The sequence below is a fragment of the Talpa occidentalis genome, unplaced genomic scaffold (assembly GCF_014898055.3).
Source record: "Talpa occidentalis isolate TD23 unplaced genomic scaffold, MPIMG_talOcc4v2.1 talOcc4.4, whole genome shotgun sequence".
Lineage (NCBI taxonomy): Eukaryota > Metazoa > Chordata > Mammalia > Eulipotyphla > Talpidae > Talpa > Talpa occidentalis.
The window spans coordinates 86,454,660-86,583,756 of record NW_023604295.1 but is presented as its reverse complement, the minus strand read 5'-3'; the positions used below and the strand labels follow the sequence as shown (position 1 = coordinate 86,583,756).

At 38.3% G+C, this 129,097-nt stretch overlaps 2 protein-coding genes across 2 annotated transcripts; one reads left to right on the top strand and one right to left on the bottom strand.

The window, feature by feature from the left end:
* The first annotated feature begins 31,493 nt into the window (after positions 1 to 31,493).
* SELENOT (selenoprotein T) lies at positions 31,494 to 47,346 on the top strand. The gene is made up of 6 exons (XM_037525805.2): positions 31,494 to 31,704; positions 42,342 to 42,452; positions 42,998 to 43,124; positions 44,522 to 44,609; positions 45,981 to 46,134; positions 46,611 to 47,346. The coding sequence occupies exons 1-5, from the start codon at positions 31,568 to 31,570 to the stop codon at positions 46,103 to 46,105; spliced, it is 588 nt and encodes a 195-aa protein (XP_037381702.1). The 5' UTR covers positions 31,494 to 31,567; the 3' UTR covers positions 46,106 to 46,134; positions 46,611 to 47,346.
* A 10,842-nt stretch (positions 47,347 to 58,188) lies between these two features.
* On the bottom strand, positions 58,189 to 116,788 carry ERICH6 (glutamate rich 6). The gene is made up of 15 exons (XM_054701117.1): positions 116,712 to 116,788; positions 116,334 to 116,629; positions 115,390 to 115,447; positions 94,763 to 94,854; positions 91,768 to 91,830; positions 91,155 to 91,210; positions 90,932 to 91,048; positions 88,992 to 89,105; positions 87,324 to 87,481; positions 86,734 to 86,804; positions 85,447 to 85,595; positions 80,605 to 80,690; positions 78,191 to 78,346; positions 76,091 to 76,319; positions 58,189 to 58,657 (listed from the first exon to the last, which is right to left on the bottom strand). The coding sequence occupies exons 1-15, from the start codon at positions 116,786 to 116,788 to the stop codon at positions 58,640 to 58,642; spliced, it is 1,740 nt and encodes a 579-aa protein (XP_054557092.1). The 3' UTR covers positions 58,189 to 58,639.
* Positions 116,789 to 129,097: the final 12,309 nt, after the last annotated feature.

Sequence of the window (129,097 nt, the reverse complement as noted above, 5' to 3'; positions counted from 1 at the left end):
ATGAATGAACTCATCGAGATAATTAGACAATGTTTATGGCTCAACATTAATCCAACCTCCTTTCTGTTAGTGAACATGCACAGCATGGTGTCCATTGCCATTTTTGAAGTATATGAAAGCGAAAAGAATGAAGGTAGCTTTCTATATATGGTATATGTCTTTCAGGAGACATTTGTGATGGAATTGTCAGTGTAAGACTAGAAAAAATGAGTGTTTTAGAATTTTAAAAACCCTTACCAAGGAAAAAGGGAATGTTACAAACTGAGATGGATCAGTTCATCTAATCACAGATCATCAAAACTGCCCCTGCCTAGGAGTTTTAGGAAGCTGTTTTCATACTTGACACAGGAAACCTTAGCTCCTAATGAACACATTCAGCTTTGTAAAACTATTGTTTAGACTGTCTTGGTTTCAAATTTAGAAATTTTAAAATGCTTTGCATTCTATAAAAGAGGAAATTCCATGGATGCTCATTGTACCTGGTGGTCATTTTTTAAATTATTTCTTTGAGTTAGTAAAATACTAGAAAAACAGAAATATTAAAAAATTCTTTTTTTTTTTTTTTTTTTTTTTTTTTTTAAGATTTATTTTGTTTTATTTATTTATACAAGCAGTGGGTACAGTCAGAAGCGCCGGGAGGGTGAGAGAATTCACCAGAGCCAGAGCGGGGAGCAGAGCAGGCAGAAGGACCGAAGTACACTGCTGAGGGGAGCAGCGGGCGGCAGGAGAGATCTGCGCGCCATGTGGGACCCTCCTCCGGTGGCCGGGGAGCAGCCGGGAATCGAACCGGTGCTGCAGAGGCTGCGGGCAGCTTCACAACCCAGCGCTCAACCGCTGCGCCACCGGGGAGGCCCTAAAAAATTCTTAAGTGAGATTTCATAGCAGTTTCTGTATTCATGTACCTGTGTAAATACATCAGTATCCACAGCAGAGAAAATTGGCAAGAATTTTAAAGTAGTAAGATGATAGGAATGATTCTGACAGCCTTTCTATTTCAATATTGCCAAATGTGTTTTGTTGTCCAGGAAGGAAGGGGGAATAGTGGAATATGCCCCCATAAGGTGCCTACTTCTCTGGGTCATCCTTGGCAATCAAGACTAAACTCAGGGCCTCCCCGGTGGCGCAGCGGTTGAGCGCTGGGTTGCGAAGCTGCCCGCGGCCTCTGCAGCACCAGTTCGATCCCCGGCTGCTCCCCGGCCACCGAAGGAGGGTCCCACATGGCGCGCAGACCTCTCCTGCCGCCCGCTGCTCCCCTCAGCAGTGTACTTGGGTCCTTCTGCCTGCTCTGCTCTCCGCTCTGGCTCTGGTGAATTCTCTCACCCTCCCGCGCTTCTGACTGTACCCAGTGCACGTATAAACAAAACAAAACAAACAAATAAATAAATAAAACATGCCTCTTAAAAAAAAAAAAAAAAGACTAAACTCAAACCACATTTAGAGGAAATGACATTCATGCTTTACTTTTTTTTTTTTTAAGCTAGAGAAATCCATTCATGTATTACCTGGGCACAATGCAGTTTACAAAGGAAATAAAGTATGACCTGGAAATGTCAAGTTATTTCAATTTTTAATCATTTTTTAATTGAGGTAGCATATAGTTTTAAACAATCGCTTTCAAGAGTAAATATTCTCTCTGTGTCCACTGTCTAGTCACCCACCATCTACCATCAACCAACCTGCCCCTTCTACCCATGACCTCCACTCTCCTCCCCCTATGGAAATCACCACCATTTTGTTGGTTCTTGTTTTCTTTATATGCCACAAATGAAGTAAGCCATTGGTATTTGTCTTTCTCCTCACTTATTTCACTGAGCATAATCCCCTCATGGCAAATCCATGTTGCCCTAAATGATTTTCTTTTTCAGCTGAGTAGTATTCCATTGTGTATCTACACCACATCTTCATCCACTCATCAATCTTCGGGTACTTGCATCATCTCCATATCTTGGCTGTTGTGAGTAGTGCTGCAGTCATCATGGAGGTGCATATATCTTTTAGAATTAGAGTTTTCATATTCTTCAAGTACATACCCAGAAGTGGAATTACTGGATTATATGGTAGTTCTATTTATCATTTTTTTAAATCAAAAATCACCTCTCAGTTGCCCCACCTCCACATACCACCAACTAGGGGATTAGGTGTCAATATGAATTGGGGTATGGGGGGACACAAACATTCATTTTGTAGCACCAGGGAAAAATATAAAAACAAGCATTTAGTATATATTGACACAAAAATGATGGGAGAAACTGCCATGGTCACACTTTCTCTTAGACTTGGATAAATGGCTTTCTTCAATAAATGAACTGTTAGTGCAAGTAAGACACATCATTTCTGAGCAAAAACATTTCCTATTCAAAGCATGATTCTTCTTGCCTCTCCTTTGGTGGAGGGACTCTGAAGCAGGGAGTCAAGAGATAGCAGTTGTCGGATGATAGGTCTGTTGAATGACTATGGTAAGAAGAATCCCATTGATCACTCATGTTGGATTTATAGCATGAATGATAAATCAACTTGGTTTTTTAGGACATTGAGTTTGTAAATAATTTTTATACTGAGCATAATTTAGGCCAAAGTTTTGTTGAACATTAGAATTATCTGGGGAGCTACTACAACTCCCATTGACCAACCCCATCATACCAATAAAATAGTGACATCTGGCGGTGGAAATCAGGCATCAGTATGCTTTTAAAAATCCCCAGGTGATTTCCAGTGTGTTAGCAAAGTTTGGGAACCACTGACCTAGCTTATGCTAGTCAGTCTCCTGTAATGTTAATACATTCCTGAATGTGTGTAAAAGTCAAATGATTTTTTTTGTAGGGTATGTTTATCCCTACAGAGTTTAAAATATAGTTCAAAATATGAATATTTTACATCTTGCCCTGTAGACATACCATTCACCATATTTATATTTCATATGGTTTTAGTGTTATTATTTTTTTAAAGATTTATTTATGCACCTAAGAATTGGGGTACAGGCCAGAGGTGCAGGGGGTGAGAGGATTTACCAGAGACAGTGGGGGCGGGGAACGTAACAGGCAGGCTGACTGAAATACACTACTGAGGGTAAGAATGGGCAAGACAGGAAAGGTCTGCTGCACCGTGTGGGTAGCTCCCTGGCCAGGAATTGAACTCGTGCTGCAGAGGCTGTGGAGAACTTCACAGTTCTGTGCTTAACCCCTTGAACACCAGGGAGGCCCTTTAGTGTTATTTTTAACATTTGAATACTTAAGCAGTCCTTTAGGCATCAGTCACTAAATATTTCCTACTTTGACACAACTAGTAAATTCCACCTTTTCTCACTATTGAGAAACAAATATCCTTATTCTAAGCATCAGCACATCCAGTTATTTGAGTAAAATGTAATGACACATTACATAAAAATAATAGATAATTGCATGAATACAGGTGAATGACTGAAAAGGCCACAAACATCGGTTATTCAGGAGCAGTATGGTGATTAGAATGTTCATTCATCAGTGAGGGTACTTAAACAAAATTGGTATAAGAAAGGTAGATTGGGTGTGTCGTGACCTGAAAGTGCTCCACTCCTCCAATTTATGTTGTAGTCCTTAACCCCAACGTGATGGTATTTGGAGGTGGAGCTTTTGGAATATTTGGAATGAGGTTGTGAGAGTGGGGTTCTCATGATGGGATTAGTGTCCTTATAAAAAGACATCAGAAAGTTAGTGCATATACTCTCATCCCCCTCTTTCTCTTACCTATGGTTTGCAAAATCTTATTGTTTCTCTGGGCCTTTATAAAAAGTTTATTAACTCCTATTTTAGAAGAGTATCAAATAACATGTTAAGAGTCATAATACAAGGTTAATTTGCTTCTTGTATTCTTTACTATGTACATTCCTAGAGGTGGGATTGCTGGGTCACATCATAGTAAAGAATTCAAATACTCTTTTTATTTTTTTCTTTCACCAACTTCAAGTTTGTGTAGGTTTATTTTTTTTTTCTTTATTTTTTTTTTTAATTTATTTATTTATTTATACAAGCACTGGGTACCGTCAGAAGTGGGGGAGGGTGAGAGAATTCACCAGAGCAGGGAGCAGGGAGCAGAACAGGCAGACTGACGAAGTACACTGCTGAGGGGAGCAGTGGGCGGCAGGAGGGGTCTGCGCCATATGGAACCCTCACCAAGTGGCTGGGGATTGAACTGGTGCTGCAGGGGCTGCGGGCAGCTTCGCAACCCAGTGCTCAACCACTGCGCCACCAGGGAGCCCCCGGTTCATTATTTTTTTTTAATCAACCTGTTTTCATAGCTGATAGTTTCATAGTTTCACATTAAGACTATTATTTTCACTTAATGGAAATATGATCATGTTACTTGGGTTTGGTGAATGATTGCAAATTGGCATTTTGATACTTAATTATCTTAAGAGGGAGGTAGTAGGCCAGACTGATTTTTTTTTTAAGATTTACTTATTCATGCATGCAAGAACTGGGGTACAGGCCAGAGGCGTGGGAGGGTGAGAGGATTCACCAGAGACAGAGATGGGAGCAGAACAGGCAGACTGACTGAAACACACTGCTGAGGGGAGCAGTGGGCGAGACAGGAGAGGTCTGCTGTGCCATGTGGGATTCTTGCCAGCTGGCCAGGATCAAATCTGCACTGCAGAGGCTGTGGACAGCGTCACAGCTCTTTGCTCAATTGCCTGTGCCACCAGGGGAGGCCCAGGCCAGATTGATTTTGATGCATGTATTAAGAAAGGAGTTTATGTCATCATTTTATATCAGATAAACTATTACATTGTTTTTTTAAAAAACTATACTGAACATTTTCTGAATTTATACCTCCTGCCAAATAAATCATATATAAGTTCCAAAAGAAATTATATATCAGAAAATGTGAAATATATAAAAAAAAAGTTGAATTTTCAAAATCGTGAGGTGAGCATTTTATTCTTGACTTTACATCAGTCTACTGGCACAATCCATAACAGCCATAGTCAAGCTACAAGCAGTCAGCCAGGCTACCAGCAGGGCCTTGGGCACAGAACAAAACCCCAACTGGGGATTTGCAGGACCTAGCTTTTCACTGTGGGCCACCAGCCCCACCAGGGAAGTTCATCCCACATGTTGCTCAGCCATCAGTCCCTCTGAGCAGACTGGTGAACCAGCTTGAGCCTTTGCAGGGCCTTGCTCTACCCCAGGGAACTTCAGCAATCCCCTAGTGAGCACCCTTTACTTCATGTCCTGCCAACAGCTCTCAGGAGCAAACACATGCCTCAGTCTGGGGCCTTGCAGGAACTAGATTTTCACTGTAGACTCTCAGCTGCACCCAAGAAGTGCATCCCACTCAGGGTTCAGCTACCAGTGCCTCAGGAGCAGACTCAAGTCCCAGTCTGGGCCAGGTAGGGTCTGTTTCTATAACAGGGATCTTTGGGAACCTCTGCCTCCAGGCTGCCAATAAAAGGCCCTAAATCACTGCTCTTATGTGAGTTCCTAGCAACTCAGCCTCTTGACCCAGCAACCGCTAGCCCTCCCAGACACTAGAACGAGACCTAGAGGAGCTTCAGGGAAGACTCTAACACCATCCCAGATCCTATAAGATTCCAGTAGCTGTGCCCATCATCAAGTAAACACCCAGAATACTGGGGGAGAATGACTCATATACAACAAAAGCCCTAACAATAGCAGGGCAACAATGGGGAGAAAGCAAACAATGGGGAGCAAGAAAAATACAAATGACCAAGCAAGTCCTCAAAGAAATCATACACCACACAAAGAAAACAGAACCCTAGAACCCAACCACAAAGACATGAAAGAGCTTGTTTATCTACAAGACAAAGAATTCAAGATGACCATGATTAAGAAAGCTAAAGAATGGGGAAAACATGAAGGAAACTCAGAAAAGGAAATGAATATTATGAGAAACACAATTAGCAAATAGAAGATCAAAATTGAAACTTTAAGCAAGAAAATAATGGAATTACAGGAGGAAGCAAAAATTTCAGGAGAAAGCCTTGAAAGTAGAATAAATCAAATGCAAGAATGAATCAGTGAACTTGCAGATGAAAAAGACATAAGAAGAGAGATAGAAAGAGAAAAAAAGGAAAAAGAATGAAGAAAAATGTCAAGAATTATATGATATTCACAGGGAAAGGAAATACAAAAATCATAGGAATCCCAGAAGGAGAACAGAAAGAGAAGGGAACTGAGAATCTATTTAGGGAAATAGTGAAGACCTTCCCAAACTTGAAGAAGGAAATGAACATAAAAATACAAGAGGCAAAAAAAACCACCTAGCTATCTAGATGAAAGGAAAACTACAGCAAGACGCAAAACAGTAAAACTCCTAAGAGTCCAAGGAAAAAAAAATTATGAAGCTGCTGAGGGGAAGAAACAGATAAATTATAAAGGAACACCAATTTGATTAACATCATGTGTCTCTTAAAAAAAACATGAAGTCAAGAAGAGAATAGAATGATATATTCAAAACACTCTAAGAAAAAAAAAAATGCCAGCCAAGAGTACTCTGCCCTGTAGGGCTTTCTTTCCTGTACAATAAGAAGATATGAAATATTGAAAGAAGTTAAGATCTAAACCAGAGGGTGGAAAAAATACATAGAACTGAATAAGGAATTAAATCGAAACACAAAGCTAGGGGAAAAAATGGCAGTGACCGACATTTACATCTCAATAATAACTCTAAACATGAATGGTCTGAACTCACCAATAAAAAAATACAGAGTATATAGTTGGACTATGATACAGAAACCAACCTTTTTGCAGACCCTAAGAAACACACCTAAGTACCAAGGATAAACATAGACTCAAAGTAAAGGGATGGAAAACAATCCTGAAAGCAAATGGCACCTAAAGGAAGGCAAGAACAGCCAAGCCATATTTACATCAGTCAAAACAGACTTCCAACTTAAAAGAGAAACAAGAAACAAGGATGAACACTACAGAATGATCAAGGGAACAATACAACAGGAAAACATAATGATCGTCAATATATAGTCACCAAGTGAAAGAGCACTAAAATATATCAGACAGTTACTATCAAATTTGAAATCAGTCATTGGAGAAAAATCATATGTGGTTGGAGGCTTCATTGATCTCACCATGAACAGATCAATGAGAAAGAAAATCAGTTCATAGTTGCCCTATACAAACAACTAGAACACGTGGGTCTAAAAGACATTTACTAAGCTTTACCCCCAAAAAAGCTGAAAACACATTTTTCTTAAGTGCACATGGGTCATTCTCTAGGATTGATGACATGCTGGGACACAAGACAAATATCACAAATTCATGAAAACAGAAATCATACCAAATATCTTCTCTGATTATAAAAGTATTGATCTACAAATCAACCACAAAAAGAAGGAATATTTTAATACATGGAGACTGAATAATACATTTCTGAATGACCACTGGGTTAAAAAGGAAACCAAAGAAGGAGTCAAAAAATACCCTGAGGCAAATGGTAATTAAGATACAACCTTTCAGAAGGCATGGGACACAGCAAAAGCAATTTGAAGAAGGAAGTGTTTAGCAATACAGACCCACATTAAGCAAATAGAAGGAGCCCAAACAACCAACCTACCTCTCATCTCAAGGTACTAGAAAAAAGGACAAAAAATCCAAAGGACAGTAGAAGGAAAGGAATAATGAAAGTTAGAGCAGAAAGATATTTCAAAAGAGCAATGAAACCAAAAGCTGATTCTTTAAAAAAAAAAAAATAAGCAAAATAGACATTTAGCTATGCTCACTTAGAAAAATGGGGAGAAAATGCAAATAAATAGTATCAAAAATGAAAAAGAAGTTATAACAGACACTGCAGAAATTCAGAGGATAATAAGTGGGTGCTGTAAACCTTTATGTGCAAACAAATTCAACAGCCTAGACAAAATGGACAGATTCTTAGAAATATACAATCATCCAAGACTGAATAGGAAGAAATAGACCATGAACAAACCAATCACAAGCAAGGAAATTGGAACAGTAATCAATACTCTCCCAAATAGCAAAAGCCTAGGACCACATATATGGCTTCATAAGTGAGTTCTACCAACCCTTCAAAGAAAATCTGATACCTATCCTGCTCAGACTCTTAAAAATTGACTAAGAAGGAATTCTTCCAAACACATTTTATGAGGCTAACACACTAATACTAAAAAAAACAAAGAAAACACAAAGAAAAAAAACTACAGACCAATCTCCCTAATAAACACAGATGCAAAAATCTTCAATAAAATCTTAGCAAACTGAATCTAACAATACACTAAAAAGATTATACACCATGACCAAGTGGGGTTTATACCAGGTATGCAAGGATGGTTCAACATCCAAAAATCAATAATTGTAATACACCATATCAGCAAAAAGGAAAAAAAAAAACTCACATGATCAAATCAATAGATGCTGAAAAAAGAATTTTAAAAGATTCAACATCCTTTTATCATGAAAGCATTTAAAAAAACTGGGGATTAATGAAACATATCTAAACATAATAACAGCCACAAGTAACAACTCCACAGCTGGTTTCCTTCTCAATGGTGAAAAACTGAAAGACTTTCCACTGAGATCTGGTATATAATGAGGATGTCCACTATCACCATTATTACTCTATGTAGTATTAGAAATTCTAGCTGGAGTAATTAGGCAAGAGAAAGCAATAAAAAATCCAAATTGGGAAAGAGGAAGTAAAGCTGTTGTTATTTACAAATAATATAATATACAGAGAGATCTCCAAAGACTCCACTGTCTTTGAAATAATAAACCAATTTAACAAGGTGGCAGAATACAAAATCAACACACAAAATCAGTTGCCTTGGGCCTCCCTGGTGGTGGAAGAGTGGAAGATGTAGCCTATGAGGCTATCCACAGCCACTGGCCAGGGAGCTACCAACATGGTGCAGCAGACCTCTCCTGACTCACCCACTGCTCGCATTGACAGAGTATTTCAGTCAATTTGCCTGTTCTTCTCTTCACTCTGTCTCTGGTGAATCCTCTCACCCCCCACACCTCTAGCTTTTACCCCAGTTCTTGTGTGCATGGATAAATAAATCAGTTGCTTTATCTATGTACAAATAATGAACTAGACAAAATTAAGACCACTATCCCATTTACAATATCACACAGAAAAAAAAATAAATAACTGGGAATAAATCTAACAAAGAAGTGAAGGACCCTTACAAGGAAAACTATAAAACATTGTTAAGAGAAATAGAAAACACACAAAGAAATGGAAAAATATACCCTGCTCATGGACTGGAAGAATCAACATTGTCAAAATGGCCATCCTACCCAAAGCAATTTATAGATTTAATGCTATCCCAATAAAAGTTACAATGGCATTCTTCAAAGAGGTAGGACAAATATTACTGAAAATTCAAATGGAAAAACAAAAAACCCTGAATAGCCAAAGGTCTCCTGACTAAAAGAGGGAAAATTGGGCCTCCTTGGTGGCATGGGGGGGTTAAGTCTCCACACTATAAAGCTATTGTCAGCCAGCCACTGCCACATGAGTTTGATCTCAGCCAGGGAGCTAGCCCACATCCGCAGCAGACCTCTCCTGTCTCTCCTGCTGCTCCCCTCAGCAGTGTTTTTCAGTGCATCTGCCTGTTCTGCTCCCAACTCTGTCTCTGGTGAATCCTCTTACCCTCCCTCACACAACCTTGGCCTATATGCCAGCTCTTGTATGCATAAATAAGTAAAATAAATCTTCTAAGAAAGGGGGGTAATGGAGAGACCACATGTCCAGATTTTCAAACTATACTATAAAGCCATAATAATTAAAACAGCATGGTACTGGAACAAAAACAGACAAACAGATCAATGGAATAGAATTGAGATCCCAGAAATAAAACCACTCATTTATGGACAACCGATAAATAACAAAAGAGCAAAATATACCCACTGGAACAAGGGAAGCCTTTTCAACAAATGGTGCTGGGAAAATTGTATTGCCACATGCAAATGAATGAAACTAGACCATTATCTCATACAATACATGAAAATCAACTTAAAATGGATAAAAGATTTGAACGTAAGACCTGAAAGATAAAATATATAGAAGAAAAACAGCCAAAACAATCCATGACATAAGCCTCAGAAATATATTTGCAGGTTCATCCTAACAGCAAGGAAAATAAAGGAGAAAATCAACAATTGTGACTGCATCAAACTAAAAACCTTCTGTACATTGAGACAGTGACCAAACCAAAGAGGCACTCTAATGAGTGGGAGAAAAAAATTACACACCATATATCTGATAAGGGATTGATACCAAGGATATAAAAAGCAAATACACATAACAAAAAGAAATTTAAAAATGGGCAGAAGAGCTAATAGGCACTTCTCCAAAGAAGACATACAGATGACCACAGACTTATGAAAACATGCTCATCATCTCTTATCATCAGGGAAATGCAAATCAAAATCACAATGAGATACCACCTCATACCTGTGAAAATGGCCTCTATCAAAACAAACAAACAAAAAACAGAAAAAGCAAGTTCTAGTGAGCACTTGTGGAAAAAACCAGAGGAGCCCTTGTGGCACTTGTGTAGAGGAAAAGAAATCCTCTTACACTGTTGGTGGGAATGGAACTAGTCCAGCCCTTATGGAAAGAAGTGTGGAAATTCTTCAAAAGACTAAAGATGGACTTAGCATATGACCCAGTAATTTCACTCCTATGTATCTATCCAAAGAGCACAAAAAAAATAATTCAAAAGGAAACCTCACTCCCATGTTTGTAGCAGTACTCTTTACAATAGCCAAGACATGGAAACAATTTATTTTTTAATTTTTTAAAAAGATTTATTCATTCATGCATACAAGAGCTGGGGTACAGGCCAGAGATGTGCGGGGTGGGGTGGGGTGAGAGGATTCACCAGAGACAAGGTGGGGAAAAGAACAGGCAGACTGACTGGAATACACTGCTGGGGGGAGAAGCAGGCAAGTCAGGAGAGGTCTGCTTCACCATGTGGGCAGCTCTCTGGCCGACCGGGCATAGAACTCATGCTGCAGAGGCTGCGGATTGCTTCATAATGCCGTGCTTAACCCCTTGTGCCACCAGGGAGGCCCAGACATGGAAACAATTTAAATGCCCTCAATTAGATGAGTGGATCAAGAAGATGTGGTATATATACACAACGGAATACCAGTCAGCAATCAATAAACAAAGTTACACCATTTGCTGCAACATGGATGGAACTCAAAGGGACTATTCGAAGCAAAGTGAGCCAGGAGAAAGACAAATGAAGATGGGTTCACTTATATGTGGACTCTAGAGAAACTAAACAAATGATCAGACAAAGACAAACTGTAAGACTCACTCTTGGAAAAAGACCTTAGATCCCAGACACTCGGAAGAAGAGGGGGAATGGGAAGAAAGGGAGAGGGTAGAGAACAGATGGGGAGGAGAGTGTGGTGAAGGGTGGTGGAGGACTGTGGGCGCTTTGGTGGTTGAAAATCTGTGGTGACCTCATCCGAGGGGAAAAATCCTATATTGTGAAAAAATAAACAAGCATGCTTTAAAATGAAATAAATATTGATAAAACAGCCTCACTGGACTGTCTGGAACCCCTCCAGCTTATCAGGGATCAGGCACAGGCCCTAGCAATAAGATTACAACTCGATAAGGACCTGAACACTATAGTCAATAAAGCACAGCTGCAGTTGTGGAAACCTGTTCATCTGTTCATACTGGACACCTCTCCCAAATGGGGGAAGGAGGGGTGGGGTGGGGTAGGAGGCAAATGCCTACATTTAGTACTTGAGTTGCTATTTCAGAGCCAGCCTACTCTTTCCTTTCATAGTCCTGCCTTTTGTCCTTAGAGCTCTTGTAGGGCTTCACTAGTGTGGAGCCAGGGTGGTGTTAGTGGGGGAATTTCCCTAGCCCTCTGGTTTCTTGTAATGCTAGACAAAGACCAAATTAGCATTAGGTGAATTATTAGAAGAAAAAGAACAAATAGGCAAAAGCTAATTAATATGATTGAATCTAGCACATGGAGAATTTACATGACTGTGTATTCTCAGGTAAAATGAGAGCCAGGTTTTTAATATCCTGGGGGATCAAGGAGAGAGGAGAGAGTTTCATATGATGAGAAGGGGATGATTTCATATGACTAAACCTTGCCTCTCAATGTTTGCTATGCCTCAGATATGTTTCTCTGACAAAAAGGTAGTTTCTAGAAATTTCCCTAAATATAGGTGATCTTTATTCTTTCAGTATTGGTAGCAGTTTCTACCAAGGTCCGCAGAGCCCTCCATTAACTGGAGATTCAAGGTGACAAATATTGGGAAAGACCCACATTGCACATCTTGGGAAAAAAGCCATGTAATCCTTTTGAGGGAGACTAATCCCACACTAGCTTCTACCTTCACTTTGCTTTATTCCTAATATGTTTTAGAAATGATAGGTAAAAGCTAATTAATATGATTGCATCTACTTTCAGTTTTCTATAATTCCTCCACAGTTTCTAGTCAACAATTTTCTTTCTAATGTGTTGGATTTATTGCTTATACCACATTTCTGTCATTATGCAGAGATTTTGAAAAGGGGAAAATGCATGTGCTCATTTTGCTCTTAATATGGTAGTCATAAAAGCATACTTTTAAAGGTTTTTAAAATGTTTTATAGCATATATGTATTTACATTTTAGTGAATTTGAAAATTAAAAGCATTTTGCTTGGTTCACCTAAAAAATAACTCCTTTGGAGAAATGTCCTTTTAGCTTATCTGCCCATTTTTTGATCGGATTGTTTGTTTGGTTTTTGTTGAATCATGTGAGTTCTTTGTAGATCTTTGAAATCAATCTCTTATCAGTTGTATGGAGTGCAAATACGAGGGATTAAAACAGGGGAGGGATGAGACCAAGAGACAATGATGGCAGTTCATGGATGATTTGTTGGTGGGAATTTTACGGGGATTACAACTGAGAGGATTAATCAAGCAAGTATAAAAATGAACAACAATATAAAAAAAAATATATATATATACACCAGCAAAAAAATAAATAAAATAAAAAACAAATCTTGATATGGCCACTAGAGGGTTTCAAAGATCAGAGTGTAGAAATATTAAAAAGGAATTAGAAATTGTAGCACACATCTAGAAATTATATTCACTCACTTAACACTTGACAATTTGACCACCTCGGTTGATAATCTTTATTTATTTATTGTCAAACTCCTTGAGTAATAAGGAGTAACCCTCTTCAGTTACCACCAGCTTATTCCTACCTCTTCTTCTGAGTTTTCTGTCAGTGATCTCCTATTGGTAGCAAATGTATTGTGTCCCAAGATTTTGTTTGGAGGTCAAATATTTACAGAATGGATTGTGTTTCCCAGAGACATAATAATATAAGTGGTTAGTCCATGACAACATTAAATTAAAGAGGTGATGGGGGCTAGGGACTAAGGCAAGGGTACCACACCTAATATAGGAATCTCACCACACACACCAAGCATGGGCTGCATATGCACACTTTATGACCAATGCTCTGTTTTCCTTAAACTAAAAATCTTATTTTGAACTAATATTCCTGCCCTATTGATGCCCAAATGAGTGCTGGACATTGACATCATCAGAAAGTAACCAGTGAGGCTGGGATGTACCAATGTCAAGATAATCAGGCAGCTAATAACAAACTCTAGGGGCTGATAGTGATGAATACCAGCACATCAACTCTGAAGGGCTGTTCTGATGGGCTGTTTGCTTACAATTAACTGTCTTTGTGTTACTCATTATAGAAAGACCAGCTCAAGATGAGATCCCAGAATGGTCTCTCCTTTCTCTCAGATCAACCGCCACGAGAGGAACTGGGTCATCAAGGTGTTGCCACGAGAGGAACTGGGTCATCAAGGTGTTATGCCTTGTGTTCTCTCAGATCATTGGCTAGCAATCTAAAAAATAAAAGTGCTTATAGATTCAATTCCTGTTTCTGCTTTTTGGCTCTTTGTCAGTGAGAGGCAGCAGAACACAGTCCTAGTCCCTGTAACAAAATGATTCATTTTTAAAAAACCAGTTTTAAAATCAATTTTTTAAAATCAATTCCAGGACAAAAATAAAGTAGAATGAGAATTCTTTTTCGGAGTTATAATGCTAATTTTTTCATTTCTTTAAATGAAAGAAAATTTTCAGGGGATTTCTGAGTATGCTTTTGGTCATTTTTTGTTTATTTTAGATACGGCTTCTTTGCTACATACATATAAATTTATTCTTGATACCAATTTTCCTTGAATCAAATTCATATTGTGTAAACTAAAGCAGAAGCAGGAGGGAAAGAGTAAAAGTCATTACAGAGAATGGGCCTCCCCGGTGGCGCAGCGGGTTGAGTGCAGCGGGTTGAGTGCAGCGCTGTGAAGCTGTCTGCAGCATCTGCAGCGCCGCAGCAGACCTCTCCTGCCTCGCCTGCCACTCCCCTCAGCAGTGTATTTCGGTCCGTCTGCCTGTTCTGCTCCCCACTGTCTCTGGTGAATCCTCTCACCCTCCCGTGCCGCTGGCCTGTACCCCAGTTCTTGTATACAAATATTTTTTTTAAAAAGTCATTACAGAGAAAAAGATACACATGAGATGAGCAGAGGAAGAGGAAAATCAAGGGAGAAGTAAAGGAAAGATGCTGAAAATGGGTGGGAGCCACCTTCTCAGCTCTCTAGCTCAGTTTCTTCTTTGAGCTGGGATGGGTGCAGAGATGAAGAGTACTCTTGGAAGAGGATATAGCTATAACCCAGGGATGGCTGCAGATCTGGCAGAATGTGACTTGGGTATACTACCTTCACAAATTTCTTAGAAATTATGTTTGTTTTCAAAGAAAAGTCAGCTGTATTTTTAAAGTCTCAAAAGACCTGGCAAAATGAAGCTTTTGAGATTTATGCTCTTGGACAAATTTACTTTTAGCTACTCTCTGAGGAATTGAAACTGGATCCCCATGCAAGCCTTGAGTCATAACCAGCTTTTCCCCACGGCCTGAGCAAGCATTTCCCCTCCCCAGCCCCAAAACATGCAGGGTGCAGGTCAGTGCAGGCAACTGTGGAAGCAGCAGTGGGAGTGGGCACTTCTCTGCCTGTAGACCCCAGTGTGAGTGGCCCTACTGGGCTCTAGCAGCAGACCCTAAAACATGCTGCCTGTAGACAGGGCCCCGCCACTCCAATAGCATATGCAGTGGTTTCCCCACCCAACCACCCCAGGACATGCATCCCCACCAAAGGTGCAACAGCAAGGTCATGCCACCCCAGAGTATGCAGCCCCAAGGCTCAGATAGCCATGGCAACCCTCAGCCTGTGGTTCCTGGTTCCAGCAGAGAAAGGAGTGTTTGGACCTCTGGGGTAGCTCCAGCATTGTAACTCCCTTAAGCTACAGGCAGTAGAGAACCCCAGAGTGCCCACCAACATGGACAGCTCCCAACAGAGCCCACCCTGTGTCCCAGTGCTGCTGCAGGCCAAACCCTTGCATTGTTACATGTGGCCCTGCTGAAGGAGCACCAGGTGCAGTGTGCCTCTGGCCCCACTGAGGCAACTCCAGCCATAGCATCCTGGAGCCCAATGGCCCTGAGTGTAGGGTCAAGTCTGTTCAGATACCAGGTTTTTATCTTTTAAATCTGGCACCAGGATTGTAAATGGACCAATCAGGTTCAAGCTTTCCAGCTATCAGTCAAGGGCTTGAGCTCTTTGGGTTGAAACTAGGAGTGGGTTGACTGGCACTTAATAGCACCAGTCTAACAGGAACAAAAGAATGGTCCAGTCCAGGTTGTAGGGTGGGGGACCCTGTAGAGGCTATATGCAGGGCAAGACAAACTTGGAATTCATTGAACAGCTGGCTTCTGAAGAGAGAAGGATTCAGCAGACAGCCCCCAAAAAAAGAATCAAGAAGCTGACCTCTGTGGGATTCATCAGACCTCCAGACTCAGGGACTCAGACCGAAAGACCTCTGGATCTCTGTAGATCTTCAGAGACTCGGCTGCTGAACCACTGAACTGCTTCCAGCCCTATTTCTGACATTGCCTGCAAAGAGCATTGTTTTGGCCTGGTGTCTCAAAGGACTGCTGGCTATCAGTTCATACAAATAGCTCACAAAGAGCTATAATATCGTGATCAGTCATCTTTGAGATGTGTCCACTGGTTCTGATGGTCTGGCACTGCCCCCCAGTGCTGTTGCCTCTGTTGCTGTGCAGTCCTGTATCTGGTGCTTTCTAGCCCGGCCTTCAGCCTGTTGCTGTGGGTTGCTGTGGTGACACCAATGCACACTTCCACCTGCCACCATGTGTTGAACTCTGGCTCACTGCTTACTGGTGTGCCACCAGCTCCATGCCCCCATTGACAGGACAATGCCATCTTGCATGAGCAACTTTTATTTGGGACTACTGGGCACTGTAGACACTATCTGGGGTGAGACAGCCAGCCACTTGTGGCCTTAAAACTCTTTTTTCCCCAAATCTCTTGTTTGTAAAATAAACCACATTATTGTTTCTTGGACCTGAGTGGTCTTGCAATAGCCAGTGTGGGGGTGGGAACCCATAGACTGTGACCCCATCTTGGCACTGTCCCTTGGCACTCTGTTAGCACTGTTATAGGAATAGACCACATTTCCCATCAATATCTCACCTAGAAAGGTGACTTTGATAATGCCATCAATCTTTAATGGCTCAAATTTTCTATAGGAAAATGTTCCAATTTTTCAGCCTAGCATTCAGTGTTTCACAATTTACTCCACTTAAGTCCTGATCTGAGTTCCCAATCTTCCCTTAGAGGAATCTCCCCTCCAGTACAGTCATACAGTGATCCTCCCCTGGCCTTTGCTTATGATCACTCCTTCACTGTTCAAAATCTTAACCATCAGGGCCTCCCTGGTGGCGCAAGGGGTTAAGCACCGCACTGTGAAGCAATCCACAGCCTCTGCAGCATGAGTTTGATCCCTGGCCAGCCAGGGAGCAACCCACATGGCAGAGCAGACCTCTCCTGTCTTGCCCACTGCTCCCCTCAGCAGTGTATTTCAGTAAGTCTGCCTGTTATGTTCCCCACTCTGTCCCTGGTGAATCCTCTCACCCCCCACATCTCTGGCCTGTACCTCAGCTCTTGTATGCATAAATAAATAAATCTTTAAAAAACCAACAAAATCTTAACCATCAATCACATGCATACATTCAAACATTATTTGCTCTGTGTCAGTAATTAATAATAAATAAAAATAATATAAGGGACACTTTTAACAGCACTTTATATATAGAATACATTTGATAAATAATAGCTGTTAGCATTTGTTTTCATTTTATTCTCATTGTCACTATTGCACAAAATCCATGGCCACCTAGGCTAAAAGAACTCTGCCCTTGCAAAGTTCAACTAAGAACAGAAGGGACTGCCATATTTGCAACTGATAATAATGAAATTTGATGACTAAGTAGGCAGGTCAGTGCTGATTGCACAGTGTAGAGGCAGCTAAGGGCAGACTTCACAGAGTATATGGCATTTGAGGGTGATTAGAAAGGCTATGTTTTTCTTTGAAAAGGTTTTGCACATTCATTTTAGATTTAATTTAGGAAACATTGCTGAGGATATCTTACCTAATTACATTTATAATTGTTGGTGAAAATAATTGATATTTGTAACCTTGTATCAACAACCTGTGTGTATTCAAAATTTGTGGTTTCTTTCAGATTTTCTATGTTTATAATCATATTGTTTGCAAACTATAATTTTTTTTCTTTCTTTGCTATATTTACAATTTTAATTCTTTTTCTGGTCTTTCTAACTTCACCAAGTACAGTATACAATTGTACAATTTAGTACAATTCTGAACAGGAAAATGAAAATGGGTATACATGACCTGTTTCTGATTGAAAGGGGAATTTCCTGGGATTCTAATGTTTCAAATTAAATATGATGATCGTACTTCTTTTAGATACCTTTTATCAGGTTAAAGAAATTTCCTTCTGTGTTTTGCGTATTGAAAGAAAAAATTCTACTGCCTGTTGGAGATGTCTCCTCTGTCTGACAATACTATAAAGCTACTTCAGAGACTGAAGTCAACAAAACAATAGTTTCTGTTTGTTGTGAAGAAGCCCTGTGGTGAGAAGCAAGAAAATGCCCTTGAGTCCACATACCAAGTCCTACCCTTCCCATGTTTATGAGTTGCTGGAAGACAGAGCATGAGATAACAGCCAGATTGCCCAACTTAACCCTTATGCCATAGGGTATTTTCTAGGGTTAGAAATTCAAATAACTTTTGATACTTAAAACTTCCTGCTCTATAGCTCTGACTGAAATGACTTTGTAAGTTTAAGGGATTACTTTGAAGTTATAATGTTTGTCCTTTATCACTAAACATAAATGTTAGAAACAAACACCCTTTAGTTAACTGAAAATTTTAGCAAATAACAAATTGCCCCTTTTATCTTTGCTATGGAATAAATTTTTCATTCATTCTAGATATGTAACTCACCTATATAAATTGAGAACAAACCACTGGGGTAGGGAGAGTGCTGTAATCACTCAGGGAAATCTGATGACAATCTCTCTGGTCTAGTTACTCAGTTTGGTTCTAACAAATCTCTTTAATAAACTTCTTTTTCATTACACTCTTAATTCACTTCAAGTGGTGTTATTTTTTTTTTTTTAAAGATTTATTTATTTATATAAGCACTGGGTACAGTCAGAAGCACAGGAGGGTGAGAGAATTCACCAAAGCCAGAGCAGGGAGCAGAGCAGGCAGACTGAGGAAGTACACTGCTGAGGGGAGCAGCGGGCAGCAGGAGAGGTCTGCGCACCATGTGGGACCCTCACCTGGCCGGGGATCAAACCGGCGCTGCAGAGGCTGCAGGCAGCTTCACAACCCAGCTTTCAAAAGCTGCACCACTAAGGAGGCCCTCAGTGGTGTTATTTCAATGATATTTTGCAAAGAAATTTCATAATGAATGAATTGAGTTTTGTCAAATTCTATCAAAATGATCACATTTCTCCTTTAATTCAGTATCCCAAAGAATTCCAGTAGATTTTTTAAATTAAAAATTCTTAAACCTGAAATTACCTCCAATTTCTCATGAAGCATTAGGTAATACATCAACATTAATCTGTTTTCTTTCTCCTACTCCAAAAGTTCTGTTCTCATTGTCACCAATATGAATCATTTGTTTTGTCTCCTCACATTACATGCGAGACTCTTAATAATACAAAGTAGTATCACTCGCAATAAGATTTCTGAAAACATTTTAAGGTTGTTTTGCAGTTCCTTTTGTCCTAACACATATACGATTTTTTTTTAGTCACTTCAAGTTTAAATGAGTCAAGATTAACAGTTGTAAAATGTTTTCAGGCTTTCATTTCATCCTTAAATTTAGAAAATTTTTGTTATCCTAATAGTCTTTTTAGGGGCCTCCCTGGTGGTGCAAGGGGTTAAGACACAACCTATGAAGTTATCCACAGCCACTGCAGCACTGAGTTCGATCCCCAGCCAGGGAGATACCCACATGGTGCAGCAGACCTCTCCTGACTCGCCTGCTGCTCCCCTCAGCAGTGTATTTCAGTCAGTCTGCCTGTTCTGTTCCCACTCTGTCTCTGGTGAATCCTCTCACCCCCCACCCCTCTGGCCTATACCCCAGCTTTTGTATGCATAAATAAATAAATCTTTTAAAAAAACTTAAAAAATATTTAAAAGAGCAGGTTTATTAAAAAAGGGAGAAAAAAGGATGCTTGCATAGACACAGGCAAGTAGAAAGAGCTACCAATAGAGTCTTTCTCATACCCTCTTACATAGACCCTCCTTGGGTACCATTGGTATGTATTTCTCTCCTCCTCTCCCCCTCCCCATGAATAATAAATGAAACTTATCCAATTCCTGGTGCATTCTTGGTTTTGAAGAATTTGACAGGACATAAAAGATAATCAACCAATGGCAGTAGATTTAATTATATTTATTTTGGTCCTGATTTAACCAAATGAATAATAGAAAAATATTCATTGAGATAAGAGAAATGTAAACCCTGAGAGTTTGATATTAAGTAATTAATTCTTTTTTAGGGTGATATACTTATATTGTAGTAAATGTCCCCCGCCAAAAAAAAAATAACGGTTACTCTTTTAGAGTTATATGCTTCTACAGCTATAGGTGATATTATACCATGTATGAAAAACTGTAAGGAGCAACTTCAAGCCAATGGGTGGTGCTCATAGTCAATTCAATAGAGAACAATAGTCAATTCAATAGAGAATCCACATTCTGAGGTCGATTTGATGGTAGAAAGTGGAGATTTATAAACTCCACCCCCTGAGGGGGGATGAGGGAGAAAAGCTGATGGGGAAAAGGGGCAGAGTTGAGGCTTTTGGCAGTTAATCTGCTAGGTCTTTTGGCAGGTAAGCTGTTAGTGCTTCTGACAGTTAAGCTGTTGGGGTTTCAGCAGTTAAACTGCTGGTGAGGAGGGCTAACTGTGAAGAAGCAGCCAGCTTGCCATAGAGAGCTTTGGCTTGGACCTCACTCTCTGCTCAGTGAGTGCTATCTGGGCTAGGACAGATAGCGTTTGCCAACTTTAAATTCTCCTTCTTTCTCCATCTCTCTGCATCTCTCTGCATCTCTCTCCCCTTCTCGTCCCCCCCTCTCTTCTCATTTTTTAATTTGTTGTGTAAATAAATTCTGCTATTGTTGTTTCTCACTGTGTGTCTACTTCTGAGTCATTCCCTATAGTTGTAAGTGTGCAGGTGAAAACTCACCCAGGTTTGGTCAAACAAACAAAATAGGTTTGTTCATATTCAGCTTGGCACCCAACATGAGAAACCTGGGACGTTTCCAGTCCAAGGGACGCTTCCTTGTGATGGTCATTGTGAGGGCATCACAATTGCTGGACATGTGGCAAGATTTTTCTGTTCTTAATTTAGAGAAGTTTTGCTTAGTGTTTGGTCTGTGGGTGTTTTGATTCAGTAGTGGGTTTAATGTTTAATTTAGGCAGTTGGGCTCCTCCTTCTCTTCCTCCTTTTCCTTATTTTCTTCTCCTTTCACTTTTGGTTTGGGTGTTATGGGAAGTTTTTGGTTATATGGGAAGTTCTGTGGGCATAAGCCTGGGGTTTGTTTTCACCCTCATTTAGGAATTCTGTTTCTAATTGTGTGTTTAAGTGGTTTCTACAACATTGTTTTTGGTTCAAGAGGAGGTGAATCTTTATTTCAGCTGTTCTCATCCACACACAATGGCAAGACACATCATGCTCAAGTAAAAACACTAGAGTTTATTTTATAAGAGGGAAAACAAAGAGTTTCTAAAGCCACAAGTGGCCAGCTATCTCACCCCAGATAGTGTCCATGATATTCATAAGAAAGCAGAATGCTGGTCACCTGTCACCAGTGTTAGACAGCACTGGCCAGTAGTGTTGATCACCACTGGTCACCAGGAAGCAATGCCAGAGACACCAAATGTTAACAGTTCTTTATAAGTTGTTGGCTGACACCAACATCAAACAGCTTTTGGGACACCAGACCTGGAGCTTTTGGTGCTCCTTTTAGGTGATGTCAGAGGCAGGACCAAAGGCAGGTATGGTGGCCTGGTTTCTGAAAAGGTTTTCAGCTTCTTTCTTTTTTTTTGTTTTTTGTTTTTATATTTTATTTTATATATTTTTACATCATTTTTTATTTTTGCACAATATATGCATTTTCATTTTGGTACAGCTTCTCTTCTGTCTTCAGAGGTTGACTGCTGGATGCTTCTTTCTTTGCAGATTGGCCACTGATCCTTCTTTTTTCTTTCTTTGGAGGCCAGGAATAGGATCCCTTAGGCTTACTCCTGCCCTGCCTTATATCCTTTTTCAATGTCCCCCACCCTACAAGCCTGATAGGACATAAATGTCTGATTGGATCATTTAGTACCTATCAGCTCACAGCTTGCACCTGATTGGTCCACTTTACAGGCACCAAACATAAAAGGGAACTTGGTGCCTGCACAACTCCAACATGCCCTGATCTCAGGGCAGGCTCATGGGCTGGTAGATTCTGAGGAGTCACAGCCAGAGCCAGCCTCAGTGTGGCCACAGGCACTCTGTACTGGGTAGTACCTCAGTGGGGCAAGATGTAAAAATGTAGAGGAGGGGGTAGCAGAGCATGGTGTAGGAGCAGGAAGGAAGTCACCACTGCTACTGCCAACTGCAGCTTCAGGATCAGCACCTAGGTGGTAGATGGTGGAAAAGCCGGGCATGTCTCATGGTTTGTGCCACAGGGTTCTGGTTTCAGGAAGAGGAGGAACACACTAGAGACTTTGAACCCACTAGTAGAAAATTCTTTTCAAGAGAAAAGAAAATTCTTTTCAAAATTCTTTTCCTATGGAGGTTACAGTAGCTCCACAGTAGCTCCACAGAATCCCCCCATGGGATTCTTCTTCTCACACCAGCTAGGACACCCAATTTGGCCAAAGGGCCTGCCCTGGGGTAGGACAGTTTCCTCTTGGCCAATTCCCAATGGGTGGTTTGAATGAACAAGGACAATGTGCTGGATACTAGTAGTCATACACACCCCTTTTCCACTGGGGACCTCCTGAATTGGAGAAAGGCCAACGAGGATCCCTCTGAGTTCCCTGAATAATGGGTTGTTCGAACTTACAGTACTTACATAGGCATGAATCGAGATGCTCTAGAAAATGCTCAATTAACATGATATTCACTGGGGGGATTACGCTAGATATAAGGAGGAAATTAACCAAGATTGAAGGTGCCATAGAGATGGGTTCTTTCCAATTGGTGGGCATAGCCTTTAGAGTTTACCATGTAAAAGAATAAAGGAGGCCTAAGCCTACAACTGTTGTAGAAAAAACAAGACAGGTTTAGGAGAAATGGAGAAGAAATAGAAGCAAACCCATAGGGGAAAATAACTGTGTTTATTGCAAGGAAGAATGACATAGGTGTTCCAGGTTGGAAGAAAGAAAGGGGAGAAAGAACGAGAAAGTGGGGAGAAAGGAAAGGAAGCTGATGACAGGACAGAATGATAACAAGAAGGGAATACAGGCATAGTAAAAAGAGTGAAGGGCAAAGATGTAGGAAACAATATTCTAGGATGGGGGTTCAGATGAAGAACAGGGGGTCCAAGGGCTTCACACAATCTTAAAAAGCCTGTATGATAATCCCTTTGGAGCTCTGGTAACTTTCACTATAAGGAACTGTTTGTCTGATTTTTTGGTAGACACTGGAGCAACCTATTCAGTTGTCCTGCTGCTCCCTGTACAACATTCCTATTTTACCAACAAAGAAGCCTGACACAAAGAAGTATCATTTTGTTGAGGATTTGAGGACCATTAATGCAATTGTTGAGAAGAAACATTCAATGGTGCCAAATCCTTACACCTTGCTAATTGCTATACGGAAATTTTGTCTGATTCTTGGTACTAGACTTAAAGGATGCCTTTTTCTGCATCCCAGTACATGTCCAGGATCAGTGACTTTTTGAATGGTAGGATCCTGAGTCCATTAGCACTGGTAATATTGCTGGACAGTGCTTCTGCCAGGGTTTAAGAATTCTCCACTTATTTTAAGGGAAACACTGGCCAGGGATCTCAGAAAGATCCAGTAAAACAGGCATCCTCCTTTAATAAGTGGATGATTTCCTGATTGTCAGCTCTGACTATGACTCTTATCTGGATTAAACTATATTGGTTTTAAAACCCCTTGTCAGAATATGGCTCATAAGGGTGTCACTTCAAAAGTCTAAGATATGTGTAAAGAAAAGGTCGCATACTGGGGATTTGAGATTAAGAAAAGCAAGTAAAACAGAAAGACTGAAGGAAAAAGGTGATTTTGGCTCTTAAAATCCACACTAATCAAAGGCACTTATGTGGACTTTTGGTAATAGTTGGGTTTTGTAGAATCTGGATCCCCAACTTTGGGCTAATAGTAAGAACCCACACAAAGACCTCAAAGATCCAGATCCCAGACCTCCTGAATGTCAATAAATCTTTGATAAAACAACAGGAAGGCAGATTCCAGAACCAGCCTGAAAAGGGCTCCCAGACCCCTGAAACCTCTCCTACTCTATGTTCATGAAACATGGAGTTGGCCTGGGAGTGCTAATCCAATTATCACATCAGAAATGAAGCCCATCACGTACCTCTCTAAACAACTGGACCACACCATCAATGGATGGTCTCTGTGTTTGTAGGCTGTAGCTGCAACTTGGTACCTTCCACACAAAGCAAGGAAATCTATCTTAACGAAGTTAGTCAGTCCATCACTGTGTATGAGCCATGCCAGTTCTTTACATTGGTGGACTTTGGTTGATTGCTGGCGACATGGGAAATATCAGGCAACTCTTTTAGATAATCCTAATTTGCAGTTGCAAGTCACTAGCATTTTAAATCCATCTACCTTGTTCCCAATCAATGCAGAGAGCCTTGAGGATAGAATCTTTTTTTCCTTTTGATTAAACTTTTTTATTTTCTTACATTGTTGTTCATTTTTGTACAATATTTGATTTCTCCACTCAGATGCAATCCCCATAAATCTCCCACCACCACATCACTCATAAGCCATCACCAGTTTTAACCCCTTGTGCTCTTCCCGCCCCTATTTTGACCTATTTCCCTCTCACTCCCCTGCTGTATGCCTCAGTTCTATAGTTTGCCTGAAATTTTTGTAGTTTTTATGACCCTTTTTTCTCCCATAAGTGAAACCAGCTGATATTTTTCTTTTTCCTCCTCACTTATTTCACTAAGCATAATCTCGTCTAACTCCATCCATGTTGCTGCAAATGGCATGAGTTTATCTTTTTTGATTGCTGAATAGTATTCCATTGTGAATATATACTACATCTTCTTGAGCTATTCAGACGATGGAATCTTAACCTGGAACTTTTTTAGAAACTATTAAAATAGTGTATGCTAGCTGATTAGGTTTGTCTGATCAGGTCTTGCAAGATCAAGAGTGCGAGCTTTTTACATTCTGCTCTTCAGGGTGCAATTATCCCTCTCATGGACTTAACTCATTTTTTTCTCCCAAATAGTCTGACTGGGATGAGGAAAGGGCCCATAAATGGCATATACTAACTTAGATGCCAGCTCCACTTGCCAAATCAACCCACATGGAATGATACTCCTCCCAGAGGCCCTAGTGTTGCCACATGAGGCATACATTACGAGAGAGATGCCTTGTTAGAGTCTGTGTGCCAGACTTAAAGGGCACCTATTTGCACAGAGTGGCTCATCAGATCACCTGTGTTGCCATTTATTCACCAAGAATAACCCCAAGAATAACTCACCCCTAAAGTTACTGGGATTCAATATAAGGGCATATGCCCTTTCAAAAACTGACTAGTGGATTTTACCCAAATCCCCAGAATCACTGACAATTTTAACTATGTCCTGACCTTCATGGATAGCTTCTTAGGATGGGTGCCAGAATTCCTCACCAGGATATAAAAAGCTCCAGGGATTTCCAAATAATTGCTGAAGGAAAATTTTGGATTGCCCAACTCTATTCAGAGAGTCAATGGATGTGTCTGTGAGAAGTCACTCAGAAAATAAGCAACACCTTACAGATTGCTTGGAAACTACATGCTGCCTGGAGACCACAATTTACAGGACAAACAGAAAATGAATCATACCCCACAGAAGACCATAGTGAAACTTTGTTAAGAAACCCATCTGCATTGGGATCAGGTGTGGTCCATCACTGTCTTCTGATAAGAGTGGCTCCTACAAAGTGGGCAATGTTTAAGCCCCTTTGAAGTCATCTTTGGAGACCATTCCAAGCTTCAGTTTTGAACACTTTCACTGATATTGAATGTAGGATCAGAAAGAACATAAATTCAGAAAGTCTTAGCTGTAACTCAAAACTTTGTGCTCTCAGGAATCACTTTGCTTCCAGAAGAAACATTTCATTCTTTCAGACCTGGCAATTGGTTCTTACTCAAGACCTGGCCTAGTGGAGGTGCCCACGTTCAACTGTCAGAAAAATGGTCTGGTCCTTGTGATAGTTGCTAAGCACTCACACTTATTTAAACTTTCAGGCATAAAACCCTGGATTGATGCATCACTCCGGAGTAAGGAAAATCCTGGAAGGTGATAACTTGAAAACCAAAATGGTTTGCTTTTGTGAATCTGTGACAGAACTAAGATATGTGCTTACGAAAGAAACAGAAGCTTAAATATTCTTCTTCAGGCTTCTGTTGCAGGATACCCCATGGCTAACTTCCACCAGCACAGGAAACCCTGAGATGATAAATGAGGGAGCCTTTCTTGCTCTAAAAACACCATCTTTTCCCCTTCCGAATTCCAAGATTTGTAGTATGGCATCTGAAACCACATAACTTCTGCTGACAACATGCCCCATTTAGGGAATCAGAGTTTAACTTAATGGGAAAAACAGAAACTTGGGTTTGATTTTGGCTTTTAATTTTTGATTTTCACAATTTTAATTTTTGTGAAGTTTTTCTATGGGCCTATGTTTGATTTTTTCCCTTTTGCCTCTTTGAAAATTGTCTTCATAGGTAGATGGCATGATTTGGATGAACACCCTGCTTACTTCAATGTGAGTAAAACTGACTTTGCTCAAGCAGTGGTGGTAATATTCTAGCCTCAGACAATAAGAGTTTATCCTCATAAGGAAGCAAGAAAATCCTGTCTTTGAAAATATGGATAAAACTACTGTTGCATAATATACTCCATATGGGTTAAATAAAAACTGAGGCAACTGTCTGTGTTCATTTGTTGTTTGTCTGCATGTCTCCCCCTTTGGGTGTAGGTATTTTGGCCTCCAGGAAATAAAAAAATTGGTATAGATGGTACCTATAGAAATTTTGAGCTCAGAAATATAATGGGAACTGGTACTTCCAGGAAGTGTGGTCTCAGAAAATTTCTGAATAGTGAGAACTAAGTTGGAACTTAGTGGGCTGGTCTGTAACATGTACGTGTGTAAAGTTGTGGAATTAAATCTAATATGCTTTTTCTTTACTATCTGTGTCATTTCTGTTGGGTACATGCTGCATGAAAGTAGCCTAAGGTAAACTGCTTAAGTCCTTAAATGTAGGAGAGTTAAATTAAGCAGTTTTGAAGATAAAGAATTCAATAATGGAATCAAAGTAATAAGTTAAGTTTATTCTCAGCATTGTGCTGGCAGCACCTCGTCGGAGCTTTGGCAGTCAATGTTGGTTAGTTAAATTTTTTTCCTAATACTTATGACAAAACTTCCCAGAAATCTAAATTAGGAAAAATTAATATCCTTTTGCTTGATTGATCAGAGAAAATTTTATGGAACCTCAGTAGAGCACCTTAGACCCTTCACAAAATTTCTCCCTTTTCTTATGGGAAAGACAATAGAAAAATTTGACCTATTTGTCAAGAAGTCCTATTTGACTTATTCATCGAAATTTATCAGGTAAATTGGAACTTAATGGGAAACATTCATTTCAGATAAATGTTTTACCTTAGTATATACAAGAATGTTAATATTGATATTCTAAAAATTATTATGTGAAACTTAAGTGTCTGATATGTTCTGACCTAATGTTGATGCAAATTACAAATGACCGACCTCTCAGACAAGCATTAACAAGTTTATCTTTCCCCTATTTCTTGCAATTCCCCCCTTGTTTGGCAGGTTTGTCTTCTTTATGACCAGTCTCTCAGATAAAGCATTAACAAGTTTAACCAGTTTGTCTTTCCCCTATTTCTTGCAATTCCCCCCTTGTTTGACACGGTTGTCTTTATGACAGTCTCTCATATGAGCATTAACAAGTCCCCCTGCATTCCAAGGAAGAAAGCAAGTTGGCGCCCACCTGTCTCCATGTCAACCCTTTCCCCCTCCCCTTTGCAGACGCTAGACCATCTCCCTTTTTTTGTTCTTTTGTATAAATAATCTTGTATTCTGCCAAAGAGCATGAATCTGCTGCCCTCCTCATTTGTGAACAAATTAAACCGCTTTCCTGTTCCTCAAACTCTGTTTCCTTTTCTTTGCTGAGGGAAACTGAGGATATATAGCTTGTAAAATTTGGTTGCTGTTCTGGAATATTGTAAGTTATAATGTTGAACAAGTTCCTTGTCAACTGTGTTATCACATTTTAAACTTTGGTTATATCAGAGATTTATAACTTGCAGAAATTATTTCTGGAAAAATTAACAGGAAAAAGACCTCAACAATATTTTAAGACTCGTGCTAATTTACAAACTCAAGATTAAGAATGTTCTACATAGGACTGAATAAACGTAACAATTTTTTTGAAATATTACTGGTTTGTTTTAATTCAAGTTAATTTTTTTCTTTTAATTGATCATGATCTGCAGCAATGTAAAACTTCATTTAACATGAGCAGAATTAAATTGTGTTTGCATTTTCTCTTACCTTGTTATCATTACAATAAGTAAAACAACAATATGTATTCTTACTACTCATGGCAACATGTCTTATCTTTGCATAATTTCAACATGGAATTTTATTTGTTTCTCCTTAAATAGTGAATAGGAACTATGGTTACATTATCCAAGTTTCGATTGGAAGATCACATTTGACACCATCTGGGAGTTGAGGCTGAGCAGAGCCAAGAAGAAAAGAGCTTGCCACATTTTCTGTAGGGTTCCAGAGACTCTCCCAGGACAGTAGGGAAACTTAACTAAATTAGCAGGCCTAGAGAGAAAAGCCTTGGGAATCTTGAGAAGAAATCCACCCAAAGGTGCAAATGTTGCAGGTGAATTATAGTGAGACCATTCCCTGCCATGACTCCCAAGACATGTATTAGGGCAAATGTTGAGAACCCTATCCACGATCCCTTGCAGAAAGTGCCAACAAAGTCAACAGAAATTCTACTTGGTTAGTCTGCCCTATGAGTTTACACATATATAGCTCAAAAAGATTGGAATTAGACTTAGTTTACAAATGCATTTCACTGTACTATTTTATAGAATTGGGATCAAGGCAGAGAGGAAATTATTTTAATAGTAGCTTTCCTTACACCTTTTTGAGACTTTTTTCCCCCCCTCTCTTACCTTAGATTGATTATTTTCTGGAAAAGGCAGACTTTGCCACACTCGCTATGTCTTGTGATTGATTGGTATTTCCTTTGAATACACAGCAAGTCCAGAGAAAACTATCTTCTGAAGCCAAACCCCAGCACCAGACATCTTTCATCACCATAGAAATGTGACAAAACTTGACAGTGGGGAAATTATAAGATGAACAGTGAGGAACAACCCCCAAATCAGTGGGTGGTGTGCATTCTCAACTCAATGGTAGAAGGTAGCACTCTCTAAACTCTACTTAATTGGGGTGGGGAGGGGGGCGCCCATGGGAAAAGAGGCTTGTGGCAGATAAGGTCCTGGAGCTTTGGCAGTTAAATCACTGGTGAGGATGGGTGGCTATGAAAACGCTGCCAGCTTGTGTTGAATGGTTTCAGTTTGGACCTTGGTCTCTACTCAGCAGATACTAACTGGGGTAGGACAGAAGGAACCTGGCCAACTCAGCTTATAAATTATCTTTCTCTCTCAGATCTCCCTTTTTTCTCTCCTTGTATAAATAAATTGTTATTGTTGTTTTGTACCTTGACTCTGCTTTTGAGTTGAGTCCTGCAAGTCCTAAGTGATGGAGGAAAGAATAGAAAACCTAAAGGAGGCATCACAAGACTAAAACCTGACTCACACAGGAGGTGGGGGTAGAGAGGATTAACGTGACCACTAACCTAGCTGTAGAAATCAAGATCCTTAGGCTCCAGTGCCTCATCACAAGGTATAAGGCCCAAGAAGATATCAGATGCTGCAGAGAGTGACTGGAGCACAGAACTGAGGGTAAAGATATAGAGATTGGGCCCATCCTGGAATCTCCTGTTCCTTTCAGATTCTGCATAGTTATTCAAAATCAGCAACAAACCAAAGGCTCACAAGGAGTGAATCCCTCCCAAACAGAGGAGGGATATCAGTGCAGTCTCTGCACAGGCTTGGGGCAGCAATCCCTTTGCCCACCTGTGACTATGCAGGTGCTTTTTTTCACCAACTCTCTTCCTCTGCAGGGCAGCAGCCTTCCTGCCTGTGACCTGTACCATGCTGAGATTTCTCCTCACTGACCTCCCTCTACAGAGGCAGCTCTCCTAAAGGCCACCACCCGCCTGCAACCATGCTGGCCTCTCTCAGCAAACCTGTCCCTTTTCAGGGCAGCTCTTCCTGCTTGCTAGTGTCTATGCAAGTGTCTTTTACTCTTTTGTCCCTTTCCCTTACTCTTTTGTCCCTTTCTTTCATGGAGAAACTCACCTGGGAAACTCGCCACCTGCCACTGAAAGGTGAAACTGAAAGGTGAAACCCTGGTGAAACCCTGGTGAAACCTTTCCCAGAGTGAACCCAAGGACCCCACACTCCAAAAACACCATCATTAAGCATCCTGTGAGGCCCCATCAACTGGGTCAACCCTGATTCTCCCAGGTTTACTCAGTTTCTGTCTGACAGTCTGACATTTGATTCCAGGGGGAGAAATGGTTAGAGCTGCAGACAATCAAGATTGTCAAAATGTTAGTAATTGAAGTTGATGAGTAAGGTAAATATTCTCTCTATATAGTTAGTATATATATATAACCTGTATATATTGAATATAAATATACTTCTGTATATATTTTAAATTTGTAAAGGTCTTTTTATTTATATATATTATATATATTATATATATAATATATATATATATATTTAGATGCCAGAGATATGTTAAGATTAAATAAAGTCACAGCATGGTGCTTCAGAAGTTATGCATGTTAGAACAGGGCTTTATCTCCCACAACTGAATGAAGGCTGTCAAACTGGTGTTCCTGGTGGTGCAAGGGTTAAGTCTTAGCACTGGGAAGCTATCCCACACGGTGCTGCAGACCTCTCCTGCAGACCTCTCCTGTCTGACCCCCAGCTCCCCTCAGCAATGTATTTCAGTCACTCAGCCTATTCTGTTCCCCATTCTGTCTCTAGTAAATCCGCTCACCCACCTCTGACCTGTACCCCAGTTCTTATATGCATAAATAAATCTTTATTTTTTAAAAATATTTACTTATGCATACAAGAGCTGGGTTGTAGGCCAGAGGGGTGGGGGGAAGAGGGTAGTGAGAGGATTCACCAGAGACAGAGTGGGGAACAGAACAGGTAGATCAACTGAAATACACTGCTGAGGGGAGCAGCAGCAGGTGTGACAGGAGAGGTCTGTTGCGCCATGTGGGTCACCTCCCTGGCCGGAGATCGAACTCGTGCTGCAGTGGCCGCGGACAGCTTCGTAGAGCTGCGTCTTAATCCCTTGTGCAGGGAGGCTCCCTTGCTTACATTATAAAAATAAATTGGTGTTGCTAAGTGTCTCAGGAAGATAAATGTCTGAATTAATGAAACTACATGCGAAAGCCAGATAAGCAGGAGCTTTAGTTACTAGACGACTCTGATGTCCCACCAGTAACTTAGTTCCTTCCCTAAGCCCCCGATCCGTCCCAGTCTCCACACACCGCCAAAATGGTGGGTCGGATCAGTGAAGCGGGTCAGCCCGCCCTCTCGAGGCTGTGCGCAGGCGCCGGGCTGCGCAGGCGCATTCCTGCTTCCCTGGCCGACCTTGGCTGATCGCGCCTGCGCAGTGGGGAGCAGCGGGCTTCGGCTGGCTGCAGTCTCGGTCTGAGGGCGGCCTGGGCGGCTGACTCGATTACGATGAGGCTTTTGCTGCTTCTCCTGGTGGCGGCGTCGGCGGTGGTCCGAGCGGAGGCCTCGGCCAACCTGGGCGGCGTGCCTAGCAAGAGACTAAAGATGCAGTACGCCACCGGGCCGCTGCTTAAGTTCCAGATTTGGTGAGTGCGCGCGCCCGCCCCGGCACCCCGGGGCCTGTGCCCGGCGCCTCCTGCCCGCGAGGGCCTGGCGTCGCGGCCTGGCCTCTCCGGGCCGGGGAGCGGCGGCGGCGGCTCGCCTGCTCCGGCCCTTGCCCGGGCGGGTCTGGCGCCCTCCTTTCTTCCGCCGCGGCCTCCCACTTCTCTTTCGCCTCCCGCAGCGGCGGGAGCGGGGAGGCGGGCGCTGGAGGGTTACCGCCGGAAGGCGGGGATGTGGGGGCGCCGGTCAGCGCGGAGGGGCGGCGGCGCGCCACGGCCACCCGGGGCCCGCGGGGCTGGCGTGAGGCGGCGCGGCGGCTGACGCGCTCCTCGCGTGGACCGCCGGGCCTCTCACTCCGCTCCCCGGCCTCTGCCCGGCGGCCTTGCCGCCCCCCGGGTGAAGGTGAACGAGTTCTTGGAGGGGACACGCGTGTGACAGGCGCTTTCCCCCAAGACTGCCGGGGTGGCTGTTGAGTGAGGGGGGGACTGGCAGCTGGAGGGCGTGGAGGGGCCTGGGGAGCTGGGTCTCAGTTTCGGAGCCGCAGGCTCTGCTGGACAGCCGTTAGCTCCCCGACCACTGCATCTTTCCCCACCCAGCCCACCCCCGCCCCCTCCGTCCCCCACCTCTGCACCCGCCTGCCAGGAATAGCACACCCTGGCATCTCTCTAGACTCTTCAATTCTCTTTTTGCGCATTCAGAAAAATAGAAGGGGGAGAAAAACCCTGGCTGTTTGCGATTTTGTTTTGTATGTGATTTTGTTACCTAGTTAATGTTAGAAGCAGAAGAGTAATGCATGTAATGTGGTTAAGTAGGTTGGAGAAGGTTTGAAAGACTTAGCTATAAAAAAACAAACCAGTATTTTAAAAATGCTGAAATTAGAAATCTATATGGCAAGAGAAACTTTTTCATCATAGGGTGGTCTGGTTAGTAAATGCTAGTAAATGCTGAGTCCAGATTGGAAATTGGTGGTGGCCATAATGCATTTAAAATTAACTTTTTCGGCCTCCCTGGTGGCGCAAGGGGTTAAGCACAGCACTGTGAAGCAATTCGCTGCCTCTGCAGCATGAGTTCGATCCCCCACCGGCCAGGGAGCAACCCACATGGCGCAGCAGACCTCTCCTGTCTTGCCCACTGCTCCCCTCAGTGGTGTATTTTGGTCAATCTGCCTGTTTGGTCAATCTGCCTGTCTCTGGTGAATCCTTCTCACCCTCCCGCACATCTGCCTGTGCCCTGGTTCTTGTATACATGAATAAATTAAATAAATAAAATTAACTTTTTCAAATTTCATATATTAATATAAGTTTAGTATGCTACTTATTCAACTAGTTTTTGCTTAATCTTTAAAGACTAAGCAAATCTTTAACGTTAAAAAAATCAACTTACTCTTGTCAGAAAGTAAGGTAAGACTTTATTTTTAAATGAAAACTAAAGACCTTGCAGTTTCTTCCTGATTAAAAAAAATAGACAAGTTCTCCGTACTGTTTTTTTGTGTACCCTGGCATATATCATTCATCTTTGACCATAAACCCATCGTTTTTTAAATTAGAAAGTGGCAATGATTATATTTTGGATCTAAGTATTTGAAAAAAAGATGGTAGTTCTCCAAATTACGTAATTTTTCTGTTTCCGACTATTATATTTCTTAGTTTTACTTGTGCTTTTTCAAAATACTGTTTTACAGATGTGCGTATTGGAAAGCTTGTTACTTGTCTTCCTCTGAGGATAATCATAACAAACTTCAAAATGTGTAAACAATTCCCGGGAAGGGCATTCAGTCCTTCAAATAAAATGTCTAAAATAAAAGTCTTAAGTACTTTAGTTCAGCTTTTGATACTTAGTTTTTGTCTTTTTTTCTTTGCTCATACTGCCCCAGAAGTCTACTACTAAAAGTTTTCTTTTGCAGTCCTTAACACTTAGCATGCTATATACAAAGATGAATGCTTCAGTTAGTATTTTTTTTAATATGTAGATTGAAAGTAACTTTATTAATGTACTCTACCAAATGCAGGTAAAGTTGGTTTGTTTTTGTTGTCCCCCCCCCCCCCTTTGAGGGAAAGTGAATGTTGGATTTTGGTTTTGGAAGAAGCTCTTGGCCATTCACTTGCAAGGTTCTTTGGGAAAGGAGAGGAAGATCAATAATTGAGGATAAATATTTGAAAATTGTTTTAATTGCATTTGAAATCTTATTGTTATAAAATGCAATTTTTCATTAATTACCACTATTGACACTCAAAAGAGAGAACTGATTTTACCTTCTTTTCAGCCATTTTTGTTCCTTATATGAATTATGTGTACTTATCCCTTTAGCTGTTAATTGTACCACCATTGTATTGCTCATGTAACTGAATCGCAACAACACAAATGGAATTGAAGGGAGCAAAATCATAGTTTAAAATAGACTTTCCTATTCTACCTTCATGCATTTTTTTCAATAAATAATGCACTCAATAGCTGTTTGTCCCAAGTGCTAAAGATATTTTACTGAACATGGCAGATATAAAGCATCTTCTGAAGCCTACAAAAAGGGCACAATATTACTTTATGTACCCCAGAGTTTAGTTTATTGTGTCAGTTGTTTGAGCAATAAAATTACTTAAGTTTGATGGCACTCATTTCCTATTTGGGGACATTTGTTTCGTTTATTTGGGCATTTAAGTATTGAACATAAAAAAGGAAATTCTTTAATCAGTTTAAAATACAGTTCCTTTGTCACATTTTCCTTTCTTGTGATTTTTATGTGTAAATGTATTCTGAGAGGTAATGTTTGGCATGTTTATGTGAATGTTTTTCCCCCCATATTTGTGCATGGAATCATACCTGTCTTATGTTTAATCAGTAGTTGGCAGTTGAAGTAGATTACTGGCAGCAACTCTTTATAGTTAATGCTTACTTGAACATTTGGCAGTTGATTTACTAAGAATAGTAGATTCAGTAAAGTTAAGATTTCAAAACAGGTAGAATATAGCAGAATTTTCAATTCTTTTTAAATAATCTGTTGCTATAATTTAGGACAACCCACTTCTAAATGTGGTTTTAAGAGGTAAATGAAGCCACTACTAACAGATTTTTATTTAAATTTATACCAATTCAACCTTTGCTTTGAAGGCAAGAAAATAAAAACCTAACACTGATTTGGATATTGTTGCTGATCTAGATTAGTAAAATGTTGGATTGAAGAAATCTGAAAAATGATGAATTACAGAGATGTTAGTTACTGTAGGTTTAATAATTGCATATTTGACATGTATTTAGACACCTACTCTGCAGGCACTTTGGTGTTGGGAATTCAATTCAGTGCTCTCATAGGCAAGAGTGAAAGGCAATGGACAACACATAAAATTACAGTTATGTTGAGGGCCTCCCCTGGTGGCACTGTGGTTGAGCGCTGGGCTGCGAAGCTTCGTGCAGCCTCTGCAGAGCCGGTTTCCATCCCCGGCCACTGGCTAGGGTCCCACATGGCACACAGACCTCTCCTGCATGCCCCCTGCTCCCCTCAGCATTGTATTTCATCAGTCTGCCTGTTCTGTTCCCCACTCTGGCTCTGGTGAATTCTCTCACCCTCCCGCGCTTCTGACTGTATCCAGTGCTTGTATAAATAAATAATCTTTAAAGAAAAATTACAATTATGTTGAGTCCTGTGAGGGAAAAGTTAGATAGTATGTGAAAAAACTAGTCAGGGGATCAGAGTAAGTTTCCATGAGGAAGTGGACTTGGAACTGAGTTTTGAAAGATAAGGTTTATTTGGAGAGCACTTTCCAAGCAATGAGAATTATCTGTTCAGTGGTCTTGTTTGTAGTAGAAAAGAACATAATTTCTTGAAGGGACCAAGACTACTAACCTCAGAAAACAAAGAGAAGGTGCCACAGAATGGAGGGTCTGTCCCCTATTTAAGGAAAGAGCTAGTTTCACTGTGGAAAAGGTATTGCAGGGGACAGAGAATAGTTGTGGGGAAACCATTTATAAATTATTGGAGATGCCCAGTCTAGAAATGATGGAGCATTGAATAAAAAAGGTAGTAGTAGAAGTAGAGAGTAAAGAGACAGGTTTGAGCAGTCTTAGGAGATAAATTTAGTAGTCTTGATGGATTACAGGTTTTCTTTTTTTTGTCATTTTAGCTCGAAATAACTGCAGTATCTAGCTGAATATTGTACACATAATACATAGTGGTAAAGTACTTTATTCAGTGCTTTTAAATAAAAAATGTGAATGGCTTTAAAGGTTTTATATCCTCTTACTGAAAATTGAAACATTGTTTTCTTTACAATTTGCCATTAAGGTACTAGAAATCAAAGTAAGTATTTCTTTTAGAAATACCGAGATAACCTCCTAAGGTTTAAATAATATAGTTACTGGGAAATTGGCATTACGGGACTATCAATTTGGAGGCCCAGGTTGTTATTTCATCTGCCTCTTCTGAATGACTCAGGAAATTATTTCATCTTTTTAGTGTTCATCTGCAAAGTGAGTATGTTGGTTGCATACTAGTTGCCTCTAATACTCTATTTTGTACTGTCAGGAAGTTTGAAGAAAAAAATGAAAGCATGCATATGTTCATTTTTGTCTTTGCCACTTAAGAGTGGAATTGGAGCCCTCTGGTTCCTCTGATTCTATTTTCCGTGTGTTCCAGAAAAGGATATCCTGTTTTCATATAACTTATCTTGACTGGGGTATAGTCTGAGATTGGTGAGGAGAAATTTCACAATGTAGATTTTAGCTGGAACCTTTTTTTTTTTACTTATGCCCCTTTTCATACTGCTTGTTTTCACTGTTTGCCAGAGTTTTAGAAAGGTTTGAATTTGTTTTTACAGTAAAGTTTAAAAACCAGTTGTATGGTAGGAGAGAGGCAAGTAAACAATATTACAGTAAAATGTTCTGTTCTGAGTGTTCTAAAGGAGATTTTAATAGAGGGTTGTAGAGACCCAGAGGTAGTAAGTTTGCAGAGGAGGATATGAAATCTTTTTTTTTTTTTTAATATTTCTTTGATCTATTTATTATTATTATTTTTTAATTTTTCTAGAGGCATGTTTTTATTTATTTATTTGTTTGTTTGTTTTGTTTATACATGCACTGGGTACAGTCAGAAGCACGGGAGGGTGAGAGAATTCACCAGAGCCAGAGCGGGGAGCAGAGCAGGCAGAAGGACCGAAGTACACTGCTGAGGGGAGCAGCGGGCGGCAGGAGAGGTCTGCGCGCCATGTGGGACCCTCCTCTGGTGGCCGGGGAGCAGCCGGGGATCCAACCGGCGCCGCAGAGGCCGCGGGCAGCCTCACAACCCAGCACTCAACCGCCGCGCCACCGGGGAGGCCCGAGGATATGAAATCTTGAACTTCACCAGGAGATATGGAGAATGCTATAAAGCTGAAGCCAGAACAGTCAAATGAAGCCTGACTCAGCATAAAAGAGGGAGGCGGGAACAGGAAGTGAGGGAAACTGGAGTTTGATCACCATTTTAAAGCTCCTAGTACTGTGTTTTTGCTGCTGTTTATCATGTGCTTGTTGTAATTTGTTATTTTATTGTCTTTTACACAGTGATGAGAACTTCATTGGATACAACTTAGAAAGCTTTACCCATTTGCTTTGAAAGGGTAAAAAGATAAAAAAATAACTTCCTAGCTATAAAAATAATACATGTTGTTGTAATAATAATTTAAAAGTATACAGAAGTAAAAATCCTTGTAACCCTCTTAACATTTTGAGCAATTTTTTTAAAGATGACTCTACATACACACATACTATATTTTGTAGTTTTACATAAGTGAGTTTGTTGTATGCTTTTAAAAAAATTTGCTTGCCATCCATCACTTAGCTTTTCATGTCAGTAAATACATATCTACATCAATAGGCATGGTATTCCTTAATTAATTTAACCAGTGCTTTATTGTTTAACATCCAGGTTGGTCTTAATTTTTCACAAAACTACTTTGCTAATGTACATATACTAAAATATTTATGTCCGCTTGTCCATTATTTTAATAAACTAAATCCCTACAAGTAAAATGTTATGATTGTGTCAAACATTTTAAATCAACCAATTTAAATTAAATTGGTTGATTCTTAGAAATCTTACAGTAGGTTAAGTTCAAAAAAATTCTAGTTTATTGCACTGTAATTAGAGAATATGATATTTTTTCTGAGTTTATTGCAATGTCACTTGAAATCAGTATACAACAAACAGGACAAAGAAGAAAGCAGGAAACAAAGTAGCCAAGAGACCTCTCTAGTTTGGCTGGTATTTGAATTAGCATAAAACACAATAGATTTTATTTTCTATCAGTCCCTATAAAACTTAAAGTAGAGAGGGTGAATTTATGACGTGAATTATACCTCTATTAAAAAAATTGAAAAGAATTAAAAAAATGAAATCATATGTGAAGAATTTTAAGATGAGGCAAAGAATTCCTACAGAATGCAGATTACCATTTATTGAATGCCTTTATGAAGTCATTTATTTTGAGTTGGCAATGTACCTTATTAGATCTATTAATAAAAATGCTTTCTTGAGTAAAGAGAGAAAATTCCTTACCGAGGAAGACCTGAAGAACTTAAAGCAGTTTATTAATCCTTGATAGAATAGTTTGTACCAATTGCTAGTGTTCCTGAATTGCTGTGCTAGAAGTATAGGGAAATTAGAAGTTAGTGATGTTAAGAATAAGACAAAAAGAATGAAGAGTATAAAAACAGATTATTAATCAAATTTTAAATTTATCAAATCTTTGTAATAAACTCAATAAAGAAGCAAGGAAACTTAGAGCCACTGTAGGTATATTTTGTATGTGTTTTTACTGTGGTGATTACTGTAGTGTTCCAGGAGTAGAGTGGGGAGGGAAATCACTTGATTTCAGTTAATACAATTCCTTAACTTGATAAACTGATGGCTCTTTAGTACTGCTTTTAGATTAAAAAAAAAAAAAAACCCACAAATATACAAGTACTTAGACATCCAAAGTGTGTAAGTACTCCTGTTTGTACTTTTTTAAAAAATGTTTATCAGATTACTCTCTGAATATCTTGTTTCTTATGTGGTTTATAGGATACCTTGTTGTGATTTCATTTCTTAAAACACTTAGAGAAGGTGATATACGGACTGATGCACTAGCACTGCTTTATCTACTAAACAGAAAGGAGAAATAAAGATTACATCTAAAATTGTAGTTTTCAGTGATGAAGAGCTGGTGGGCTGATGTTATAGACCACAAACCATAATATGTACAAAAGATAATATTGATTTTTTGGTATAATGTAGGGAACGTATTAGTTGAAATTCTTGAGACACAAGTGGCAAAACCCAGTTGAACTGGCCTACGATCTCACATCACAAAATCTGTTGTAGTCAGCCCTGACTAGAGTATCATTACATATCCATGGCCCAGTAGAATGTTTGACATATAGTAGGCAATAAATATTTGAGTGAGTGAGCTAAAATAATACATGGGTGAATAACCAAGAAAGAGTTGCTTGATCTCTCTTGGTCTCATTATTTCTCCATTTCATTTATTGAAAAAGAAAATTCAACATTGTAAACTAGGTCTCTAGCTCTTTTATTAAAGTCAGATACTTTGATTTTTAGATAATCAGCTCCATTGTAAACAACAATGCAAACTTAGACCTAGAAATAGGTGGTGTTTGTTGGTTTCAAGGTGGTTAGGTGTATAGATTATTTTTGGAGTATCTTCAAGACAAAAGCAGCATAAAAAATTCTTACAGAGAAAATTGTGGCAAAATAGTAATACTTGATGAATCTAGTAATAGTAATAAAATATTGGATAAGGTAAATGTTTAATGAAAATAAGGTGTCTGTAGATTTTTGTTAAGTTTTTTTCTACATATTTGCTATAGAGATTTACCCCCCCCATCGTACTATTTTGAGACTTAATCCTTTCTGAAATTTTTATTCTAAACATAGAGGATGCATTTGTAAAGAAAGACTAATGAATTTCTCACTGTCTTTTTGCAAAGTGGATTTTCTTAAATCAAGATCTAATATCTCGATTGTTTTACCCAACCAGATATAAACTCAATGCAGTTGCCTTGGGTTGGTGGTGCTTGGTATTTTTTTCCTTGATGACAGTGTGATTGGCAAAATTGGAACCCAAGGTCTTTTTACTATAATTCCTGATATTCCCTTTGCACTAATTAACACTTGCATTATACCTTCTTTAAGTAAACTTAATGTAGCAAAGTACTTAACAGTCTTAAATGAATTTGTTAGTGCTTCTGTTGATACAGTAGTAGCACCTCTTTTCCCTCCTCTGAGCTTGTTGAAATGTGATTGACAAACAGAAACTGTTTAGTTAAGGTAATGATTGATAGATTTAACATATATTGTGAAATGTCTATCATAATAAATCAACTAACATTAATCTCATTATTGCCCTTTTTTAATGATGAGAACATTCAAGGTTATTCTCAGCAGCTTTGAAGTGTACAATACAGTATTGGTTAATTATAGTTACATGCTGTCCATTAGATCCTCAGAATTTATTCATTTTATAATTGGAAGTTAGTATCCTTTGACCAACATTACCCCATTTCCACACCCCATTGCCTCTGGCAACTACCAGTCTGTGTTCTCTGTGTTTATGAGTTTGACACTTATTCCTTAAGTGTGATTATGTGGTATTTTTCCCTGTCTGACTTATTTCATTTAACTTAATGCCCTCAAGGTCCATCCTTTTCTCAAATGGCAGGATTTCCATATTTTTTAAATTCATATTTGTGTGTGAATGACACTTTGTTTCCATGTCTTGGCTATTGAAAATAATGTTGTAGTGAGCATGGGGATGCAAATCTCTCTTCAAGATAGTGATTTCATTTCCTTTGAATATGTACCTTGAGGTGGGATTGCAGGATAGGGTAGCTCTATTTTTAATTTTTTGAGCAACTGCCATTCTGTTTTCCTTATTGGCTTCACCAGTTTACATGCATACCAACAATGTGCAAGGATTACTTTTTTCCTCCATCCTTGCTAACTAATATTTGTTACCTTTTGTCTTTTAGACATCCTAACTATTGTGAATTGATACCTTGTTGTAGTCTTGATTTGCATTTTTCCTGTTGACTAGTGAGGTTGAGTGCCTTTTTCATGTCCCTGTTCACCATTTGTATGTTGTCTTTGGAAAAATGTCTATTCAGTTTTTTTGTCCTTTTTTTAATATGGATTTTTTTGGCTGTTGTATGAGTTTCTTAATATGTTTTGGACAAACCCCTTATCATTGATATGCTCTGCAAATATTTTCTCTCATTCAGTAGGTTGTCTTTGTTTTGTGAATGGTTTCCTTTGCTGTGCAGAAGCTTTTTAGTTTGATGCGGTTCCAGTTGTTTGTTTTTTCTTTGTTGTCTTCGCTTTTAGTGTCAGATCAAAAAGCTGTTGGCCAGGATTAATCTCAAGGAGGTTCCCGCCTATGTTTCCTTTTAGGAACCTTATGGTGTCAGGTATTATATTTAAATCTTTAGTCCATTTTTAGATCTTTTTTTGTTTGATATTGTTTCATTCTTTGCACTTGGTATCCAGTTTTCCCATTGTATATTCTTGGTTCCTTTGTTGCAAAGTAATTGACTAGAGTGTGTTTCTGGACTATTGATTCTGCCCACAAATCTATGTGTATGTTTTTATGCCAGTACTACACTTCTATTAGTCTATGTTTGTAATGTAGTTTGAAATCAGGAAGCATGGTGCCTTCAGCTTTATTCTTAAGATTGCCTTGACTAGTTGGGGGGTCTTTATAGTTCCATAAAAATTTTAGTATTGCCTGTTGCATTTCTGTAAAAAAAAAGCCATTGAAAATTTGATAGGGACTGCAAATCTGTAGATTTTTTTGTGTAGCATGGACATTTTAATACTATAAACTCTTCAGATCCATGAACGTGAATCTATCGTTTCATTTATTTGTGTTTAATTTCTCTCATCAGTGTACCCTTTATTCCTTGCTATATATGCACTCTGGTGGCTTATTTTACTTTTCTTACTCGGGCATTGTGTACCATATATCCACAGTTTAGTTGTTCAGAGACTTGCATAGAGATGATTGGACGCTGTTGTTTTAATTTCTTGAGTAATGATGTGAAATACTATCATTCTGTTGAAAATTTATGTTCTCACCCTTTGATTTCCTTTGCACAGTCAGAAGGAATGTAAAAGTTACTTAAGGTCCTTGTATTCTGATTGAACATTACAAGACACATTTGCCCACTTAGGAGCAGAGAGGGAATAAAAAGCAGTTTCATGTCTCATGCCTTGATTTTTTTTTTTAAAGCTTCTTATTTTGAAAGTCCCTATTTCAGGAGAATTAAAGTAGCTTTCATTTCAGTATTATATAGGCATTGATTCTTTAAAAAGGCACATTGATTTGTGAGTGCAGGATATAGTGACATATATGAAGAGGTATATTTTGTTAAATAACCCAACTCTGCAAGTTTGGTGTCCAAATGGAAAATCACAAATTTGTGAAAAATTAATGTGTATGTTCATATCCATCATCTAGCATCAAAAATTGTTAATATGTGATTGTTCTTGAGAAGCACTTAATGTTGGCAATAATTTTTAGGCTTTGTATTACTGCAAAATAAAACCAAACATCTAATCAGTAAGCCACTTAATGGAAGTACTTTTATTTTTCTGCAGTGTTTCCTGAGGTTATAAGCGGGTGTTTGAGGAGTACATGCGGGTTATTAGCCAGCGGTACCCAGACATCCGCATTGAAGGAGAGAATTACCTTCCTCAACCAATATATAGGTAAGTAAATTTCAATAAATAAAAGGAAAGAAGTATTTGACTTTATAAACTTTTCTGAAGTGATTTAATTGGCTGTCCTTAGTAATTATAGTTTCTTAGTTATTAAAATAATGTGTGGAGAAATACTGTTTTATGGATATCAAATTTGATCTAAAAATAGAGGTTTTTTTTCCTGTAAAAAGGAAAAGAGTTCCATACAAAACTTTAGTATTTCTTGTTTGGTTAGCTCAGAAATGACAACTCTTCTAAAGATCATTTTCTTAAGTAATTTTTATTGTGAAAATAGATTAGGAACTCCCAAATTTTTATAGAAAATCAATGGTATAAAATTCCATAATGTTAAAATACTACTTTTCAAGGCCAATACTATATAATTTTACAAGTGAATTTGTGATTAAAAGTTTCTACTGACATTTTTTAAAATATGTACAATACTTTTCTACTAGTAATAATGAGTAACTTAGATTTGGTGTCTAGAAATTACTATATATATCAACTTGCATTGTGGTGTGGCTTCTGATAAATTTGTCTTTTTCTTTTAATAGACACATAGCATCTTTCCTGTCAGTCTTCAAACTAGTATTAATAGGCTTAATAATTGTTGGCAAGGATCCTTTTGCTTTCTTTGGCATGCAAGCTCCTAGCATCTGGCAGTGGGGCCAAGAAAATAAGGTATGTTAATGTCATAGCATTGGTGGCTCTCAGTTTTTAGATTGTCAATAAAAATATTTTAATGGATTTTTCTTTTTTTTTTTTTAATACTTATTGCTTATTCACCACTTTATGTGTTTTTCAGTTTAAAACATTTTTAATCTCTGGACAAGGAACTTAGCCACCCTTGGCTTTAGTTTTCATGTATATTTGTTAAGATTGACTAGGCCTTACCTTATTATTTGTTGGGTAGGATGGTATTACTTTAGTAGCACCCGGGCACAAAATAATTTGATATTGATTATAATCATATTCAATAAAACATGCATATTAAAATATTATGTTATGTTTGTATATAAAAGTAATATAGACCTTTCATACCAACTGATATGGGTATCAATAGATTTATTCACATTAAAAATGAGATTTTTCAAGCAATTGATCTTATCAAAATTCCCTCTCTGTTATTATTACTTTTCCTTTAACCCCAGTATGTGGTGAATACCTATAAGTGCTACCTATAATTGAAATGTATCCCTGTTTTTAACATATTATTGATTTGCATGGGATTAAAAATTCTTAAGTATTTATTGATAATGTTTTATGCTTCTAAATTATTAATCTCATTGCTTCTAAATTATCTTTAGTGCATTTTACTTCTGTAGTCATATAATGTTGTCAATTCACTGTGAAAGAGGAATGTACTTGAAGCTGTAGCTTTCATAATACTTCATTGTGTATCATTCCCATGAAGTTAGACTTAAGGTTGCCAAATGCTAGGATAACTTGTGAAATCAAGCCTACCTAGTTCAAGTGGGGGCAGAGGGAGAGAGGAACTATTTCTCATTTGCTCTGGGCATTTTGATTATTCTTCTAAAATACTTACTGGGAATTGATATCCTCACTATATCCTACTTTTAGCCAGGGGTGATTTTGTTAAATTCAAACCTGTCTAAAACAGTTCTTTTGGTTTCTTTTGGGAGGGTATAGATTTGCTTTTGAAGTGTGACTGGATATAATTTAATCTGCAAATGCTTTCTGGCCTACCTTTTTCCTAGTTTTAGTTTAAACGATTTGTTTGGAACATGAACAGGTTGTATTGAATACTTGAAATTGCTGAGTATTGCATCATTAGTCTCTTGTGAATTCATACAGTATATTATAAAAATGGTAAAGTGAACCCTTCTTATGCTGGCATTCATTTGTTTAAGTCATTAAGACTTATGAATATCATAAATAGGTTGTTCAGTTTGTGTGGAGCTGAGAATTAATGTTGTTCTGTGTATCTGAACATATGGAATAGCAATTAAATTTATATAGAAACTTTTAAAGTAGACGTAAAAAAATACCAAATAAAAATGAGACTAAAAATGATTACTGTGTCCTAAGAATGATTTGCTGTTGTACTTTCCTTTTAGGTCTATGCATGTATGATGGTTTTCTTCTTGAGCAACATGATTGAGAACCAGTGTATGTCAACAGGTGCATTTGAGATAACTTTGAATGGTAGGTTCTGAATAATTTGCATTCTGTGATGAATTTTAAATGATTTATAATGAACCTCAGGCTTTTTTATTTCTCATAATATACACTAAATTATCCCACTTAAACAGCAATAACAACTGTGTGATGGATGACCACTGAATGTATAGCTCCAGAGAGCTCATGAACTTTTTTACATGCTTTACCCAGGAATCTAAAACAAAACCTGCTCCCACGCTATTGATTACCTCAGCTTCCTGGCAATTCTTATATACTCCAGTTAGATTCTTCTCTACCATTTCACATTTATTTAATGGCACCATCATTGTTCTACCCAGTTGCCCATATCAGAAACCTAAGATAACTTACTCTTCATATCTAATGGATTCTCAGGTCTTCTCAGTTATACCGTCTGCATTTCTCTAAAATATACTTTTATTTATCTTCATCACTTCCATCCTAGTCTAAGCCACAGTTACCTTGTTACCTTCTAAAACATTCTCTGTATCAAGAGTTTGGGAAATATGACCCAGATGCTCACAGTGATTTTGTACATTTTTTAATGGTTAAAACAAATCAAAAGAATATTTTGTGCCACATAAAAATTACATGAAATAAAGTTTTGAGCTTCACTCGTGTAACTTAGTTATGTAAGTGCTTATATAATATCCTTGATTTTGCCTCTTGATCCATAAAGCCTAAAATATTTACTTTCTGACTTCTTACAGAAAAATTTGCTGACACCTGCTCCAAAGAACAGAGTGGTTTTTTTTGAATGCATATTTCATTGTGTTGCTTCACTGTTAAATTCATTAACTGCCTTTCCTTTGTTGTCAAGCTAAAGATCAGAATATTTAATATGCCATATGTACCCCATATCCTTTAAATAAGGTTTTATTGGAAAACAGCCATGCTCATACAATTATGTTTTGCCTATTGCTTTCAGGCTACAGTGAACATTGAGTAGATTTGACAGACTATCTTGCCTGAAAATACTTATCATCTGTCCCTTTACAGTATGTCAACTTCTGATCTAGTTCCTGCCCACTCTCCAGTCTCCCTTGAGCCACTGTTTGCCTAAATTTCAGTTATCTCTGACTTTTAATATTAGTAAATACAGTCTTCTTTTAATATTAGTAAATACAGCCTCTCTTGTGTCTCTCACAGCATCTTTTGGTATCAATTCTTTATGCAGCTTTGATTTTGACATTATTAGTATATTCCTTTTGTATTTTTCCTACTAAATATAAATACTCTGTACAAGCAAGTAGCTTAATTCTTTGGCTCACTTTTTATTCTCAGCTGTGTATATAGACAATAAACACTTGTGGAATAAATGTCTACTAGAGAATCATCTTTAATTTTGTGATGGGATGATACCATTTATTTTTATAGATGTACCTGTGTGGTCTAAGCTGGAATCTGGTCACCTTCCCTCCATGCAACAGCTTGTTCAGATTCTTGACAATGAAATGAAGCTCAATGTGCATATGGACTCAATCCCACATCATCGATCATAGCCCCACCTATCAGCACTGAAAACTCTTTTGTAAGTAGTTTGAAAAAATGCCTAGCTGTCAGTTATTCTTATCACATATCAGCAACATACTAGGTATTACATTTGAATTTCCAACTTAACATTTAAAAGATGAATATTTCCTTAAACTTTTAAGTAATCAAGAAAGTTTGGACCTGCCAGAATACAGTAAAGTTGTTTTATCTCCAAGGCTTAATAATTGGACCTGTGATTTTTTTAAATGACTTCCTAATGGTCAGAATTGACATATACTAGGATATTTATATGCACATCCTCCTTAACTTCAAATAAGACAAGTTCCTAATATGTAAATTCTTTTAAACATACTGAAAGTAGAAAATTTTATAAGCAAATGTATGGGGACACAGAGAGGTGAGTGTTAATGTTTGCTTAGCAGAGATGTTATTACTTCTTTTCTCATCAATGCATTGATTTTATTAAAGTGAATTTTGAATAAAATACTCATTTTTTGTTTTTGTATCTTTCAGACATTAAGGGATTTTTGCAAGAGCAGCGTGACTGACTTTATGAAGGCCTGTACTGAAGACAGCAAGCTGTTAGTACAGACCAGATGCTTTCTGAGCAGGCTCGTTGTACCTCTTGGAAAACCTCAGTGCGAGACAGTTTTTCAGTGCTGGCACATTTTGGAATTCTGCACATTCGTGGAGTGCAATAATACTGTATAGCTTTTTTTCTTCCCCAAATCCACTCAGTTAATAGTTTTTTTTTAAAAAAAATGTAGATGTTACTACTTGTACTTTTTTTTCTCAGTCATTTGGAAAAGTAGAAAATTGAGTTACAATTTAATTTAGTTTCCAAAGATGTCTGTTAAATCTGTTGTGGTTTTATATGAATTTTCCTTCTTTATAATTTAAAATTGATCTTTTTGGGAATGTAGCTGAAGTTCCCAAATACTTTATAAGAGTTTATCAGACATCTCTAATTTGGTCATGTTCAATTTATATTGTTTTCAGAATACTACAGATTGTGAACATTGCATTATACAAGATTATGGGGGAAATCCTATATCCAGAGTACTCTACCAATTTGTGTGTGTGCGCGCGTGTGTGTATGTGTATGTGTGTTTGTATGATTACCAGAGAACTACTAAAAGACCAACCGCTTTTTAAAGCCTGTTGTGTAGTTCAAGTGTCTTGCCTTGACCAATCTAATGAGTTGATTAACTGGGCCTTTATACTTAACTCAATAAAAGACTAAGCAGATGTAAGTTAAATAAAAAGTTTGGATTTATTGCCCAGTGTACCTGTTAACATACTTAACATTTGTCTGCCTGAGTTTTTGTTTTCAACTTGCAAATAATTTCATAAAGCACACATTTTAGATTCACACACAAATAGCAGGGCACTTAACCACTTTTAGGATAAGTGAAACCTCATTGAAGAAAGTTCACTTGAACCTCTACAACATTAATATGAGGTGAATGGAGATCTGTTACCTATCAATTTAATTTCTCTAACATCATGTCAGAGTTTTACTATATTTGAGGAACAAAACTGAAAGCTTATTCCGTGAATTAATATCTTTTCAGAGTTCTTAAAAGTTTTTTTAAAATCTTAAATTGATAAATAATTTAACAGAATAATAAATTATTTTTAAATAATTTATTAATAATTTAATAATGCAGCAATATGCTTCCATATAGAAGTGGTAGGTCTAGCTATGTTAGTGAAAGTAGAGGGATTTGAGGAAAGTTATGAAGTAATCTACCATTGCATTCACCAAACATAATGTACAACCTTATACTTATTTGTTACTGAATACTTGTTAAATGCATGTCTAGCAATGGTCATGATTGTGACAACCTCCCTGTGGGATGTAATTGTAATCTCTAGCTGTCAGGAAGTTAGCCTAATAATTCACTGCAGGAGTTTGGTGAAGTGGTTTATTCTTTTAATTAAGACTGTGAACTTTCGTATAGTGAAAAGAATCAGTACAAGTTAAGCTTGAAAGTAGAGGTTGTTATTCAGGTATAATAGCATTTTGTTATTGACTTTGGGTAAAACTTCACTAATTTGTAGCAGCCCCAACTTCCCATCTTCTACACTGTTGAGCGTAGGGCTGCATATATATGTATGACTTTTTCCATGTTTGCCTTAGGTGAATACATGTCTTCAGGAGGAGAATAGCTCTTAAGTGGTTGAGACATTGAGGAAACTCGGCTATTGAGTTGAAACACATTCCAGTATTGTTTTATTTTTGGCTATATTTTAATCTAAGATTTAATGGAATCTAGGCAAAAAAATACTAGTGTAAAGAATGAAAAAAAAGAAAAATAAGAAAGGGAAAGTTAAAAGATTAAAAATACCTAGTTTTATTAATTTCTAATATTTTAAAGATTATTAGTTGTTTACAAGTTGTGACTGTAGTTTATAAGTATGTATATACTACATTAACTAAAGGCCAAAAACTTGATAGTAAGTTTTTACCATAGCTGGGTTACTGGGTTTTTACCATAGCTGCTATTGTGGAAGAAATTGTTAAAGTGATAAATTAAAAAAAAAAGTTGGCAAAACATGGCTTTATACCTCAGTATCAAAATACACAAGCTAAATATACTTTCAGAATATAAATTTGTTTACTTGTGGCACTAATAGCAAGTTGATCAGCCTTTACCACTGTCAAAACAACAGAGTCCCAATGATGTTTCTTTCTTATTTTGGTTATTAGATTGGGACCTTGATTGGTTGGCATTTTATCAGTCATAATTTTAAATCACTCCACTTGAAAAACAGCATACAGGATTTTAAAGTATAAGTTATTTAATGTAAGACATTTAAAAATTTTTTGAAAGAAATTGAAAGTCTGGAGACTTAACCAACCCTGTAGCATTGTGAGAATAAACTTATTAAACTGATGTGAAAGGAACCACTCTTGTGGAATTAATCACTGTATCTATAAAATTTTATGTTGTAAGAATTGTCATCAAATAAATGTTTATTTTCTAATGACTTCTTAACCCCACCAGTGCTCCCACTCCACCTCAGTCTGGCACTCAAGTTTTACTATCTTGGACCTTAATCTGTTTCTCTAGTCTGTGGTCCACCTGTGTTCTTCAGTGTTGCTCTATTAGCAACCAGTGATATATTTGTGCTGGGGTGGAGCAGAAAGGCGTTTACAGCATTGTCCAGGTTTTTACCCCAACCTTAAGAATTGCTGAAATGGTCACACTAAACATCCCCAGAACTGGAGAGAGATAAAATAAGAACATTCCCTGTGAGGACAATTTAATAATTTCAGAAGAGTGACAAAGTTGAGAGTTTCTAAAAATCCAGCTGAGCCTTTTGCTTAATGTCCATTACTCCTTTTTGCTAGGTTTCAAAAAAGTAAGTAGAGTCAGCCCCGAAATACATCTTGAAGAAAAATAGAAACTGGTCTCAGATACAGTGGGACGACTGTTACCCATTCTCTGTCAAGGCTTATAGAATGTAAAATACTGATGTTAATCATGAGGAAAGTAAAAAGAAAAAAAAAAAAAAGAAGACTCTGCAAACTTAATATAGCAGTGGCTTTAAAATTTCCTTGTGCCTAAGAGTCATTAGGATGAATTTCTGGATCCTATTCCTAGAGATTCTGATTCAGGTGGTCTGATGGGACCCCAAAATTTGCATTTCTGACAATTGTCTACATAATGCCAATGAATCCATCCGTGGTCCACACTAGGCAGCACTACACCCCAGAGCAGACGACAAAAGACTCATGACTGAACCTGGAAGAAATGTAGCTGTTGGAACAGAAGATTTTGCACATTTGCTTCATGTTTATAGAATGACTTAATAAGAATTCAGTATAAATTAGAACTTAAAAGGGGAGAGAATGAGGTGAGAAGGAAATTACAGTTCTAAGGAAACAAATTGAGGACTTAAACTTCTCAGTCTGTTTTTTTTTTTTTTTTTTTTTTTTAAGATTTATTTTTTTATTTATTTATACAAGCACTGTGTACAGGCAGAAGCGCGGGAGGGTGGGAGAATTCACCAGAGCCAGAGCGGGGAGCAGAGCAGGCAGAAGGACCGAAGTACACTGCTGAGGGGAGCAGCGGGCGGCAGGAGAGGTCTGCGCGCCATGTGGGACCCTCCTCTGGTGGCCGGGGAGCAGCCGGGAATCGAACCAGTGCTGCAGAGGCTGCGGGCAGCTTGGCAACCCAGCGCTCAACCACTGCGCCACCAGGGAGGCCCTTCTCAGTCTGTTTTAATACAACTTTTGTTATCCTTTGCTGAATTAACATTTTAAACCATTTTGATAAATTGTCTTAAAAATATTAAATCTTGAGCATAAAATAATTTGAGCTCCTAGACTTTCTCAGAACAGAGCAAACAACATGCTTTATGCTTATATTTTATAGTGACAATCTTGCCTTTCACACTGAACCAAATCTTTTTAGTTAATACACTTCTGAATAGAGAAAATGCATACTTTTTGTAACCATATTAGAGTGCTTTAAATCGCTAGAGAAGCCCAATTTGAACTTAGTCTCCCTTCCCCCCAAAGTAAAGAATTTGTTGATTTATGTAACTGTAAACTGTGTATGTATAGTTGGCCTCAGGGATTCAAATGCAATTATCTGAACTCCATTAAAGTTGGCCTCATTTTGTCTTGAGCCTCCATCACAAATGGAAAGATCGAGTGGAACTGGGGAGGATCGAAACAAACGAGAGCACTGATAAAAGTTCCTGAAAAACGCTCTGCTGCAACTTGGGTCACATTGCTCTTTGACTTCTATTTCCCATATGCTGTCTATCCATTCTGTTTGTCACCTGTTAACCCTTTCCTCGATAGGCTTTAACTCCTGCACCCTACCTCCTTCCTAGGAGGATTGTAATTGTTTAAGGCAAATTTATGGCTTTGTGATTACAGACTGCTCAAATCAATGGCTTAGCTGTTTTGGAATTAACCTGGAATAGAATAAGCCAGAATCTGCTTGCTTGACTTCATTATAAAAGAGCTAGAATCTGGCCCATAGGTTGCTACCAAAACTCCCTTAGGCCACTGACTACACTCATTTACTCTCTATTTGCAAGTCTTACTAGAGAAAAAGCAATTAACTGCTCCTTTGTTTATTGTTAATCCTGAGTTGCTAAGAGCAGGTCTGTTTGTAGGATAGTGTGCTAATAACACGTTCCCTTAAACATTTTTTTAAGTAGACTAGAAAATGATGGTTTAGATTTTCTTTTATCACCCATTGGATCTAGAGATAGGATGCTGTTTTTTAAGGTATTAAAATATATATTTAAATGAGGTTTTACTGGTTCTGCCAGTAAAATTCTTTAATATAGAGATACCAGGATATATGGTGGTGTGAAAGATTTTGAGATCTACTTCAGTATTCTAAGAGGACCAATAGGTTAAGTATTCTGTCGTTATTCTAGAGCTATGGCAGTATTAAAACAAAAGTTTGGGAAATAAAGATTAAAAGCAAAGAGGCCTTTGTCAGAAATTAGGTGGGAAGAGAAGAACCAGTAACAAAGCAAACTTGAAAAGTTCATTTCATTTCATTTCTGTTTATTTACTTTTAGCTAAAGTGGAGTGGAAATTTTCAAACTGTAAAAGAAAATCAAGGGAGGGCACAAGACAAGAGGAGCAGGCAAGTTTATGGGACAAATTCTTGTCTTAACATAAACGAAATTCAAGCAACAGATTGAGTCAGCCTGTTTTCCTACCTAGGAAACACCTTTTCCCTGAAAGTGAGTTTGTAAATTGCAGGTACCCTCCTCACTGTTCAAATAATAAGAATTGCAAAGTCCTAGACTACAAGTTAGTTCATTGAAAAATGGCTTTAAAAACCCATTTTCCTCTGGCCGGATTTTGAATCGTGGGTTCTCTAGAAGTGTTTCTGGTGAAGCACAAACCTGTCTGGGACCATGATTTGATGTGACTTATGGCAATCAGTTTTGTCTCATTTTAAAATTAATATATAAAATTCATTTTACTTTAAATTGTTCATGCTGGTTTTAACACAAAAATTTTGTTTTATTTTTAATAGCTCCCTCAATCTTCAAGCAGATTGATATTACAGGAAAATCTCCAGAGACTGTGTAACCACTGTGCCAATTTAATACTTTTGGGGAGGTATGAATGTATTAATTCACTATCGTAGGAAAAAGGTGATCTCAATTAGAGTCATTTCCTTTAAACTTACTGATTTTTTTTTTTATAACCTGGAGTACAGCACCATGCTTAGGAAGTATTGCAGTTACTGAAAGGATTTGTTCCAGGAAATTTGTACACAGAAGATGCATTTGGAAAGATAATGAGAAGCATAAATGCCAGTTTCAAAATGTTAACATAGTTAATACTAAAAGCCTGCTTAAATACCTTACAAAGTAAACTAATGATGTTGAAAGCCTCTGAAAGCCTTGGGGAAGGCTGAACTGGCAGTCTTGTGTTGCTGAGGGATGGATGAATGAATGGGTTTGATTATGGCAGTAGTTCTCAGCTAAGGGTTTTATTCTCAGGTACATTGGTGAGCCACGATGAGATGAGACATTTTTGCATGTCACAGCTGGGAGGGAGGGGGGCTTTGCTCCTGGCAACTACCAGTAGAGCTCAAAATGGTGCTAAAGATTCTACAATGTCCAAGACAGTTTCCAATAACAGTGATCTAGTTCAAAAATGTCAACAGGGCCACTTTGAGAACCCTGGGTGAAGGTTAGGAAAGTTGGAGAATGGTGATGTTTTTACCCAAAGAGATTAGTCAACGGACACATGTCATGCAGAGGGACCTCTCCGTGTTCTTCGTGGTGATATCCCTTGGAATCTGGAGGTTAAGAGCCTTATGTTGATTACCTCTGAGGCAGGAGAGGGCAGTTCATTTCTGGCCAAACCTGAAGGAACTTGCTATCAGGAAGGCCTAGTGTGGTTTAAAAGAGTGAGCATGTGCTGCTCCCCACTCTGTCTCTGGTGAATCCTCTTACCCCGACCCCTATTCCTGCATCTCTGGCCTGCACCCCAGCTCTTGTATGCATAAATAAATAAATCTTTAAAAAAATAAAAGGGTGTCTTTTGCCTCCCTGTAGTTTTTCTATATTGTTTAACAGAGGAAAGCTTTATTCTAATAATGAAAAAAAGTTTAAATTAGGTGACAAACATTTTTATTGGGAAGATTGTAAATTTAACAAGCCAACAACCAGTAATAATTTTATTAAACCTTTTCTTTTTAATTAGGGGAAAAAGGTCAGGGAACTATGAGGACTTGAAGTTATTAGGAGACACCCAGAGAACAGAAAGGTTACATGAAGAGGAGACACCAGTGTTTTCTAGGGAAGTTCCTGTGGATTTGTGTGGGAAAGTAAAGCTGTGATCAGAAGCTTTGAAAGATACCACTTTAAAAGACTGGGTTTGGCATGGAAATTCTCCTCTCACCTTCAAGACATTTGTATTATTGAGGTGAAGAACATTCAGACCAGTAAAATTCAGAAATGTCTCCCAACAATTAAAATCCATGCTTATTCCCTGGACTTGTACGTTCCCTTAGACTGACAGAGGCGGACAATAGCTCTGGGGTTTGCACAGGAGGCCAAACAAAACAACTTTAAAGTCAATTCTATTCTTGGAACTTTACAATTTCAGAATAAAATTTCCATTTAGCTTTCTAAAAACTCATTTTGTGGGCGTTTATATGTGCTAGTGTTAATGGACCTGGGGTCTTTGTTGAGGTTCTGGCCCTTGTAAAAGAATTTGACAAGACGAGGAGGCAGATTAAATCCAGACAAGGTTTTATTAGGTTTATGCTCAAATGCAAGGGTGCCAGCACTGAAGGAGAGCTCTTCAGACTGGCTCCCCTTGGGAAGCTGGGAAAAGGTTTTTAAGGGGTTTGTTTATCAGGGTGGGGTAGAGAGGAGCACTCTTAGCATGTTTTGGGCTGGACTACACGGCATGTTCCGCTGGGTTACATGCTGCTTCATGCATCATGTCTCATTAGCATCTCCTATCTCCAGCCAGGGGTGTGTTAGCATTCTAATGAGTCCTCCTCATTAGCCTGACTTGAGATCAGTTCTTTTACTATCTGCATGTGGGTCTTCCACTATCCCCCTTTTTCAGGAAATTGTGTAGTTATCAGTTGTTAAAACCAGATTTCTCAAAATACGGCATGTTTTGTCAGAATATGGCACCATTTTGTAGGAACATGGCTGTTTGTAAATCTGGTGAGATATGTCAAACAGGTTAAAATGAGATATCAGGTAGCTCCTGCTAGCGGTGATTTAGTCTACCTGTTTAAACGGGATACAAGGTATACCCTGTTGTCAGTTCTTGATTTAGTTCACCTAGGCTTATCTCACTAAGTGAGATGGAAAGAGCAATTTTGAAAATATATAGCATATTTCCTGCATTTAAGGACCTTATAACAAAAGATAGAACCTCATAAGAATGTTAAACACAGCAACACAGAAAAAAAAATAAAAGCCCTGGTGAAAGAAGTCTTTAACAAGAGGGTAATAGGAATGTAAAGAATGAGGCATTGGATATAAACCCATGAAGGTAGAATTTTTTAAAATGGGGGAGGGTAGGGAGGCAGAAGGAACAGTATTTTATTTTTATTTTTTTAAAAAGATTTATTTATTTATGCATACAAGAGCTGGGGTATAGGTCAGAGGTGTGTGTGTGGGGTGGGAGGACTGAGAGGATTCACCAGAGCCAGAGCAGGGAACAGAACAGGCAGACTGACGAAATACACTGCTGAGGGGAGCAGCGGCGAGACAGGAGAGGTCTGCTGTGCCATGTGGGTTGCTCCCTGGGCGGCCAGGAATCGAACTCAATGCTGCGAATTGCTTCATAGTGCGGTGCTTAACCCCTTGCACCACCAGGGAGGCCCCAGGAACGGTATTTTAGACATGAGGAAGCTCAGAGGCACAGGGGCTTTGTGATCATTCCTGTAGGGGAAGAGGGCTGGGCCATAGAATATCATGGGAGCAGGAGGAGAGGGATAGGTGACACAGTGGGAAGTAGGCTGGAAAGATGGTTGTGGGCACTGAGCTGAGAGACTGAGCTACGTTCTGTGTGTGATGGCCATGGAAGGGTTTGTGCAGATGAGCAATGGGGGCACATCTGGGTTTTAGAAGGTGATTCTGGTTGTAGTAAGGATGTGTGTGGGTGGGTGTAAGGGTGGGTGGGAATGGAGGAAGGCATGTATGTATATATATACACACACAATAGTCTACTCAGTATATAATGTATATATTACTCAGTATATACTAGTATGTGTTTATGTGTATATATGCACATATATGTATATATCTGTATATCTGTATGTATCTGTCAGCTTTTGTGGTTGCAATACCTCTGTATTCTGCAGCTTCCTTTCACTTTAGATTTCAGTGTCAAGCTGACTACCATAGGTAAATCTACAGTCTCATAAATCTACAATTTAACTTTTAGCCTTTGGGTATCATTTAAATTCCTCTTGGTATCTATTTTCTGCTCATTGGCTAAGGAAGGTTCCCTTCTTGCCCTGAGAGCACAAAATTCACTGTAATTAAAGTTATCTACTGGTTTTGCTTGATTATTCTTTCTTGTTTTTCTGAGAAGTCATTTTTGCCCTTTGTGGCCCAGTCTAGTGTATAATCTTGGCTTTACGCTTCAGGGACAATTCATAATATGTACTGTGAATACATATTAAATACCAGTTTGATATTAATTTGAGAGATTAACTTTTCTTGTTAATTTCAAAGAAAATTGTATGGTGGAAATTAAACTGATTCCCCTGTGGACTGAATGACAACCTCCATGTCAATGCAAGTGTGGGTGGGGCCTATAAGTCTTGCTGAAATTTGGAGTCTTGCAGACATATGCTGGCCTGCCCGCTACACCTGGATTCTCACTTCCACCTCAGTCAAGATGGCATAATGCACTTTTTTTTTTAAAAAGATTTATTTATTTATTTATACAAGCACTGGGTACAGTCAGAAGCGCAGGAGGGTGAGAGAATTCACCAGAGCCAGAGCGGAGAACAGAACAGGCAGACCGACAAAATACACTGCTGAGGGGAGCAGCGGGCGCAGCAGGGGAGGTCTATGGTGCCATATGGGACCCTCGCTGGTGGCCGGGGATTGAACCAGCGCTGCAGAGGCTGGGGGCAGCTTTGTAGCCCAGCACTCAACGCTGCACCATCAGGGGAGGCCCTGCACTTTTTTTCTCTGAGAGAATATTAGGCAGTGATTAAAGATTTTTTTAAGGCTCCCTCACAATGAGATTGTGACTTGTTGCAGAATGTGGTTCTACTACCTGATGGCACAGAAGCCAAAAAACATTGCCACACACCAGCTTTTAAGAAAGTTTACCTGGTGTGAGGTCACTTGGCAGGAGACTGGAGGCAAGACTAAAATCAGAATCCCAAGGTTGAGGCTTTGGGCGGTACTTATGGAGTTGAAGAACAAATACAGAAAATGCAAATTGGTAGAATCTGATTGGTCGCTTTCTGCTAAATAAGGTATAACTTGAGTTTAGGTCTGGAGCATCCCTTACTTCTGAATGTTGTCCATTTAACCATAAATCAGGCATCTCAGTTCCATTAACCATGGCTATTTTTGGTCTGGGCAATGAGCGGTCACCTCAAGAACACAGACTCTCTTCTGGGCCTGCCCTCGGAAACACAACTTGTCAACTTAGGAAAATCCAAGTATTTTTTTTTCCGTGTTTAAAAGAGAAAGGGGTACTTTTGCCCCATTGTTGTAAGCTCACCCTGCTGTTCTTGCAAGATAAGCAGAAATATCTTTTTCCTTTCTCATAAGTTTCTGAAAAACCATTTAGTTAAAAGATGAAAAAATGTGTGATAACAGGTGTGTGGTAACAGGAATCATGCTTCTGACCATGATGTAGTAATTGGGACCCAACTAACCCTAACTAGAAATAGATGAAATAAATGAAATAACTCCTTTCAGGAATTGGACAACAGGGAGTACATGACCTTGAACTCCAAGAGGAAGGAAAATAGCAAGGAATTACAAATACTGGTCCAGGCTGTAATAGTCAGCGATGACTGCCATACAAAATACCACAGACTAGATGAATTAAATAACAAATTTATGTTCTTGCAGTTTTAAAGGCTAGAAGACCAAAGTTAAGGTGCTAAGAGGTTTGGTTTCCAGTAAAGCCTCTTTTCTCTGTCGTGTCTGATCTTTCTCACTGAGTTCTCACATGACCTTCTGTGAGTATATGCAGGGTGTGGGGGAGAGATCACTTGTGTCTACTTAGGTGCTAGTCCCAAGTCCTGTGGGATTAGCACCTCACATTTATGACATTTATGACTTCAACTTCACCACCTTGAAGACTCCATCTCCAAATATAGTCACATTGAAGGTTAATTAGGGCATCAACATGAATTTCAGGGGAACAGTCCATAAGTGAAACACCTTCCAGACGTAGATGCAGAAAGGGAGATCCCAAAAGAACACAGTCATCTCAGTAAGTTGAAGAAGCAGATTGGAGTTCCAGGAGATCACTAGAATTTGTAGGGCAGACAACTGTAGAGGAGGGAGCTAGGCAAAGACCCCAAGAATTTTCCATAGGCATTTCCTGTGTAAAACCCTATAAGGCTGGACAGAGAATGGACAGTTATAAGCTGAACAACTCCCAAAACTCAAAAGGGCTGGGAAACATTCATGTTCTGAACTGCCTGAATGGGTTGTTAATCAGCAGAAACTCCAGAAAGGTCACATTTTGTCAGTAGGACTAAACGAGCACAAAGTAAAGACTCCCCTAAACTCATACCTATAAACTTAAAAACAAGCCTTGAAGGGTTCAATGTGATCGAAAAGTAAACTGTCTTGGGCCTCCCTGGTGGCGCAAAGGGTTAAGCACAGCACTGTGAAGCTATCCGCAACCTCTACAGCATTAGTTGGATCCCTGGCCAGCCAGGGAGTTACTCACATGGCACAGCACTCTCCTGTCTTGCCACTGCTCCCCTCAGCAATGTATTTCAGTCAGTCTGCCTGTTCTCTTCCCCACTCTGTCTCTGGTGAATCCTCTCATCCCCTGCACCTCAGGCCTGTACCCCAGTTCTTGTATGCATAAATAAACAAATCTTTAAAAAATAAAACAACCCCCCCCCCAAAGCCCTCCAAAAGTAAACTGTCTCACAGAATAGTGAAGAAAAGAACAAAACTCCACAGTCCCAAAGTAGCTTTTGTAATGCTGAATCAATAAAAAATTACTACACATCCAAAGTAGTAGGAAAATGTGAATCATAACCAGGAGAAAACCAATAAATAGAAACCACCCAGAAATGACTAAGATAGTGGAATTAGCAAGGTTTAAAAAGTTTTTATACATATTCATAATTTCACACACACACATATACAAACACACACAAGTACTTAAAAAAAAAACACCACCACAATGATGTCAAATGGTGGTATTAAACAAGAAAAAAATAGAGCTTCTAGCAATGAAGCAATACAATAGTTACATGAATAATTCACTGGAGGAGCTTAACACTGGTAAAAATATGAACTTGAAGATACAGCAAAAGAAACTGAATTACAGAAAACAAAAAAGATTGAACACATCAGCATAGCTTCAAGACCTGGTGAACAATATTACGAAAAATCATTTTTGAGTAGAGTCTCAAGGGGATAGGGAGAAGAAAATATTTGAAAAATAACAGTGAAAAATGTTCCAACATTTTTACTTTAGTTTTATTGAGATATAATTCATATTATACTATTCACTCACTTAAAGTATAAAATTTGATGTTTTTTAATATAGTGGGAGGCTTGTACAACAATCAGTACAGCCTAATTTTTGGAATAGTTTTTTTCTTCCCTAAAACAGACCCCTTCGGTCACCATAGTCCATCTTAGAAAGCTCTCACCATCTGAAAGAAAGCCATGCCTTATTGCTATCACCTTATTCTTTCATTCCCTCAGCCCTAACCCACTACTAATCTATGTTCTGTCTCTATGGATTCGACTAATGTGGATATTTCATATAAACTGCCCAGAAATTTACATAATTTAACTATATATGGTACTTCATATACCATATCAGAATCATATGTGATCATATAATATTTTGTGAATAATTACACTTAACATAATGTTTTCAAAGTTCATTTTTGTTAAGGCGTATGTTAGCATTTCATTTCTTTTTATTACTGAATACTATTTCCTTGTAAGAATATATCAATTTTTATTTCATCAGTAAATAGACATTTGATTTGTTTCCTTTTGGCTATTAAGAATATCGGATGGTTTCACTTATAGGAGGAATGTAGAGGAAACAAATAAGGGATCAGGGGGAAAATAATCATAATAAATTAAAAATCAAAATCAATAGGCAACTGTAAATCAGAGATATTCTGCAGGAGAGAAAGAGGTGAAGGAGCAAAATGGGAGGGAAGAGCACAAGGGACTATGGTGGTGATGCACGGGTGAATTGGTGGTGGGAATTCCAGGGGGACTACACCTGAGAGGAGAAAGCATGCATTGTACAAGAATGATGTGAAATATATATAAATAAAAAAAATAATGCTGCTGTAAATATTTGTGTACAGTTTCTTAATTTTTTTGGTATGGAAATGTGTTTTCAATGGTCTGTGTATATACTTCGGAGGGGATTTAATGGATCATATGTTAATACTACATTTAATATTTCAAGGAAATCAGGCAAGATTCCAAAGAGATTATATCATTTCAAATTCCCACTAGCAGTATATTAGTATTCCAATTTCTCTGTATTCTCACCAACATTTGTTATTTTAACCAAATTTTGGTCTGTCACTTTAGTGGTTTTGAAATAGTAATTCAATGTGGTAGTTGTTTGTACTTTTTGATAGCTATTAATGTTGAACATTGTTTCATGTGTTAATTGGTCATTTTATGACTTCCTTGGAGGAGTGTATATTCAGATATTTTGTCCATTTTTAATGGAATTATTTGTTTTGTTATTACTGTCTTGAAAGAGTTCTTTATACTGGACTTTTATCAGAAATATGATTGCAAATATTTTCTCCTATGGGGGAAGGTTGTATTTTTATTTTCATAATGATGCACTTTGAGGCACACTTTTTAAACATTAATGAAATCTATGCTATCTTTTTGTTGTTATTATTAATTTTGCTTTTGGTGTTATATCTGAAAAACCACTGCATAATTCACAATCATCAAGATTTATTCCTGTGTTTTCTTGTAAGTGCTTATCCAGTTTATCTATTATTATCTATCTATTTTATTGTTACACATGGTGACTCTGCTCCACCTCTCATTCCTAGCATATAGTAGTGAAATTCCCAAGAATTCAGGACAAAGAAAGAATACTGATGCTGTCAAGGGGGCAGGCAGATAAACGATAAAGTTACCCCCATAAAGCTAACATCAGACTTCTCTGAAGAAACACTGCAAGCAATGAGAAAATGGAATGACATGTTCCAAAATGGCAAAGAGAACAACTGTCATCCAAGAATACTCTATCCTGCAAGATTCACCTTCAGATATGAAGAAGCAATAAAGTATTTTCAGACATGGACTAGCTCAAGGAGTTTTCAAATATAAACCATCTCTCCCAGAAATATTGAAATGAGCTTATACACTGAAATTAAAAAGAAAAACATGCACAAAGAGGGCCTCCCTGGTGGCGCAGTGGTTGAGCGCTGGGTTGCGAAGCTGCCCACAGCCTCTGCAGTGCCGCTTTGATCCCCGGTTGCTCCCCGGCCACTGGAGGAGGGTCCCACATGGTGCGCAGACCTCTCCTGCCGCCCGCTGCTCCCCTTAGCAGTGTACTTCGGTCTTTCTGCCTGCTCTGCTCCCTGCTCTGGCTCTGGTGAATTCTCTCACCCTCCTGCACTTCTGACTGTACCCAGTGCTTGTATAAATAAATAAATAAATCTTGAAAAAAAAAATTAAAAAAAAAAAAAAGAAAGAAAAACATGCACAAAGAATTGAATAAAGAATTGAAGAATTCTTTGGTCTCACTCATAGCAGGAATCTAGAAAACTTAAATAAGGGACCAGGAAAATGAATAACTATAAGAAAGTGAAAATCAAAATCAACAAAAAACTATGAACCAGAGACACTTTTTGGGGGGTGGGGGGCGGGAAGGGAAGGATTGGGGTCAGAATGGGGCTTTTGCAATTGTATGGGGGAATATAAAAATAAAATTTATTATTTAAAAAAAAAAAAAACTATGAGAGGCATATTCTCATGGAAAAAAAAAAAAAGAATTGAAGAATTCTTTATTTACCCACAAAATTATATGTCAACTCACAAAAGTTAAGAATAAATTGGCAGCAAAACTTAAGAATAAACTGGACTATCACATAAAAATAATCACTTTAAACATAAATGATCTGAATTCACCAATTTAAAGACACTGAGAATCTAGATGGACCAGGAAACAGAATCCAACCTTCTTCTGTCTCCAGGAGACACATCTAAACTCCGAAAAACAGGTAAAGACTCAACATAAAAGGATTGGAAAACGATCAAATAAGCAAATGGTACTCTAAGGAAGGCAAGGACTGTTATACTTATATAAGAAAAACTGGATTTACAGTTCTAAGAGGTAATAAGAGACAGGGAGGGACATTATATAATGATTAAGGGAATGATACATCAACAAGACATAACAATCATCAATGTTTATGCAGCAAATGAAATAGCACCAAAATATTTTAGGCAATTACTATCAACTCTGAAAACAAACACTGGAAAAAAACACATTTGTGGAAGCAGACTTCAACAACCCACTCTCACCAATGGACAGATAAGCAGACAAAAAATAAACAATAGCCTTAAATAGAGAATTAAATCTCATAGACACATCAGGGCACTGCACTCCCAAAAAGCAACACACATTTTTCTCAAGCATGCATGGGACACTTTCCAGAATAGACTATATTCTGGGACACAATAAATATCAACAAATTCTCAAATATTGAAATCATACCCAAAATCTTCTTAGACCACAGAGGTATCAAATTAGAAATCGCCTATCAAAAGAAAGCAGGGAAATATTTTAATATCTAGAAAATGAATGACACACTATTGAGAGACCACTGGATTAGAGAGGAACTTAAAAAATTAACTCAAGACAAATAAGCACACAACCATCCAAAATTTATGGGATGCAGAAAAAGCAGTACTAAGAGGGAAATATAGCAATACATGCCCACTTCAAGAAACAGCTCAAATAAATAATCTTCTCTCTCAACTTGAGGAATTAGAAAAAGAACAAACAAATCCAAGAGTCAGAAACAGAAATAATAAAAATCAAAGTAGAAGTAAATGAGATAGCAATTAAAAAGACAATCCAAAAGAGTAACAAAACCAAAACTTGGTTCTTTGAAAAAATAAACAAAATAACCAAACCTTTAGTAAGCTTCACAAACAAAACAAAGGAGAAATCTCAAACAGCATCAAAGACAACAGGTTAGAAATCACAACAGATGCTGCAGAGATCTAGAGGATAATTAGTGACTGCTATGATATCTCTATGTGAAAAAATTCAATCATCTAGAAGTGATGGAAAAATTACTAGAATTATTCAATCATCTGAGACAGACTAGAGAAGAAATATAAACCCTGAACAAACCAATCACAAGCAAGGAAATTGAAACAGTAATCAAAACTCTCCCAGAACACAAGAGTTTAGACTAGATGACTTCACAAGTGAAGCCTTTCAAAGATGAACTAATACTTATCATGCTCAAATTCATCCAAAAAAATGAAAAAAAGAGGTACATTTGCAAATACTTTTTATGGGGCCAACATTAATACCAAAATTAAACAAGGACAACACAAAAAAGGAAAATTATAAACCAATCTCCCTAACGAACAAGATGAAAATTATAAACCAATCTCCCTAACGAACAAGATAAAAAACCTAGCAAGCTGAATCCAACAATGCATCAAAAGGATCATACCTTAACATAATAAAAATCATTTAAAACAAACCCATAGCAAAATATCATTTTTCAATGGTGAAAACTGAGATCTTTTCCATCAAGATCTGGTAGAAGACAAGGGTGTCTACTCTCACCATTATTATTTAACATAGTATTGCAAGTTCTAACTAAAGCAATTAGATAATAAATAGCAGTAAAAGGAATCAATGTTGGCAAAGAAGTGGTAAAGCTACCATTATTTGCACATGACATGATATTATATGCAGAGAACCTTCAAGATTCAAACTAATTGGATGTGCCATGTTGTGGCAACATAGACAGAGCTTGTAGGGATAATGCTAAGTGGAATAAGTCAGAAGGAGATAGCTCAATATTGGATGGTGTCACTAATACGTGGAATGTAAAGTAAACTAAGAGTCAGTAAAGACAAACTTAAAAACTAAACTTTGATAGCTGACTACAGAACTGAAGCACCAAGATAGAGCAGGGTGAGGGAAGGGATGAAAATAAAAAGGGAAGAAAGCCACAATGGTCTGTAGTGGCTGAATATGGGTGAGTTGGTGGTGGTTGCACTATGGTGGTCATACCTGATTGGAGTATTCAAATATCACTTTGATTAAAAATAAATAAAATTTAAAAAATAAAAATTAATAAAATAATGAAAATAAAATTAAACTAATAAAGTCATTTCCCCCTAGAAGAATACTAAACTTTAGAATCAGAGTAAAATAATGGATTGAGCTTAAAAAAGTTTCAAGTTACCAAATATCTGGAGGTTAATAATTGCCAGAGTTTCCTATCTCATTTGTTTAAACCTTTAACTCAAGCAAGTTTATATTTAGGCTGCCATTTATGACTTCAGGCTTAACACAAACAACTCCATATTGGGCCTGTTTCTTTGTACTATTAGCCAAAAACTTTGAAATCAAGTCAGTCACCCTCATGAATACAATTCTGATCAAAACAAACTGAAATATAGAATGAAAGTGTTAGCAAGTAGAAGGAGGAATACCCCAGGATCTCCAAACTTGCATGCTCTAAAGGGGTGTTACCATCTGCCACATAGACACAAAGCATGCTCTTAGTGCAAAAGAACTCTCTATTACTGTGTAATAGAGAGAAGAAAGCATAATAGTTTTCCAATAAAACACCCAAAGTTACCCAACCCTTTGTGGGTCAATGTCTAGTCAAATAGGGTTGGCCCCGAGTGGGTCTGCTGAGGCCTGAAAACTTGCCACAAGCCCAACACAGCTTGGGGTGGGGAACTGGGTAAAGATCCAGGTAAGTCAGGGAGCACAATCAAAATGCAAGTCTTCATAAAGGCTGCAGTGCCAGTTCGATTCCCTGCCGGCCAGGGAGAGGCCCACACAGCGTGGCAGACCTCTCCTGGCTCGCCCGCTGCTCCCCTCAGCAGTGTCCTCAGTCCATCTGCCTGTACTGTTCCCCTCTCTTCTCTGGTGAATTCTCTCACCCCAAACCTCTGGCCTGTACCCCAGTTCTTGTATAAATAAATAAATCTTTAAAAAAAACAAGATCACTTAAATTTTCATTTTAAAATTTGTCCATGTGTACTAGCTTTAAGTTCAGATTGAGAGGAACCCCTGCCCCCACATTTTCCCTCTTAACCCCCGCTGTGGACTACCATTTGCCTTCTTTACTTCATCCTTATGTCTTCATTCCTCCTCCTTTTCCTGTATTCTCTCCTTGTAATACTTCTCTTAATCCTCATTCTCTGCTGTTTGCTTCCTTTCTTTCACCCACACTTTCTCATTCCTTCTTAACTTTTTTCTTCCAGCTTGGGACACCATTCCTTCTATTTTCTCTCTTCCTTCCAATGAGCACAATGATACTTCCTTAAAGACTACTCTTATTTCCTTTCCATGTCCCTTCTCTGTTCCTCATAACTCCTGTCCTGTCTTTTCTCCTTATGAAAATGGGTGCATCTTAAATTCCAAAGGCTATCTCTCTCTATTGGGAAGTACTCCCATCTAAGGAACCTTCTATCTTGGTTAATTTCCTCCTTATATCTGGAGTAAGCTGCCCAATGAAAGGCACATTAATCATCTGAGCATTTTCTGGCACATCTGGATCCATTTCTGTGTAAGACTAAAAGTTTGAATAAGCCTTTCATGAAACTCAAAGGGATATTCATTGGCCTTTTGCTGGAGCTGCTGGATCTTACCAAACCTATGGCTTAAGCATTCCTTGCATCAGTCCTAATGATAAGCACATCTTATACTATTCTAGCCTTTACATTCCATCATCACTGGGGTTCCATTAGGGTCTATCATTGGGACAAATTTTTCTGGTTGCAGGGTTTCTCAGTCCTCCTTGTGGGGATGATGAGCCTTTTTACTAGCCTTTCCTAAAACCATTTTATGATCATGTGACTTTAACAGCATATGTAACATGGATTTTATGTTCACCCAGGTAGGCCAATGAGAGGCAGAATAGGTGCTAACAAGTTAGTTGTACTTTTAAGATCCCACGAGTATGGAGGGAGAGAATTTCTCCAATACAGGAGGTCCTTGGTGGAAAAGGAAGTGTACTGGCAGGTTGCCCATGTTTGTTCAATCAACCCACTGGGTGGTGAGGTGGGAATTTTACTAGCCCAGGGTAGTTCATTTGGCTAGATTGGATGCTCTGTCTGGTATGAGGAGAAATCATTCTGTTGGAGGAACAGTATGTCCTGAATCAACTCCACCCACTGATGTTTCATGGACTCCATGCCCACCTCCAAGCCTAAGTGATCTCAGGTGCTGAGGATTACAATTCCCATCACACCATGAATCTGCTTTCTGAATGGGGGATTACAGGGAACTAAGGGTGGACTTAAGTAGCCAGGCTTATTATTAAACTGAACACATGCAGGCTTGTACTTTCTTAGTTTTCCCTCCTTTCAATCTGCACCCAGGCTCTCAGCTCAGACAATATTACTGGCAGGACACATTGACCAATTAATCTGTTTTCTCCCTCTTATTTCCCTTGTAAATAAACCTTTTATTAACTGTTCTCTGAGTGCCTGATTTTTAGTCTTGTCTTGAGTTCTTAAGCTAGCTGTTGAGGACTCACACCCAGGTCACCCCATTTTCCCTTGAGGTTGCTCCATCACAATTCCAGTTCTCTCCTGAGAGGGCCTTCAGGCCTTTAGAATTCTCTGCAGCCTACCCAGCAGGGTTTCTGTCCTCTTGAAAGGGATTCTTCATTGATCGGTTCAAAATATCCAGTGATTTCCTCCTCCTCCTTTCACTGCTGTCAGGGTAAGGGGGAAGCTCTTTCATTCTTTGTGCCATCAAATGGGTCTCTATTTTAAATTTAGTTTTAGAGGGTTCACAGAATTTATCTAAACAGGTTCTCAAAGTAGAAGTTTCACCTTTCTTTGAAAATGCTTAAACACACCTGTAGAAAATGCTTAAACACACCTCTGAGAAGCCCCTCAGATGAAGTCCTAAGTTGGAAGTTGACATTGGGCCCACAGTATCAGAAAGGTAAATATTCCTGGTCTGCTCTGTTATTCTTTAGAATTTACAATTATGTAAATTCTCCCTTTGTATGTTATTGAAAATTGATTGTTTTCCTTTGTTAGGCCATCGGATGCTAGTTTGATTACTTGTCCCAGCCAAGAAAAACCCATAGGGGTACAGGATGGTTTCCTTTGCACTCTGACTCCTTTGACATCAGCCAGATTGACTTTTCCTCATAAGCTTTATAACCAAATGAAACTGAAGAAAACCATATCCAAGAGACTTCTATACTACTTTAAGATTCAAGTCTATCTATTTTTTTTAAAACAGTTATATCTGGAAAAACTAACATTTTAAAAGTGTTTTCTTCACTGTCAGCTTATACAATGTTACTGTATGACAAATTTATGGGTAAAAGAGATTAAGCTTTTTAAAATTTTTATGTGTAAAATTGTATAGGAAAAACCCACCAATGAAGTAGGTTATTCAAAATTGAGGTTGCCTAAAACAGAATATGGAAAAACAAACTGATATTTAAAATCTATGGCATACCCCAATTCACATTTGGAATATATATGCTCAAAATAAGATTTATCATTATTGTTATTTTTAACAACTCAATCTCTTAAACGGACATAACTATCTTGAAATATGACTCTAATAGGTAGGTAGATAGATGGAGATATATTTTGATTGAACATATTTTAACTTTTTAAAATGATTTATTTACGCACACAAGAACTGGGGTACAAGTCAAAAAGATGTGTTGTGGGAGGTGAGAGGATTCACCAGAGACAGAGCAGGGAGCAGAACAGCAGATTGACTAAAATACACTGCTGAGGGGAGCAGTGGGTGAGACAGGAGAGGTCTGCTGTGCCATGTGGGACACCCCCTAAACATTTTAATTTTTAATAAATTAAAAAAATAAGACACACTCTGTTATTGAAATAAGTTACATGTAATGAATGATCATTTTAAAAGTAAAGATACTTATAAATAATATTCTGGGATTAAACATAAAGCCACATGGTAAAAGCTGTCATCTTATTATCCTGCCAGGGCCTTATTCTGTATTTAGTATGGACTCAGTATTCCCAAAATAGTATATAATGATGTACAAAATCATATTTCAGTTAAGATTAGATTCTACTATGATTGTTAAATGTCATAATATATTATTTTTTCAGTGTTTTATCAATACATGCCAATAATATTTCTTTATCACTTGAAAAAAAGCAAAAGTTCACTTATCAATGGAAAAGGAAAGGCATAAATACAATGAAAGAGACAACTAGCATTAACCAAGATTTGAGTCTGAAAACCTTTTTTTTTTTTAAAGAAAAGGTGTTTTTTTTTTTTTTAAAGATTTATTTATTTATTTTTTTTAAATTTTTTTTAATAGAGGCATGTTTTTATTTATTTATTTGTTTGTTTGTTTGTTTTGTTTATACATGCACTGGGTACAGTCAGAAGCGCAGGAGGGTGAGAGAATTCACCAGAGCCAGAGCGGGGAGCAGAGCAGGCAGAAGGACCGAAGTACACTGCTGAGTGGAGCAGCGGGCGGCAGGAGAGGTCTGCGCGCCATGTGGGATTCTCCTCCGGTGGCCGGGGAGCAGCCGGGGATCGAACTGGCGCCGCAGAGGCCGCGGGCAGCTTCGCAACCCAGCGTTCAACCGCTGCGCCACCGGGGAGGCCCCTAAAGATTTATTTTTATACAAGAGCTGGGGTACAGGCCAGAGGCGCAGGAGGGTGAGAGGATTCACCAGAGACAGAGTGGGGAGCAGAACAGGCAGACAGACCAAAATACACTGCTGAGGGGAGCAGTGGGCAAGACAGGAGAGGTCTGCTGCACCATGTGGGAATCACCCTGGCTGGCTGGGAATTGAACTCTCGCTGCAGAGGCTGCAGACAGCTTCACAGTGCTGCACTCAACCCGCTGTGCCACCGAGGAGGCCCTCTATGAATCTCTTTTTTACAAACAGTGGAGATTACCAAGCGTGAAAATGAGAAAATAAAATAAAATTCTCTGCATTAGCACAAGTCCTGAAGAGTAAATTAACTAAAAGTTAACCAAAAAAAAGATGGTGAATCAATTAATACCAAGAACCCTGTTCAGCTCTCAGACTTCCCCATGCCCAAGTGCTCATTTCCCTCCCATTGTTCCTTACTCTTTCACAGTTGGCTCTTAGGAAAAGTGTGATTTAGTACTTCCTGCTAGTGGAGAATGGTGGCAAGGCTTACCCTCTCTCATGCACATGAACATCACCTTTGGAAAGCAGCACCAGGGCTCAACACCGCTCTTCTACTCCCAAAAAAGGAACTGAGAAGTCTAGGCACTCAGAAGAGGTAAGCTGGAGACTTTAAGGATGTATTTAAGGTTCTCAACTTCCAGCTGTCAATTCTGCTTTCTGCCCAGAAGCAACTTTATCATTGAGCAGAAGATACTGTGCTGGGCTTTTGTTACATATCCAGCAACATCCCTCCTTTTCCCCTGTATCAACGGGGAATATGTAAATTCCATGTTCTTTTGCAAGTGGCACCTGCATTATTTGCTACTGAGAGGCCCCTGCCTGAGGCTCATGGCAGCCATCATTGCCGCTGGCAGGAGTGGGGTAAACACAAGATGGCATTTTCCTGGTATTCTTAAACCCTAAAGTGAGACTCAGTGCTTTACAAGGGTGTTATTATCAGGGCTTCTTGGGATTCTTTCACTTCTGAAGTTCCTGAGAGACAGCAATGGGATTTCTTGACCTTCACTTCTCCAGCTTTTGGGATGGTTTTGAAAGCATCTAATTCTTTCCTGCTTTCTGTTTTCCTGATAGAACTCTGATTGATGTCATTTTTTTTTTTGCTCATTCTCCAATATTACAAAAGTGAGTTAATGATTACTTTTCATACCAAGAATGGAAACCAGTGATGACGTAGGATGTGTTCCAAACTTACAGAAAGCATATTTTCTTGCATTTCCTAATCACTGTGTGCACGTTTCCTGAAATCTTGCACACCCTTTCCACTCCAAACTCAACAAAACAACATTAGCACCATCATTCTTAAATATTTTCATTTATTTTAGCTATTATTGTTGTTATTGTATCTTGTTCTACACCAGAATTGTGACAAAGGGCTATTAGTTTTAGAGAAAGTGAAGAAAGGTAGGAAGGTTGCTTTAATTTTTCCCAAATATGACTGGAGGGAAAATTCACACATCCTTCGAGTTTATGAAACAATCTCCGAATCTTTATTAAAATGGCCAACAGAAGAAGGTCATCCCTGCTCAGGTACCGGAGAACTGGAATCTCCTCAGGATGTGGCAGCTTTTCAGTTAAGAGAAAGAGAAGGAAAGTTCAGGGTCCAGTAGCAGAAATGGTGACCGCAGAACCCAGGAGGTGGGACTAAGTGAGTACAAGTACTGCCTGGGGGTTGGATCCCCTCTTGACTAGTTATCTGTGAACCGGGCCTGTGGTGTTACTCTAATCTGGATGAGGAATGAGCTGAAATGCTTTCAGATCTGAAAGACTAGGCCAGACCAGGCCAAACAGAATTTGGATACTTTTAAATATTTACAATTTATTCAAGTAGTTTAACCAGCACATAGTGAAGGGAGCACAAAGCTGGTGCAAACACTCTCCCTTCCCTGGAAAGTACCCAGTAGGGGAGAGCATGATGAGTGCGAGCCTGGGGCTGGGAGAGCCGTCTTTCTCTGAGAATGCAGCACCTGAGCTGGGTTTTCAGGGAGAACAGGAAGACTAAAACTCCTTTCCTTCTTCCAAAACTAGCTCCTCCTTCCAGGAGGCTATTCCACATTAACTTCTCCAAGACTCTGCCTAGATCTTTCCTCCCAAGCCCCTTACTTCCTCACAGCCTTTGCTGAGTCAAGGTTGTTTCCTTGAAGCTGCAAGAAGATGAATAGATCTATAAGGACAGTCTTTCTTGAGGTATTTCCAGTTTGTGCCTCAGGACCAACTTTGGAAGAACATTTAGCCTCAATGGTACTGGCTAAATTCAAGTTGATCTGTTAGTGGACAGGCAGAGGGGCACCAGATAATTTGAGCCCTTATACTCCCCAGCAACCGAAGGCAAATTATGTGGCTTTTTGGCTGGGTTTTATAGTATTTGGATCCTAAGTTTGGATTAATAGCAAACCCTTCTATGACATTCTCAAAGGCCTGGACTCCAAACCTTTGTCTTGGATTCTAGAATGTCAAAGAGCTTTTGATGAAATAAAGGAAAATCTGATTTCAGTACCAGTGTTAGGGTTACCAGACCTCAGGAAGCTATTCACACTCTGCATGAGAGACAGGGAGTACGCCTGGGAATGACAGTCCAATTGTTAGGACCAGAAATGCTGCCCATTGCATATCTGTCCGAACAACTGGACCACACCACTGAGGGATGGCCTCCAGGTATGGTAGCTGCCACTTGTGGCCGTCTACAGGGGGCAGAGAAATTAATTTTAGATAGCCCATCATTGTGTATGAGCCACATCAGGTTTTAACACTGTTAGAGCAGAAATGTGGATTTTGGTTGACTCTGTGCAAATGGGGAAATATTAAGCAAGTATATTAGATAATCCTAATATGAAGTTGCAAATTACTAATTCTGTAAATCGAGCTACACTGCTTCCAAGCAATGTAGAAGGACTTAATGATGAAACGTAATCCATAACTGTTTGGAAACCACTGAAAGTGTATTATCAGCCAACCAGATTTGATTGACCAGTTCCTGCCGGATCCAGAGCGGGAGCTAGTTATAATGGCAGCAGTTCCGTGAAACAAGGACATCAATGTTCAGGAAATGCTGTGGTAACACTTCAGGACACCATAGAAGCCAAGACCCTTCCAGCAGGAACATCAGCATGGATGGCTGAGCCCTGGAAATCTCTAAAGGTAAGGGGGCCAATGTATTTACTGACTTGAAGGGCACTTTTATGATTACCCACATGCATGGAGCCATTTGGAAAGAGAGGGGACTTCTTAAGGCCAGCAACAAAGATGTTAAGCACTAATCTTGGCCATGTTGAATGCAGTAGCTTTCCATCAGCCATCACAGGGATGCATTGTCCTGGCCATCCAAGGGATGGGTCTGAAGTTGCAAAGGGCAATAAAACAGCTGATTGTGTAGCTCAGGCCACTGCCTGTTAACCTGTTCTCCAAGGTGCACTCACCCCTCTCGTGGACCTAATTTGGTATGTTCCTGAATATACTGAACGAGATGAAGAGAGCGCTAGTAAATGGGGATTTACTAATTTTGACTCCACCTGCTCTTAGGATGGTACTCCTCCCAGAGGCCCTAGTGCATCTAGTGTTGAAACATCTACATAGGGGAATCGAATCCACTATGGGAGAGATACCTCACTAGAGTCTGTGCACCCATATTTAAAGGGTCCATATTTGCACAGAATAGCTCAACAAATCACCCAACATTGCCAAATATGTGCCAAGAATAACCTCAAGACTGACTTGTACCCTAATGCCAATGGGGTTCAATATCAGGGTAAGTGTCCTCTTGAGGACTGGCAAGTAGACTTTACTCAAATGTCTAGAACTACTGCAACCATAAATATATACTCATTTTTTTGTGCACACCTTAACAGGATAGGTGGAAGTGTTGCCCACCAAGACAGAAATAGTTTCAGAGGTCGCTAAACAGCCGTTAAAGGAGTTAACACCTCACTTTGGACTGCCTAACTCTACTCAGAGTGACAATGGACCTGCATTTGTCTCTGAAGTCACTCAGACAGTAAATAATCCCTTACAGATTATTTGAAAACTACATGCTTCATGGAGACCACAATATTCTGGACAAACCAAAAAAATGAATGATACCCTGAAGAAGACTTTGACAAAACTATGCCAAGAGACACACCTGTGTAGGGATCAGATATTGTCCATTGCCCACCTTTGGATAAGAGTGGCACCTAGAAGTAGGCTACAACTCAATGCTTTTGAAATTGTGTTTGGGAGATCCTTTCAAGCCTCAGTTCTGAATGTTACACCCGAAATAGAACAAGATTGCAGGATCAAATAATATGTAAAACATATCCAGGAGATTTGGGCAGTAACTCACAACTTGGCATATTCTAGAATCTCTATGCCTATGGATGAACCATTGCATCCTTTCAGACCTGGAGATCAGGACTTGTTCTAGACCTGGCAGAGTGGAGATGCCCAAGTCCAACTGTCAGATAAATGGTGGGGTAAGCATGACAATTTACTAACTACTCACACTTTTTTAAAACTTGCAGGCACGAAGTCCTGGGTACCTGATTCCAGAGTTAAGAAAGCCCCAGAAGGTGCTGACTCAGAGACCAACACCCACTGGTCTTGTGAACCCATTGAGGAGCTGAGATATTTGTTCAAGAAAAAATCCAAAAAGTTAAATAATTTTTTTCCTATTCTTTCAGCTACAGTAGCAGGATACCCCAGGATTCACTTCCTAGAAAACCTTGAGATCATGAAGGTGGTAGTTGCTTTAACTAAAGTTTTCCTTTCAAAGCTTAAGGTATGTGAAATGGCATCTGGAACCATGCAACTTCTGTTGGCAACACTCCGTTTTTAAATAACTTAGTATTGATTACATGGAAAGACCTTGTCTTGACTGGTATTTTTTAACTTTTGATTTTTTTCAACTTTTACTTTTTTGGCCTTTTTTTTTTTTTTTTTTTTTTTTGGTGGGGGGGACCCTATTAGCGAGTTTGCAGTAGAATAAGATATTCCTTATGGGATAATGATAAATATGAGAACTGCCTGTGTCTATATGTTGTATGTCTGTTTGTCTTCCCCTTTGTGTCTAATTGTCTTGTCCTTTAGAGGTTGTAAAATTGGTATAGATGTGGCCATAGACTTTTTGAGCTAGGAGACATAATGGAAACTGGTACAAGTATTTCTGGAGACATAATTTGGGATTTCTTTTGACTAAAAGGAAATAATTTGTAATTGAATGGATAATAGGAACTAATTGGTAGACTAAAAGGTTGTTTTGAAATATGTGTTTATAAGGTTGTATTGGTTATAATTTCTTTTCTCTCCTATATGGGGGATTGATGTTGGGTCTGTAATGCCCTTTTGTGAGGCAAAATGGGAGTTGGAAGAATTTAAGTTTTTTTTTTTTTTTAAAGAAAGGACTCCAGTCATGAGACCTAAATAAAAGGTTATGGTTTGACTGTAAACATTGCACTACTGAGCTTTTCTGGAAATTTCCTAGAAATTGAATTTTTTTTTTTTGCTGTTGTTGTTTTTTAATATTTATGACAAAACTTCCCAGAAATCTAATTTGAAGAAAAAATTTGGTTGTCTTTCATTTGATTGATCAGAGGAAATTTTATGGAACCTCAGTAGAACTCCACTCCATAAAATTTCTCCCATTCCTTATGGGAAAGGCATTAGATAAATTTGAGCTATTTGGTATTTATTGGTAAGTTGGAACTGGAAAGGAAGCAGTGTCTCATATATATATATATATGAACATTACTCTTCTAAAATTTATACAAAACATTTTAGGTGTCTGGTATGTAAATTTTATCAATTTAGTTTTTTGTTCTATAATATTGTTATAATGTTGAACAAATTTCCTTATCTATTATGGTATCAGATTTAATTTTGGTTATTTCAAAGTTTGACATCTGTAGAAACTGCTTGCAAAGAAATTAATGGAGAAAGACCTCAACTCATTCCAGCTGATGGAACCTGACAGTGAGAATTTCCTACAAAGAACTGAATGGACTATTGGTAATAGACATGAGTTTTGATAAACTTTTCTTTGACATAATACAGGTTACTTTTGGTATTGTTTTTCTTGTGACTCGAGGAAAATTTCTTATTTTGACTGACTAGGATCTGCAGCAATGTTACATTTTTGTAAGCAGAACTAAATTGGATTTGCATTTTCTCTCTCCTTGATGCCATCATAGTATGAAAAAAATGGTAATAATTTTTATTACTCATTGCAATGGTCTATTTTTGCATAATTTCAATAGGGAATTTTGTCTCCTTGAACTAGAGAATTGGAAACATGTGGCTTTGATTGAAATTCTTTCAGAAGTTAAATTTGAGCTAAGCCATCAAGAGGATAATGTATTACTTCACTTGTAGGGTTCCAAAACTCTAACAAAGGCTTGCCTCCATTGGCAGGACTGGAAAACCCTAGGAGAAAGAGACCTCTTCCTCAAGAAAAGGAAATCCTGGGTGGAGTCTGGTAAGACTGTGGCCTTCTTCTGCAGCCTGTACAGACTGGAATTGAGAGGTCACTCAAATCACATAGGGAGTATTCCAACAAAGCCAACTAAGTTGCTGCTTGGTTATTCTGCCCTGTGACTTTATACAAAAGTAGGTAAAATGGGTTGGAAGCAGTTTTAGTTTGTAATAGTATTTTGCTCTGCTATTGGATAGAGTTGGGATGAAGATGGAGAGAAAGGGATTTTAAACATGCAGAAGCAATTTTAAGATTCATCTTATTTTTTTCTTTTTCTGAGGATTTTTTCCTTTCTGCCATTACTTGCCATTTTGTTTGATTAAGGTCTTTATATATATATATATATATATTATTTATTTATATATAAATAAATATATATATATATTTTTCATTTTGCCTTGAACTATTTTCCAGAAATGGAGGACTTTGCACACTGGCTATAAATGGACAATGCCTAGTGACTGATGGTTGTCTTTCTCTTTTTTTTAAGTTTGGAATTTTTTTTTTTATTTTATATATTTTTTTACATCATTTTTCATTTTTGCCCAATGTATGCATTTTCATCTTGGTTATAGTCCCCATACAATTCCCACCCCCCTTGTTTTGACCCTAATCCCTCCTTCCCCTTCCCGCCGCCCCCCTCCCCCGTAATGTGAATCTAGTTTACAGTTGCTTGTTGATTTTGATTTTTACTTTATTATAATTAGTCTTTTTCCCAGTCCCTTATTTAGGTTTTCTAAATTCCTGCTATGAGTGAGATCATCTGGTATTTTTTTTTCTCTTTCTGATTTATTTCGCAGAGCATGATCCCTTTTAATGCTGGAAAAGACTGCTATCTGAGGCTGTATCCCAGCACCCACACATTTGAACTTCATTGCTATAGAAATAGTGGCAAAATCTGAAAGGAGGAAATCATTGGGGGAACAATATGTCCTGAATGGACTCCACCCAGTGATGTTTTATGGACTCATACCCCCCCTCCATGCCAATGAGGTGAGGATTACAAATGCCATCATGCCATGAATGTGCCATGACTCTTGACTTCCTGAAGGAGGGAAGAGTTACTAAGGGGGAAGATATGCAGCCACGTGGGCCTGGAGCAGGGGTTTGGTTTTGTCTACCTTCAGTATGCACCCAGGCACCCCAGCTCAGACAGCTAAGGGCTTTCTATTCTAGCATAGAGAAAAAGAAAAAAATACAAATCCTGAAACTAAACCCCAAAGCAGCAGCACACTAAGTCATAGGGTGAACACTCAGTAAATGATACTTGAATTCAGCTCTGAAATAAAAGGAACTAGAAGCAATTAGTAAGGTTGCCTTAATTCCATACGAAACTTTTTTACTGCATTCCAAAATTTTTAGTGGATGATACATTGCATACAAGTATATATAAGTAATAGCACCAAAAACATTGTTACTTCTTATTCTAAATGCTTTCAACTGTTTTTAAAAATGTACCTACCTTCACTTTGGTTCCAACACTGATTCTTGCCTGTTGGCCCATTGCTAGAAAAGTAATTGAAATCTTGTCTTGTTCTAGGATTCGAACTCCAACATAATGGTTTAAAGCCAGAAAGACAGGCTTAAATGAAACAAAAGGTAAGGATGCAACAGAACTTGACCAATTCCAAGCCCTTATCCTGTTGCCAGCTTGGTCTGAATATTGACCTCCCAAGATATTGATGTATACCCTGGGCAGAAAGGAAATTAGAAATTACAAATAGTAACATTAGATTTCAATGCCAAAATAAGCCCTGCTACTTGTTAAGCAAGGGGAGTAACAATTTATGTTAACCAATAGTACATGACTGGTAGGAAACCTCAGGTAACATTAGGAATGACTGAATTCTATATTAACTTAAAGTACTGGGTACAATTCAAGACCTAATAATAAAAAAAGGGTCCATATGATGAAACTAGTATGGTAAAGGTGTCTGGAAAATTATATGCAGGGAAGAAAGCGAGAAAGTAAGTAAGATTTAGTTTGAGAAGGAGATGCAGGTGAGCGGGCTATGCTTAAAAATAGGGAGAAGACCAGGGCTTAGATTTTTTCCCATGTTAAAATGAAGACTAATGGGTATGAATTCGGGAGAAGGCAAATTTGTCTCAACACAAGAGTGCTTTCTTCTAATAGTACCCAGCAACTTGTAGGCAGAAGTCCCTCCAGGAGGCTTCTCATTAGGGGTTGGATGAGCAGTAGAGGCCCAGGGAAGATTTTTGACATCTCTGTAAAGGAGAAGAGCACTGTGACAGAGCAGAAGGTGGAACTCAGACAGCCCAATCTCTTAGTATTGCCAGTGCCACATTTTACTACATTGCATAAAAATTTAGTCTTGCACCGCCTCAATCTGTTACACTGATGATTGTTACTTAATTATCTCCTGTTTTCTCACCTTCTTCCCTGTTGGATCACCATCCCCTTCTTAAGGAGAGAGAATATGCAGAGTTTTGGGTACTTAGAAAGTTGGATTAATTTTATAATGAGTCATTTTTAAAAGAATTCAATGAATTTTCTTTGAGGGCTTTCCACAGTTTTATTTCCCCAGTGTTGACTAGAAGTACTAATTTAATAGCAAAGTACAAATGGAAACTTGAGCTGATTATCTTATTGCATCTGTGAAGGGCTGATTTAGTTTTATCTTGAGATGTGGGTAAAATAATATTTGATTAAAATTATCTAGATAAACTAGTGATTTAGAAAAATAAACATGCTTTGAGTTTATACAACATATTATGTAGTGATAAAGATTCAGGGTGTGCTTTCAAGTCGCTTCACTTCTCCCCATAAGGCAACAAGGAGAAAATATAAGAGAATTAAAGAGTTATGTTAGAGGGTCCAGGAGTTCAGTTGGTGGTTCATGAGACTTCACAGGCAAGGGCAAATTAAAATAGTGCCCACCTAATGTAAAACAGATTTACTATTGAATCCTGAAGAATAAGTAGAAATTCTCCAATATACATTATGGTAAGGGATTTACTAGTGCTTTGTATTAAAAAAAGCAAATAGCTCCCTGTGTCCTATTTTTCTCATGATTGGAAAAGTCTCCAAACTTTGTCAAGTATTGACAGAGTTTCTCAAGATGAGATTATTACACTTGTAAACATTTAAAGGGGGAGAATAACTCTGAGATAGCTCAAAAAGTTCAAATTGTATTTGAAATTAGAAACAAAATTTCACTCTTAGGTTAAGTGAAATAACATCAAGTAATAGAGATTACGAGCTTGTAGATCAAAATGAGATCATGATCTTAATTTCTCTAAAGATTTTATTTTTTTGTAATTGTTGATAGGAAGATTAATAGGAATATATCAAAAATAACAACACAGTATAGTAGCTATCGGAAAAATTTCTATAGATGAAAAAGTATGACATTTTCAGGTTTCTAGAGGCCACATGGATTCATACCCCTTATCTTTAGGAAGACCATATAATTTACTTAGAATTTTTTTCTATATTGAAATTATATAGTTCATATTTTCTTACTATTTATAGAACAATTATGTCATTTTTATCACAGAATTCCAAAACCAAAGTGGCAGCAGGGGGACCCTAGAAGCTTACCAGACATTTCCATTTGGATGATAGCAGGAACTTCTGCCAGAAGAATTAAGCACTGCGAGAATTGCAGGGCTTGTGGGTGTGTCTTCTTGGATAACACAAGTGAAACCACTTATCTTGTTGGGCACTCGAATGATAGCTAGATTTCCAGATGGGTAACTGAGATTAGATAAGGTCATCTGAATTATTCTAATGGTCCTTCTCTATTCTGGGTATATTTGATTTATGAGGGAGTACTTTGAAACGATAAAGCATTTTGAAAATGGAATCTATTACAAAGGATTTTATGCTTTTTATGTGGCACAAAATATATTTAGAGACACGAAAATCCTCTAAAAATACTAGCAAATGAAATCTAGCAACATATGAAAAGGATTCTGGGCCTCCCTGGTGGCGCAGTGGGTTGAGCGCAGCGCTATGAAGCTGTCCACAGACTCTGCCAACACGGGTTCTATTCCCGGCTGGCCAGGGAGATACCCACATGACACAGCAGAGACCTCTCCTGTCTCTCCTGCTGCTCCCCTCAGCAGTGTTTTTGATCATCTGCCTGTTCTGCTCCCGGCTCTGTCTCTGGTGAATTCTCTCACCCTCCCGGCCTCTGGCCATACCCCATTTCTTATATAAATAAATCAATCTTAAAAAAAAGAAAAAAGAAAAGGATTCTATATTCATGATAAAGTGGAGTTTATCCCAGGAGTTCAAGTTTGGTTTAAGATCTGAAAAATCAATTAATGAAATATAATGTATTATTAGAATAAACAGGAAAAAAAAAAAAGCAAGAACATCTCAATAGACACTGAAAAAGCATTTGAAAAACCCCAGAACCTTTCATGATGAGATTCAGGGAACCTCCACAACCTGATAAACAAAAAATCCACAGTTAAAATCATACTAATGGTGAAAGATGGTTGCTTTTCCACTAAGATAAGAAAAAGCTCTCCAATCTCACCACTTCTGTTCAACATTACACTGGAGGTTCTAGTGAGGGAAATTTTTTTTTTTTACAATACATAATTAAAAAAAATTTTTTTAAACAATATTTGCTTTCCCCCACCCCCTGATGAGGGAAATTTAATGAAAAGAAATAAAATGGAAGATGGGAAAATATCTCTATTTACAGATGGCATGCTTTTGTATGGAGAAAATCCTAAGCAATTCAATCACAGAGGCTATATTAAAACTGAAAAATGAGTGTGGCAGAGTTATGGGTTACAAGATCAATATATGCACATAAACTGCATTTCCATATACTAGAAATGGAAATTCTGAAAATGAAAATAAAGCCATTTAGTGCCATCAAAAATTAATATATATTGAGCATAACTCTCTGTCAACACTCAGTCTTAACCAACACTAATCAGAAGTCCAGAGAGAAAGGAATAAACTCTAATGATTCTAATTCTGAATCATTTTGAAAATCAGTTACAGACATTAAGAGAATTAAGAAAGATTAAAGTCAGGACATGAAATAATAACGAATAACAAAAGTTGGAGAAGTTATTTAAAATGTATTGATATAATTAAAATAAAATCTATACTCTTTCTCATTGGATGTAGGAAACCAACACTTCACTATACTTCCTATGCCATGAAAGTAATTTTTCTAGTTTGTTATTGGGATTTGATTAAACAGGAAACTGATTAAAAAATGACTTTCTCACATAAAGTGAAGCCTTCATTTCACAAAAAGTCCTTTCAACGTTATTTGGTTTTTCTTTAACCTTCCCATGAGATATTAAATGAACTTTATGTTAAAATAACAAATAGCTTAGCCATTAGGCAAAAATTCAAGTAATCAATAACTTATTGTTCCATAAAATGCATACTAAATTTTTATATTAAAAAAATAACATCCTGCTCATGGATGTGTAAACTTGAGCAGATTCCTGAGGGAAGGACAAAACAAAGCAATTAAAATATCCATAATTTCTTATCTAGAATTTCTATCTCTAGATATTGAATTCAAGGAAATAAATGATAAGCATGGAAAGCAAAGAATGCACAAAGCTGTTCATTTAGCTGTTGTATACAGTATAGAGCAAACAAAAATATAAAACTATCTTTGTTTAATAAGGAGGAGAATCCATTAGATGAATTATAGTACATCCCTATAAATTAAATATTTACATGATTTTAAAATGCTGTTACTTTCTTACATTTATTGCGTATTTTATACTCAAAAATTATTATATAAAATTATTACGTAAAGCTAGCGAGTTGTAAAATATGAATAACTAGATGAAGAACTGACTTAAAGGACTATATGTATAAGCTCAATGAAAAAGGTGTAGGACAAAATATATTAAAAGATGTGAACTTTTTTTTCTGAGGCAGGATTTGGGGTAATATTTTTTTCTTGGTTATTTTTATTTTTCTGATAGGATAAAGTTATTAAAATTAACTCATTGAAAGGATACAATATTTGTGTTGTCCCATCTGGAAATGATGTTAGAAACTTGCTCCCATTTTTATAGTGCTTCTCGAAGAGTTCATTCCTCATGATCTATACACCGCAGAAAATAAAAGGACACTTAACTGCATCGGATACCTATATCAAGTATGACAACAAAGGAAATCCTTTGCTTGCTAAACAGTGAGACAAAACATTTCTTAATTAAAGTTTTTGTTGGGCCTCCCCTAGTGGTGCAGTGGTTGAGCACTGGGCTGAGAAGCTGCCTGCAGCCTCTGCAATGCCCGGTTTGATCCCCGGCCACCGTCGAGGGTCCCACATGGCGTGACAGACCTCTCCTGTGTGCCCACTGCTCCCCTCAGCAGTGTATTTCGTCAGTCTAACTGTTCTGTTCCCTGCTCTAGCTCTGGTGAATCCTCTCACCCTCTGGTGCTTCTGACTGTACCCAGTGCTTGTATAAATAAATAAATAAATCTTTAAAAAAAAAAAATAAAATAAATAAAGTTTTTGTTACTGCTTTGGAGAAACAGTAATCCTTTGGAATCATTAAAGATTGTCACTACCTAGCCTATGCAGATAACTTGAAAAAATTTTCCAGCAGAACTCTCATATTACATACTTGTTTGAAGGAACTGTTTGTTGTTTTTACTTTATACAATATTACTATATAAACAAAACAAGATAAAAAGCAACCCTAGTGCTATGTGAATATTCTAGATCTTGATTGTCAAGCGGTTACATAACTTTGTCAAAATGCATAAAACCATACATCTAAAAAACCTGAACTTTACTATATATAAATTATACTTGAATAAACCTGACTTTAAACTCCTGTTGAAGTTCATTTTGGCAAAATATTAGTGGAGGATGGGAAGATGAAGAAAAAAATACAGGGAGATACTCCTTATTTATCCCCAAGTTTAACTGTATTATATGCAATATTCAATAGAGAAACACTGTACTCAGCAATATTTTACAACAAACTAAAGATTCACTTTAATTCTATTTATTCCTAATCTTGTTCTGTAATAAAATGGATACAAGAAACCCTGGGCCATCTAAATTTTAATGTAAATGTCATTTATTTTGGAAAATAATATATATTTCACTGAAAAAATCATGAAATGTGAAATTCATTCAGATAAATGTTAAAATGCTATTTTCTTTTTTCAAAGATTTATTTATTCATGCATATAAGAACCTGGGTACAGGCCAGATGTGTGGAAGAGTGAGAGGATTCACCAGAGACAGAGTGAGAAACAAAACAGGCAGCCTGACCAAAACACACTGCTGAGGAGAGCAGTGGGTGAGAGAGGAGAGGTCTGTCGTGCCATATGGGTATCTTGCCGGCCGCACTACAGAGGTTGCAGACAGCTTCACAGCGCTGCCTGCACCACCAGGGGAGGCCCTAAAATGCTATTTTCTTAAGTGAGTAACTATGTTATCACCATCCAGGTCATGAAATTAAACAATTGTAATAAACCCTGAATCCATCCCAAAGTCAATATCCTTTTCTTCTAGACATAACCACTAATCTGATTTCATAATTTCTTTGCTTTTCTTTATAATTGCATTTCTAAACAACATAGTTTAACTGACTGACATTATTTTATGTTTTCTATTTGTACTCTATTATTTGTCTTCTTTCCCCTTATCCTTTCCTGTCTTCTTGGGAGTATTTAAGTCATTTTAATTTTTGTTCTACCTTTGCTAGTTTGAAGTTAAACCCTTTGCTTCCATTATTTTCTGATCACCCTAGAAATTTCAGCTAGCAGACTTAATTTATCTGTCTGCAGTTAAGCTTTGTTTTTGCCCTTCTGCCAAACCAAGGACTTCAAAACACTTAAATTGCTTTTAGCCTTCTTCCCAAATCATGTACTATTTTGTCATGCATTTTTATCCTATGCTGTTTTTTTTTGAAACTCCACAAACATTACTATTATTGTTTTATCAGCCATCTTCTAATTTTATCCATATATACCATATACCACTTTCTTTGCTCTTCATCTTTCTCAGAGTATCCAGCTACCCAAAGAACATTCTTTAGAATTTCCTTTAGTGAGGACTAGTGACAAACTCTCCCTCCCTCTTATTTTCTGCCAGACAATGTCTTTTGGGTGCACAGTTTTTTGAAAGACGTTTGAATTGAATATGCACTTCTAGATTAACCACTATTTTCTTTTAGCACACTAAAGCTATTCCACCATATTATAGTTTCCACCACTGCTGTTGGTAGGTAATTTGATAGTCTAACTTGACTCCTTTAAGTGTAAACTGAACATTTTTCAACTGCTGCTCTTCAGATTTTGGTTTTCTGAATTTCACTATGATGTAGATATATAGAATTTAAAAAATTCATCCTGCTTGTGATTCATCGGACTTCTTCAATTTATGAATTGGTCGCATCTATCAGTTCTGGATAATTATCATTTATTATCTCTTCAAATACTGCTTCTGCCTGATTATATTCCCCTCTCCTAGGATTTTGAATAAATATATTTTAGACCTCTCATTATGAAACTGTATCCCAGGGGCAGCCCACCCTGCAGTTGCTGGGACCCATGCTCTGCAACAGGGCCCCCTGAATAGTCAAACCCAGCCCCATGGGTGCAGTGCGCTTCTGGCCTCTCAGAGGCAGGCTCCAGCTATGGCTCCTTGGAACCCTCTAGTCCTGACCTGAGTACATGCTGGTCAAGGCAGGGGCAGGACTTTTTCCTTTTGTATCTGGCTCCAGGATCATAAATGGACCAATCAAGTTCAAAGTCTCCAACTGTCAGTCAAGGGCTTGAGCTAATTATGCAGAGTGAAAATGAAAGCAAGATGATTGGTACTAACCAGACCAATCAGACGCCAGGATTGGAGAAACGGTCCAACCAGCCTTGTAGGTTGGGTGATCCTGAAGAGGATATAAAGCAGAGCAAAAGACAGTTTGACTTCATTCAGCAGTCATCCTCTGAAAAGAGAAGAGGCATTCAGCCGCCAATCTCTGAAGAGTCACTCGCCAGATAATCTCCATGGAATTTAGCAGCGCTCACGGAGAGCTTTGAGAGCTGCCCTCTCTAGTTCGCTAGCACTGTCTCCTGGTGCTGTTGAGTCCATCGCTGTCTGTTTTAGCATCTGGTGCTGTCCAGCCCATCCTTCAGACTGTTGCTATGGGCCATTGCAGTGTCACCTCAGCCCCACCTGTAAGTACCTCCAGCTGCCACTGTGAGTTAGGCCTTATTGACAGAACAGGACCATCTGACATGAGTAACTTTTGTTTGTAGTACTGGGCACCATGGACACTCTCTGGGGTGAGACAGCTGCCCACTTCTGGCCTTAGAAACTTTCCTTTTCCTGATCTCGTTTGTTAAATAAACACCATTGTTGTTGGATCCTGAGCCTCACTGGAACATTGCAATTGAACACACGAATGAGAACCTTTAGACTGTGACTTACTCCCTTCTCTTTCCCTCACCCCCAACCTTGGCACTATCTTTGGCTCTGTTTTAGCATTACTTTAATTTCATTTTCATATTATACACTCTCTCTGTTTGTCCCCATGGTGAATATATACATAGGTCTACTTTCTTTCAGGTTATTAATTTTAGTTGGATCTAATCTGTTTTTAACTCTCATCCTTTAATATTTTAATTTCATTTCTTCTTTTTTCATTTCTAAGTTTATTCTTTCTCTTCAAACCTGCTGTGTGACTGTATAGCTTTCTGTTGTCTCTATATATCTACTCTGATCTTTTATTTTCACAAACATGGTTAGATTACTTCAATTTCCAAAGTTTTTGCAGGTGTTTTCTTACTAGATATCCTCTGGGTTTTCAATTCTCACGTTTTCCTGGTGTTCTTGATTATTTTCACTGAGTAATGGTAATTGAATTTGAAAGAAAATTGAGGGCTAGATGAATGATCTTTTTCCAGGCAGGATTAATTCCATTGGGCATTTAATTTATTGCCATCCCTTAAATTGTATATCACCCAAGAGAAACAAACCTGGTCTCAGTAATTTAATTTCTGAGAAATTATACTACATAAAACTAAATTTATATTCAGAGATATTCAAGTCAATGTTATTTATGATAGCATAGAAACTGTTAATAACTTATATGTCCAATAACAGGACTAGCTAGATGTATAAATTATATGAACAGCCTCAGAGATATTAGAGTGATGTTAATTTAAACTATATAATGTCATGCAAAATGTCTTTTATAATTACAGTATAAAAGAAAAAAATCTTAAGTTAAAAAGAAATAAAAATTACATATATAATTGTGAGTATCTTAGCAAAAAGTTATGCATAAAAAAGTCTGAAAGAGTACTAATAGTTTTCAATGACCATAAAATATTCTCTGTACCTGTGCTGCACTATGATAACCATAGTACTTCACTGCTATATAGCTCTTGAAATGTGGCTAGTGTGGCTGAAGAATTACTGTTACTATAAAATTTTAAAATTCATTTAATTTAAATTACTTTAAATTTAGATAGCTATATGTAGCAGTTGCAACTACACTGGGCAGTGCAGGTTTAGAAAATATTAATGATTTGGGGGAAGTGGTTAAGACTTTTAAAAATTTCCCTCTTTTAATAGTTTTTGAAGGGTTCCGAATTTCCTTATGTACAATTATCACATTATAAACTAAAAAGGCTTTAATAAAACTATCCCATAATAAAACATTAGAAAGTTAGAAAGCCTAGTAGATGTTAAAAGGCCTATCTGTACCAATTCTTTTTGACAAATATTAAATGTGTCAGTAACTAAACTATTATATTCAATGTGACAATTTTTATAATTTTAGTATAAAATGATTTTTTAAAAGTATCAAGTAAAAAATGAATTATAGGCTGATTACCTTTCCACACGCTATTCTGGAATCACAACAAATAATGGATATATTTTTATTTTCTAGTTGAAAATCAAGTACATTGTCATCAATTGTCTCTTTTCCTGGAATATCCACAGAGTGTTGATAAGAAATTGTTTTAAAGTGCTTTGAATCAACTGAGGAATGAATCACATAAAAGTACATATAAGCTTAAGATTTTCCAAAACATCTTTCTAAAATGAAATTTCAAATTCTATTACAAATGTATTGATTTGTCAGACTTTTTTTAATAGAAGAAAACTGAAGGCGTTCATTAAATTGAGAGCTTTTTTTTTATTAAAAACTGAGACTAATCCTTTGTTAAAAGAAGAAAAAATAATGATTTTTTATTAAGTGGAATTTTCTACCCTTACGTTTAGTAGAAACTAGGGATTTAGTTTTAAAAAAAAAACAAAATTATACCTTCTTCTCTAAGTTTCTTTTCTTTTCTTTTCGTTTCGTTTCTAGATTTATCTATCTATGCATATAAGAGCTGGGGCACAGGCCAGAGATGCGGGGGTAAGAGGATTCACCAGAGACAGAGTGGGGAACAGAACAGGCAGACGGACTGAAATACACTGCTGAGGGGAGCAGGGTGCGAGACAGGAGAGGTCTGCTGCACCATGTGGGTTGCTCCCTGGCTGGCCGGGGATCGAACTCGTGCTGCAGAGGCTGCAGATTGCTCCATAGTGCAGTGCTTAACCCCTTGTGCCACCAGGGAGGCCCTCTAAGTATGTTTCAATAGCTAGCTCTGAGGGGTAGAGGAGGAAACTGATGCTCAGAAAGATCAATTAATTTACCCCATATCAGAGAGTCTATAAGGAGAAAAGCAAGGATACAAATCCAGTGCTCCTGATTTTAAAATTAGTTCTCCCTCCACTGTATCAGTACTGCAGTTATACTGGCCAACTCAATGACAGGAAAGATATATGAAGAAAAGAATCTGATTGTTTTGGATAGACTTCCCATGTCCTGGTTTAAAAATAAAATGGGGTGTGTACTTAACAAAAAAAAAAGACAATGAACTTAAAAGCTCTTTGCAGCTGTGAAAGTATTCTATAGATGTCGCTAATTTATTTAAATCAATAACAACAAAGATATGAAGACTAAAAACTCCAAAAGTGAAATGACTGAAACACCAGATCTTTTAAGTCATTTTAACTCTATTGACTGAAATGAAAATTTAAATATTATTGTAACGATACACACCACTGTTAGCTCTTGGTCAAATGTGGATATACCACTGATCTATAACATCAGTGTTGACAGACTCACCTTCTTCAGATACATTAGTCTGTTCATTTCTTATTATTGCATAGTGCTTGGACATTTGTCGCTCCTGTTTTCTACAAAATGAAAGATATGATGCATAAATTTGGAATGTGCATAAAAGCTAGAAGCTTAGTACAAGTTTTAACTGCATCATTTGTTACCTTTATCTATTATTATTTGTTCCAGTATTTAATCATTCCAAGTCAGTCTCTAGTCTGCTTAGTGGATAGATTTCTGTAACAAAGGAAATTCTGGATTGCTTTGAGGATTTGGGATTGGTAAATTTCTACTTTCAATCAGTGAGTTTACTGAGTTTCTGAATCTCGTAACATCCACCAAGAACTAGTTTGTTTTAACCAATTTTTATTTCTTCACTTGGGAACAAATCTTCAAAATTACATAATTAGGGAACAGGGTTCTTATTTTCTTTTTCTTTTTCTTTTTTTTTTTTTGTGGGACCCTCGCCGGTGGCCAGGGATCGAACTGGCGCTGCAGAGGCTGCGGCCACCAGGGGAGGCCCAGGAATAGGGTTCATTTTACAAAACAATCTCTGATTGAATTATTTGAGTTTTAATATAAAATGCTCATGTTACCTCCGAAGGGCTTTTTCTTTTTCTTTGAGTCTATCAGCTTCACTACCATGGGCTGCATGAGGATCAATACAGATTAATTCAGATTTAGAGCTTTGAATATTTTGTTTTTCCTCATAGATGTAGTCAATCAGACTTTGGAAATAACTACAACAAGCAGCCTGAAAAACAAAGTGGTCATTTTCATCCCATCAGTTCTAGATAAAGTCTAGTAGGAGGATGGAGAGAGAAGGGAAACCAGAAATGGCAATAGGATTTGGATGGCAATCTATCATAATCATTTTTGGTCTAACAGCTTTATTGAGATATAATTCATATACCATACAGTTCACCAATTTAAAGTGTATAATTCACTGATGTTTATTCACAGAGTTGTGCAATCATCACCAGAACCAATTTTATAACATGAAACCAACTTTAGAATAACAATAGAATAACTTTAGAATAACAATAAGTGTTACTCCCTAACCTCCTCTGTTCTCAGCACCTGGCAATCACTAATTTATTTTCTGTGTCTATAGATTTGCCTGTTTGTAAGTTTATATAAATGGAATCATATAACACGTGGTACTTAGTGATTGACTTCTGTCACTTAACTGATGATATCAAGGTTCATGTATATTTTAGCATGTTTAAGTACTTCATTTCTTTCTTTCTTTTTTTTTTTTTTTAAGATTTTATTTATACAAGAGCCAGGTTACAGGCAGAGGCACGGGAGGGTGAGAGAATTCACCAGAGACAGAGCAGGGAGGAGAACAGGCAGAAGGACCGAAGTACACTGCTGAGGGGAGCAGTGGGAGAGACAGGAGACGTCTGCTCGCCATGTGGGTTGCTCCGAGGCCGGCGGGGATTGAACCGACGCTGCAGAGGCTGCAGACAGCTTCACAGCGCTGCACTCAACCGCCTATGCCACCATAGAGGCCCCAAGTACTTCATTTATTTCATATAGGTGAATAATATTCCATTGTATAGAGACATCACTTTTATTTATCAGTTGATGGGCATTTGGGCTTTTTTCACTTTCTAGCCACTATGAATCATGCTGCTGTGCACATTTGTGTATAAGTATTTGGGTGGACATATGTTGCCAATTCTCTTGGGTGTATACCCTAAGAGTGGAATTACTGGGTTATATGGTAACTCTGTATTTAACTTTCTGATAAACTACCAGTTTCACTACATCCTTGCCAGCACTTGTTATCTGCTTTTTGATTAGCACCAGACTAGTAGGTGTGAAATGGTATACCATTTTAGTTATCATTTGATTGTCCCAATGACTAATATATACTTCTTTTAAGAATGGCAATGCTGGGCCTTCCCTGGTGGCGCAGCGGTTGAGCGCTGGGCTGTGAAGCTGCCCGCAGCCTCTACAGTACCGGTTCTGTCCCTGGCAGCCAGGCGAGGGTCCCACATGGCACGCAGACCTCTCCTGCTGCGTCCACTGCTCCCCTCATCAGTGTATTTCATCAGTCTGCCTGTTCTGATCCCTGCTCTGGCTCTGGTGAATCCTCTCACCCTCCCGTACTTCTGACTGTACCCAGTGCTTGTATAAATAAATAAATAAATCTTAAAAAAAAAAAAAGAATGGAAATGCTGGGGAAAGTTGCAGGAGAAAATACTATATATGTTTAAAAATGACAGATTCTTCAGAAAACCCACTTTAAAACTTACATGTTCTATTGGTTCAGAACTACTGTAGTCAGAGCAAACATCCACCATGGCAAAAAATGTTCTTAAATCACTTCCACAAAATTCACACTTGAGCGGTAGCTCCTCCTCTTCTTCCTTTAGAGAGTCAGGGGCAGGGGAAGGGGAATGAAAAAATGAGCAGAAGGCACCAGAGTTCCATGTAAGGTGGCAAATATTCAAAACTCCTGTCAAATACCCTGGGGCCTCTCAGAAATAGTGGGGAGCTTATAGGGAGCTGAGATCCTGTACCAGAAGACACTAAACCAGCAAGATCTGTTATTCCGGTAATGAGATAGCACTTCTATTCAAAGACTTGTGAGCACTGAGGAGCTGAGGTGTTGTTTCCAGGGGCTCTATCTGGTACAATTCATTAGTGCACAGGTGAGCCCACTAGCAGCTGTATGGGTCATTGGGATATGTCCTCAATGAAGAAGAAAATTGCTGAAATGACTTTCCTGTTGATATCAGAGTCCCTTGTGGAAGAGGGGTATATACAGTATATAACAGAAGCAAGAGACAAAAGATAAAACATACTTGATTTTATGCAAATGGTCTACCATAAACTCTTTCAAGAATTGTGAAGTAAGAAAAAGTCTACATTATTATGTAGGTCACTATTTATAATAATTAACTTTCTAAAGTTGATTTCTTTCTGAAGGAGAAGTCCATGTTGGGGCTATCAATTCTCCAGTCTATGCTGTGGAGGGAATACAGGAGGGAAAGTGGGACACTAGGGAAAGCAAAAGGGAGCTGTGGAATTAAGGGTGCGGGGGACGCCGTAGGGTTGATGTACTATGGCCATGCCATTGCGTGGAAGCTGTAGGGGCTCTGGGGCAAGTGGGCAGCCAAGCTTCAGCCCAAGCCTCTAGGAAAACCTGATTATGACTTACAGATCAGATCATGAACATCACCAGGGCACCTGTTATTGTCATGGAAACTAATCTCTAGGACTAGCTGAACGCCACCATGGGTTCAACAACCTTAGGCCTGCACATGAGAGCAGAATACTTGGGGAGTAAAGCCTTGCCATAGAGAGAGAGAGTATGGCTACCACATGATGAATCAGGGCAGAAAAGGGGGTTGGTAACATCAGATCATCTATAACCTGCTGATACAAGTGAACTCCTTGGCCTGTCATTCCTTCAACCCTTCAGTTGGGGGATGACACTATGTCATACAGTCCAAGTATGGGAATAACCATGCCAGTGAGCTACATTCAATTGACTGATGTAGCTGGGTGGTGTGCCATCCTGTTTGGAATTAGAGAGGTGATCTATCACTTGCTAACTAAACATAGGCATTAAACAGTCACTTATGTTCATTAAATATGGCAAATATTCACTTACACTTCCAGGCTTTATAGTTACTGTTATGGGTTGAATTGTGTCCCCAAAAAACATGTTGAAATTCAATGTCTGGTGCCTATCAATGCGGCCTTGTTTAGAAATGGAATACTCACAGGTGTAATAAGTTAAAATGAGGTCATTAGGGTAGGCTCCAAACCAATATGACTGGTGATCTTAGAGAATAAGGACATTTGGACAATGAATGCTAGGACAACTCAGGCAGATCAGAGTGTTACAGTTGCACACCAAGGAATGCCAGAATGAATGACCACCTCCAGAAGCTAGGAAGAGGCAAGGAAGCAATCTTCCCTAGAGGCTGGGCTTCCTGAAACTTGCTTTGGTCTTCTACCCTCCAGAACAGTGAAGCAATATGTTCTGTGGTTTTAAGCTACCCATGTTGTAGTGCTTTGCAACAGGAGACCTAGGAAACAAATATAGCTACCCCCAGTATTATTCTAGTAAATGAGCTCTTTGCCTATTTTTTTTTTTAAATGTTCTATATCTTTTGTGGAAATCATCACTTAGCTTTTTACATTTATTACAATAATAATTAAAAAGAACATGCATTCAAATTACCTTTAATGTAATGTTTAAATTGGAACTCTCTTGTTTGTATGCCAGAATAGATGGTGGCCCAATGCTGGGCAATGTTCTTAGAGAAGGTTCAAACAGTGTTATGAAGTCTTCCTTAAACTAAGTTTAAAGAGAGAAAAAGAGAGAAAGGGAAAGGGGGGAGAAGTGGATAAATGATTTTTACCCTGAACATAATGTACTAGGTGGGCAGATAAACATTTCTTACCTCCAGCTCACATAAAATATTCAGTTTGGGCTCGTCTGGATTAATTACCCATTTTTCTAAAAGGAAAATGATAGATTTAGCAGGAAAGTTTAAAACTTTTGTTCAATGTATTCCATTTCCTCTAGCTTGAGATCATTGTCCCTCAAACGCACACTGTTTAAATGTCCTGAAACCCTATCTTTCACCATCTTTTTTTAAAAAATAAATTCTTTTTTAAAAAAGATTTATTTATTTATGCATAGGAGAACTGGGTACAGGCCAGAGGTGTGGGGGAGTGGGGGGTGAGAGGATTCAAGAGAGACAGAGTGGGGAACAGAATAGGCAGACTGACTGAAATACACTGCTGAGGGGAGCAGTGGGCAAGACAGGAGAGGTCTGTTTACCATGTGGGTTGCTCCCTGGCTGGTGGGGGATCGAGCCCTCACTGCAGAGGCTGTGGATAGCTTCACAGCACCGTGCTTAACCCCTTGTGCCACCAGGGAGGCCCTCACCACCTTCATGTAGCTGTTCTCATGGGAGTGGGCTGTTCTAAAGTGGGTAGGCTCTATTCAAGTTAAGTTTAGTTCTCTAATGGTAGTTTGCCTTTGCCAGCAGTGGAAATCATTCCATTTACCTCTTGACTTAGAAGTCAGATTTTCAGGTTCAGTTTCCGGTGTTACAGGGCATATTTCCTTTCCTGTAAAATAAATGTCCATTTGTCATTAATCCAGACAATGTAGAAACGAAGTTTAATATATAAAAAAAATAGGTCTCTTGGAAACATTTTTGTATTTATCTTTCAAATTTGTGCCTTTCACCAAATAACATTTTATCATCTAGGAACAAAGGAAACTCACCATTAATATAGCACCACTAATATATCATGTTTTAAATATTTCCCTGTTCCTTTCTAGTTCTAGAATACACTAATGCATATTTTACTTGATTATAATCATGGTTTCTAGACCTTTTGCTTCCTGCTTTTTTTTTTAATTTAAATGCTATTCTATCTACTCTATATCTGTTATTTTGTAAATAACTTTCTGATAGAAATGTTGGGGTGGGAGTGAGGGTAACTCCGTTCCAGACAGTGAAATAAATTATTGGCATTATTCCCTTTAAGTTCTGGAAAGGGGCCATTAGCATATCAGCAACCTTGAATAAATGAAGATTTAGCAGAGCAGACTGAAATGATGAAAACCAATCAGAACAACCTATAAAAGGACAGCAGTAAAGAGAGGGACTGACCCTTTTTCTCAGCAGTAAAGATGAGGACTGCTACTACAAAATGAGATAGGCTTCAGAAGGGGACATGCTTGCTACATAGATTATCAGAAAAAAATATGTTTTAGGTAGGTTATCAAACAGAGATGTCAGCACAGGTATAAAAAATGAATGCAGGGCCTCCCCGGTGGCACAGCGGTTGAGCGCTGGGTTGCGAAGCTGCCCGCGGCCTCTGCGGCACCGGTTCGATCCCTGGCTGCTCCCCGGCCACCGGAGGAGGGTCCCACATGGCGCGCAGACCTCTCCTGCTGCCCACTGCTCCCCTCAGCAGTGTACTTCGGTCCTTCTGCCTGCTCTGCTCCCCGCTCTGGCTCTGGTGAATTCTCTCACCCTCCTGCGCTTCTGACTGTACCCAGTGCATGTATAAACAAAAAACAAACAAACAAATAAAAATTAAAAAAAAAAAAAATAAAAAATGAATGCAAAAAGAGTTCCATGACAGCATTATTTGTTATAAAGAAGAGTTCAAACCCAAACCAATAGAATTTATATAGATCACAATAACTTTGTACAATAGCACAGTTGTTTCAAAGAACTACATCTTTCTGGACATGGACAGGTCCATAACACACTACTAAGTAGAAAAATAAAGGAAAGATAAAATGCCATTATTCGCAGGAAATGTAATTGTCTTGTAGATATTCAACTAAAATATATTAAATAAAATAAGAAAGTTCAACAATGGGGTGTAAGATATAAGATATAATCTAGATATAAGATTAATACATAGAAGTCAGTAGTTTTCCTATACATTGAGAATAACTACTAGAAAATATAACAGGAAAGAGATTACAATTGTTACATCAATAAAAGACTGTAAATTACAGAGGAATAAACTATGAACTATATGAGAGACTTACAGGGGGAAAAGCAACTATAAAAGAAGTCCTGCAAAAAAAAAAGGAGAGTTACAGTAGGTTCCTGCTAGTAAAGTTATCAAAAAAGGAAACCATCATATGAAGTGGCTTTAAATGTGGTGTAACACACGCAAATAAACAAAAACCTAAACCAGTCAATTTCTGCAAATGCTTCAAGATTAAGAACAACCAAACAGCCCGCTAAATTTTCCCAAATAATGCAATAACTAAAGCAAATCAATTAAGTTTTTTGCTGTGCTCCCATGTTTTTTCTATTAAAAATCCTGTCCCCTGGTTCCCTGTTGTGGAGTACTCTTCACAATTCCAGTCTAGCACTACCCAATTCCAATCCATATTTGCACAAATAAATTTGAAATTCCTCAGTTTATCTTTTAACACTGCAAAGCAAAACCAAAGACTCAACTTCCAGTTACATTGAAAAATCCCATCAAAATGACTTGACTATATAGATTAATTTGGGAATAATTAACACCTTCTTAGTTTCGGGTACATTTTTATGTTATATTATGTCATTCCTCCAGGGAAAACCTCCCTTTCCACTTCATTCTCAGTGAAGTCAACTGCTCCTCCTTGTCTCTTTGATTCCTGCCATGTATGTTCTTTCTTACTCCACTGCAGCCATTCTGTCCACCTCCTTGTTCTAGTAGGAGGCTTCCTGTGCCTGGGAAACTCTTCCTCCAGAGATCATCATGGCTCAACTCTCTCATTACCTTGAGTATTTGATCAAATACTTCAGCTTCACTGCAAAGATTTCCCTGACCACCTTGTGTAAGTTTGTACCTATCCTGCCCAAGCTTTCCTATCTCTTTCCCTTCTTTATTTTTCCTCCTAACACTGAGTACATCAGTGATTCAATTATATATTTACTTATTTTGTCTATCTCACCATCACCTCCATCTCCCACACTTCAATAGAAGATCATTTAGGCAACGGTTTTATTTGTTAATTGCATTTCCTTAGAAGAGCACTTGACCTATGGCAGGTACTCAATAAGCATCTGCTGAATAAGTGATACACATAGAACAGAAACAGTTGAAAGGAAAAGTTATTCATAGTGGTTAATTCTGAGGAATATCCTGAGGTAAGTTACAATTCAATTTTTACAATATGTATTTCTTAATGGGCTGACAGTTAAAAAATAGCACGTATCTGTTACCGGGAATAAATCTACAGATTTGTATTAAAATATAAAGACAGATTATTTCTTGATGTGAACATAAATATTAGCATTTATTAAAGACTGAGTGCCAAGGATTTAAATATTTACTCTCATTTTGGCAGACGTATTATTTGCAACAGATGAAGAAACTGAGACTCAATGATTTTAACTAACTTGTCCAGTAATCACACATTTAGTTTGTGTTTGATATGGAAATTCAAACCTGGCTCTACTGGCTGTCTATACCTGTGCCCTTCCCAACTTACAGTCCCATCTCCCAACAGAAGTTAAGAAATCAAACTACTTACGCCATTGTTTTTTTTTATATAATTCTTGAAGCCAACTTTCTTCTGTTTGTACTGAAATTGGAATTCTGGGACCCAAACTATGATAAATAGTCCTGAAATTTAGACAAAATGTTAGTTTTACGAATACTTATATACGTGTTAAGTTATTCTAAATATAGTACATTTAACAATGAAATAGCAAATGTACAGAGAAGATCCTGATTTCTATTCTATTTGAAATATTTTCCTTTGAAGTATTTTATTCTTATCGTTTCAATAAAGTCAAACACAAGTATCTATTCTTTGAAAATAGTCCTTTCTAAACCTTAGGGGCTTCCAATATTATATCATTTCCCCCAAGGAGTAAATCACTTCCACAGTCTCTGTGACATGTGTTGCTATGGTGGCAGCAGTGATGATATATGTTTAAACACTGACTTCGGTTGAAATTAACCAAATATTTTAAGGGCTGGGGTTAAATAGATTGTAATTAAATAATCTATATTCTAATAATTATTTGATAAATTGACTCATTAACCTCACAGAAAAGTAGGAATTTATTGACCTTTATTAGTTAAAGTGACTATATAATAAAATAAAAAACAAAATTAACAGGCAACTATAAATCAGGGACATTCTTCAGGGGAGGGGGAGGGAGAGGGATCAAAACAGGTGAGAGAAGAGCACAAGGAACTTTGGCAATGGTGCACAGGTGAATTGGTAGTGGGAATTTTACAGGGATTCTAAAGTGACTATTACTAGTAACAAGCAAATGACAACTATTGCCTCTCAAATTCCTTTCCCTCTTTGAATTTCAATTTTTGTAATATATTGTTACATTCTAAAATTATGAAACAAAAATTTCCCAAATATTTAGTCAATGTTAAGACTGCCACTTTCCCACCATGCTCAGTTCTCTTGTGTTTCTACTTTCCTTGATAGATGCTTTGTTCTGTGGCACATTGCATCAGTGGGGTTTTAATTCTTAAATGACTATCCTGTAATAGGCAAAGAACTCCTCTGCTGAAGCCACCTGTGCAAATCTCTGAGGGAGCCCTGTTTATCTATCTCCTAGAGAACCAAGCAACAGACATCAAGAATGAAGGGACCTTAAAGAGCAATCCCTAGACAACACTTAAGGTTGTTCCCCCCCACCAATTTATTTATCTATTTATTTTTATTTTATATATATTTTACATCATTCTTCCTTTTTGTACAATGTATGTGTTCTCCTCTCAGATGTAGTCCCTGTAGAATGCCCACTACCAATTCACCTGTGCACCATTGCCAAAGTCCCTTGTGCTCTTCTCTCACCTGTTTTGATCCCTCTTCCTTCCCCTCCCCTGAAGAATGTCCCTGATTTATAGTTGCCTGTTAATTTTGTTTTTTAATTTATTATAATTATTTTTTCCTGATCCCTTATTTGTTTACATTCTTCCTATAAGTGAAACCATCTGATATTTTTCTTTTTCTTTCTGGCTTATTTCACTGAGCATAATTCCTTCTAGCTCCATCCACGTTGCTATGAATGGCATGAGTTTATCTTTTTTGATTATTGAGTAATTTTCCATTGTGTATATATACTACATCTTTTTGATCCAGTTATCTATTTTTGGTCATTTGGGTTGTTTCTATATTTTACCTATTGTAAATAGTGCTGCAATAAACATAGGGGTACATGTGTACTTTTGAATTAATGTTTTGGTGTCCTTTGGGTAAAGATCCAGAGAAGGGGAATTGCTGGGTTATATGGAAGCTCTATTTTTACTTGTTTGAAGAACCCCCACACAGCCTCCATAGTGGTTCCCCCCCCCAATTTAATAGTTAACAAAATCAATACATTATTCATTTAGATCTCTGTACCTTTCTTAGACTATTACTAAATACCATTTCTGAAATGTTCTATAAAGATGATGACAAGATAATGACAAAATTAACATTCACTGAGATGTTACTTTGTAGTCTATCATACTAATTGCTTTACTTACATTATTTCATTTATCTTTACTAAAACTAATCAAGGCAGTTATTAGTATTCTTTTTGTAGTCAAGGAAACTGAGAGTGTAGAGAACCTCTCAAAACCCATGGCTGGCAGAGGCAGATGGGGCCTGGATCTTCTTGATTTCAAAGCTATTTCTCCACATTCATCTGTCTCCTATTGTTTGCTCTGTGTTCAACCAGTGTAGTAGTAATATGACAGTTAAAATACCAATTGAGCCAATAATGGTTTCATTTTTATGAACTGTTAGGACAGATTTCCTTAAAAACACAATCTCACCAAATTCACCAGAAAATGATGAGAAATAATTAAAAAGGAAGATTTATAAGGCAAAATTAAGAATTTGATTTAGGAGCGGTTTCCATATAACAAGAATACTAGGTCCACAGCAGATAAACACACAATTTTCTCTCCCTTCCTTTTCAAGATTTTATTGGAATACTAAGCACTTAAAAAACTAACACGCAGTCAAAAAATAGCCTTGGAAAACAGAAAGGTGTCATTAGTAAATGAGTAATGTTTATGAAATTTTTGAAAGGAAGAAAATTAATGGCCTCAGTTTGGAGAAAACCAGAATGAAAAAGACTACAGCTCAAGACAATAAATGTAAGTAAAGGTCTTCCAAAGGAACCCTCTGAGGAGCTCTTAGCTCAGACTGAACTAAATAGAGAGGAGGATTTGGGGATCATCACTACAGTAATTCAAGGAATGAATTTGGAAGATCTGATTAGGCAGGTCTGTCCTCTCTCCTATACAAGGCAATAGGAAGCAGCTGTTTTACTTCCAAAAGAAATCCAAAGAATTGCTTTGTAAAGAGAGTGGGCAGACCCACTTGGGGAGGCAGTCCTCAAAGAAAATATGTAGTACCTCAAAAAGCTTGGGGGAATAAAGGGAAAAAAGGGCATTCCATTCAGGAATGAAATACAGAAAGAGCTCCAATCCCAGTAATGTGTCCTTATCTCTAGTAATAGTGGTTTATCGAGCTTGCCTGTTGCCTGCCGACACCCCACAGGAAGCTGGCTCTGACATGCTCATCTATCTACATAAGGCTCACATCAACCTTCCATGTCAGCCCTGTTAGGAAACAGAACTCAGCTCTGAGACCCCATCATGAATGGATAACCAAAGATTACTTGTCAAATAAGGACAATGAATAGCATGGAAGAGAAGGACTGTGGAACAGATCTGATTCTGCAAAGAAAAAGGGACACAAAGAACAAAGGAGAACTTTAGTACAACAGCACCCTCAGAAAGATTTAAGTTATTTTGAAAGAAACAACCAGAGACCAAGAATTGGTCCTCAGAAATTACAAATATAAATTCCAAAGTAAAAATTCTGCATAAGGGCTATAGTAGCATGTAAATGCTAAATGTCTTGAAGATGTCCAAGAGCCATGCAGTAAATTCTGGGAGAAAAAATGGAGACTATCAGATACCAGAAGGGTTTGAGAATCAGATTGATCAGCAATATAGATTACTAAAAGGCAATGAAGCAATATCTAAGAGCTCTGAGGGAAAATATTTTAAATATATTCTTTCATGCCAGGTTATATTATTTGGAAAGTATGAGGGAAAAATGAAGAAATTTGCAGAAAGGCAAGAACTCAGGAGTTTTACCATGCATGAAATTTATATAAAATAAATACCTGAGGAGTTTTTCAAGCAAAAAGAGAAGAAAGAAACAACATGAAAATTGTGAAAGTGTATCTGTTGCGCCCAATATCACAACATTGAAGACAAGTAAAAACTTAAGAATTGAAAAGTTCTTACAAGAGTCAAGTTTAACAGGTGTCAGATTTCTTTTCTTTCTTTCCTTTTTTTTTCCATGAATCCAATCACATTACTGGGTTCTTAGCATGAAATAATGAATGGTTTATTAGCTTTCAATTTTTAGAATCAACCAGTACCTAAAACACTGAGTTAATTATAGTTATGAAAAATAATATAAACATAATAAAACTTGGTAAAGTAACATGATTTTACATGTATAATGTATTTTAATAGTCTTTTATATAACAAAATGTGCTGTTAATTGGGAGAGAAAAGAAAGGAGTGATAGAAGGAAGTAGAAGTGCATTAATGTGTTAAGTTTTTATTATAAAGTCAATATATAGTCACTAGAGAGTCACTAAAATTGATAAATCAAGACAGAGAAGTTTAAATATTTTAAAGTTCTAAGGGTTAGAAAAACTAACTATAATATAGGCATCAAAAATGGAGAGCAGGAAAGTAGGATAAATCTCATTCCTCATTTTTCATGATGGGAAGTCAGCAATTATGTCAAAAATTGATAAAGAAATGAAAATATGACATTTAAAATTATACTGAAAACAAACTTAAAAGTATCTTAATTCTGATGAGTATAAGTGGCAGGTAGAAAAAAAGCATGGAATTTTAAAGATTTATTTATTTATTTATACAAGCACTGGGTACAGTCAGAAGCGCTGGAGGGCGAAAGAATTTACCAGAGGCAGAGCGGAGAGCAGAGCAGGTAGACTGACGAAATACACTGCTGAAGGGAGCAGCGGGCAGCAGGTGAGGTCTGTGTGCCATGTGGGATCCTCACCCGGTGGCGGGGGGATAGAGCCGGCGCTGCAGAGGCTGTGGGCAGCTTCGCAACACAGCGCTCAACCGCTGCGCCACCGGGAGGCCCAGCATGGTGATTTTTTTATTTTATACCCTTGTATACTTTAAGATCTTAACAATGCACATATATTTAATTAAAAAGTTGAATTAGGGCCTCCCCGGTGGCACAGTGGTTGAGCGCTGGGCTGCGAAGCTGCCCGCAGCCTCTGCAGCACCAGTTAGATCCCTGGCTGCCGGCGAGGGTCCCACATGGCACTCAGACCTCTCCTGCTGCCCGCTGCTCCCCTCGACAGTGTACTTCATCAGTCTGCCTGTTCTGCTCCCTGCTCTGGTTCTGGTGAATCCTCTCTCCCTCCCACACTTCTGAGTGTACCCAGTGCTTGTATAAATAAATAAATCTTAAAAAAAAAAAGTTGAATTAAAAGGATAGAGTCTATTGAGATGGTAACAGAATGAAGACACTGGACTTGCTCTTCCATACAGTCACATTTAAATTGCAGCAGTACAAAGTTAATAACCCCTGAAAAAAGAGTAGACAACTATAGGAGCAATGCTCTAGAGGAAAGGGGTAGGAAAATCTTAATTGAATCGTGTTTACAGAGATAGTGGGGCAGTGTAACCCATGAAAGTGAGGGATGGATGCTGTGTGGAATCTGCTGTATTTGTTGACTCGGGGGCACAGGACCATATCAAGGACTTTGGAGACCTGGCGCTGTGCTGCATGAGGGGGTGTGCACCTGGCATCCAGGACAGAGGGAACACTATCAGGTAACAACAGGAGCAGGGATACAGAGTGATGCTTATTGGCTTGAGCCAGAAGCTCCCAATCAAAAGGTGAAAAGGAAACAGTATGAAAGTCTGACCTTATTATAATCAACATACAAAAACTAAAAATGAAAGAGACAAAGGAACACATCACAAATGCTGAGGGAAAAAAAAAAACCTTAGGAAGAGTCTTAATCCAATTTATGTGAGAAATATGTTTGAAGAGGAGTTCAAGGTAATAGTCATAACAATTCTCTTGAAACTCAGAAAAAAAATTAGTGACGTTAAACAGGAACAAAATAAAGACTAAGAAAATATGAGACAGTTAATAATTAGAAACACCATAACCAAATTAAAAAATACAATTAAGGCTCCATTTACATAATGGCAGAATAGAGAGACTGGGATCACCTTCTTACCTAAACACAAATATAAAAACATATCTGCTTAAATGAAAATTCAGAAGATCCCTGACAGGCTCCCACAACTTTTACATGGTCAGCTCGTATTATAAGTTTGTGACTTGCTATAGGAAAGGAGAGGGAAGAGGCAAAGGGGGATGAGGCCAGGAAAGGAGATAACCCAGATCTAGACCCATATGTGGCTAAGAGAATTTCACCAGGGCCTTTTCAGAAAGGGGGTGGATTTACAAATGGGTGCTTGTTAGCCCTTGGTCACTGGGAATTCCATGGCAGGGATGGGCCAGGAGAATTCTTCCTGCTACCCTCCCAGCAGACAAAGAACAAAGAGAGCTCAGGCAGAGCTTTGTCAGGCGCAGTCTCAAACCCAATAGCAGTGGGAAGAACAGGTGGAAGAGACATCTCCACACTTCTTGAGAAAGAATCAAGTGCTTACAACCCAGTTCCCATATAAATGGGGTCATGGCAGTGGTTGTGGGGCGCTGAGGGCACACAGGCTGCTTGGCACCCTCTGCCTGCCAAGGCCAACTGAGTCCCAGACCTTGGGCACCATGGATCACGCATAGCCACTCTTAACATGAGACACAGGTTGGTGGAACATGACGGGCCATAGAATGGAGCAGCAAGAAATAAGTAGGGTGGGAAGAAAGGATTACTGTAGCACTAAGAGTGAGGAGAGGAGGCAGTGGTGACCTATCTGCCTCCAGCTACCCTCAATCCTCAAAAGAATGAGACAAAGTATTTAAGTTGTAGCCTCTGCTCTGACCTATACTTTCTACCATGGAAAACAAAGAAGAGAAACAAAGCTAAACCTACAATGCCCTAACCACAAAGTACAATTAAGGAAGCATTCATGTCAAGGAAGCAAGGAATATCTAAAGATTAGATGAAAAAGAAAGAAAAAAAAAAGCCCTTGTTGCTGCACCTCCCCCTGCAGTGACCATCAGGGCCAATGGCTGTTGCCATGGTCCCTGAGGTCCGGCGTGGGCAAGGAACCATGCGCGCAGGGGGAGAACAGCAAACTCCCTAAGATGCAGAGAAGCCGAATGCCTGCCAAGAGATAATGACCACCAGAAGTTGCCACAAAGATGATTAAAAGAAATGCTGACCACCTGGAACCTTATCTTGCTTTCTCAAGGCCCACAAACTTTATTCTGCTACAACTGTCTTTCAAAATCTTTCCTTTTTCTGGTCATTGATTGCTAATTAAAAAACATACGTAATTTAATAATTAGGCTAATGCAAATGAAACATTACTAAACACTGTGTTTGTAACATTGTTGGTTTAATAATCTATTATGTGCTTAACTTTAGTACCTTTGATATTAACTGCATTATAACATAAATTCACCCATGACAATTAATTAGGAGTAAACATAAGTAGGTAATAGTAGTAGTAGTTAGTACAACAAAAATATAAAGAGTTAATAGCCTGTCTACTTAGGAATGCAGCTAGGTCCAGATGTATTTTGGACATAAATCACTGCCCTGTCAATGATAAGCTAAACCTATGAGCAAGCTAATTTCTTTGATGTTCACCGATCCTATGCCTTTAGAAAAAACATATATATACTGACCACTGACTAAAATAAAGCGCACTCAGATTTACACTCTCTCTTGAAGTGTGTCTGTTTGTCATTTCTTTAACCAAATCCCTGACCACCCTGCACAGTCTCTCAACCCTGAGACAGCCTCATTGTCTACTGCTGTGCTGGTCCACGGCACCTTGTATATACATAAAAGGATATAGAGATAGAGAACTTATCAGACAAAGACGTTAAAATATTAAAAATGTTAAATGAGTTACTGGAAGATTAGTCAAAGACAGATAGGCAGGCACAAGATCTTGGGAGAACCAGGAACAAGAAAAGTTCTTCATCAAAGAAATTGAAAATATTAAAAGAGTGCTAAATAAGACTCTACATGAAATAAAGACAAATATGGTAATCACTTTCAATCAAATTAAACCAACAAAAGAGAAAATTTCAGAAGTAGGAGACTCAAATCACCCAAATAGGAAAGGAGAGTGAAAAAAGATTTAGCAAAAATGAGGATACTTCACAAGAAATATACTCAGAAGAAGAAACATGAAGACAACTGATACTTTGGAAGGTGAAGACAGAGAAGGGAGCACAGAACCTATTCAAACAAATAATAATGGAAAATTTCACAAACCTTGAATGTCCAGGAAGCACAAAGAATACCCAACTTTCTAAATAAAAAATGACTTATACCAAGCCATGCTCATGTTAAATTATCAAAAATCAGAGATAAAGAAATTTTTTATAGACATCCAAGAACAAGATTGTAATTTAGAAAGGAGTCAGACTCCAGGCAAGAAGGGAGTAGAAAGAAGAGAAACCTGCCAGCCAAGAATACTCTATCCTGAAGCATTATCATTCAAAAAAGGTGAAATAAAAGTTTTTCCAGACAAACAGAAGGTAATGGAGTTTATCAACACCAGATTTGCCCTATAAGAAATGTTGAAAAGTTCTAAAGGAAGAAAAAAATGAAACACAAAACCCTGAGTAAAGAGACAATAAGAATATAAAAGTAGAAAGTATGAACTAGAATATTATGTGTTAAGAACAAAACACTAGAGGAGAGGAAGCAAAGGATAGAACCTTTATAGTTTTATGTCAGGGAGTTCACACCAACTCTGAGAAACATTTTTAGACATAGTTTAGTATAACGCCCACAATAACCACTAACCAAAAATTTAGACTAGAGACACACAGAAAAAAAAAATGAAGAAACTGAATCACCATGGAAGTAATTGAATGAAAAAGCAAAGAGAAACAAATGGACAAAGAAACAAAGGAAGTAAATAAAAACCAAAAAATAGAGTAACAGTAAATAAACACGGTATAACAATAATCACTCTAAATGTGACCAACCTGAACTCACTAATTAAAAGACACAGAACAGGGCCTCCCCGGTGGCGCAGCGGTTGAGTGCTGGGTTGCGAGGCTGCGCGGCCTCTGCGGCGCCGGTTCGATCCCCGGCTGCTCCCCGGCCACCGGAGGAGGGTCCCACATGGCGCGCAGACCTCTCCTGCCGCCCACTGCTCCCCTCAGCAGTGTACTTCGGTCCTTCTGCCTGCTCTGCTCCCTGCTCTGGCTCTGGTGAATTCTCTCACCCTCCCGCGCTTCTGACTGTACCCAGTGCATGTACAAACAAAACAAACAAACAAACCAGCAAACAAATAAATAAAGCATGCCTCTATTAAAAAAAAAAAAAAAAAGACACAGAACAACAAATTGTGTTCTGTGTCAAACTGTGCTTTCAGTTATGGGGCCTCACTGGTGGCGCAGGTGGTTGAGCACAGCACTGTGAAGCTGTCCTCAGCCTCTGCAGTGCCAGTTCAATCCCTGCTGGCCGCGGAGCAACCCACATGGTGCAGCAGACCTCTCCTGTCTGGTTGCTGCTCCCCTCAGCAGTGTATTTCAGTCATTCTGCCTGTTCTGTTTCCCACCCTGTCTCTGGCGAATCCTCTCACCTTCCCGCACATCTGGCCTATATCCCGGTTCTTGTATAAATAAAATCTTTAAAAAAATTTGCAGTTATCTATACTTTGTTTATAAGAAACTCATTTAAAACAAAAAGAGAAATACAATCTTAAAAGTGAAATGTGGGAGCAAGGTGCGTCAAACCAGTATCTCACAGGGAAAAGCAGGAACTACTATTCTCATATATGATAAGCCAGGCTTTCAATCAAAAAAGGGATAAAGATGAACACTATATAAAGACCAAGGGAACAATTGATCAAGAAGATATAACTGTCATTGACATTTATGCATTTAATAGAGTGACACCTAGTTATACGAAGCAAACTATTAACAGATGTAAAATAACATATTGACAAAAAATACATTATCAGTGATCTTAAAACAACACTGATCTGAAGAACAGATGATCCAGACCAAAAATTAACAAGGAAATAAAGGCCTTGATCTAGAGGTAATGGCTTTGACAGAGCTTTCCATCCCAAAAGAAACAAATACACTTTCTTCTTAAGTGCACATGGGACATTGTCAAAAATAGGTCATATGCTGGTACATAAAACATGTCCAAGAAAATACTTGAAAACAGAATTATATCAAGATATTCTCAGATCAAAATGGCACAAAGTTAGAAATCAACCAAAAAAGAATCCCAGGATAAACCAAAACATGTAGAGACTACACAAAATGCTCCTAAAAAACTCCTGGGTCAAGAAGAAATCAAAGAGGAAATTAAAAAAAGGAGAGACAAGCTACTAGATCCTATGGGATATTCTAAAAGTAAAAGTAACAATACAAGGGAAGTTATTAGCAATATAGGCCCATATAAAAGGCCTCTAATTCTACAGCTAAAGGAACTATAAAAGAACAAATGAATTTAAAAAAAACAGAAAAAAGAAAATAATAAAAATTAGAGCCAAAATAAAAGAAGTAGAAAGCACAAAGATAGTCCAAAACAAGTGAACCAAAAACTTGTTATTTGCAAAAAATAAATTAACAAAAATCAATAAGCCCTTAGCAAGTCTTTCTAAGAAAGTAAGAGAAAATACAAGCAAATAGAATCAGAAATGAGGGAAATGAAATTACAACAGATACCTCAAAAATACAAAGGACCATAAGGACCTACTAGGAATCTCTCCATGCAAACACATTGGACAACCTAAAGAAATGGACAAATTTTTAGGTTCTTCAACCTTCCAAGACTAAAGCAGGATGAACTAGACAGCATAAATAGTCCAAAGTTCAGAAATTGAAAAACTAATAAACAGTCTCCTTAAGAACAAAAAACCAGGACCAATGACTTCTCCAGTGAATTTTACCAAACCTTCAGAGAGAACTTAATATATATCCTACTCAAATTTTAGTAAGTAGAAAGAAGAGGGTGGAAAGTTCCCTAGCACTTTCTGTGAGGTCAACAGTACCCTGATCAAAACCAAACGAAGACAGTACAAAACAAGAAAACTGTAGGCCAATATATCTATGAACATAGATGCAAAAATCTTCAACAAAATCTTAGCATCATATTAAGAGAGCCATATATCATGATCAAACAGGTTTTATCCCAGAGATGTAAATCTGGCTCAACATATGTAAATGAATAAATGTCATTCACTAGATCAACAAAAAGGAAGATAAAATTCACATGAGCCATTTGAAGCAAAATGGATGAGGCTAGAAGGGCTTATACTAAGTGAAATCAGTCAGAAGGCAAAAAGATAAATATTGGATGGCATCGTTTATATGCAGAATATAGAAAAACCAAACAAAGGGTGAGACAAAGACAAATGAAAAAAAAAAAAAACAACTTGAAAATTGTCCATAAATGTTTGGGTTTTTTTTGGGGGGTGGGGAAACAAGGGGCTAGGGAAGGGGAACACAATGGACTATGTTGGAGGACTATGGATGCTTGGTGATGGGATTGTTATAATGACTATACCTAAGGGGGGAACTCTTATATTGTCAAAACACTAGTAAGGATGTAAAACAATGGTATTCCAATAACAATAAATAAAGAAAAGTGAAACTCTGATACAAATAACAATTAGGGTTATAAACTTGGGGTTTCTCCCAATATCCATTCTTTAGCGCTCCTGAATCTAAAATGTTGATATGAAATTTAAAAAAAATAACATGATCATTTTAATAGATGCCAAAAAGCATTCAACAATGCTTATGATGAAAGCTCTCAATAAAATGAGAATAGAATTTATCTGAACATAATAAAAGCCAGATATGCAAATTGACATTCCATATCATATTCAATTATGAAATATTGGAAACATTTTTGCTAAGATAAGGACAAGGATATCCACTGTCACTACTACTATTCAACGTAGTATTAGAAGTCGTAGCTAGAGCAATTTGGCAAGAAAAGAAAATTAAAGGCAATCCAGATCTGAAAAGAAAAAGTAAAACTACCCATTACTCACACATGGCATGATAACATACATAGAAAACCCAAAAGACTCTACCAAAAACTACTAGAAATAATAAGTGAATAAAGTGCAGTATACAAAACCAATACACAAAAATCAGTTGCATTTCTATATGTAAATAATGTATCAGAAAAAAGAGAAATTAAAAAAAAAATCCATTTGCAATCACACACCAAAAAGAATGAAATACCTGGGACTAAGCTTAATGAAGGAGGTGAAAGATGTGACTCTGTTAAAGGAAACAGAAGACAAATAGAAATGGAAAAATATTCTGTGTTTATGGATTGAACAAATAAGCATTGTTAAAATGGCCATACTGCCTAAAGCAATGTACAAATTCAATGCAATATATATCAAAATCCTAATGACTTTTTCAAGGAAATAGAACAAACAATTGTAAAATTTCTATGGAACTAGAGAAGGCCCTGAATAGTTAACACAATTCTGAGAGAAAAGTAGAAAAATGGAGGTAACACACTCCTTGACTTCAAACTATAGTATACAGTAAGAGTAATCAAAACAGTACGCTATTAGAACAAAAAAAGAAACTCATGGAATTAAAATAGAAAGTCCAGAGATAAACCCACACAAATATGTACAGTTATTCTTTGACAAAGGAGTCACAATCATATAATGGAGAAAGGAAAGCCTCTTTAACAAATGGTGTTGGGAAACATGGATAGCTTCATGCAAAAAACAAACCACCAACAACAAAAATACACAACCCCCCCAAATTAGATCTATACTTAATTCCATATACAAAAATTAATTCAAATGGATTTAAGATTTGGTACTGAAACCACAAACATAGGGGATACACTATAGGACATCTACCACAAAGATGTATTTGGGGATGCAACTCCAATGACTAGGGAAACAAAAGCAAAAATAACAAGTAGGCTTACATCAAATTCAAAAAGCTTTTATACCTGAAAAGAAACCATGATAGGGGCTTCCCTGGTGGCCCAAGGGGTTAAGATGCAGCACTATAAAGCAATTCACAGCCAAATTAGAATTAGAGCACTAATTTGATCCCCGGCCAGGAAGGTGACCCACATTGCACCACAGACCTCTCCTGACTCGCCTGCTGCTCCCCTTAACAGTGTATTTCAGTGTATTTCTGTTCCCTTTTCCACTCTGTCTCTGGTGAATCCTCTCACCCCCCCCCACTCCTCTTGCCTGTACCCCAGTTCTTGTATGCATAAATAAATCTTTAAAAAATTTGATCTTTTATGATCCAGTAATACCTGTAGTAGGTATTTACCAAAAAAAAAAAAAAAAGACAATTCTAACACAGAATGACTTGTGTAATCTTATGTTTACAGCTGCAGTTTCCACAATTGCTAAGTCGTTGAACCAATTTAAGTGCCCATCAACAGAATACTGGATAAAGAAATTGTGGAAGATATACTCAATAGAATACTACAAAGCTACTAAAAAAGAAAGCTATTAAAGAAGAGTCTCTATAATGAGTAGTTCTGTAAAAACTGGGAGGTCATATATAGAAGCATGAACTAGATCACTAACTTCACACACACAAAAAAAATTCCAAAATGGATTATTAAAAATTTAGATATAAAATCGGCAGTCTAATTCATGGCATCAAAAATGAAGGTGTTTTTGGAGACTTGGCCCCAAGAACAAGAGAAATAAAAGCAAAAATAAATAATTGGGAATTGCTTCAAATTAATATAGTTATTACATAGTTGCAAGTAATACAAGTTATTACACAGCGAATGAAAATATAAAATTAAAAAGACATCTGACTGAATGGGAGAAAATATCTGCACAACATATAACTGGTAAGAGGTTTATACAGCAAAGATACATAAAAAAACTCATAGAACTCAACAGTAGAAAAACAAATAATCCAATTAATAACTGGGAAGGAGACCTAAAATATTATGAGAATTTGTGAGAATGGCACATATTACAAAGGCTTCCAACAAGTGCTGGAGAGATATGGAGAAAGAGGAATTCTATCATACTGTTGGGAAGGTAAACTTGTGCAGCCATTATGGAAAGCAATCTGGATTTGATACAGGGCAGCAAGGGTCACTAAACTGGCCAAAGTCACTGCCCAAATTGTTTACTGGTCACTGTCTCAGTTTTTCACTCACCTGCACAATCTCAAGGCTCAGAGAACAGCAACAATGGGATTTATTTAACAAACCAGGGAAAAACAAAGAGTTTCAGCTAAAAACTGCCATTTACCTCACCCAAAGCAGTGCCCAGCATTTTTCAGTCCTAAGCAAAAGCAACTAAGATGTCCTCTTCTCGCCACTGAGGACTGAGAGCTCCTCTCCTGAACTATTAATAGGCCACGTGTCCATGGTGTCTTCCTGCCTCTACCAACCTGGAGCACTCAGCAGACTCTAGGCCAGGTTCCAACTCACGAAGATGACAGGAGAAGCTCCCAGAGCTGCCAGGATGTCCCAGTGCAGCACAAGACAAGCAACACTCAAGACAGCAGCTGCGGTGGTTGAAAGACTCAACAAACAGCCATACTCACACAGCTCAGTGAGGTGCCCGGCTCTGGGTCTTTGCCTTCCCTGCCAGGCTATAACAGCAGCAAAACTGGGAACAGTTTCAGTTGCTTGGCTAATTGCAAAGCCTTGCAACTTTTCCTCTCTGAGGTTAGCTGCTGGAGGCCTCTACCTTCAGAGGCCCACAGCAGCCTTCTGGAACATCGGTGTGGTGCGGGCCAAAATTCACTGACCCCAAATGCTGAAGAACCGAAAACCCTGAATCCCAAAGACTGACTCTGTGCCCCCTTCTGCAGTCCCTTATATTTCTTATCGGTCTCCACTCCAAAACGCAATACCTTTTAGCATTTTCTCTGGGGCGGTTATCTATACTCACCAGCAATCCCCTCCACCTTTAACAGTAGGGCTTCAGCCACCGGTTACAGATTTATCTTAAAAAGGAAAATTGCAGGAACATCTCCAGGGAGATCAAAAGCCAGAGAAGGATGCCACTCTCTTAGGCATCCAGCAGCACTGAGGAGGACAACCCAACTACCTGCAGCCATGATTGTGGCTGCTGCCACTGCCATTGCTGCTGCCAAGTCCTGACTGGACCACAGTCCCAAGTTCTCAGTGCTCTTATCTGCACTGGAGATTCTCAGAGACAGGTAAGAAAGTGTGACCCCAATGCTGCCACCACCACCACTGATGCCAAGTCCTTGCTGGACCCCAGCCCTGGGCTCTCAACATTCTCATCTGCATTAAAGGCCCTCAGACACTTTCGGACATCACCACACAGGTACATCTTAAGAGGAACAGAACAGTTTAACTTGGAAGTACACAGCACTCAGGAAGTACACAACAGGACTACAACACTGGCCACAGCTCCTTGGAGGGCACAAAGCCCTAAGCCGCAAATCTTGTCTTTCTTCTTTTTTCCTGGTGCCTTTACCCTCTTTCTTTTTTTTCCCTTCTCTTTTCCCTAGTCACAACCTCAAGGGAGATAACCAAACCTGGCAAGAACATCCCACTCTACTTTATAATGCACCACTGTGGACTAGGCTAAAACAGCAGCCACTGACTCCTTGGGAGCCAACAGAGTCCTGGGCTGCATTTTTTTTCTTTATTCTCTCTTTTATTATTATTTTTCTTTCTTTCTTTCCTTCTCCTTTTTCCTCCTTCTTCCTTTTCTTTCTTCTTTCTCTTCTCTTTTTTTAGTGTTTTTTTTCTTTTTATTTTCTTAGTTCTTCCTTTTCTCCTTATTTTCTTTCTTTATGTCTGCTTTCCTGTGCCACAAACTAGAGGGACCTAGCAGCTCAATGCAGAAGTACATCTCACTCAGCCTGCAGGTATCTTCTAGTGCATTGGCCCCCAGTTTTTGCCTGGTGGTGCAATACTCCACAAGGGACCTGTGACTACCCCAGGCTGATAATTTGGTTCATGCTATGTAGAGGGGTTTGGGCAGGCAGGGGCTCCTGGGGCAAATCATATGTTACATCATTTTCCTATAAAGAAAAATCAATCAAGCTGACATCAGACTTCTCTGAAGAAAAACTATGGGCAAGCAAAGAGTGGAGAAACATATTATAATGCCAGCCAAGAATACTTTACCCTGCAAATCTCTCCATCCTCTCTGATGGAAAAATAAAGACCTTCTCAAACAAACAAACTCTTCAGGAATTTACTAGTACTGAACCCCCACTCCAAGACATATTACATGAAGCCTTAGAATCTAAACCAACAGAGGAATGGACAGGAAGAACAGAATGAGGTAATGAATAGAACCACAAAGAAAGTGGCAAGTTCAGACTTCTATTAGATATAAATGGACTAAACTCATCAATAAAAAGACAGAGTAGCAGGCTGGATTAGAAAACAGAATCGAACCTTCTGCTATCTCTAGGAAACACCTAGTTGAATAAGATAAACATAGATTGAAAGTAAAAGGTTGGAAAACAATTCCACAAGCAAATTGGCAAGGACAGCCATACTTATATCAGATAAAATAAACTTAAAACTAAAAATGGTGACAAGAGCCATAGATGGTCATATAAAATGATCAATAGGACAATGCACCAGGAAGACATAATACTCATCAATATATACTCAACAAATGAAGGAGCATCAAAATACTAATGTCTTTGAAAACAGACATTAGAGAAAATATATATGTAATAGGAGACTTCAATACCTAACTCTCACCAATGGACAAGACAAAAAATTAACAAGGATACAACAGCCCTAAATAAAGACTTAGATCACATGATCCTAGAAGACATCTATAGGACATTACATGTTAAAAAAAATCAAACACATATTTTCTCAAGCACACACGGATCATTCTCCAGGTTAGACCATGAGATGTACATCAACAGATAAATGAAGAAGGAACCATACCAACTCTGACCATAAAGGCATCAAACTAGAAATCAACCCCTAAAAGAAAGTAAGGAACACTTCCATTTCATGAATATTGAACCACATATTACTGGAAGACTACTGGATTAGTGAGGAAATCACAGAAGAAGTTTAAAAATACCTTGAGATGAATGACAATCAGGACACAACTTTCCAGAATGTATGGGACACAGCAAAAGCAGTAATAAAAGGGAAATGGGGCCTACAGAAACAATAAAGGACCCAAAGAAATAACCTAATCTCCCACCTCAAAAAACAAGAAAAAAACAACAAAAGTCAGCAGAAAAAAGGAAATAATAAAAATTCAAGCAGAAATAAATGAAATCTAAATTAAAAAAGAAATGCAAAAGATCAATGAAACCAAATGCTTGTTCTTAGAAAAAATGGACAAAATAGAAAACCTCTAGCCAGGCTCACAAAGAAAAAAGGGAGAAAACTCAAATAAATAGATCATGAATGAAAGAGGAGAAATTACAACAGACCAAGTGGAAATCCAAACAATAATCAGAGATCACTATGAACATTTATATGCAAACAAGTTCAACAATATAAAAGAGATGGACAAATTCTTAGAATGAAACAATCATCCAAACTGGATAAAGAAAAAATAGAAACCTAAACAAACCAATTACAAGCAGCAAAATTGAAACAATAATGAAAACCCTTCCCAAAAACAAAAGCCTAGGATCAGGTGGTTTCACAAATGAGTTCCACCAACTGTTCAAAGATGAACTGGTGCCTATCTTTCAAAAACTCTTTCAAAGAATTGAGAAAGAAGGAATACTACCAAATATATTTTATGAAGTCAGCATTACCCTAATCAACAAAATAAACACACACACACACACACACACAAACCTGAAGGCCAATGTCCCTAATGAACAGTGATGCAAAAATCCTCAATAAAATCCTAGCAAACAGAATCCAAAAATACAACAAAAAGGTAATACACCATAACCAAGTGGGATTTATTCCAGGGGCACAAGGATGGATCAACATCTGAAAATCAATTGACGTAACTCAACACATCAACAAAAAAAAAAAATTAAAAAATATAATCATATCAATAGATGCTGAGAAAGCATTTTACAAAGTTCAACATAAATTTATGTGAAGGTCCTTGAAACTCTTGGGATAATAATGACCTTGAATATAATAAAAGCCATATATGACAAACCCACAGCCAATATCATTCTTAATGGTGAAAAACTGAAAGCCTTCCTTTTCAGATCTGAAACAACACAAGGATGTCACCAGTGCTTTTCAATATAATACTGGAAGTCCTAGCTAGAGCACTAAGGCAAGAGAAAGACTTATAAGGAATCCAAATAGGGAAAGAAGTAAAACTATCTCTATTTGTAGTGATATGATAATATATAGAGGGCATTCTAAAAGCTCAATAGAAAAACTAATTAAAACAATAAACCAGTTTAGCAAAGTACAAAAATCAATACACAAAAATCAGCGCCTTCCTATATGCAAACAATTAGTCTGCAGAGGAAGAAATTAAGAAAACAATCCCATTTACAACTGTACCCCCCCAAAAGAAAATGAAATACCTGGGAATAAGCCTAAGAAAGGAAGTGAAAGACCTATACAATGAAAACTATGAAACACTGTTAAAAGAAATAGAAGACACAAAGAAATGGAAAGCCATTCCCTGTTCATGGGTTAGAAGAATTAACACTAATGACCATCCTACCAAAAGCAATTTACAGATTCAACACAATTACAATAAAAATCTCAATGGCATTCTTCAAAGAAATAGAATATATTGCTGAAATTCACATGGAATCACAAAAAACCTCGAATAGTCAAGGATTTTCTGACTAAAAAGAGGGAGAATGGCGGTATTATACTCCTAGACTTCAAACTATACTACAAAATCATAATAATTAAAACACTATGCCACTGGAACAAAACAGACATACAGACCAACAGAACCTAACTGAAAACCTAGAAATAAAGTTACATATGTATGTATATAAATATATATGTGTGTATATATAGTCAACTAATCTATGACAAAGGAGCAAAGAATATGCAATAGAACAAGGATCATCTCTTCAAAAATGGTGCTGGGGAAACTGGACTGCTACATGCAAGAGTGAAACTAGACCACCATCTCACACCACACACAAAAACCAACTCAAAATGGATAAGACTTGAATATAAGACCTAAAACCATAGATGTATAGAAAGAAACATAGGCAAAACACTCCATGACATGCAAAACACTCCAAAACACCTTTAAGGACTCATCTCCAGAAACAAAGAAAATGAAGGAAACGTTTAATAGCTTGAACTACATAAAAAAAATACAACAACACACACATTTATGTACAGAAAGAGACAATAACCACAATAAAGACACACCTACTGACTGGGAGAAAAGTTTGCACTATATACAACCGGTAAGGGACTGATTTCAAAGAGCTCACATGACTCCGTAAAAACAAAGCAAACAATCCAGTCAAAAAATGGGCAGAACTGCTAAAAAGACACTTCTCCAAAGAGTAAATGCAAATGACCAACAGGTGTATGAAAAAAATGCTCAACATCTCTTGTAATCAGGGAAATACAAATCAAAACCACAATGAGATACCACCTCACACCAGTGAGAATGGTCCATATTAAAAAAACTCAAAACAACAAATGCTCACGAGGATGTGGAGAAAAAGGAACCCTCTTATACTGCTGGTGGGAATGCAAACTGGTGCAACCACTATGGAAAGCTTTTGGAATATATCAAATTACTAAAAATGGAGCTAACACATGACCCAAAAATTCCACTCCTAGGAATCTACCCAAAGGGCACAAAAACATTAATTCTAAAGGAACCCTGGATGCCAATGCTTACTGCAACACTATTTATAATAGATAAGCTATAGAAACAACCTAAATACCTAAAAACAGATGATTAGGTCAAAAAGATGTGGTACATATACACAATGGAATACTACAGAGCAACCAAAAAAGATAAAATCATGCCATTCGCAGCAACATGGTGGTGGAAGGGACTATGCTCAGTGAAATAAGCCAGAAAGAAAAATGTCAGATGGTATCACTTATAGCAGGAATATAGGGGAACTGAACAAAGGGTTGGGGGGGGAGACAAAACTAGAAGGCAAATTATAGATCTGAGATATGCAGCATGGGAGGGGGGAAGAAGATGGTGAAAATAGGGGAGGAAAGAGCACAGGAGACTACAGTGTCGGTTCACTGTTGAGGTGGTGATGGGAGATTAATGGGGATTACAACTGAGGGGAGAAATCAGATACACAAAACCCAACAACAATGTAAAAAAAGAGAAAAGAAAAAAATTATATGTGGAAAGAAGACTGGATACATGGATGGATGTGAGAGCAATCAAGTTCAGACAATGTTAGTATTAGAATCTAAATAGTGGGTATGTGCATGTTGATAGTAAAATTTTTCTGACTTTGCTATACATTAAAATATTTTCATAATTAAAAAAACCTGAAATTGCAAATACCATATGGCCTAGCAATTCCAGTCTTGGGCATCTATCCAAAGAGTATAAAACCAGCAACGCAAAAAAAGAATACACTCAAAAATGTTTATTGCTGCACTCTTTATAATAGCTAGGACGTGCATGCAGCCTAAATGTGAATCAATAGACAAATGGATCAAGAAACTATGGTAAATCAATCACACTATGGAATACTAGTCAGCCATTTATAGCATAATGCAGGGAAGTTCAAGGGAATTATGTTCAGTAAAGCAAGTCACAATGACAAAAGCAAAAATACTGGATATATAGTTACTCTTTTGTTATATCTATAGGTGAACAATCTCTACTGGTAAGTAATAAACTGGAGATGGAAAGGACTTTGTCTCTAGCTCCTCCAAAGTATCTAACACGTAGATTGAAAGGGGAAAAAAAAAAAAAAAAAAAAAACCAGCAACAAAACCTTTTCAATAAATTTGTTGTAAATACCCTGGATGATTTTATTCTACCCTCCCAATATGGTTATCCAAAAGGCAAAATATCAGCTTCAAAAAAGTAATACAAAAACAGAAAACGTTTTCTTACCTATCTGAATATATTTCACTCTCATCTTTCCTAAATCTCTGAAATATTTTAGGAAAACCTGTAGAATGAAACATTAAAAACCTTGGCCACTCGCTCTAAGCCAGCAGTTCTCAAAAGGTCAAATTTGTGTCCCGGGAGATATCTGGGAAGGTTGGAAGACATTTTTTGATTGTCAAGAAAGGGTCTAGGGGCTAAATGGCATGGGCAGGGGTAGAGGCTTTCCCCCACCCCCAAGACACACACCACCCCAAGAAAGAGTGATCTTAATGTCATAATTGGGAGGTTGAGATTCCTACTCTAAATAACTGCTCTATCCTTTGTTTTAAGGAAGGTGAGTGCTTTCAGTACAGAAGCTAAATACAAAATGAGTTGTTTTTTGCAGGATGGTTTTAGTAGCAACGCACCCTGAAGGCACCACTCCAGGAGAGTGGAACGTGCCTGCATGCATGAGAGCCGGACAGACAGAGCGAGAGCGCGGGACAGACAGAGCGAGAGCGCGAGACAGACAGAGCGGGAGCGCGGGACAGACAGAGCGGGAGCGCGGGACAGACAGAGCGAGAGCGCGGGACAGACAGAGAGCGCGGGACAGACAGAGCGAGACAGACAGAGCGAGAGCGCGGGACAGACAGAGCGAGAGCGCGGGAGGGAGCGCGGGAGGCGCGCGGGACAGACCGCGACCGCCCGCCAACGCCCGCAGGAATGTCCTAGAGGAAGAGCGCTTCAGACGGCACCGCCCAAGCTGCAGTCGCGGCCTCCGCAACAGCCCGGGCGGGCCGGCCAGGCCTGGGCCAGGAGCACCGGCGGGGGGCGGGGGGCGGCCTGTGGCGGGCAGACGCGGCAGCGACGGGCCCGGGCCGGGACGGGGGAGGGGGAGCGGGAGCGGGAGCGGGCGCGGGCGCGGGGCGGGCGCGGGGCGGGGCGGGCGGGGCGGGGGCGGGCGGTACTTCTCTGCGTGGAGAAGCTCCAGGCCGAGCCGGCGCTGGCGGGGCTGGACGGCGGGCTCCACGACAGGCTGAGGCTGGGCGTGCTGCTGAGCGGCGGCGTCGGGCTCAGGCTGGGGCTGACCACGCTGGCGAGGCGGGGGCGGGCGGCCTTCGCGGCGTCGTCGTCGTCGTCGCCCAAGTCCAGAACCTTCCAGAAGGCGTCGTCCCTGGGCCTGCCGGGCCCTCCTCGCCTTCCCTCTCCGCCGCCCCGCGCGCCCCTTCTCCGCCTCGGCCTCCGCCGCCTCCCGCTCCGGCTCCTCCTCCTCCCGCTCCGGCTCCTCCTCCTCCCGCTCCGGCTCCTCCTCCTCCCGCTCCGGCTCCTCCTCCTCCCGCTCCTGCTCCTCCTCCTGCTCCTCCTCCGCGTCCTCGTCCGGGTCGGGGTCCTCCCGCTTCGCGAAGCCGCGCCCCGAGTGCATGTCGGCGGTGGCGGGACGGCGGCTGCGCGGCAACGGCTGCGGGTGGCCGCGGGCGGGGGAGGCCGCGGGCGGCTCCTCCGCGGGCGGCTCCTCCGCGGGCCCCGCGCGCCGGCGGTCTTGGGCCTCGGAGGACCCCGCGCCCCCGCAGCCCGCGCGGGACGGGCCGCCCCTCCCCGGCGGGGCTTCCTGAGGGGAGGGCGCGGGGCCGCGGGCTCTGGACTCCAGCGGGTCGCTTGCTGTTTCCGATGCTGAAGTTTGTGTTTTTGTGTTTTTGGTAGACAGATGCCGGTGGCAACCTCACAATAAAACTTTGTTGACCAAAATGGGAATCTACCCTTTAGTCATACTTTGCTGGTTTAATTTTTTAGAACTATGGCCTCAATTATCATTATTGATCTTGTTAGTGATTTTAGTCCAGATTTTGCTCATGGCTTGTTCCATCCATCCTTTCTGGCTTGGAAAAGGCCTGAGGCATCTGATCGCTTAGACACCACTGTGCCTGTTTGGGGCCTTATTTTCAGCTCGTCCTTGCTAAAATTACTATAAAATGTTTGTGTACACCTAAATAGGTGTAATGGACATTCCTTTTCCTAATACTCAGATTGGAACACACATTCACGGCAGAGTTCAACTTCCTTTTAGAATATCCCAAGACTGAGAGCCTGATTCCTGGCTCATAGGCCTTTTCACTCTGTTCCCACAGGGCACAAGGAACAAGGATGCTCGCTGGGACCTTTTTGATTAGGACACAAATCCCATTGGTGAGGTTTTGCGCTCATGAGCTAAGCACCTTTCAAAAGTCCAAATATCATCACATTGGAGGGTAGATTTCAACATATGATTTTTAAGGGAACACAAACGTTCAGTCTGGTAGAGGTACACATGAAAACATTTTTAAAAATCAATAATCCAAACCATTTTTGAGTAAGTCAACTGACCACTTATACATGGTGAAAGTGAACTGTTCAGAGGAGGCAGGTTTGTTTTTGAGAATTCTCCGAGAAGAGAATGGGAATCCTGATGTAGATGGAACATGGGCCTGGGAGAAAGTGCTTGTGCTTATTCTGAGTTCCCTGGGTTCTGTGACTAGTACAATATTTTCTCAATTGCATGGTGAATTAATTTTTTAAAAGTACACCTCATTTAGAATGTTTTTAAAACCTTTTTTGAAAGTCTTGGTAAATCTCCTTTCTTTGGAATCAATCAACAAGGAGCAATGTCTTTTTATCCTCATAATGGAATCACTCTTGTATTTTTACCATTTCAGAGACAAAAAGTGCTGGACCATCTAGTGTTTCCCTTTCCCCCACTTCTGGTGACTCACTGAAACTATTTGGAGACAACATTTAATTATTTAAATTTTTATTATAAATATAGATCACATTTTTATTTTCTTTATTTTTTTAATTACTTTTTTTTTTTTTTTTTTTTTTGGTCTAGCACTGCTCTACACAGTTGTCTGTGTAGGATCTCCTGCGTTAGGTGTTATTACTGCCTTGCACCCGCCACAGAGACACTCAGAGTTCATAACCATGGGTCACTGTGCTCCTCCCCCACCTTGCTCTTGCCCTTTCCATCCACATTGCCCCTCTGGTAGCCTCAGTTCTGTAGTCAGCTTTTTTGTGTTAGTTCTTAATTTAGCTGACCTTTGTTTGAGTCTATATGAACATGGGAGTGCTTGTTCCCTTCAAATTAGTTTTTTTGCACTATTCTGGTAGATACCTAGGAGTGGAATTGCTGGGTCATATGGCTGATCCATTTGTAATCTTTTGAGAAACTTCCGTATTGTTTTCCATAGGGGATTGGACCAGTGCATTCCCACCAACAGCGTAAGAGAGTTTCTTTTTCTCCACATCCTTAACCAGCACTTGTTGTTTCTGGTCTTTTCCATATGGGCCATTCATACAGATGTGAGGTGGTTCTTTCATTGTGGTTTTGATTTTCATTTCTCTGACAATAACGAAGTTAAATGTTTTTAATGTGCCTATTGGCCATCTGTATGTCTTCTCTAGGGAAGTGCCAATTTAGCTCTTTTGCCCATATGTGTATGGGGGGTAGGGGTTATTTGTTTTCTTTTTGTTAAGTTATATGACTTCTTTGTAGACCTTGAATATCAACCCTTTGTCAGATGAATGGTGTGCAAATATTTCTCACATTCAGTAGTATGTCTTTTTGGTTTAGTGATGGTTTCTTTCATTGTGCAGAAGCTTTTCAGTTTGATGTAGTTCCAGTTATTGATATTCTCTTGTTATCTTTGTTTTTGAAGAAAAATCCACAAACACATCTCTGAAGCCTATGTCAACTGTATTTTGCCTGTATTTTCTTCTCTGTATTTTAGGGTTTCAGGTATTATATCCAAGTCTTATTCATTTTGAGTTTATTTTTTGTGTGGTGTGAGATAGTGGTCTATTTTCATTCTTATGCATGTGGCTGTCCATTTTTCTAACAGCAGTTATTGGAGAGGCCTTCCTTGTTCCCATGTATATTCTTGGCTTCTTTTTCATAGTATAATTGTCCATATGTGTGGGTTTGTTTCTGGGATCTCAGTTCTAGTCCATTGATCTGTGCACCTGGTTTTTGTTCTAGTACCATACTTTTTTGATTGTTATAGTTTTGTAGTATGGTTTGAAGTCTAGAAGTGTGATGCTGCCATTCTTCCTCTCTTTTGTCAGGATCACTTTGCTATTCAGGATTTTTTTTTTTTTTTTTTGGTTCCATGAGAATTTCAGTATTGTTTGTTCTATTTCTTTGAAGAATGCCATTGAAATTTTGATAGGTATTGTTTTGAATCTGTATATTGCTTTCAGTAGAATGGCTATTTTAACAATGTTGATTCTTCTGGTATGAACAGGGGATGTCTTTCTATTTCCCTGTGTTTTTTTCAGCAAAATTTCATAATTTTATTTGTGTAGGTCCTTTGCCTCCTTTGTTAAGTTTACTCCTAGGTGTTTACTTTTTTCTTTTTTGGTGTAGTTGTGATGATCATAATTTTCTTAATTTCTTTCTTTTCTACCTCATTGTTTGTATATAGGAAGGTGACTGATTTTTGCGTGTTGATTTGTACCAGGTCATTTTGCTGAACTGATTTATTGTTTCAATTAGTTTTCCAATGGATTCTTTAAGATCCTCTACATGTAATATCATGTCATCTGCAAGTAATAAGTACATTACTTCTTTCCCCATGTAGATTCCTTTTATATGCTTTTCTTGCTTAATTGCCCTAGCCAAGACTAACAATACTATGTTGAATAGTAGTAGTGAAGTGGAAATCTTGTCTTGCACTGGATCTTAGTGGAAAACCTTTTAGTTTTTCACCACTGAGGATGATGTGAACTGTGGGCTTGTCATGTGACTTTTATTATATTGAGATATTTACCATTTATCCTCAGTTTTTTGAGGGTTTTCATCATAAATGGATGTTGAATCTTATCAAATGCCTTCTCAGGATCTATTCTATGTCATATGATATCTATCTTTATTTTTAGTGACATGGTGAATTATACTGATTGATTTTCAGATGTTAAATCACCCTTGTGTCCCTGGTATAAATCCCAATTGGTCATGATGTAAAAAATATATTATGCAGATAGATAATTGTTATCTGGGTATCTAAGGGAATACAAAGAGACTGATGGTTGAAAAGAAATGAAGAAGGGTAGGTTAGAGATGGAAGTGGTGAAGACATGTTTCAACAAGAGTGAGGTATGAGAAGTTCATAGGCAACTTAATACATTGTTGGTACTTAACACATTGTTGGTACTTAAAGGGTACTTAGTACGTTGTTGGTACTTAAAGGGGGTTAATTTATTAACCCCCTTTAGTACATTGTTGGATTTTGCTTGCTAAGATTTTATTGAGGAACATCAGTAGGGAAATTGGCCTGATTTTTCTTTTTTCTTTTTTGTATGATCTTTATCTGGTTTTGAAATTAGTACAATGTTGGTTTCATAAAATGTGTTTGGAAGTATCCCTCTCTCAGTTTTTTGAAAGTTTGTGAAGGATAGCTATCAGCTCCTTTTTGAAGATTTGTTAGAATTCACTTATAACACTGTCTGGTCCTGGGGTTTTGTTTTTGGGGACAGTTTTGATTACTGTTGTATTTTCCTTGTTTGTTGGTTGGTCTGTTCAGGTCTTCTATTTATTTCCTACTTAGTCTTGGATAGTTGTATGATTCTAATAATATATCAGTCTCTTCTAGTTTATGAATTTATTAGCATATACATGTTCATAATAATCTCTTATTATCCTTTGAATTTCTACTTCTGTTGTAATTTCTCCTCTTTCATATCCAATCCTATTTGAATTTTCTCCCTTTTTTTTTTTTTTTTTTTTTTTTTGGTAAGCCTAGCTAGATGTTTACCTTTTTTTCCCCAGAGAACCAGATTTTGGTTTCTTCAATCTCTTGGACTGTCTTTTTCATTTCTATTCCATTTATTTCTACTTTAATTTTTGTAACTTCCTTTCTTTTTTCTTGGTATGAGCCTCTATTGCTATATACTTTCCTTTTCATAAAGCTTTTGCTGTATCCCATAACTTCTAGAAGATTGTTCCCTTGTTATCACATTTCTCAAGGGTTTATATATATAAATATCTTATATATAAGATATATAAAAGATATATAAGAATATACATATACATATATCTATGTATGTATGTGTGCATATAGATATATATATGACTTAACAGATATTTCTTTGGTTTCCCTATTAACACAATTTATATTCGGTAGTGTGTTGTTTAGTTTCCATCTATTAGAGGTTTTTTTTTCCTGATTTTGTGGTTTATTACTAATTTGATACCCTTATTATCAGATAATATGCTTGGTTTGATCTTGATCTTCATAAATTTGTTGAGACTTGTCTTGTGACCCAACATGTGATCAATACTGTAGTATGACCCATGTGACACATGAAAATAATATTTATTAAGTTTTTTGGGGGGTGTGGTGCCCTATCAATTCTGTTAAATAAGAAAAACAAATGAATATACTGAGAAACAAAATTACTGAGTAGAAGACTAAAATTAAAACTCTAAATAAGAAAATAACAGCAATGCAAGAAGTAAAATAATCGATAGAGGAGATAAAAAATCCTGAAGAAGTTATGGGAGCAGAATAGACCGAATGGAAGATCAAATCACCTACCTTGAAGGTGACAATATACAGATCCATGTGAATAAAGAAAGAGAGATATGAAGAAAAAAATAAAGAAACACTTTGAGAATTATCCGACTCCATGAGAAAAGGCAATATGAGAACAATGGGTATTCCAGAAGGGGGAGAGAGAAGGGAACACAGAACTTATTAGAGAAATAATAGGGTGGAACTCCCCTGAACTTGAAGAAGGAAATATACATATCATTCATGAATCTAAAAGGATACCTAAAAAAATGAGACTAACACCAAGACATATAGCAATCAAAATAAAAAAACACTAGAGTGACATCATCAACATGGCAGCAAAGGGATGAGGGGATCAAATTCTCCCATAAAAACATCCACTAGGGAGAAATTACTGTGAGATCCAGGCAGGACCTGGATGAGTTAGGCAGACTTGGCGACACCTGTGATTTTCTCAGACTGCCCAGGGAACTTGGAAAGATGGGGGAAGGGAAAAAAAGAAAATCATCAGAACATTGCTCCCTTGCTACCTCAACAAAGCCCCACAACACCTAGAAGTAAAGGAAGAAAGTTGGAAGACAAGAAGCCAGGAATCCTGAGGTATTGGAGGGGGTCTTGACAACAAAGAGTGGGCAAGTGGGGCCTCCCCACAGACATAAAGTGCAGGGAGTGGCCCCCTTAAATTGGCTCCCCTCCTCACCCACACCCTCCAAAGACTGGCATTAACATTTAACCGGTAGGGAGTTTTTTACACAGGAAGGACACCAGGGGGATCCTAGCACGGCTGGTTCCTACATTGGGGCCCTCTTGGCTCCCTAAGCCCTCAGGTGAGGGAGGCTGGAGGAGCCCCAACACTCACCCAGCTACCTCACGGGCCCAGAATGTGTGTCGATCCACCCACACTCACACCCACAGCTGTGGTTCTTTTTGTGCTATCCAAGCTTGGTGTTTTGGTTTTGCTTGTTTTGTTTTGTTTTGTTTTGTTTTTCTTTTTCTCTCCTGTGGGATGCTAACTCACTGGGAAACAGCAGAACCCTGAAAGCAATTTTTCTCCCATCTGTTGATGTGTTTGTTTATTAGCCAGTTTGTTGTCTGTTATCTGTTTCCTCTCTCTTATTTCTGTTTTCTGATTCTTCTTTCTTCTTTCCCCCTTCCAACACTACTATCACCACTTTCTCCTCTTTTTCTGCTACATTCCCTCCTCCTCTTCTTTCCTCATCTCGCTATCTAGCCCCTTCCTTCTTCTCTAACCTTTGTTCCTTCTATATCTCCCTATCATCTTTGCTCTCATCTCTCCTTTCTCTTCTTATTCTCTTTTGATCCTGGTATTCTTCTGAGACAGGCCTAGAGGGACCTAGCAGTTCAACAGAGAAATATACTCCACACAGACTGCAGAGCACCTCTCAGTGGACCTGGCCACAGAATTTGTCTGGAGGGGCAACACTCTACACAAGACTCTCAACTACCACAGGTTGAGACATCAGATTTCATCCTACTCACTGGAGACCAGAAAAGCAGGGTCTCCTGGTGCAAAACATAGCTCAGAACACCTACCATAATAGAAGAGTGTACAGATGTGTATCCAGCCACACCAGATCAGACACTAAAGTGGACACATCCACACCGAGCAAGAGAAATCAGAAGTCATGCCCACAAGCAGTACAAGGGCACTACAAACAAAACAAAGCCAAAGACAAACAATGGGAAGAAAGAGAATTACTAAAAATCAAGCAGGCCTTTCTGGGAACAATACACCACAGAAAGTCAACTTCCTCCAGAATCTGATAACATGGACATGGAAGGATATCTATACCTAGCAGACAAAGAATTCAAAAAAGCTATAATGAAAACATTAAAAGAAAACTGAGAAAGAGAAGAATATAATGAAAGAACTGGAGGATATTCAGAGATTAGTAGAGGAACTCAAGAATTTGGGGAAAAGCCATGAAAATAGAATGGAAGAAATGGAAGAATGAATCAGTACTCTAGAAGATACAGACATAAAAGGAACCAAAAAAGAAAAGGAAAGAGAAATACAAATAAAAAAGAATGAAGAAACACTTCGAGAAATATCTGATACCACGAGGAAAGGAAATATGAGTCATAGGAATCCCAGAAGGTGAGAAGAAAGATAAAGGAACTGAGAAACTATTTAAGGAGATAATTGAAGAGAGCTTCCCAAGCATCAAGACAGAAATGAATATAGACATACAAGAAGCTAGAAGAACACCAAATTACCACAATGAAAAGAAAACTATATCAAGACACATAACAGTAGAGTTTCCAAAGGTCCAAGACAAGGAAAAAATAATGAAACTTACGAGGGCAAAGAAACAGATAACCTATGAAAGAAAACCAATTAGGCTGACATCAGACTTCTTAGAAGATACACTACAGGCAAGAAGAGAATGGAGTGACATATTTAGCAAACTCCAAGTCAATAAAAAAATTCCAACCAAGAATACTCTACTCCACAAGACTTTCCTTTGTCTATGGAGGAAAAATTGAAACCTTCTCAGATAAACAAAATCTCCAGAAATTTGTTACTATTAAACCTCCACTCCAAAAAATATTACTAGAAACCCTAAAGCCAAAGCCAGCAAATGAATGAGTAGGAAAATCAGAATAAGGTAAGGAATAGAATCACAAAAAGGCAAACAAAATGGCTAATATAAATGCTAGTGTATCAATATTAACTCTTAATGTAAATGGACTAAATCATCAATAAAAAGACACAGAGTAGCGGACTGGATTAAAAAACAGGACCCAACCTTTTGTCCTCCACAGGAAACTACAAAAGATAATTGTAGACTGAAAGTAAAAGGTTGGAAAACAATCCTACAAGCAAATGGAACAAAAAAGAAGGAAGGAACAGCTATATCAGATAAAATAAACTTCACACTAAAAAAAGTAAAAAGAGACATAGATGGTCAGTACATTATGATTAGGGGGACAATATATCAGAAAAACATAACAATCATCAACATATACTCACCAAATGAAGGAGCTCCAAAATATACCAGGCAATTATTATCATCTCTGAAAACAGACATCAAAGAAAATACATATGCCATAAGAGACTTTAACACACCACTCTCACCAATGGACAGATCAATGAGACAAAAAATAAGTAAGGACGTTAGACTTCTAAATAAGGACCTAGACCTCATGGGCTTAACAGACGTCTATAGGACACTGCACCCAAAAAAATATGAGTACACATTTTTCTCAAGTGCACATGGATCATTCTCCAGGATTGATCACATAGTAGGACACAAGTCAACCATCAACAGATACACTAAGATCAAAATCATACCATCTTCTCTGACCACAAAGGCATCAAACTAGAAATAAACCATGAAAAGAAAGCAAGGAACCCTCCTATCTCATGGAGATTGAAACCCACTGGAAGACCACTGGATCAATGAGGAGACCAAAGAAAAAAATTAAAAATACCTTGAGATGATTGATAATGAGGACACAACTTTCCAGAATGTATGGGACACAGCAAAAGCAGTTATAAGAGGAAATATATAGCAATACAAGCTCATCTCAAGAAACAAGAAAGAGGGCCTCCCTGGTAGCGCAAGGGGTTGAGATACAGCACTATGAAGCCATCTACAGCCACTGAAGCATAAGTTTGATCCTCAGCCAGGGAGCTACCCATATGGCGCAGCAGACCCCTCCTGTCTCACCCACTGCTCCGCTTACCAGTGTATTTCAGTCGATCTGCCTGTTCTGTTCCCCACTCTGTCTCTGGTGGATCCTCTCACCCCCCACACACATCTGGCCTGTACCCCAGTTCTTGTATGCATAAATAAAATAAATCTTAAAAAAAAAAGAAACAAGAAAGAACTCAAAAAAACAACCTATTCTCTCACCTTAAAGAACTGGAAAAAGAACAATAAAAATACTCAAAAGCCAGTAGGAGAGAAAGGAAACAATAAAAATCAAAGCAGAAATAAATAAAATAGGGCTTCCCTAGTGGCACAAAGGATTAAGAAACAACCTATGAAGCTGTTTGCAGCCTCTGCAGCATGAGTTCGATCCCCGGCCAGCCAGGGAGCAACCCACATGGCACAGCAGACCTCTCCTGGCTTGCCTGCTGCTCCCCTCAGTAGGGTATTTTAGTCAATCTGCCTGCTCTGTTCCCCACTCTGTCTCTGGTGAATCCTCTCACCCCCCACACACACCTCTGGCCTGTACCCCAGCTCTTGTATACATAAAATAAATCTTTAAAAAGAAAGAAAGAAATGAAATGAAATGAAATAGAAGTTAAAAAAACAATCCAAAAGATCAATGAAACCTAAAGTTGGTTCTTTGAAAAAATAAACAAAATAAACAAACCTCTAGACAGGATCACGAAGAAAAAAAATGGAAAAAAGCACAAATAAATAGGATCATAAATGAAAGATGTGGCATTACAACAGACACAGAAGAAATCAAAAGAGTAATCAGAGATTATTATCAACAGCTATATGCAAACAAGTTCAACAATCTAGACGAGATGGACAGATTTCTAGAATAATATAATCATCCAAAGCTAGATAAAGAAGAAATAAAACACCTAAATAGACCAGTTACAAGCAGTGAAATTGAAACAGTAATCAAAACCCTCCCCCAAAACAAAAACTCAGGACCAGATGGCTTCACAAATAAATTCTACCAAATGTTGAGAAATGAACTAGTACCTATCCTACTACACAAACTCTTTCAAAAAATTGAGAAGGAAGAGGCAATACCAAATACGTTTTTATGAAGCCAACATTACACTAATACCAAAACTGAACAAGGACAACACAAAAAAGGAAAACTATAGGTCAATCTCTCTAATGAACACTGATGCAAAAATCTTTAATAAAATCCTAGCCAACAGAATCAAATAATGCATCAAAAAGGTAATTCACCATGACCAATTGGAATTTATTCCAGGGGTACAAGGATGGTTCAACATCCAATAAATCAATTAATGTAATCCAACACATCAACAAAAATAAAAATCAAAATCATATGATTGTATCAATAGATCCTGAGAAGGCATTCAACGAAGTTCAACATTTATTTATTATGAAGGCCTTCAAATTTCTCGGGATAGGAGGAACATGCCTTAACATAATAAAGGCCATATACGACAAACCCATACCCAATATCATTCTCAGTGGTGAAAATCTCAAAGCTTTTCCCTTAAGATCTGGAACAAGACAAGGATGTCTACTCTCACCACTGCCTTTTAAAATAATACTGGAAGTCCTAGCCAGGGCAGTAAGACACAAGAAAGACATTTTTACAAGGAATCCAAATAGGATCACTATGAAGCCATAATAATTAAAACTGTATGGTACTGGAACAAAAACAGACACATAGACCAATGGAATAAAATAGAAAACCCAGAAATAAATCCACATATTTATGAAAAACTAATCTTTGACAAGGGTGCAAAGAACATGCAATGGAACAATGAGTTTATTCAATAAATGGTGTTGGGAAAACTGGACTGGTACATGCAAAAAAATGAAGCTAGACTACTACCTTAAATCATGCACAAAAACTCAAAATAGAGAAAAGACTTGGACATAAGATCTGAAACCATAAAATATACAGAAGAAAATATAGGCAAAACACTACATGACATACATCTCAGTAACATCTTTCAAGACACATCCCCCAAAGCAAAGAAAGTAAAGGAAGAGATGAACAGCTGGGACTACATAAAATTAAAGAGCTTCTGTACAGCAAAAGAGACACTAACCAAAACAAAGAGACACTCTACCAATTGGGAAAAAAACCTTTGCACACAATACTACTGATAAGGAAATGATCACAAAAATCTACAAAGAGCTCACATAACTCAACAAAAACAAAGTTAACAATCCAGTCAGAAAATGGTCAGGAGAGCTAAAAGCCATTTCTCCAAAGAGGAAATGCAAATGGCCAAAAGACATATGAAAAAAAAATGCTCAGCATCACTTATAATCAGGGAAATGCAAATCAAAACCACAATGAGATACCACCTTACACCAGTGAGAATGGCACATATTAAAAAATATGGAAACAACAAATGTTGGCAAGGATGTGGTGAAAAAGGAACTCTCCTACACTGCTAGTGGAAATCAAACTGGTCCATCCATCATGGAAAGCTGTGTGGAGGTTCCTCAAACTAAGAAATGGAGCTTCCATATTATACAGCAATTCCACTCATAGGAATCTACCCCAAGGACACACAAACATTGATTTAGAAGGATACCTGCACCCCTGTGTTTATTACAGCACTATTTACAATAGGTGAGATATGAAAACAACCCAAATGCCCAAAAATAAATGAGTGGCTCAAGAAGATATGGCATATATACACAATGGAATACTGCTCAGCAGTCGAAAAAGATGAACTCATGCCATTTGCAGCAACATGGATTGAGTTGGAAGGGATCATGCTCAGTGAAATAAACCTGCATGAAAAGGAAAAATATCAGATAGTCTCACTTATAGAAGGAATGTAGGGAACCCAAATAAGGGACTAAGAAAAATAAATAATTATAATACACTAAAAATAAAATTAACAGGCAACTATTAATCAAAGACACACTGTGGGGGCGGGGGGAAGGGAAAGGGATCAAAACAGGGGAGGGGATGTGTTCTTACACAAGAGACTATGGTGATGGTGCACGGGTGAATTGGTGATGGGAATTTTGCAGGGACTACACCTGAAAGAAGAAAGCATGCATTGTACAAAAAGGAAGAATGATGTAATATATATATAATATATAATAAAATTATATAATCTATAATAAAATTATATGAGATATATATCTATATAACACACACACACATATATATATAAAACAAGAGGGTTTATTTTTACTTCCCAATTAGTAGGGTGTCTCTTTGTTTTGGTTAGTGTCTCTTTTGCTGTATATTTGATCTTATTAAATGCTATTTTTGCATTTTTAATGTTTTACTATACAAACAACATATACACACATTTTCTATGTTAAATTGTTTTAGTATTCTTAGTGTGAACTTATATTTGTTGTTACATAGAGCATTTGGTGTATTCCAAGTTCTAATATTTTTAATTTTTATTCCATGTTTATTCATGAAATTGGTGTATAGACTTTCCATTGTATTAACAATTTGTTGGACTTTTAAAAACAATGAAATTGAACTGGTGATTCTTGTTTTTATTTCATTTT

Excerpts from the sequence above, each read along its gene's own strand:
- ERICH6 (XM_054701117.1), bottom strand. The coding sequence starts at position 116,788 with ATGCACTCGGGGCGCGGCTTCGCGAAGCGGGAGGACCCCGACCCGGAC. Across the intron at positions 115,448-116,333 it reads GAGCTTCTCCACGCAGAGAA|GTTTTCCTAAAATATTTCAG; the intron begins GTACCGCCCGCC and ends TTCATTCTACAG. Across the intron at positions 91,211-91,767 it reads TCTGACTTCTAAGTCAAGAG|AAAAATGGGTAATTAATCCA; the intron begins GTAAATGGAATG and ends TTTTCCTTTTAG.